General features: G+C 50.3%; 1 long non-coding RNA gene across 1 annotated transcript; it reads right to left on the bottom strand.

The window, feature by feature from the left end:
• Positions 1 to 33,105: 33,105 nt before the first annotated feature.
• On the bottom strand, positions 33,106 to 120,522 carry LOC140386032 (uncharacterized). Its single transcript, XR_011933544.1, has 4 exons — positions 119,242 to 120,522; positions 116,027 to 116,227; positions 114,971 to 115,065; positions 33,106 to 33,368 (listed from the first exon to the last, which is right to left on the bottom strand). It is a non-coding gene; the product is annotated as an uncharacterized lncRNA (long non-coding RNA).
• Between the last annotated feature and the right edge of the window lie 20,987 nt (positions 120,523 to 141,509).

The raw sequence follows: 141,509 nt of genomic DNA, 5'->3' as shown, positions 1-141,509 counted from the left end.
ATCTCAAATTCTCCATTTTACCCACCATTCCCATGAGGACTTCACCAACCACTCCTCTGAGTTCCCAATGTGTCCCTGGAGTGATTGATCACCATGGTCCTATACACCTACTGGCTGCTCTGAGCTATCGAGGATCCAGACAGATTCTGGTGCTGTAATCTGAAGATGGTTAGAGTGTGCTCCAATCATTTTAATGTATCTATTATTCCTTCTTTCAATTCAAACTATGCCGCCCATGAACTCCTTCAGTCTTTCCTCTCGCCGATAATCTGCAGATTGCCTTATTTTGTCCAATGAGCTGTAATTGTTATTATTATTATGCTGATGAGAATTATAATTTGGGCAACTTTTGACCCTTTCCACAATGTCAATTGGACAAAGCATCTAGAGTCATCAAAAACCCAATTTGACCTCTTACCTAATTACCAATGTGTGACTTGCCTCGCCACTGCCTCTTTCCTTAATTTGTGGTGTTCTTTGGTGTGGGCCTGCACATTTGGTTTCTCACTGAAAAAAAAAATCTCTGAACCTAATTGAACCTGTTAAGGATCTAATGCTAATCTTTTGATTCTGCTCCAGTTCCGCCCAACTCCTTCAATTTCAGATTTGTGTTCATCCCTGGCCCATAATTTAGTTCACATTCTTTTCTTCTCCCAGCCACTGGCTAACCGGTAACTGGTGCTGATAAGGGACTATAATGTTTTGACGAACAGGTTCTATATTTCCACAGTGACAACAGTGTCACTTGCATTCCATTTCAATAAGTAAGCTGGTGTGTATTTCCCAGTTTACATTTGGCTGCAGTCCCTCCCAGCCTTGCATTTGGTTGCCCAATTAACTCCGCTCTCTCCATCTGCCTGGCTCCCTTCTTCGGATAAAGGAAAATAACGCTTAGCAATTTGTTGCAATCTTTGCCAATTGTTTCAAGTGTTCAGAAGGGTAGCAGTTGATCCTGAGCTAACATTACCACGCTGGCCTGGAAGCAGATTAGTCTCAGCAATTGAACTGAATGGATCACCTGGAGTGGTTCGCTCCTGGAGACATTACTTAACACTTGTCTTTTCCAATATCATGTGCCCTTCATCCCTTCCCCCCTTCCTTAGTCCAATTATTTTCCTTCTTATCCTGATGAAATAAAGAAGGAAAGAAAGTAAGTTCCCTGCTTCTCAATCCAATGGCTTCTTTAATATTGTGACATGCCCATTTCACTGTACTAGTATTTCAACAGTCTGGGCAAATAATCCAGAGGATCACGAGTTCAAATATTACCATGAAAGTTTGATTATTTGAATTCAGTTAATAAAAATCTGGAAATAAAAAGCTGGTATTAGTAAAAAAGAATGACACAGAAACTGTCAGCTGGTTATAAAAAAAACTGATTCACACAGGAACTTTGCGAAAGAAAACCTGCTGTCTTTACCTGATTGGGCCTAGTTGCGATTCCAATCCCACACCAACATAGTTGTTTCTTAACTGCTCTTTGAAATAACCACACAGTTGTATCAAAACTGCTACTATACCTCAACTTCAGGACTCTGGAAGGAAGGATCTTCACCAATTGGATCGCAATGGTTTGAAGAAGGTCCGCTATAATGTTCTCAAGAAAACAAAGGTGAAAGCCAAAAATAGTATGGACTTACAAACTAGGAACGTAAAAGAGATAGTGAGTCCAAGACATCTTTCACTTTTAAATAGATTAGACCATCCAGGTTATATGAAAACAGGGTCCAGAAAACCATAAGACATAGGAGCAGAACTAGGCCACTCGGCCCATCGAGTCTGCTCCACATTTCAATCATGGCTGATATTTTCTCATCCCCATTCTCTTGCCTTCTCCCTATAACCCCTGATCCACTTATTAATCAAGAACCTATCTGTAGTGATGTGCATCAATGTAAATGCATGTAGGCTAGCTAGACACTAGAGGGAGCACCAGTGACATCACACACACACACACACACACACACACACACACACTCAACCAATAGATCAGGTAGATAGGACACGACCAATGGACATTCACAATACACACGGCGGTGTACACGACCACAGGGGGGCATTACACCAACCCATATATAAAGGACACCACACATGATCTGCCTCTTTCCAGTGGAGACAGTCAGTGAGTACACCCACCACGTGGATTGCAGCAACTGGTTAGTCAGTCTTGGTAGCTACTGTAGGATTAGCAGTAGTGTCAAACCCGAGTAACAGAAGTGTAAATAGTTTAATAAACTTGTTGAAGTTATCTCCACATCTGAACCTTCCTTTGTCAAGTGCACCATAAGGAAACCGCTTACGTTACACCTACAACATAACAAATCATGGTACCAGGACTGAACTGTTTCAATCCATATAGCCATACCTCAGTGACAACCAGCAATGATACCCAGGCAAGATGTTCGAGATCCGGGTTCCGCAGCAGCTCCAGTGCCATGGCGATCTCCGCGAAAACTGGCGGGTAGTCCGGCAAATGTTTGAATTCTTCCTGGTAGCAGCCGACCTAGAAGACCTGGCCGATGCTGAAAAGACAGAGTTTCTCCTCACCATCGCCAGTGCCAGAGCAGAAGAAATCTTTTTAAAATTCAAGTTCTCCAAAGGGCAAAACAGGAGCGACTTCCAGGCAGTCCTGGACAAATTCGGCAAATACTGTGAGGAAAACACACTCAAACCAGCAACAAAAGGTAAGAGAAGTGCCAGTACTCACCACGAGGCCGAAATCCCGGAGCAGAGAACAATTTTGATTGGCGGCCATCTTTCGAAAGGGACTGTACTTGCGCAGTTGCGAGACGCTGCGCATACGCAATCATGAAAACGGCCCCCGGTAAACGAACCACGATCTGCGCATGCGCAATCGCTTCCTACGCAGTCAGAGGTCCTCCCGGAGCATGCCTATTTAAAGGGGAAACGTCCCAAATCAAAGAAAAAATCTTTTAAACCCGTAAAACAACCTTATTTCACCTGGAATGACAGCACAATGCCTCAAATTGAACCAGGAAATGAAATTAACCTCCAAAGAACCCTGCAACAAGCAGTTACCTACGCCCAAACCGATGATTCCGACCTTGAGTACTTCGAAACCAACCTTTACATTTTCTCTGGACCTCGCGAGCCCAATGCCAGCTCCGACGCAAACAGTGATGATATGGTCCTAGAAGACAATGACTCAGACAAGCCTTTCACCTTGGGAGGCTACCCCAGTACCAAATCCGAACCGTAACTAGACGTGTTGCACATTGACGACCCAACGACGAGTTCTTCGGATTTGAAGATCTTCAGCCCAGCAGATATGACATCCCAACTCGTGAGTGCAGGATGATGCTACAGCCTGAAACCAAGAGACACAGAGTGGTACAAGTCCACAGAGAGCGGCCTGCTGCCACACAAAGCATGGTCCACGCACCGCTCAGGGTTCCCGACTCTACGAAAGAAGACACGCAAGACACCACACCGCAGTCCTTGCATGAACAAGATGTGACTCCAGTGTCACAAGCCTCCGCAGCGAGCTCGTGGACAGCCTATACGATAGAAGTAACGCAAGACTCCGACGCGCAGTCCTTGCAGGAACAAGACCATGAGGGTCTAGCAACCTCCACTGACCAACTAGTGGCAGACGATGCAAGTCTGCCATGCTCAAGTAAACAGCAAGAAGGCTATAACAGTCTACCATGCTCCAGTGCACAGCAGGACGACCATGACGGTCTATCATGCTACAGTGAAGAACAAAGCGTGATGACAATCCAAGCCCAAATGAAGGACAACAGCAAGACAATGACAGTCCACCCACATTGTTTGCGCCACAGATGAAGACTCTGACAATTTACCCAACCCAAGTGAACAACAAGCAGCTACTGAGGCTCTACCCACGGTATGTGAGACGAGTGACGACAGCATCCCACTTCCCATGCAAGATGTGCAAAGTGACAGACATCAGCTAGTGTGTACAGAAGCACTCGACGTTCACTGTGAGACCACTGGTGACTCCGGTGACACCATGATACTTCCACCCTCATTTCCTCGAACCTCTCCACAAGTCAATGCATTCCAGTATGTTCCGACTCCAGACGTGCAGCTTCAAGAAATCTCAGCTGACTCCAGTGAACCTGCTAAGACTCCAGACGGGGAGCATCAACAAACCAACACTGACTCAGTTAAAACAGACCAGACTCCAGATGGGAGCAACCAAACACCGACTCTGCTTCATGTAAGCCGGACTTTACTCCAGACAGGGAGTGCCACAACCTCAGTGATGGCACGCTCAGGGTGACAGCAGATGCCACAATGACAGGAGATGGATCACTTAACAATTATACTGGGTCAGTAATAGCAAACAGCGGCTACAGTCCAAGAGGAATACACCAATATTCACCACAGCTATATCCACACATTTTTCCACAGCAGCAGTGTAGCCAATGACAACTCATGCTGAACAAACCCAGTATTCAGGCATGCAGCAGCCAGCAGTCTATGCAGCATATTCTCAAACAGGCCAGCACTATGGATTGCCCACTAATGGAATCAAGACCGAAGGAGGACTACCGCAAGCGCAATCTGCACTACAGACTGGATGCCTTAGTTACAGCCCAGGATTTGCTGCACCCCAGCCTGGCCAGACAGCATATTCCTATCAGATGCAAGGTTCTAGTTTCACACCATCACCAGGTATTTATGCGAGCAGCAATTCTGTTTCCAATTCGACAAGCTTCAACGGTTCTCAGCAGGATCACCCTTCCAGCACAGCATGTGGCCAGAACCAGCATGTACAGTCTTATCCAACTTCAACATAGAGCACATCTATGACCTCGAATGATACTGTTGATGGTACCTCTTCAACGTCAACACCTTATCAGCTACAAGATGCCATCCGACAGATACGGGGCTCAAAACTGCTCACAATACACCAAATGGGTTCTGACCAGAGCCTTATACAGCCTCAGAAGTACATTCCTGGTCTTGTATTCTAGCCCTCTTGACATAAATGCTAACATTGCATTTGCCTTCTTAACTGCCAACTGAACCTGCACATTAACCTTAAGAGAATCGTGAACAAGGACTCCAATGTCCCTTTGTGCTTCTGCATTCCGAAGCATTTCCCCATTTAGAAAATAGTCAAACTGGTCATGCCAGAAGATTACCCCCCTCCATGAACTGTTCTACAGCACTATCGTCACCCTCTCTCTCGTTCCATGGAAATCCTGCATTCTGCAATTACTTTTCATATCAATACTGGCATGTGATATTTTTCCACCTTCTGAACCCAGAGTCAAAGCTCCTGAATCAGGACTAGCATAGGCTGGATGAAATGAAATGAAATGAAAATCGCTTATTGTCACAAGTAGGTTTCAAATGAAGTTACTGTGAAAAGCCCCTAGTCGCCACATTCCGGCGCCTGTTCGGGGAGGCTGGTACGGGAATTGAACCGTGCTGCTGGCCTGCCTTGGTCTGCTTTAAAAGCCAGCGATTTAGCCCAGCGTGCTTAACCAGCCCCTGATGCAGAATACAGCATACAGCATACATCTTCCTCTACCCTGTCATATCAAACACTCCCAGGCCAGTTAAAACATAGGTTAGGTACAGAATGAAGTTCCCTCTATGCTGCCACACTTACAATAAGCATCGCAAAATTGACAGTAAATGTTGGGAAACTGGGGACATGCTCCCAAATCAAAACACAAATCAGAAATAAGGCGAAAGGTTGTGAGGCACTGGAGCAGGACTGAAAGAGTTAACATGTCCCAGTTGCCAGTCTCCTTGGCTGAGTTTCAACTGGTTAGGCAAACCTCCTGTGTTCATTTTTTTTGGCTTCTTGTACCAGTTTCACCCGAGCACTTTTTTTCTCCTGTAAAATGATACTGAATCTTTCATTCCTCCTTTATCTGAACCCACTTCTCACTTACACTGGGATCACTCAATACCTAGCAGCCCTGACAGCTAATCGCAAACAATCTTGTTACTTGATATTTTCATTGTGATGGATGACATGTCAAGTTCCCAGTGGAGAGGTGGTATGGCTTGTTCAGGATCGGCTGTTAGAGGCACAGAGTGCCAATGTATTCCTTTATTAAGGAGAGATTGAACTGGTGTCAATTGCAGTTAGGAGTGCCAACTTGGCTGAGTTGGTAGCTCTCTTGTCTCTGAGTTAGGTCGTTGTGAATTGAGTCCCCCGCCGCCAAAGGGCTCATTTTGAGAATGAAAATTCTTAGTACAAAATCACAGAAATGATCCACATGATGGCTTTATCCCTTTAAATATTCCAAATGTGTACAATCTAACTTTGTTAAACCAGGGCTATTTGGTTGTTCTGGTGGTTTAACTGTATACTATTGGCAGAAGAGCTGTGTACCCTGGCCAACATTCTTCCCACAACTAACACCAACGAGGGAAAAACAGATGAACTCATCTCAATTACTGTTTTTGTGACATAACAAGACTGCCATGTTCATAATTTACAGACATTGAGACAGGTGTGGAACAGCACCATGAGGACCAATTTCGAGACCACATCACAAGAGCCAAGGAGATCAGAACAAGTGTAGACTATTTGGCTGTCAAGCCTCTCTATCATTCTTGAGCTTCAACTACACTTTTCAATCAAATTCCCATATCCCTTGACATTCTGATACACAAAATGTATTAAATTAGCCAATGATGGGACATCCCCGTCCATCCGGGGTAGAGAATTCCAAAGATTCACCTGCATCCCAAAGAACCCATAAAGATACCAAAGCTTGTTTTGGGTTCAACCATCATTTAAGCATCTAAAACAGGATTATGCTCTTTGTATATGCTAATAAGGAAGCTGACACCTCTTTGAGGACCCTTATGGAAAAGAGTGCTGGGCCTGCTCTTCTCAAACTTGGTTGGTGTCAAAGGGAGGGGAAGTGCAAGGAGGTAAGTCCAATGCCCATGCGCCCCTCTACATTGCTAAACTGCAAAAGGTGGGTTCCTCTAGGGTCCTGGGGGTTGGGTGTTTCGGACGAGAGGCAAGGGGTTGACTTCAGGACTCTCCCCAGGTTGGGGTCTCATGACTGTACTGCCTCTTCTGGAGCTGGGAACTCTAAAGATCATTCGTGGCATGGTGATTTCAGGCAGCTCGCTGATCAAAATCTTCATTCTTATCTGTGTATTGTAAAAACTTTAAAGTGATCTGGTCACTTTTGTCATGCGAGAGTACCTATACGAAATGGGTATTTATAAATGGGTGTGCATATAAATATCTGTAGTGAGAGTACCTTTAAGAAATGGGTGTTTACTACTGCAGCAATGTCAGAGAATGGGTGGAGCTGGGCTGTCTGTCAGCTTTTTACTTTCATTTTAGGCTGTTTGCTGCAGAGTGTGTTTTAGTTTCGTTTTCCGTGTTGGAGCTGAAGCCAGACCAAGCAGGTGTACTGCTGTTCTCTCTGCCATCAAAAGACTATCTCTTGATCATTTGGTGAATTCAGAATTATAAATGTTTTCAGTCGTGACATTAACCTGATGTGCTTCTGATAGAGGTTTTTTTTAAAAGTCGTATGGATGTTAAAAAGGAAAGCTAAAAGGTTTACTTAGTGCTGTAGTCTTTGGGGGTTGTATTTGAATTAATGGTTGCTAAGATGGTCACTGTATGTTTTAAAATGGTTAACTTGAGTTCATAGAATAAACATTGCTTTGCTTTAAAAAGTACTTTTCCATTTCTGCTGCACCACACCTGTAGAGTGGGCCGTGTGTTCCCCATACCACAATCTATTAAAAGTTGTGGGTCAGGTGAACTCCATCATACACTTTGGGGCTCTCTAAACTCTGGCCCATAACAAATTGGCGGCTCGTCTGGGACAAAAGTCTATCTATTGCACAATTGCTTCACAGCTCCAGGGTTCCAGGTTCGATTCCGGCTTGGGTCACTGTCTGTGCGGAGTCTGCACATCCTCCCCGTGTGTGCGTGGGTTTTCTCTGGGTGCTCCGGTTTCCTCCCATAGTCCAAAGATGTGCAAGTTAGGTTGATTGGCCATGACAAATTGCCCTTAGTGTCCAAAATTGCCCTTAATGTTGGGTGGGGTTACTGGGTTATGGGGATAGGGTGGAGGTGTGGACCTTGGGTAGGGTGCTCTTTCCTAGAGCCGGTGCAGACTCAATGGGCCGAATGGCCTCCTTCTGCACTGTAAATTCTATGATCTATGATCTATTGGATGACTTTGTGAACTTAAAGACAGTGAGGGGTGAGCCTTTTGTGGGTGCTTTTCAGGTGTGGTATTTTAATTTAAGGAGGGAGTGTGTTGTGGACAATGGGTCTTTCAGAGGCTCTGAGGTTTTTGGGGGTGGAGACGGTCACACGCAGTACCTTACTGACAGAGACTAAAAGCAGACTGTTAGATTTGGCAAAAACATTGCAGTTAACATTACCTGACAAAATGTGAAAAGATGAGGTCATTATAGCGGTGGCTAAGCATTTAAAGTTGCCTGAGATACAGTTTGACTCATTGGAAATAGCAAAAATTCAGTTACGAATTAAACAAATGGAACATGAGAAAGAATTAAAGCAGCTTGAATACAAAAGAGAGAGAGAGAGAGAAAAGGAAGAGAGAGAGAAAGAGAGAGAGAGGAAAAAGAAAGAGAAAGAAAAAGAACGAGAGAGAAAAAGAAAGAGAAAGAGAAAGAGAGGGAGAGGAAAAGGAGAGAGAAGAAAGGAAAACAGAAAGAATAGCCCTAGCAGAACAAAAAGAAAGAGAAAGGGAGATACAGATCAGGGAAAAAGATACAGAGAGAGAGTTTGAACTTCAGAAAATGGCCATGAAACATGACAGTCAGTTAAAATTGGCAGGCGTAAAGGGAAACGTACAGTTGGATGATAGTGATGAGGATTGTGATAAAGAGCGTCAAAGTCGAAGGCTTGGTGGGGATCTATTTAAATATGTCCAAGCAGTGCCAAGGTTTGATGAGAAGGAGGTGGAAGCCTTTTTCATTTCATTTGAGAAGGTAGCTAAACAAATGCAATGGCCACAGGACATATGGGTATTACTGATTCAAACTAAGCTGGTAGGTAGGGCTAGTAAGTGTTTGCATCACTACCGGAGGAGGTATCTGGAATGTATGAGGAGATGAAGAAATCCATCTTAGGTGCATATGAGCTAGTGCCTGAAGCTTACAGACAAAGGTTTAGAAATTTAAGGAAAGAATTTGGTCAAACAAACATGGAGTTTGAAAGGCTCAAACAGAGCAATTGTGATAGGTGGATAAGGGTTTTGAAAGTAGACCAAACGTATGAAGGTCTCAGAGAAATTATACTTTTGGAGGAGTTTAGAACTTCAATTCCTGATGTAGTGAGAATTCATGTGGAAGAGCAGAAGGTTAAAACTGCGAGATTAGCAGCAGAAATGGCAGATGATTATAAATTAGTTCATAAATCAAAGCGTGGTTTCCGACATCAGTTTCAGCCTGTGAGGGATAGAAACTGGAGACATGAGAAATATTCAAGTGGTAAAGGTAAAGGTGATCTGATAGGAGGTAATAAGGAGAGTGTACCTCAGATTAAAAAAGAAATCCAGGAGGGTGGAAGAGACATGGAAAGTTTCAAATGTTTTCACTGTAATAAACTAGGCCATGTAAAGTCAGTGTTGGTATTTGAAGAAAAGCACTGGGAAAGCTGATGTGGTAAAACAGGATAAGACAGTGGCGTTTGTTAAAGTGGTAAAGGAAAGCCCAAGTGAAGCGAAGGAGGTGCAAAAGATTGTACAGCCTGATTAAGAGGTGATTAATAAGAAGGTGCCAGATCTCTTTCAAGAATTTACTTGTGTGGGTAAAGTTTACTCATGTGTATCAGGAGGAGCAGGTAAAGAAGTCACAATTTTAAGAGATACGGGAGCTAGTCAATCTTTAATGGTAAGAGATGAGGAGTTATGTAGTTTGGGAAGAATGTTGCCAGAAAAGGGGGTAATATGTGGAATTCAGGGTGAAAGGAGTAGTGTTCCATTATATAAGGTAAGGTTGGAAAGTCCAGTGAAGAGTGGTGAAGTGGTAGTAGGAGTAATAGAGAAACTATCTTGTCCAGGAATACAGTTTATCTTGGGTAATAATATAGCTGGATCACAGGTGGGAGTGATGCTGTGATTGATAAGCCAGTGGAAAGTCAGACAACTGAGGTGTTGAAGGACGGATATCCTGGGAATTTTCCGGATTGTGTAGTAACAATGTCGCAAAGTCACAGGTTAAAATAAGAGGAGAAATCAAAGACTGAAGGTGACGTTGAAGTGCAATTATCAGAAACGATTTTTGATCAGATGGTTGAAAAAGAACAAGAACAGGTGGAGGATGAGGCGGATATGTTTAGTTCAGGAAAATTGGCGGAGTTACAACAGAAAGATATAGAAATAAAACGGATGTATCAGAAAGCATGTAAGGAAGAGGAATGTGAGTGTATACCAGAGTGTTATTACAGTAAAAGGAATGTCTTGATGCGAAAATGGAGACCTTTACATATGCAGGCGGATGAAAAGTGGGCAGAAGTTCATCAAGTAGTATTGCCGGTAGGGTATAGAAAGGAGGTGTTGCGAGTTGCACATGAGGTACCAGTGGGAGGTCATTTGGGAATCAGGAAAACTCAAGCAAAAATCCAGAATTTTTTTTATTGGCCTGGACTACTTAAAGCTGTAGTTAAATGATAAAACCAGCACCCTTAATACCCATTCCAGCATTTGAGGAACCTTTTACAAGGGTCCTAATTGATTGCGTAAGACCGCTTCCTAAAACAAAAAGTGGGAATGAATATCTTTTGACGATAATGGATGTGTCTACTATGTTTCCAGAGGCTATTCCAGTATGTAATATTACAGCTAAAAAGATTGTGGAGGAGTTACTTAAATTCTTTACGAGAGATGGACTACACACAGAAATGCACTCGGATCAAGGATCAAATTTTACCTTGAGGTTATGCAAAGAAGTTATGGATAGCTTAGGAATAAAACAATTTAAATCAACTGCGTACCATCCAGAATCGCAGGCAACGTTAGAAAGGTGCATAAGTCATTAAAGACAATGTTGAGGGCTTATTGTCAAGATTATCCAGAGGATTGGGATAAAGGAATTCCATTCGTACTGTTTGCAATCAGGGATGCACCTAATGAATCAACCAAATTTAGTCGTTTTGAACTAATCTTTGGTCATGAGGTAAGAGGACCACTTAAATTGATTAAGGAAAAATTGGTGAGTGAGAAATCGCAAATTACATTATTGGATTTTAGGGAACAATTAAATGGAGCAGGTGAATTGGCTGGTCAACATTTAAAAGTTGCACAAAATGTGATGAAACGGGTAGCGGACAAGAAATGCAAAGTTCGTAGTTTTGCCTGTGGAGATAAAGTTTTAGTGTTGTTACCAATGGTAGGTGAAACTTTAAAAGCAAGGTTTTGTGGACCTTATCAGATTGAAAGGAAATTAAGTGAGGTGTGGTAAAAACACCAGATAGAATGAAGACTCACCGAGTGTGTCACGTGAATATGCTTAAAAGGTACTTTGAAAGGGAAGGAGAGAAAAAGGAGGAGGTTTTAATGATTCAAACTCAAAGTGACGAACCAAATCCAAATGACTGTGAATTTGACATACCTCAAATTAAATTGGAAAATGGGGATGTTCTTAAAAATTGGGATAAATTGTTGAGTTATCTTCCAGAGGAAAAACAGACTGACCTGAAAGAGTGATTGATATCACATGGGCAAGTTTGTGGAGATAAATTGGGAAGTACTAAAATGGCTATACATGATGTAGATGTGGGAAAGGATGTTCCGATCAAACAACATCCATATAGACTTAACCCTTTAAAATTGGCACAGATTAACAAAGAGATTGAGAGTATGCTTAACAATGGTGTAATTGATGTGGGTTGCAGCCAATGTAGCTCACCCATAGTGATGGTACCTAAACCAGACGGTACCCAACGGTTGTGTGTGGACTGTAGAAAGGTTAATGCAGTTACAAGAACGGACTTTTATCCTATCTCACATTTGGAGGATTGCATTGAGAAAGTTGGACAATCAGCTTTTATTTCCAAACTGGATTTACTTAAAGGTTACTGGCAGGTACCTTTATCTGAAATGGCGAAGGAGATTTCAGCTTTTGTGACTCCAGATGGTATATGCCAATTCAAAGTTATGCTATTTAGCATGAAAAACGCCCCAGCCACATTTCAACGGTTAACTAACAAAGTTGTTTCAGGATTACCCAATTGTGTGGTATACATCGACGATCTGGTAATTTTCAGCCAGACATGGACAGAACATTTTAAACGTCTGATGGAGTTATTCGATCGACTTCAGGCGGCGGGTTTGGTGATAAACCTAGCCAAAAGTGAATTTGGAAAAGCCCAAGTCACTTTCCTTGGCCATACAATCGGACAAGGTCGAATGGTCACACTGGATGTGAAATCAACAGTTATTGAGGAGTTTTCAATACCCTCAAGACGAAGGGAAATAATGCAATTTTTTGGCATGAGTGGATCTGATCAAACATTTGTGCAAAGGTTTTGTAGCATGATTGCTCCACTGATGGACTTGCTGAAGAAACATCAAAACGTCAAAAATTTCAGTGGACAGCAGACTTTCATTTGACTGCCTGAAAGCTGTGATAACCAATGCTCCTGTGTTGGAGAATTACAAGGGACTCTATGATCAGATTGAAGTAAAGTATCTGACTTTAAAGACAAATGCCGAGGCATAGAGAAATGGACGGATTGTACAGAGAACTTCTTGTTCAAAGAGACTGTCAATTGAGAAGGATTTCAGTTGGAGGAAGAAAAACGGAAAAAAATGGACTATATTATTATACCTGTTTGCATGTGTTGGTTTTTTTTTTAAACAAAAAAGTATATTTGCTGTGTGCATTTCTTAAAGGATAGTGAAAAGGTGAAAAATGAAACCATCTTGAAGTGGATGTGTTTTTTTTTCCTTAGGGAGAGGTGTCATGTGAGAGTACCTTTAAGAAATGGGTGTTTATAAATGGGTGTGTATATAAATATCTGTAGTGAGAATACCTTTAAGAAATGGGTGTTTACTTCTGCAGTGATGTCAGAGAGTGGGTGGAGCTGGGCTGTCCATAAGACCATAAGACATAGGAGCAGAAGTAAGGCCATTCGGCCCATCGAGTCCACTCCACCATTCAATCATGGCTGATTTCAACTCCATTTACCCGCTCTCTCTCCATAGCCCTTAATTCCTCGAGAAATCAAGAATTTATCTTCTGTCTTAAAGACACTCAACGTCCCGGCCTCCACCGCCCTCTGTGGCCTAAGACCATAAGACATAGGAGCGGAAGTAAGGCCATTCGGCCCATCGTCTGTCAGCTTTTTACTTTCGTTTTAAGCTGTTTGCTGCAGGATGTGTTTTAGTTTCATTTTCAGTGTTGGAGCTGAAGCCAGACCAAGCAGGTGTACTGCTATTTTCTCTGCCATCAAAAGACTATTTCTTGATCATTTGGTGAATTCAGAATTATAAATGTTTTCAGCAGTGACTTTAACTTGATGTGCTTCTGATAAAGGTTTTGTTTTTAAGTCGTATGGATGTTAAAAGGAAAGCTTAAAGGATTACTTAGTGTTGTAGTCTTTGGGGATTGTATTTGAATTAATGGTTGCTAAGATGTTCACTGTATGTTTTAAAATGGTTAACTTGAGTTCATAGAATAAACATTGGTTTGCTTTAAAAAATACTTTTCCAGTATTTAAGGGGCATCTTGACAAATACATGAATAGGATGGGAATAGAAGGATATGGACCCAGGAAATGTAGAAGATTTTAGTTTAAACGGGCAGCATGGTCGGCACAGGCTTGGAGGGCCTGTTCCTGTGCTGTACTTTTCTTTGTTCTTTGTTCATTTCTGCTGTACCACACCTGTAGAGTGGGCCGTGTGCTCCCCATACCACAATCTATTAAAAGTTGTGGGTCAGGTGAACTCCATGATACGCTTTGGGGTTCTCTAAACCCTGGCCCATTACACTTTTAACTCCATGCCACTTGGAAGGCTTCCAAATCACAGCAGCACTCCATTCTGCAGAGGGATTCCCTTTTTTCCCTCTCAGAAGCTACAGGTGGGAGAACTGAAAGGGGAAGTCAGTCTCAATAGGGGGGAAATCCCCTTTTGTAGCCTGTATGAGCAGCAGGTGCAGCCTGGCCACTTTGTACTGCTCTGCTTGACAGCTGCAGAACAGATCAAACAGTCCTTGTTGATACAAGCTAGAAAGCCCCAAGTACTTTCCCTTCCTTCACAGCTGTTCACTCAGCCCACTGCTTTTAACAGTGCCTTTTTCATGTCTCTGATCCTTCCTAGAAAGCTCATAACCTTTGTTTTCATTGAATTTCACAGTCAAGTATCTTTGACTAGCTTCTAAGTGACAACTTAATGGTTTTCACAGAGCAGGCAGAAGCTTTGTTTATTTATCTTTCCGTTCACAGTTGAAAACGTCTGAAGGCACCTAACTGTAATGTTGATAAACACCCAAACACAACGGTTAGAAAAGACAAAGTGAAAGTACTTAGCTGTCTTGAAATTGCCTGCAGCTGTCAAGCAGAACATGTATGTTTATGAACATTACGGCCAAGAACAATGGGGGAAGATCAAAGAATACAGGGAAGGTCAGATATGAAATCCTGACAGTCGAGGGTAACAAAGAGAAAGTAAAGGGAGGGAGGGTCAAGGATAATAGATGGTAGGTTACGGAGGTAGGTCCACTGTGCTGGGGGAAACCTGAGGGTCAATTATAGTCAATTATAATGGGAGTGGATCAAAGGTGATTGAGGGAAGGTTTTGGATGATGGCTTTCAGTTTCAGGGTCACTGTGTGCACATTCCACAGAAATGATTGCATCAGCGAGAGTTAATTGCAGTGATGAGGATGGAGTCACCATGGTAGTGGGTGGAGACCAGGGTGTGGTCCATGCTAAGTGTAGAACTCCCTATTGGTTATATGTCCTCAGGACAGGAAGGATGGCCTTAAAGACTGTGCGGAACAGATTTTTATCTGCCTTGTTTTCGCAGTTCACCTCAGGCAGACAAGGTGAGTCAAGTGCATCCAGTTCTTCTGCTATCTCTGGTGCAGCTACAGAGAAACCTGCAGAGGGTAGTCAAGGGATAGGCACAGCAATGGCAAGATCACCAACATGGGACAGCTGCTCAGGGTCAGACAGCTAAGGATGCTGGCAACCAGGGGCCAGTGAGATGCTGAGCATTATCACATAATTAAACATACAACAGGCAGTGCAACTATCTGCAAATATCAGGTAGACATTATTGGAAGCAGCTTAGGATGTCATGTGAAGAGAAAACGATTGGTGAAGACAAACATACATCCCTTACAGCCAGAAAAAGGGAATTAATAATGAGGAACAAAGAATTGTCTGACCAATTAAATACATACTTTGCTTCTGTCTTCACAAAGGGGATTAGAAATAACGTATAAGAAATGTTGGGAACACATGGTTCAGTGAGAGGGAAGAACTGAAAGAAATCAGTAGAGAAATGATGTTGGAAAAATTGATGGGGTTAAAGGTCGATAAATCCCCAGGACCTGACAATCTTCATCCCAGAATATTTAAGGAAGTGGCCCTAGAAATAGTGGGATGCATTGGTGGTCATCTTCCAAGATTCTATAAACCCGGGAACAGTCCCTACAGATTGGCTGGTAGCGAATGTAACTCCACTATTTAAAAAGGGTGGTAGAGGGAAAACAGAGAATTATAGACCAGTCAGCCTGTCGTCGGTAGTGAGGAAAATTCTTGAGTCCATTATAAATGATTTACTCGCAGAGCGCTTGTAAAAAAAGTGGCAGAATCGGACAGAGTCTGTATGGATTTAAGAAAAGGAAATCATGTTTGACAAAATTACTGGAATTCTTCAATGATGTAACCAGTAGAGTTGACAAGAAGGAGCCAGTGGATGTGGCGTATTTGGGCCGGGATTCTCCCGCCTTCCAGCTGTGTGGTGTTTCACGGCAGTGCACCATTCACTGGCGACGGGATTCACTTCTCCCACTGCAGTCAATAGAAATTCCCATTGAAGCTACCACATGCACCAGGAAACCCGCTGGCAGTGGTACACTGCCAGAGGGATCAGAGAATGCAACCATCTGCAGCAAACTGCTGGAGAATTCCAACCTCAGACTTTCAGAAGGCTTTCGACCATGTCCCACATAAGAGATTAATGTTCAAAATTAAAGCAATTAGGGATTTGATTTGATTTATTATTGTAACATAAGACCATAAGACATAAGAGCGGAAGTAAGGCCATTCGAGTCCACTCCACCATTCAATCATGGCTGATTTCAACTCCATTTACCCGCTCTCTCTCCATAGCCCTTAATTCCTCGAGAAATCAAGAATTTATCAACTTCTTTCTTAAAGACACTCAATGTTCTGGCCTCCACCACCCTCTGTGGCAATGAATTCCACAGACCCACCACTCTCTGGCTGAAGAAATTTCTCCTCATCTCTGTTCTAAAGTGACTACCTTTTATTCTAAGGTTGTGCCCCCAGGTCCTAGTCTCCCCTGCTAATGGAAACAACTTCCCTACGTCCACCCTATCTAAGCCACTCATTATCTTGTAAGTTTCTATTAGATCTCCCCTCAACCTCCTAAACTCCAATGAATATAATCCCAGGATCCTCAGATGTTCATCGTATGTTAGGCCTACCATTCCTGGGATCATCCGTATGAATCTCCGCTGGACTCGCTCCAGTGCCAGTATGTCCTTCCTGAGGTGTGGGGCCTAAAATTGCTCACAGTATTCTAAATGGGGCCTAACTAGTGCTTTATAAAGCTTCAGAAGTACATCCCTGCTTTTATATTCCAAGCCTCTTGAGATAAATGACAACATTGCATTTGCTTTCTTAATTACAGACTCAACCTGCAAGTTTACCTTTAGAGAATCCTGGACTAGGACTCCCAAGTCCCTTTGCACTTCAGCATTATGAATTTTGTCACCGTTTAGAAAATAGTCCATGCCTCTATTCTTTTTTCCAAAGTGCAAGACCTCGCACTTGCCCACGTTGAATTTCATCAGCCATTTCTTGGACCACTCTCCTAAACTGTCTAAATCTTTCTGCAGCCTCCCCACCTCCTCAATACTACCGGCCCCTCCACCTATCTTTGTATCATCGGCAAACTTAGACAGAATGCCCCCAGTCCCGTCATCTAGATCATTAATATATAAAGATAACAGCTGTGGCCCCAACACTGAACCCTGCGGAACACCACTCGTCACTGGTTGCCATTCTGAAAAAGAACCTTTTATCCCAACTCTCTGCCTTCTGCCTGATAGCCAATCGTCAATCCATGTTAGTACCTTGCCTCTAATACCATGGGCCCTTATTTTACTCAGCAGTCTCCCGTGAGGCACCTTATCAAAGGCCTTTTGGAAGTCAAGATAGATAACATCCATTGGCTCTCCTTGGTCTAACCTATTTGTTATCTCTTCAAATAACTCTAACAGGTTTGTCAGGCACGATCTCTCCTTACTAAATCCATGCTGACTTGTCCTAATCTGACCCTGCTCTTCCAAGAACTTAGAAATCTCATCCTTAACGATGGATTCTAGAATCTTGCCAACAACCGAGGTTAGGCTAATTGGCCTGTAATTTTCCATCTTTTTTCTTGTTCCCCTCTTGAACAGGGGGGTTACAACAGCGATTTTCCAATCCTCTGGGACTTTCCCTGACTCCAGTGACTTTTGGAAGATCATAACTAATGCCTCCACTATTTCTTCAGCTATCGCCTTTAGAACTCTCGGATGTCACCCATCTGGGCCCGGAGATTTATCAATTTGTAGACCTCTTAGTTTCTCTAGCACTTTCTCCTTTGTGATGGCTACCATATTCAACTCTGCCCCCTGGCTCTCCTGGATTGTTGGGATATTACTCATGTCTTCTACTGTGAAGACTGATGCAAAGTACTTATTTAGTTCCTCAGCTATTTCCTTGTCTCCCATCACTAGATTACCAGCATCTACTTTTGCCTCCCGTTTGTTTTTAATGTATTTAAAGAAACTTTTACTATCATTCCTAATGTTACTGGCTAGCCTACCTTCATATTTGATCCTCTCCTTCCTTATTTCTCTCTTTGTTATCCTCTGTTTGTTTTTGTAGCCTTCCCAATCTTTTGACTTCCCACTACTCTTTGCATGTATTAGTATACAGTGAAAAGCATTGTTTCTTGCATGCTATACAGACAATGCATACCGTACATAGGGAAGGAAGGAGAAACTGCAGAATGTTATGTTACAGTCATAACTAGGGTGTAGAGAAATGATCAACTTAATACGAGGTAGGTCCATTCAAAAGTCCGATGGCGGCAGGGAAGAAGCTGTTCTTGAGTCAGTTGGTATGTGACCTCAAACTTTTGTATCCTTTTCCTGACGGAAGAAGGTGGAAGTGAGAATGTCCGGGGTGCGTGGGGTCCTTAATTATGCTGGCTGCCTTCCCGAGGCTACGGGAATTGTAGACAGAGTCAATGGATGGGAGGCTGGTTTCGTGATGGACTGGGCTAGGCTGGTTTAGCACACTGGGCTAAATCACTGGCTTTTAAAGCAGACCAAGCAGGCCAGCAGCATGGTTCAATTCCTGTACCAGCCTCCCTGAACAGGCGCCGGAATATCGCGACTAGGGGCTTTTCACAGTAACTTCATTGAAGCCTACTTGTGACAATAAGCGATTTTCATTCACGACCTTTTGTAGTTTCCTGCGGTCTTGGGCAGAGCAGGATCCATACCAAGCTGTGATACAACCAGAAAGAATGCTTTCTATGGTGCATCTGTAAAATTTGGAGAGAGTCGTAGCTGACATGCCAAATTTCCTTAGTCTTCTGAGAAAGTAGTCGTTGGTGGGCTTTCTTAACCATAGTGTTGGCATGGGGGGACTAGGACAGGTTGTTGGTGAGCTGGACACCTAAAAACCTGAAGCTCTCGACCCTTTCTCCTTTGATCCCATTGATATAGACAGGGGCATTTTCTCTACTACTCTTCCTGAAGTCGATGACAATTGTAGCGCACAAAGACTCCGAGAGACGAATAGAGTGAAGTCGATGAGGCTTTATTAAGCGTGACTGTTCCCCCGCAGTTCAGTAGTAGACTGCCTGCGGGGGAGGACTCCAGGTACTTATATTCCGCCTTCAGGGCGGAGCTAGAGGTCACCGTCCAACCAGGACCCGGGATCTGTCAGCCAATGACATCACGGCTTCACAGTCCCACATGACCCCTAATGCATACTACCACATTCACCCCTTGTTAAAAATGAACCCGGCGGGGTGATGCTTCGCATGGTGGTAAGGGTTTACAAGGCTGGTCCTGGCAGGAAAGCTTTCGCATGTTATTACAGTATGTACAAGGTTTTTTTTTGTTTCGAACTATTTACAGTAATCGTCAGGAAAAAAAAGACAAAATGTTCTCGTTAAAAGTCCACATATTGTAGTGTTAGATCGACTCCACGAGTCGGTCGGGCGGCCTGGTCGTCCGTGTCGATCGCCTCGGCCCCGGTGGTGGTGGTGGTGCTTGTTCCGGTGTTGTCGTCTCCGGGAGCCTTACGGTTTCAGCTTGGGCTTCACTCCTGGTCGGGCCTGGGAGGCGGACCGATCCTCCTGGGAAGGGGGCGGTCGCGGGGTGCGGCGGTGGCAGGAAGGGGGTGATTGGTGTCGGGGGGGTGTGTGTGTTGCCGGCGGGCGCCAGATCTCGCAGGGAGACCGTGTCCTGTCGGCCGTCGGGGTACTCCACGTAAGCGTACTGCGGGTTCGCGTGAAGGAGGTGAACCCTTTCGACCAACGGGTCCGACTTGTGCGCCCGCACATGTTTTCGGAGCAAGATGGGTCCTCGAGCCGCCAGCCAGGTCGGCAGCGACGTTCCAGAGGAGGACTTCCTGGGGAAGACAAGGAGGCGCTCATGAGGCGTTTGGTTAGTGCTAGTACACAGTAGTGACCGGATGGAGTGGAGGGCGTCCGGGAGGACCTCCTGCCACCGTGCACCTGGGAGGTCCCTGGACCGTAGGGCCAGTAGGACGGTCTTCCAGACCGTGCCGTTCTCCCTCTCTACTTGCCCGTTCCCCCGGGGGTTGTAGCTGGTCGTCCTGCTCGAGGCTATACCGTTGCTGAGCAGGAACTGGCGCAGCTCGTCACTCATGAAGGAGGACCCCCTGTCGCCGTGGACGTATGCGGGGCAACCGAACAGTGTGAATATGGTGTTCAGGGCTTTAATGACTGTGGCCGCGGTCATGTCAGGGCAGGGGATGGCGAATGGGAAGCGGGAGTACTCGTCCACCACATTAAGGAAGTGTATGTTGCGGTCGGTGGAGGGGAGGGGTCCTTTGAAATCCAGACTAAGGCGTTCAAAGGGGCGGGAAGCCTTAATCAGGTGAGCACCATCCGGCTGAAAAACTGCGGTTTGCACTCTGCGCAGATGTGGCAGTTCCTTGTGACTGTACGGACCTCCTCTAAAGAGTATGGGAGGTTGCGGGACTTAATAAAGTGGTAGAACCGAGTGACCCCCGGGTGGCAGAGGTCCTCGTGGAGGGTTTGGAGGCGGTTAATTTGTGCGTTGGCACATGTGCCGCGGGATAGGGCATCGGTCGTCTCGTTCAGCTTTCCGGGACGATACAAGATCTCGTAGTTGAAGGTGGAGAGCTCGATCCTCCACCTTAAGATCTTGTCGTTTTTGATTTTGCCCCGCTGTGCATTATCGAACATGAAGGCTACCGACCGTTGGTCCGTGAGGAGAGTGAATCTCCTGCCGGCCAGGTAATGCCTCCAATGTCGCACCGCTTCCACTATGGCTTGGGCTTCCTTTTCCACTGAGGAGTGGCGGATTTCTGAAGCGTGGAGGGTTCGGGAGAAAAAGGCCACGGGTCTGCCCGCTTGGTTAAGGGTGGCCACTAGAGCTACGTCGGAGGCGTCGCTCTCAACCTGGAAGGGGAGGGACTCGTCGATGGCGCGCATCGTGGCCTTTGCGATATCCGCTTTGATGCGGCTGAAGGCCTGGCAAGCCTCTGTCGACAGAGGGAAGGTCGTGGTCTGTATTAGGGGGCGGGCCTTGTCTGCGTGCTGGGGGACCCACTGGGCGTAGTATGAAAAGAAACCCAGGCAGCGTTTTAGGGCTTTTGAGCAGTGCGGGAGGGGAAATTCCATGAGGGCGCGCATACGTTCGGGGTCGGGGCCTATTATCCCATTGCGCACTACGTAGCCCAGGATGGCTAGCCGGTTTGTGCTAAAAACGCACTTGTCCTCGTTGTACGTGAGGTTCAAGGCTTTAGCGGTCTGGAGGAATTTTTGGAGGTTGGCGTTGTGGTCCTGCTGATCGTGGCCGCAGATGGTTACATTGTCGAGATACGGGAACGTGGCCCGTAACCCGTGTTGATCAACCATTCGGTCCATCTCTCGTTGGAAGACCGAGACCCCGTTTGTGACGCCAAATGGGACCCTTAGGAAATGGTATAATCGCCCGTCTGCCTCGAAGGCTGTGTACTTGCGGTCACTTGGGCGGATGGGGAGCTGATGGTAGGCGGACTTGAGGTCCACGGTGGAGAAGACCTTATATTGGGCAATCCGATTGACCATGTCGGATATGCGGGTGAGAGGGTACGCGTCTAGTTGTGTGTACCTGTTGATGGTCTGGCTATAGTCTATGACCATCCTTTGCTTCTCCCCTGTCTTCACTACTACCACCTGTGCTCTCCAGGGACTATTGCTGGCCTGGATTATGCCTTCCTTTAGTAGCCGCTGGACTTCGGACCGAATGAAGGTCCGGTCCTAGGCGCTGTACCGTCTGCTCCTAGTGGCGACGGGTTTGCAATCTGGGGTGAGGTTTGCAAACAAGGATGGGGGTTGCACCTTGAGGGTTGCGAGGCCGCAGATCGTGAGTGGGGGTATTGGGCCGCCAAATTTGAAGGTTAGGATCTGTAGATTGCACTGGAAGTCTAATCCCAGTAATGTGGGGGCGCAGAGTTGGGGAAGGACGTAGAGCCTGTAGTTTTTGAACTCCCTCCCTTGCACCGTTAGGGTAACTATGCAGAAGCCTTTGATCTGTACGGAGTGGGATCCTGCAGCTAGGGAAATCTTTTGTGCGCTGGGACGGATGGTCAAAGAACAGCGTCTTACCGTGTCGGGGTGGATAAAGCTCTCCGTGCTCCCGGAGTCGACTAGGCATGGTGTCTCGTGCCCGTTTATCAGCACCGTTGTCGTCGTCGTCTGGAGCGTCCGGGGCCGTGCTTGGTCCAGCGTCATTGAAGCCAGACGTGGTTGTAATGGTTGCGCGTCTTCTTCGAACCCCGTGGAGCCGTCAACACTGGGGTCCGTTGTTGCCGTCCAAGATGGCGTCGTGGGTGGACAAGGTGGCCGCCCCCATGCATCGCACATGGCTGGGGGGTCACAAGATGGCGGCGGGGGTGGGCAAAATGGCCACCCCCATGCGTCGCACAGGTCTGGGGTGGTCCAAGATGCCGGCGCCCTTCCTCCCCTCGTGGTGGCCGGGACCCAAAGTGGTTGCGCCTGCGGGTCGTACATGGGGCGCTGGGGGGGTTGGGGAGCGTAAACGGCGTACAGGGCTCCCTGTTCTCCCGGGACAGCGGCGACCTCGCGGGACCGGCACACAGACGCGAAATGGCCCTTTTTCCCTCAGCTCTTACAGATCGCTGCGCGGGCTGGGCAGCGCTGCCGGGGGTGTTTCGCCTGGCCGCAGAAATAGCAGCGGGCTCCCCCGGTGCGACTTGGCGTTTGAACCACGCAAGCCTGTGGGGTGTCCGGGGGGGGGGGGGGTGGGTTTGTCGCGACGGGTGCGTACGGAGCCCAATGGGCTGCCGTGCGGTCGGGGCCGGAGGCGCGGGTATTTCGCGCGGCCACCTCTAGGGAGGCTGCTAGGACCCGTGCCTCTGAGAGTCCTAGCGACTCTTTTTCTAGAAGTCTTTGGCGGATTTGGGAGGAGTTCATACCTGCCACAAAAGCATCGCGCATTAACATGTCCGTGTGTTCATTTGCGTTCACCGGCGGGCAGCTGCAGGCCCGTCCCAAAATTAGTAGAGCGGCGTAGAATTCATCTATCGATTCTCTGGGACTTTGCCGTCTCGTTGCGAGTTGATAGCGAGCGTAGATCTGGTTTACTGGGCGAACATAGAGACTTTTTAGTGCTGCGAACGCCGTCTGGAAATCCTCTGCATCTTCGATGAGAGAGAAAATCTCCGTGCTTAACCTCGAGTGCAGGACCTGTAGTTTTTGGTCTTCTGTGACCCGGCCGGGGGCGGTTCTGAGGTAGGCCTCGAAACAAGTCTGCCAGTGCTTGAAAGCTGCTGCTGCGTTCACTGCGTGGGGGCTGATCCTCAGGCATTCCAGGATGATCCTGGACTCCATAGTCCTTTAGTCACGCTTAATAAATTGTAGCGCACAAAGACTCCGAGAGACGAATAGAGTGAAGTCGATGAGGCTTTATTAAGCGTGACTGTTCCCCCGCAGTTCAGTAGTAGACTGCCTGCGGGGGAGGACTCCAGGTACTTATACTCCGCCTTCAGGGCGGAGCTAGAGGTCAACGTCCAACCAGGACCCGGGATCTGTCAGCCAATGACATCACGGCTTCACAGTCCCACATGACCCCTAATGCATACTACCACAACAATCTCCTTCGTTTTGTTGACATTGAGGGAGAGATTATTGTCGTCGTACCAGTTCACCAGATTCTCTATCTCATTCCTGTACTCTGTCTCGTCATTGTTTGAGATCCGACCCATTGCTGTGGTGTCATCAGCAAATTTGAAAATCAAGTTGGAGGGGCATTTAAAAATCATACAGGTGGAAGTGCCAGCAGCACTGGAAAACCCCTTACAGACCAATCCACATTACCATGACGCCTGGAAGTAAAACTTTGCAGGTCCTTGGTTCATATACATACTATCTTGGATGCCACAACCACTTGTGATTTGGAAGGAAGTGATACATCTCTCAGTGATATATGCTCTAAATCCTCGTAATGCCTTGCTAAGAACTCATCTGTGGAGGGCCGCTGTCAGACCTGCTGAGTTTATCCAGCATTCTCTCTTTTCATTTCCGATACTCAGTATCCTCAATGTTTTGCTTCAATGATGCACTCACCTGTAATGCATGGAGTGCCTCAACTATTTACACTATTTGGACAAAAGCATCTGATGGATGATAGCCTGAAAGGACCCAGTCAGATAAAAGTTCATCTCCATGGTTATCTACGCAGCCACTTTCAGTGTGATCCTTGTGGCTGCAGCAGGTGGCAGATTCCAGTGAGGTCGCCCTTTCTGATATACTGACATCTCTCACACTGATCATCTCTGAGGCTCAAGTAGGACAATTGTTCCGTGAACACTTTGGCTGAGAGCCTTCTCCTCCGCCCTCTTCCAGGAGATCATCCTTCTCTCCATGGTCTCTGTTCATTTTCCACATCATGCTGTATTCCAAGGGGAATGTTCAGCAGTACGGCCACGTCTGGGAACAACTGGGTGTTTGCAGAAGCCTTGATGTCAGCAGAATGTCTTACAGCAGCTACCACACCAGTTCTGCAACATTAAACCTTTATAAAAAGCACCAAACACATGTAGAGTTGCCAAAAGAAATCAGCCCACGGCTAAGCGGTACGTAGCTGATGGTTCCTTTAAATATTGCTGTGTGTGGGAAAGTGGTTGGGGTGGTGCCCTTCATACAGGGTTACGAGATGGCAAAATGCCACAGATAGTGTCAAATCAATATTGCACCCTGACAGACAAAATGATCTGCATATTTTCGGTGCACACACTCTGAGAGCACTCATAGCACCCGATATTGGGCAGCACGGTAGCATTGTGGATAGCACAATTGCTTCACAGCTCCAGGGTCCCAGGTTCGATTCCGGCTTGGGTCACTGTCTGTGCGGAGTCTGCACATCCTCCCCGTGTGAGCGTGGGTTTCCTCCGGATGCTCCGGTTTTTGCCCACAGTCCAAAGATGTGCATGTTAGGTGGATTGGCCATGATAAATTGCCCTTAGTGTCTAAAATTGTCCTTTTGTTGGGTGGGGTTACTGGGTTATGGGGATAGGGTGGAGGTGTTGACCCTGGGTAGGGTGCTCTTTCCAAGAGCCGGTGCAGACTCGATGGGCCGAATGGCCTCCTTCTGCACTGTAAATTCCATGAATTCTATGATAAACAAGTCCAATCTCAGGTTTTTTTATTCGTTAAGGGGATGTGGGCATCGTTGGCTGGGCTAGCATATATTGCCCATCCCCAATTGCCCTTGAAGTAAGTGGATAATAGGGCATTTTAGAGTAAACCACATTGTGGATCTGGAATCACATGTAGGCCTGACCAGGTAAGAACGGCTGATTTCCCTTCCCAAAAGTGCCATTAGATGTGTTTTTACGATAATCAATAATGGTTTCATGGTCATCATCATTCCAGATTTTTATTGATTCAAATTTTACCATCTGCCTTGGCGGGATTCAAAGCCGGGTCCCCAGAGTATTCTTTGATTATTAGTCCACTGATGCTACCACAACATTATTGTCTCTCCATAAACGAACCCATAGTCAAGAACGTGGGCTACTTGGTGATGGGTAACTCACTCGAGAGTATGAGAGACCTGGGTAATGCAATCAGTAAGTGAATATACTTTTGTAATTTATCTCCCTCACACTTGTTGATCAATTAAATATCAATGTCAGGAGAACTTTACCTCTAACCTGTTCTCATCCAATTCAGGAATGCTTAAGGCCACCACTCTGAAACTAATCCCTGTGGGTTTTTTCCATGTGTTCTCGGAACATAGCCAACGCAGGTTGCAGTTACTTGCCAACCCCAGTTGCCCTGTCCAAATCTGACACAGGGATACGTGACACTGCAGTGCAGAGCATGCCGTTCTCAAACTACTCTGATTAGTGGAACCATTTCCAAATGGATTAATAATCAAGCACCCTCATCCATATTAGATTACCACATAATACTCAAAATATGAAAATGCTGCATGTAAAGAATATTTTAATAATGCCTTTAAGAAAACAGGTATTTCTTTAGTTTATTAGATACGTTAAAACATTACCCTCGCTTGAACAGGGCTGGCTCTCTTAGCACCCATCTCCAACCTTAGTAATTGCAGCTCTACCGACGATGTCTGAGGGACTCTCAGCACCCCTTTGTGTGCCCTGCCCTCCAAGGGGAGACGGCCAGCCAACCTGCACTGCAAATATGGCAGCAGCACTCTCATCCCACCTCGCCACTTGCATCAATCCCCCTCTTAAACATTTTCAGATTATTTCAAGGTATGTCACTCAGATCCCCAAGGTATCCATAGATCCCAGTTTGAGAACCACAGACATTGAGGGAGCTTGCTTTGTATCTAAACTGTATTGAACCTTCCCTGGGAGTATTGAGTGAACTTTGCCGAGGGAGCTGCAGAACTTCACTCCCACACAAGACCAATGCAGTTTGACATTGATTTTTTTTAAAAATAATTTTTAATTAAAGGTTTTCATAAAATATCAATAACAAAATGAGAAAGAAAAAAGAACCCAACAGGGTTAAGTACAAAACACAATCTAAAAAAGCAATCCCCCAAACCTCTCCCCCCCCCTGTACATAGATAATAAATTAACATTAACACCCCGACTTAACACAACAGGTGTATACACCCCCTCTGACCCTCCAGTGTAAATAACATAAACAAAAATAAAGTAAACCCACCCCCCCCCCACCCCAAGCTGCTGCTGCCATTGACTAATGTCTATCGTTCTGCCAGAAAGTCTAAGAACGGTTGCCACCGCCTAAAGAACCCTTGTACCGACCCTCTCAAGGCAAATTTCACCCTCTCCAATTTAATGAACACTGCCATATCGCTGATCCAGGATTCCACGCTTGGGGGCCTCGCATCTTTCCACTGAAGGAGAATCCTTCGCCGGGCTACCAGGGACGCAAAGGCCTGAATTCCGGCCTCTTTCGCCTCCTGCACTCCCGGCTCCTCTGCCACCCCAAATATTGCGAGCCCCCAGCCCAGTCTGACCCTGGATCCTACCACCCTCGACACCGTCCTCGCTACGCCCTTCCAAAATTCCTCCAGCGCTGGGCATGCCCAGAACATATGGGTGCGATTTGCTGGGCTCCCTGAGCACCTAACACACCTGTCCTCACCCCCAAAGCACCGGCTCATCCTTATCCCGGTCATGTGTGCCCTGTGCAGCACCTTAAACTGTATGAGGCTGAGCCTCGCGAACGAAGAGGATGAGTTCACTCTCCCTAGGGCATCTGCCCATGTCTCCTCTTCGATCTCCTCTCCCAACTCCTCCTCCCACTTACCTTTCAACTCCACCACCGAGGCCTCCTCCTCCTGCATCACCTGGTACGTTTCCGAGATCTTCTCCACTCCCACCCACCCTCCCGAGAGCACCCTGTCCTGTACTGTGTGTGGCAGTAGCTGCGGGAATTCCCCACCTGCCGTCTGGCAAATGCCCTTACCTGTAAGTACCTGAAGGTGTTCCCCAGGGGGAGCCCGTACTTCTCCTCCAGCTCACCCAAGCTCGTGAACTTCCCGTCCACAAACAGGTCCCCCAACTTTCGTATCCCTGCCCTGTGCCACCCCGAAAACCCTCCACCTGTTCTTCCTGGGGCGAACCGGTGGTTCCCCCGTAATGGGGTCCATGCCGAGGCCCCAACGTCCCCCCTATGCCGCCTCCACTGCCCCCAAATTTTGAGGGCCGCCACCACTACCGGGCTCGTGGTATACCTCCCTGGAGGGAGCGGCAGCGGCGCCGTTGCCAGCGCCCCCAGACTCGTGCCCACACAGGATGCCGTCTCCAGCCTTTTCCATGCAGCCCCCTCCATCACCCACTTGCGCACCATCATCGCATTGGCGGCCCAGTAGTACCCACAGAAGTTGGGCAGCGCCAGCCCCCCCTATCTCTACTCCGCTCCAGGAACACCCTTCTCACCCTCGGAGTCCCTCGTGCCCACACAAACCCCATTATACTCCTGTTAACCCGCTTGAAAAAAGCCTTCGGGATAAACACGGGGAGGCACTGGAACAGGAACAAAAACCTTGGGAGCGCTGTCATTTTGATTGACTGCACCCTACCCGCCAAGGACAGCGGCAACGCGTCCCACCTCTTGAACTCCTCCTCCATTTGCTCCACCAGCCTTGTAAAGTTAAGCCTATGCAGGGCGCCCCAGCTCCTGGCCACCTGGACCCCCAAATATCTGAAGCTCCTCTCCGCCCTTTTTAGTGGGAGCTCGCCAATCCCCCTCTCTGGTCCCCTAGCTGAACTACGAACAGCTCGCTCTTCCCCATATTGAGCTTGTACCCCGAAAAGTCCCCGAATTCCCTAAGGATCCTCATTACCTCTGGCATTCCTCCCACCGGGTCCGCCACATACAGCAGCAGGTCGTCCGCATAAAGCGACACCCTATGCTCCTCCCCACCCCGCACCAACCCCCTCCAGTTCCTCAACTCTGTCAGTGCCCTAGCCAGGGGTTCAATCGCCAGTGCGAAGAGCAGGGGGGACAGGGGACACCCCTGTCTCGTCCCTCGGTGCAACCGAAAGTACTCGGACATCCTCCTATTTGTGGCCACACTCGCCATCGGGACCTAACCCACCTGACAAACCCCTCCCCAAACCCCTCCCCAAATCCCTCCCCAAACCCGAACCTCTTCAGTACCTCCCACAGGTACCCCCACTCTACCCTATCGAAGGCTTTCTCAGCGTCCATCGCCACCACTATCTCCGCCTCCCCTTCCCTCGCCGGCATCATGATAACGTTCAAAAGCCTCCGCACATTCACGTTCAACTGTCTCCCCTTCACAAACCCCGTCTGGTCTTCATGGATGATCTGCGGCACACAATCCTCAATCCTCGTGGCTAAGACCTTCGCCAGCACCTTGGCATCTACATTTAGCAAGGAAATCGATCTGTAAGACCCACATTGCAGGGGATCCTTGTCCCGCTTCAGGATCAAGGAGATCAGTGCTCAGGACATTGTCGGGGGTAAACCCCCCTCCCCCGCCTTGCCTCATTAAAGGTCCTAACTAGCAGCGGGCCCAACAGGTCCATATATTTTTATAGAACTCGACCGGGAAACCGTCCGGCCCCGGTGCCTTCCCCGCCTGCATTCTTCCTATTCCTTTGATCAGCCCCTCCAGCCCAATCGGGGCCCCCAGACCCACCACCAGTCCCTCTTCCACCTTTGGAAACCTCAATTGGTCCAGGAAACGGCCCATCCCTCCCTCCTCCCTTGGGGGCTCGGATCAGTACAATTCCTGGTAGAAGTCCCTGAAGACCCCATTGATGCAACCCCACTCCGCACCACGCTCCCTCCCCTGTCCTTAACTTCCCCGATCTCCCTAGATGCGTCCCGCTTCCGAAGCTGATGCGCCAGCATCCAGCTTGCCTTTTCTCCATACTCGTAGACCGCCCCCTGGGCCTTCCTCCACTGCACCTCCGCCTTCCTGGTGGTCACCAGGTCGAATTCGGCCTGGAGGCTGCGCTTCTTCCTCAATAATCCTTCCTCAGGCTCTTCCGCATACCTCCTGTCTACCCTCACCATCTCCCCCACTAGCCTCTCCCTCTCCCCCCGCTCCTTGTGGGCCCAAATGGAGATCAGCTCTCCCCTCACCACTGCCTTCAGTGCCTCCCATACCATCCCCACTCGGACCTCCCCATTGTCGTTGGTCTCCAAGTACCTCTCTATACTTCCTCGGACCCGCTCGCTCACCTCCTCGTCCGCCAACAGCCCCACCTCCAAGCGCCACAGCGGGCGCTGGTCCCTATCCTCCCACATCTCCAAGTCCACCCAATGCGGGGCGAGGTCTGAAATGGCTATTGCCAAATACTCGGTATCCTCTACTCTCGCTATCAGCACCCTACTCAAAATGAAAAAGTCGATTCGAGAATAACAGTTTGACATTGATATTGCACAAAGATGTCAGAAAAATTCCATCTGCCATCATCTAAATTCTTTGACTTGGGTCAACAAAATCTAACAACAGAGCAAATATTATATAAAGTACAGAAATTCAAATATGAATAGATAATTAACATATTTTAGAAGTTAAGAGCAAAACAAAAATAATTGTTGAGCGCATTTGAAAGGTAAATTCAAGTTAAAAGTTAATTAATACTCAAATTTACTTAATAATAATAATAATAATAATGATCTTTACTGTCACAAGTAGGCTTACATTAACACTGCAATGAAGTTACTGTGAAAAGCTCCTAGTCGCCACATTCCAGCGCCTCTTTGGGGACACAGAGGGAGAATTCACAACATTCAGTTCACCTAACAGCGCGTCTTTCGGGACTTGTGGGAGTAAACCGGAGCACCCGGAGGACACGCACACAGACACAGGAAGAACGTGCAGACTCCGCACAGACAGTGACCCAAGACGAGAATCGAACCTGCGACCCAGATGCTGTGAAGCAACAGTGCTAACCACTGTGCTACCGTGCTGCCCACTTTAAATCACTTTCAGCTCAAACTAGCTCGATTGGATCTTTACACCTATATTTCAACCTTTGTCGGACACCAGGCCCACAACTGAATATGAAAATCTCCAGTGTTAGAATCTTAGGGCTGCATTCTACATGCCCCTGCTGGGCATGTTTTCAATGGGTTGTGGGGGGGGGGGGGGGCATATAAATACCACATAAAATAGGGTGGGTGGTGAGTGCCCATCCATCACCACACCACCTTCCCACCCACCCCAAGTTCACCTCATCATATAGGGGCTGGGCGGGTGCTGAAATCAGCAGCCCACCCGCCATATTTAATTAGCTAATCAAGGGTAAATTCAACTTTTTACCCAGCCAACTGACTATGATAATATGCTGCCATACAACATTTGAGTGAGAAGTCGAGCAGGAGTGGGCAGCCTGAATTTAAAATAATCTTATCAAAGGGCAGGAAGGAAATGGGGGTTTCTATCTTCAGGGAGTGCCCTTTTCCGGTGGGGCTGAGGGGGCTGTTTCCCGAAGGTTGAAGCTTGCTTTTCTTCCCACCCATCCGCTGCCTTAAACCCACAACCCCCACCCCTTTGCCCCCCCCCCCCACCCTCCCTGACTTACCGAAAACCTCCCTGACCAATCCCCCTGCGTACCTGTCTTCAGGATTCCATGGATCTTCTTTCTCCTCCTCTTGTAGTCCCAGCGGACCCCTCTAACACATTCTTAATGCTGCCGGGACTAATGGAGCTGCCAGCCAATTGGATTGGCCGACAGCTCCTGAGGGTGGAACTTCCTCCCAGTGAGGGGCAGAAGTCGCACTTGGCTCTTGCTTGGCCTGCCTGGTGGGCATTATGGCTGCAGGGTGAGCCAGTGTGCAGCGGGTCGGCTCCACACTGACTTTGCTTCTGGGGAGATGAGCCACCTGCAGCCCCCACACCCTGCCCTGTAATATTCAGTCCTTAGAACCTTACTGCGCAGCTGGAGGCCATTTGCCCAGCATTCCACGCCTGGCACTTTGAAAATTCTATCTTATTAGTCCAAAGCCCCCACTTTTTCCCCATACCCTGTAAACTTTATAATCAGTTCCCATAACAGCCTCCCCGAACAGGCGCCGGAATGTGGCGACTAGGGGCTTTTCACAGTAACTTCATTTGAAGCCTACTTGTGACAATAAGCGATTTCCATTTCATTTCATTTCATTTGAAGGATGTTGATTGGATCTGCTTCCACCACCTTTTCAGGCAGTGCATTCTAGGTAATAAAAACTTACTGTGAAAAAAAAATTCTCCTCTCCCCTCTGGTTCCTTTTGACAATTATCTTAATCCAGGTTCTCTGGTTACTGACTCACCCGGCAGTGGAAACAGTTTGTGTTTTTTTTTAATTATTTGCTTTGAAAACCAAAACTAATGGGTGGTAATTTGTGAGTGACCAGGACTGAAAGCAGAATGTGCCACTTGTGTACAACTAAACAGAGCCTTATCAGATGGGATTTTTCTCTCGAGAGCAGTGACATTGCATTGCGACGATTTTCCCACAGCTGGTTACTGGGACACTCCCCTCTTAGCTGCGAGCAAGTCGTGATTTGGAGAAGAAACAGAAAAAATCCTGTGACTCTAATTACTCCTGGGACTCCATCAAGACTGTACCACCTTGTTTGTTTGTGCCAGCAGTGCCCTTGAGTTCAAGCTATCAAAGGCACGGGACATGTCAGAGAGTCCATAGAGAGTATTAAGCTCCAAAACGTTAGACAGATAAGTATCCTTTCATGAAACAGCTCTGAAGATGAGGCGGGCGCAGAGTCAATTGGAAAACATACTTGTGTCACACGATAACCCAGCCCAGACATGTTACTTCCTGTTGGTTTTACTCGCATCGTCTCCTGAAGGTGCTGACCTTGGTGGAGGGCAAGCCTGATATGAGGGATATTCCCAAGTTTGGCCAAAGAATCATAGAAATTCTACAGTGCAGAAGGAATCCATTCGGCCCATCGAGTATGCACTGACCATCTGAAAGAGCATCCTACCTAGGCCCACTCACCCGCTCTATCCCCTTAACCCCACCTAACTTGCCCATTCCTGAGCACTAAGGTGCAATTTAGCATCCCAATATACCTAGCCTACACATCGTTTTGAAGTAATTGGCTGGTGGATGGTAAAATGGGGGGGGGTGGCCCTCGATACAGTATGTTACTTGTATATTAATTGTATGCAAGTAGGAGGCCTTCACTGGGGAGTAACGTGTCCTCCTACAAATGGAAACAGGCTGAAACTGCAGAGATTGGGTTTGGAGGTGCATACTTGTAATGTGTAACTCTTGTAAATAAATGTTTTTAAAAGTGGGCTTAAGTCCGACTGTCACTACTTTCTGGCTTTCTCAATTATAACACTGCAGAACTTTAAGATTAAGATTAAAAATGGATGGGAAGAGGATAAAATTTATGGAGGTTAAGAGAAATAATGATGTAACGGTGTATTTGATGAGAGAAGATAAAACCTGCAGATTCCCATTTACTTGTTTCGGACTATTCAACAAAAAAATTGTGTCGTTTTCCTCAAGGCCTGGCCAACAATTCTCCATTCATCATTGTCACTGAAATCAGATTGGTCCTTCATCACTTAATTGCAAAAGTGGCTGCACAATTTGTGTAGTTCAAAATAATTTATTGACTATGAAGTTCTTTGTCCATGAAAAGTGCAATATTAATGAAAGTCCTTCATGATGGTCTTTCATTTGAACATTCGAAGTAAGGATTCTACCTTGAGATGGTTTTGTGTTTTTCTACCTCCAACCACACCCAATGCAAACTCCTCTTGAGAATGAGGAAAAGAATGATAAATGGAAAGAAAATTTTGTGGAAGCTTTTTGTTTTGCTCTTTCCTGGGGAAATGTTATCCAAAGAAAGGATTCTGGCAACTCCGTAACCACTTTCCCATCGGCCGTTTGTCTCCAACTCCATCACATATGTCTCGGGCTGATGAAGATAATAGATGTTAGTTTATCATTTGCAAGTTTTCAGCGGCAGTTAATGACATCCTCCTCATTTAGGTGGGGGCTCTGCACTCTGCAACATGCCTGAAAGACCCCTTTGTATTGCTGTCCAATTATTTTAAACTAGCCACTCTGTAAAATAGCTCCTCTCTCAGCTCAGCTGAATTATTAGTCTATGAGGTCCTTGACCCCTATCATCTTGTCTTCTGTGAGATAAGATATTGGATGTGCTTTATTAAATGCCAAGTCTATTTTTTACAAAAGTGCATAAAAGGTATTTAGAGGTGAGTTGGGTTCCCATTAAAGTTAAATTAAAAGCTTTCAAGAAATTGATGAGGAACTTGCAGTAAAATATTGGTTAGTACATTCAGCATATTGTATCTGATAAAGAAAGGGATCTCACCTTTATGAAAAGCACCTGCAGAAAGGAGGACACTTCTCGTTTCTGTCAGCCCCCTTGTCAACACCATGCAAAACCTTGAGATGAAGGTCACCTGTTTTTAAGGGCCCATCCTCTTATCAGGACCCGGAGGCTCAATAGTGTCAGCATTCGCAACCTGCCTTCTCTGTTGCTGCGAAATCTGTCTCGTAATGCAGGTCACCTTCTGTGCTCGCTCTTTAATTATAATCTCTGGTGTCATCGCTTCCACACCACATTCCAATCTGTCTCACCCGCCACCTCTGTTACAGAGAGAGTACCAATGAAATGGACGTTGCTTTTAACCCTATACATCCAGCGGAAACCAGGTAGGTGAGCAAATAACATCACTCACACCAGAGTCACTTGGGGCTGTCCTGCTGCACATGGGGCAGCTTCCCCAGCAGGCATAGTTGATTTAACATATCCATATTTAGTATTGATGGTGCTGTCAGAGGCTGGCTCCAATTTCTATTAGGCAGCCTCAGCGTGTGCCAACCGAGCTCATCACTCACCTGCTTCTGGCAGGTCCGGGCCATGTGCACTTCCATTGCTTTGGTCCCACTTAAAACGAGTGGGAAGTCCACTGGCAGCATTTAAATCAAACCTGGAAGTTAAAATACTGATGCACGATCAATTAGACTCGAAGACGAGGTTGTATCATAACTGAAGACTTTAATAGACTACACCTGTTCCCCAGCAGCTACGGTACAGAATGAGGGCTGCTGGGACGGCACCTGTTCTTATACCCCGCCTGTCAGGGTGGAGCCACATACCAAACAGCCAATGGTAAGCTGCTAGGCTTACCCAATGGTCTACAGCCTCTCGGGTACCGCAATACCTGATACTACCACATTCACCCCCTGTTAAAAAAGAGTCCGGCAGGGGTGGTGGCCAGTGGTTACAAATGCATTGAATATGGTATGATCAGATATGGAGGTACCGTGAGTATTTACAAGTGTGGAAGATATATATAGTCAGTGTTCATGTACAGTTACAGTTACAGTGTAGCAATCAGTCGGTTGTCCTCCTGGATCGTCTGAGCCTCTGTGGTGGTTCTGGTGGGGGTCCAGGCGTCTGCGGCTCCGGGAGCGTGGCTTCGTCGTCCATGGCAGCTTTGTCACCCCTAGGCGGCGCTGGTGGGGCAAATGGTTGACACGAGAGGGGGGGCGCCTGTAGGGGGCGTCGGTGGGTGGGATGGCCTAGGTAGGAGCGGCGGGAGGACAGACCCCCCCAGTGAGGTGCTGTGAGGGGGGAGGGGATGGGGGCAATGGTTCAGGTGCGCGTGGGGTTCCGGTGGGCGCCAGGTCCTGGAGGGAGACTGTATCTTGCCGGCCGACAGGGAACGCCACGTAGGCATACTGGGGGTTAGTGTGCAGCAGGTGGACCCTCTCGACCAACGGGTCCGACTTGTGCGCCCGCACGTGCTTCCAAAGCAGGATGGGTCCGGGTGTCGCTAGCCAGGTTGGGAGCGAGGTCCCGGAGGAGGATTTACTGGGAAAGACAAGGAGACGTACATAAGGTGTCTGATTGGTAGTTGTACAGAGCAGCGACCGAGTGGCGTGGAGGGAGGACTTCCTGCCAGCGAGAGACGGGGAGAGTCCTGGACCGCAGAGCCAGTAGGATGCTCTTCCAGACCGTTCCGTTCTCCCTCTCTACCTGCCCGTTTCCCCGGGGGTTGTAACTGGCCGTCCTGCTTGAGGCGATGCCCTTGCTGAGCAGGAATTAACGCAGTTCGTCGCTATAAAGGAGGACCCCCTATCACTGTGTATGTACGCGGGGAACCCGAACAGTGTAAAGATACCTTACCCCGGAGGGCCTTGATGACGGTGGTAGTGGTCATGTCGGGGCAGGGGATGGCGAACGGGAACTGGGAGTACTTGTCAATCATGTTCAGGAAGTACATGTTGCGGTCGGTGGAGGGGAGGGGGCCTTTGAAGTCCATGCTGAGGCGTTCAAAGGGACGGGAAACCTTTATCAGGTGCGCCCTCTCTGGCCGGTAGAAGTGCGGTTTGCACTACGCGCAGATTTTGCAGTCCCTGGTGACTGTCCTGACCTCCTCGATGGAGTGGGGCAGGTTGCGGGCCTTAATGAAGTGGAAAAAGCGAGTGACCCCTGGGTGGCAGAGTTCCTCGTGGAGGGCGCGGAGGTGGTCCACTTTTGCGGTGGCACACGTGCCGTGGGACAGGGCATCGGGAGGCTCGTTTAGCTTCCCAGGATGGTAGAAGATCTCGTAGTTGTAGGTGGAGAGTTCTATCCTCCACCGCAAGATCTTGTCGTTATTTATCTTGCCCCGCTGTGCATTATCGAACATGAACGCTACTGACCGTTGGTCAGTGAGGAGAGTGAATCTCCTGCCAGCCAGGTAATGCCTCCAGTGTCGCACAGCTTCTACTATGGCTTGTGCCTCCTTTTCGACCGAGGAATGGCGAATTTCTGAAGCATGGAGGGTACGGGTGAAAAAGGCCACGGGTCTGCCTGTTTGGTTGAAGGTGGCGGCCAGAGCTACATTGGACGCATCGCTCTCGACCTGGAAGGGGAGGGACTCGTCAATGGCGCGCATCGTGGCCTTTGCAATGTCTGCTTTGATGCGGCAGAAGGCCTGGCAGGCCTTCACCGACAGGGGGAAGGTTGTGGACTGGATTAGGGGTCGGGCTTTGTCTGCGTAGTTGGGGACCCACTGTGCGTAATAGCTGAAAAACCCGAGGCAACGCTTCAGGGCCTTGGGGCACTGAGGAAGGGGGAACTCCATAAAGGGGTGCATGCGTTCAGGGTCGGGGCCTAGAACTCCATTTCGCACTATGTAGCGGAGAATGGCTAAGCGGTCGGTGCTAAAGGCGCATTTATCCTTATTGTACGTTAAGTTAAGGATTTTCGCGGTCTGGAGAAATTTTCGGAGGTTGGTGTCGTGGTCCTGCTGGTCATGGCCACAGATGGTGACGTTATCAAGATACGGGAACATTGCGCGTAAGCCGTACCGGTCAACCATTCGGTTCATCTCATGTTGGAAGACCGAGACCCCATTAGTGACACCAAAGGGAACCCTTAAAAATTGGTAGAGCCGCCCATCTGCTTTGAAGGCAGTGTACTTGCGGTCACTAGTGCGGAGGGGTAGCTGATGGTAGGCGGACTTGAGATCCACCGTGGAGAAGATCTTGTATTGCACGATCCGGTTCACCAGGTCGGATATGCGGGGGAGAGGGTACGCATCCAGTTGCATAAACCTGTTGATGGTCTGACTGTAGTCAATGACCATCCTATGTTTCTCCCCAGTCTTTACCACCACTACTTAAGCTCTCCAGGGACTGTTGCTAGCTTCAATGACCCCTTCCCTCAGTAGCCTTTGGACCGTCTGCTCCTGGTGGCGACGGGTTTGCAATCCGGGGTGAGGTTCGCAAACAGGGAAGGCGGGTCGACCTTAAGGGTCGCGAGGCCGCAGACAGTAAGGGGGCTATAGGGCTGCCGAATTTAAAAGTGAGGCTTTGCAAGTTACATTGGAAGTCCAACCCCAGGTGTGTAGCCGCGCAGAGGTGCGGCAGGACATAAAGGCGGAAATTGTTGAATTTCCTGCCTTGGACAGTGAGGTTTGCTAGGCAGAATCTCTTTATCTCCACTGAGTGTGACCCGGAGGCCAGGGAGATTCTTTGGTTTACAGGGTGGGTAACAAGTGAACAGAGCCTTACCGTGTTGGGGTGTATAAAGCTCTCCGTGCTCCCAGAGTCAATCAGGCCAAACGTCTCATGGCCGTTGATGAAGATCGTCATCGTTGCTGTTGCGAGTGTCCGAGGTCGATTTTGGTCCAGCATCACCGAGGCCAGATGGAGCAGTTATGGGCCGCGATCGGGCAGCATGTAGTCGCTGTGCTGGGGGCCTGGGGCCCCATCCAAGATGGCGTCTCCCATGGATCGCACATGGTGGTCGGGGATGTACAAATTGGCGGCGGGGATGGACAAAATGGCGGCACCCATCCGTCCAGCTTGGCGTCCGAGTGGCAAGATGGCCGTGGCCGTTGGTCGGGCGTGGTCCTCGGATAGGGGGGTGGCGGTAAGTGCTGGCCGCCTGGGGCCCGAAGGGAAGGTTGCCGCGGCGGTCCGGAGTCGTTCGAGACCGCGGCCACAGCTCGTGCTTGGCAGACCCCCACAAAATGACCCTTCTTGCCGCACCCTTTGCAGGTGGAGGTGCGGGCTGGGCAGCGCTGGCTGGGGTGCTTCGCTACCCGCAGAAGAAGCAACGGGGCCCAACGGAGCTAGCGGGCCGTCTTACAGCGCAGGCCTGCGGGGACACGGCGAAGGTCAGTGGGGCTGCCACTGCGGGATGCCACGCAGCCCAAGGGGCTGCCGCGCAGTCGGGTGCATAGGACTGCGCGTTTCTGGAGGCAACATCCATGGACCCTGCCAGGGCCCGTGCTTCTCTCAGTCCCTGGGTGTCCTTTTCTAAAAGTCTTTGTGGGATTTCTGAAGAGCTCATACCTGCTACGAAGGCATTCCGGATTAGAAGTTCCGTGTGCTCGCTGCCCGAAACTTGCGGGCAGCCACAGTTTCTGCCCAGCACCAGTAGCGCACGGTAGAAGTCCTCCAGCGATTCCCCGGGGTTTTGCCGTCCAGTTGCAAGCAGGTGACGTGCGTAGACCTGGTTTACAGGGCGTATATAATGTCCCTTTAACAGTTTGATCGCATCATCATAGTCCTCCGCCTCCTCGATGAGGGAGAAGATTGCAGGGCTTACTCTTGAGTGCAGAAGATGCAGTTTTTGGTCTCCCGAGGGGGTGCCTGCGGCCGTACCGAGGTAGCCTTTAAAACACGCCAGCCAGTGCTTAAAAATCGCAGCCGAGTTCCCCGTGTGGGCGCTGAGTTGTAGACACTCCGGCTTGATTCAGAGATCCATTCTTTCAGCTCAAGAGTAGTCTATTAAATTGATGCACGATCAATTAGACTCGAAGACGAGGTTGTATCATAACTGAAGGCTTTAATAGACTCGATCTGTTCCCCAGCAGCTTCGGTACAGAATGAGGGCTGCTGGGACGGCACCTGTTCTTATACCCCGCCTGTCAGGGCGGAGCCACATGTCAAACAGCCAATGGTAAGCTGCTAGGCTTACCAAATGGTCTACAGCCTCTCGGGGACCGCAATACCTGATACTACCACAAATACCACTGGGCCTTTTTTTTCACGGTGAATGACGGCGGGATTTTCATGTCCCGACATTGGCGGGCATCATCGCGGGCAGGAGAGGAAAATCTGGAGAGCAGTTAAAAGTTAACAGCTCTCCAAATTTTTCCGACCTCCCACGACAATGCCCACTAGTGGAGGGTCCAGAAATTCCTGCCCTGAGTTTTGAACTTTGATCATAAATCAACTGATGAGTGGTCTGGAGTTAAAATTGGAGCTGGTGACTGAAATCTAACCCAGGGGTTTAGATAGTTTCTCGGTAGGATTTTGGCAGCATTCTCTTTTTTTCATGCGATGTAGGCTTCCCTGGCAGGGCCAGCACTTGTTGCCTTGTTGAACTGAGTGGCATTTAGGTCATTTAAGAGTCAACAACATTTCTGTGGATCTGGTGCCAGATGTAGGTCAGACCATGTAAGGCTGGCAGATTTCCTTCCCTAAAGGGCCTTAATGAATTAAATGTTTTTTTACGACAATCACCGATAGTTCCATGGTTATCATGACTGAATCTAGTTTTTTAAATTCCATATTTTATTAATTGACTTGAAACTTCAACAGCTGCCTTGGTGGGATTTGAACCCATTAGCCTGAGCTGTTGGATTACTAGTCCAGTGTCATTACCGCCACACCACCATCACCTCTGCAGCAAATTAGGGTGGGTTGTCCACTAATTATCCCAATAAATCACCTTCCGAGCATTGCAATCAACAAATTAATAAAGTGTTTCGGGGTATTTCTGTGTGCCTCCCAAACCAGAGAATGAATCCAAAGAATTCTTAGTTTTGTCAGTGAATATGCTGTCCCGGGTTCGGTTGTGACAACCATCAAGTTATTACAAGTGATTAATATGATATTATTAATTGTCATTTAGTGACATTGTTAAAAAATGACACATGTTGCCAAAGCTTTTTGTATTTGCTCATCAGACAATTCACAATATTAATATCCCGGACCAGACCCAACAGTGGCCAGGATACCACACAGAAATACCAATATTTTATTTTAATTTTGTAAGACTGTGAGGAAAGGATATTTGGCTCCAGGACTGATTCTACAAAAAACAGGGATATGGTATACAAAGAACAAAGAACAATACAGCACAGGAAGAGGCCCTTCGACCCTCCAAGCCTGTACCGGTCATTACACCAACCTTGGCCAAAATCCACAGCACTTCCTTGTGCCGTATCCCTCTGTACCCATCCTATCCATGTGTTTGTCAAGATGCCTTTTGAATGACGTTAATGTATCTGCTTCCTCAATCTCCCCTGCAACACGTTCCAGGCACTGACCACACTCTGCGTAAAAAACCTGCCTAAAAAACGTGCCTCGCACATCTCCTCTAAACTTTGCCCGACAGACCTTAAACCTATGCCCCTTGGTGACTGACCCCTACACCCTGGGAAAGAGTGCCTGTCCATCAACTCTATTCATGCCCCTCATAATCTTGCAGACCTCTATCAGGTCACCCCTCAACCTCCGTCTTTCTAATGAAAAAAGTCTGAGTCTATTCAACCTCTCCGCATAGCTAACACCCTCCAGACCAGGCAACATCCTGGTAAACCTCCTCTGAACCCTCTCCAAACCTCCACATCTTTCTGGTAGTGTGGCGACCAGAACTGTGCACAATATTCCAAGTTCTGCCTTACCAAGGTTCTATACAACTATAGCATGACTTGCCATTTTTTATACTCGATGCCCTGTCCAATGGAGGCAAGGATTCCTCATGCTTTCTTGACTACCTTGTGTTGCCACTTTCAAAGATCTGTGGACCTGCATGCCCAGATCTCTCTGACTTTCTATATTCTTAAGAGTTTTGCCACATACGGTATATTTCCCCTCTATGTTAGACCTACCAAAATGCATTACCTCACATTTGTCTGGATTAAACTTCATTTGCCATTTCTCTGCGCAAGTCTCAAACCTATCTATGTCCTGCTGTATCCTAGAACAAAGAACAAAGAAAAATTACAGCACAGGAACAGGCCCTTCGGCCCTCCAAGCCTGCGCCGATCCAGATCCTCTATCTAAAACTGTCACCTATTTTCTAAGGATCAGTATCCCTCTGCTCCCTGCCCATTCATTTATCTCATACTCATGTATCCTCTGACAATCCTCAACACTATCTGCCACTCCGCCAACCTTGGTGTCTTCCGCGAACTTACTAAGCAGACTGGCTACATTTTGCTCCAAATCATTTATGTATACTACAAACAACAGAGGCCCCAGCACAGATCCCTGTAGAACACCACTAGTTACAACCTTCTATTCAGAAAAACACCCTTCTACTGCTACCCTTTGCCATCTGTGACTGAGCCAGTTCTGTGTCCATCTTACCACCTCACCTCTGATCCTGTGTAACTTCACCAGTCTGCCATGAGGCACCTTGTCAAAAGCTTTACTGAAGTCCATGTAAACAACATCTACCACCCTCCCCTCATCAATCAGTTTGGTCACCTCCTCAAAAAACCCCATCAGGTTAGTGAAGCACAACCTCCCATTCACAAAACTATGCTGTCTATCGCTAATGAGTCAATTTGTTTCCAAATGGGTATATATCCTGTCCCTTAGAATTCTCTCCAAAATTTGCCTACTACCGATGTGAGGCTCACTGGCCTATAGTTTCCTGGATTATCCCTGCTACCTTTCTTGAACAGTGATACCACATTAGCTATTCTCCAGTCCTCTGAGATCTCACCTGTAGCCAATGTGGATACAAACATGTCAGCCCAGCAATATCCTCCCTTGCTTCCCTCAATATTCTGTGGTAAATCCCATCTGGCCCGGGAGACTTATCTACCTTAATATCTTTTAAAAGACCCAATACCTCCTCCTTTTCGATGTCAACATGACCAAGACTGTCCACACCCTACCCAAGAATCATCTTCCACAATATCCTTTTCCTTGGTGAACATTGATGCAAAGTACTCATTTAGTACCTCGCCCATTTCCACTGGCTCAACACGTAGATTCCCCCCACTGTCCTTAAGTGGTCCAATCCTTTCCCTGGCCACCGTCTTGCTTTTTACATATGAATAGAAAGCTTTGGGATTCACCTTAATCCTACTTGCCAACATTTTTTCATGACCCCTCCAAGCCCGCCTAATTTCCCGCTTAAGTACCTTCCTACATTCTTTATACTCCTCAAAGGCTTCGAGTGTCCCCATCCTTCTGGACCGTACAAAAGTCTCTTTATTCTTTTTGACGAGGTTTACAATATCCCTCATTATCCAATGCTCCCTAAACTTCACATACTTATCCTTCATTCTCTCAGGAACGTGACTTTCCTGAATCGTAACAGCCCACATATCCGATGTTGACATACCCACCAACAGCTGCACAAAAATCCAAATTCTTCAATTCCTGTCTAATGTTATCATAATTTGCCTTTTCCCAGTTTAGCACCTTAATGTGAGGGTTACCCGCACCCCTGTCCAAAAGTACCCTAAAACGTACGGAATTGTGCTCACTACTCCCAAAATGTTCCCCTACTAAAACTTGAACCACCCTGTCCAGGCTCATTCCCCAATACCAGACCTAGTACTTTCCGAGTTGGGCTATCTACATATTGCATCAAGAAGCCTTCCTGGATACACCTTACAAACTCTGTCCCATCAAAGCCCCTAGCACTAAGTGAGTCCCAGTCAAATTAAAATCCTCTACCACAACAACCATGTTACTTTTGCATCTATCCAAAATCTCTCTACCTATCTGCTCCTCTATCTCTCGCTGGCAGTTGGGAGGCCTGTAATAAACCCCCAACATTGTGATTGCCCCCTTCCTGCTCCTAAGCTCTACCCAGATTGCCTCATGATATGAGCCTTCCGAGGTGTCCTCCTGCAGTACAGTTATAATATTCTCCTTAACCATTAATGCTACTCCCCCACCTGTTTTACATCCCCCCCTATCTCTTCTGAAGCATCCAAATCCTCCAATATCAAGACAAACATTATTCCGAACACAGTATTAAAATATCTTTAACATCACACCAGAAGATAGCTTACAATTAACTCTTAAACAATGCCATTAATTTAGTGAATACAGTAAACTTTAACTGCTGTCTTTATTCCCACTCAGACAACAAAAAAATAATTTCAAGTCTCAATCCACTGTTAAATACCATTAGCCCTCAAGAATATCTGCTTTACAGAGATTTTCTTTGAGAAAGAGATTTTTTTTTTGATAAATTTAGAATACCCAATTATTTTTGTTTTTCCAATTAAGGGGCAATTTAGCAAGGCCAATCCATCTAACTTGCACATCTTTGGGTTGTGGGGGTTAAACCCATGCAGACATGGGGAGAATGTGCAAACTCCACACAGTGACCCAGGGCCGGGATTCGAACCCGGGTCCTCAGCGCCATTCCCAGTGCTATCCACTGCGCCACATGCTGCCCTGAGAAAGAGATAATTTGACATTGCCTTAATGAAATGACCTGAATCATGTCAGAACCATGCAGAAACTCTGGTTGTATTTCTTTAGAAGCTGCTTTAGCTTGTTTCAAGTCAGCCTTTAACCACACCCTTCTGAACTGCTTGGAAAGAAACTGCTAATCTAGTGACAGACATATCTTTTAACTGAACTAAGATACTTTACTTCTGCTCACATCTTTAGCTAACTCTCAAATAAACCTGTTTTTCTGCAAAATGCCTGATGCCTTGGCTCCTCCCAGTAATTCCATCACCTTACCAAGCTGAAATCTTATTACCTTCATATGGAATCCCCTTAATCCAAACAATATTCCATTAGCCCAAGCTTTTTACGATGCTTTAATTGTATCTCCGGCTCCAAAACGATGTTGTCTTTCAAGCTAGAATTTCTTTTAAAAACATGACTGCAGCAGTCACATACTAACTCAGGCTGGGGAACTAACCAGAGAATGCCTGTCAACTATTTTGTCTAGTTGAAACAGGTGCATTGCTTGTACATAATCTTTCTGCCTGAAAAGGACATAGCCCTGTACATTTATCTATGTAACTTCTAACATGCATAAGTGTGACACAGTGATAGCATGACTGATCATCTGAAAATGGTTGGCAGCTGTGGTAATACCAGGTATTGCGGTACCAGAGAGCGGAATAACCATTGGCTAGACCGCGGGGTCTACCATTGGGCAATGTACATAGCCCCGCCCTGAGAGGCGGGGTATAAGAACCTGTGCCGTCCCCAACAGCCTTCACTTCTGTAACTTCGCTGCTGGGAACAGTTCTATCTGATTAAAGCTGAATCGCTATGACTCCACGTGGACTCAAGCATATTGATTGTGCATCAATTTAATCAGATAAGTACTTTTGAAGGATGGATCTCCGCATCAAGCCGGCGTGCCTTCAGCTCAGCCCGCACGCAGAAAACTCCACCGAGATTTTTAAACATTGGCTGGCATGCTTCCAGAGCTACCTCGAGACGGCTGCCGACACCCCCACGGAAAGGCAGAAAATGCACCTCCTACACTCGCGGGTCGGCCCGGCGATCTACCCCCTGATCGAAGGGGCGGCGAACTATGATAAAGCCATGGAACTGCTGGAAGGACACTACATTCGTCCACTTAATCAGGTCTACGCCCGTCACCTGCTGGCAACGAGACGGCAGAGCCCAGATGAGACGCTAGGAGATTTCTACAGGGCGCTGATCGTGCTGGGCCAAAACTGTGGCTGCCCAGCGGTGACGGCAAACGAGCACTCCGAACTTTTAATTCGAGACGCCTTCGTGGCAGGTATGATATCCCCCGATATTCGCCGAAGGCTGCTCGAAATGGAGACGCTGGGCCTCGCCGAGGCCCGGGCCTTGGCAGGGTCTATGGACATGGCGTACAGAAACGCCCTGGCGTATGCCCCCACGCGCACCGCACCCCCCTGGGTTGCGTGGCGCCCCGCCGTGCCAGCCCCCCAGACCTACCCGCCTAACCCCCAGACTTACCCGCAAACCCCGCAGGCCTGCGCGGCAAGGCGCCCCGCTACCGCCGCCGGCCAACGCTGCTTCTTCTGCGGCCAGGCGAATCACCCGCGCGCGCGCTGCCCGGCCCGCACCGTCACCTGCAAAGGGTGCGGCAAGTAAGGCCACTAAGCCACGGTCTGTCTCGCCCGCGCGGTGAACGCGGTGTCCAGCGACTACCCTCAGCCATTCCTCCAGCCGCCCGCCGCGCAACCACAGCCGTTCCTCAACGCCCCGACCGTGCCAGGCCCACCGCCGCACTCCCTTTTCCCAGCTCCGCCGGCCCAACGCGCACCGCAGTTTTTGCCCCGCCAGGCAGCATCGCTGCCACAGCCTTTCTTCTCCACGGCAACCACGCTGGAGGAGTACGCGCAGCCATTTGGTCCCTCGCCGACCCAATCATCGGGGTCTCCGTCCCCGAACTCCATGGGCGACCCCTGGCCGGCGCCATCCTGGACGGAGCCTCAAGCCCCCAGCGCGGCTGGCAACGAACTGCCGGGCGAGATCCCCTCGCTGCAGCTGGCCTCCGTCACATTGGAGCAGCATGCGCCGCTAGTTTACTCCTCCCCGCCCAAAACACCGCAGCTCCAGGCCCCGACCGCCCACCTCTCCCTGCCCCGCGCCATGGCCGCAGTCTTCTGCGCACCCGGAACGGCGCTGCATGCCCCGCTCCGGGCCCCGACCAGCCAGCGCTCACCGCCCAAAACGCCACGGCATGCCCCGCTCCAGCGCTCACCTCCACCCCCCTGCCCTAGGGCCACGGCCGACCCACGGGCGCAGTCTTTCTGGCGGGTCCCGGCCATCCAAGGCCCACCTCCGCCAGTTTGCTCCTCCCCGCCGCCATCTTCCGAGTCCCCGGACTACACGTGCAATCCATGGCCGGCGCCATCTTGGATAGGGCCTCAAGCCCCCAGCGCGGCTGGCTACGCGCCGCCCGACCAAAACCCTGTGTTGCAGCTGGCCTCCGACACGCTGGTGCAGCGTGCGCCGCCAGTTTGCTCCTCCCCGCCGCCATCTTCCGAGTCCCCGGACTCCACGTGCGATCCATGGCCGGCGCCATCTTGAATGGGGCCTCAACCCCCCAGCGCAGATGGCTACCGCTGCCCGACCAAAACCCGTGGTTGCAGCTGGCCTCCGCCTCGTGGGAGCAGAGTGCGCCGCCATTTTGTCCCTCCCCGCCGCCATTTTGTTTCTCCCCGCTGCCATCCTCGGAGTCCCCGGACTCCATGTGCGAGCCATGGACACATCATCTTGGATGTGGCCTCAAGCCCCCAACACGGCTGACGATGCGCTGCCCGATCTTCACTCCTTGCTGCAGCTGGCCTCAGTCACCCTGGACCAGAGTCGGCCCCGAACGCTAGCAAAGGCCACCACGACGATCGGCATCAATGGCTACGTGATGTCATGCCTCATCGACTCCGGGAGCACGGAGAGTTTCGTCCACCCCGACACAGTAAGGCGCTGTTCTCTGGTCACCTACCCCACCCAATAAAGGATCTCCCTGGCCTCCGGGTCACACGCGGTGCAGATAAAAGGGTTCTGCCTCGCGAACCTCACCGTCCAAGGTAGGGAATTCCGCAATTTCCGCCTATACATGCTGCCGCACCTCTGCGCAGCCACCCTTCTGGGACTGGATTTCCAGTGCCACCTACAAAGCCTTACTTTTAAATTTGGCGGCCCTATACCCCCCCTTACTGTTTGCGGCCTCGCGACCCTTAAGGTCGACCCGCCTTCCCTGTTTGCGAACCTCACCCCGGATTGCAAACCCGTCGCCACCAGGAGCAGACGGTACAGCGCCCAGGACCAGACCTTCATCAGGTCCGAGGTCCGAGGTCCAAAGGCTGCTGAAGGAAGGGGTCATCGAAGCGAGCAACAGCCCCTGGAGGGCTCAAGTAGTGGTGGTAAAGACCGGGGAGAAGCATAGGATGGTCATAGGCTATAGCCAGACCATCAACAGGTTTACGCAACTGGACGCGTACCCCCTCCCCCGTATAGCCGACCTGGTGAACAGGATCGCGCAATACAAAGTCTTCTCCACGGTGGATCTCAAGTCTGCCTACCACCAGCTACCCCTCCGTACTAGTGACCGCCAGTACACTGCCTTCGAAGCAGATGGGCGGCTCTACCAATTTTTAAGGGTTCCCTTCGGTGTCACAAACGGGGTCTCGGTCTTCCAGCGTGAGATGGACCGAATGGTTGACCGGTACGGCTTACACGCAACATTCCCGTACCTTGACAACGTCACCATCTGCGGCCATGACCAGCAGGACCACGACACCAACCTCCGTAAATTTCTCCAGACCGCGCACCTCCTGAATCTGACCTACAATAAGGAGAAGTGCGTGTTTAGCACCGACTGCCTAGCCATCCTAGGCTACGTAGTGCGAAATGGAGTCATAGGCCCCGACCCCGAACGCATGCGCCCCCTTATGGAGTTCCCACTCCCTCACTGCCCCAAGGCCCTAAAGCGCTGCCTCGGTTTCTTTAGCTATGAACAATGGGTCCCCATTTACGCCGACAAGGCCCAACCCCTAATCCAATCCACGACCTTCCCCCTGTCGACGGAGGCCCGCCATGCCTTCTGCCGCATCAAAGCGGACATCGCAAATGCCACGATGCACGCCATCGACGAGTCCCTCCCCTTCCAGGTTGAGAGCGACACGTCTGACGTAGCTCTGGCCGCCACCCTCAACCAAGCAGGCAGGCCCATGGCTTTCTTCTCCCGCACTCTCCATGCTTCTGAAATTCACCACTCCTCGGTCGAAAAGGAGGCCCAGGCCATAGTGGAAGCTGTGCGGCACTGGAGGCATTACCTGGCCGGCAGGAGATTCATTCTCCTCACGGACCAACGGGCGGTGGCCTTCATGTTCGATAATGCACAGCGGGGCAAGATAAAGAACGACAAGATCTTGCGGTGGAGGATAGAACTCTCCACCTACAACTACGAGACCTCTGCCACCCGGGAGTCACCCGGTTCTTCCATTTCGTTAAGTCCCGGAACCTGCCTTACTCCATCGAGGAGGTCAGGACTGTCACCAGGGACTGCCAAATCTGCGCCGACTGCAAACCGCACTTCTACCGACCAGAGAGGGCGCATCTGATCAAGGCTTCCCATCCCTTTGAACGCCTCAGCATGGACTTCAAAGGCCCCCTCCCCTCCACCGACCGCAACACGTACTTCCTTAATGTGATTGATGAGTACTCCCGGTTCCCATTCGCCATCCTCTGTCCGGATATGACCACAACCACCGTCATCAAGGCACTCCAAACTATTTTTACACTGTTCGGTTTCCCCGCATACATCCACAGTGATAGGGGGTCCTCCTTTATGAGCGACGAGCTGCGCCAGTTCCTGCTTAGCAAAGGCATCGCCTCAAGCAGGACGACCAGCTACAACCCCCGGGGAAACGGGCAGGTAGAAAGGGAGAACGGAACGGTCTGGAAGACCGTCCTGCTGGCCCTTCAGTCCAGGAATCTCCCAGTCTCCCGCTGGCAAGAAGTCCTCCCAGTGGCCCTGCACTCCATTCGGTCGCTGCTCTGTACTACCACGAACCAGGCACCTCATGAACGTCTCCTTGTTTTCCCCAGAAAGTCCTCCTCGGGGACCTTGCTCCCAAACTGGCTAGCAACACCTGGAACTGTTCTGCTGCGGAAACATGCGAGGGCGCACAAGTCGGACCCACTGGTCGAAAGGGTCCACCTGCTGCATTCCAACCCCCAGTACGCCTACATAGCATTCCCCGCCGGACGCCAAGATACGGTCTCCCTCCGGGACCTGGCGCCCGCCGGAGCACCACGCGCGCCCGAGCCACTGCCCCCCCCCCGTACCTGACCGGAGGGTCAGTTCTGCCGCCAGAACCCCGACCCGTAGCCGAGCAGGCACCGACGCCCCCTTCAGGCACCCCTTCCTTCTGCCCATCCTTCGACCTTACAGCGCCGACTAGCGGTGACAAAACAGCCTGGGAGGAAGACACCATGTTCCCGGAGTCACTACTGCCGGGGCCCTCACCAGGATCGCCGCCGAAACTTAGACGCTCCAGTAGGAAGACCAGGCCGCCCGATCGTCTGATTGCAGCACCATGAAGAAGAATTAACTACGCAGGAACTTTCTCTGCAACCCTCGATAGCATGGTACCTGCAATACCTGGTCCTACCAGAAAAGGCGACAAATACTGGCCATCACCCCGCTGGCCCTTTTTTTAACAGGGGGTGAATGTGGTAATACCAGGTATTGCGGTACCAGAGAGAGGAATAACCATTGGCTAGACCGCGGGGTCTACCATTGGGCAATGTACATAGCCACGCCCTGAGAGGTGGGGTATAAGAACCTGTGCCGTCCCCAGAAGCCTTCACTTCTGTAACTTCGCTGCTGGGTACAGTTCTATCTGATTAAAGCTGAATCGATATGACTCCACGTGGACTCAAGCGTATTGATTGTGCATCAGCAGCGTAATTCTTAGCACACTCAGGGTTGCTTAGCAATTGTTGGCTGATTGATACCGTGGCTGGGATTTTCTGATCCAACCTGCTGTGGGACCGAAAATTCCCACCTGAAGTCAATGGGTCTTTTGTTGCTCCATCAAAATTTCATCCCGTTCGTGATGATTCCCATAGTGAGTGGGACCTGAAAATCCCGGCCGGTGTTTTGAGTTTGCAAGTACTGACTCGTCGGGCACATTCAGTACTTTGCCTGTTGTGAATAGCCAGAGGGCCATGCTGTTTGATATAATCCGCCAGACTTTTAAAAAAAAATTTTGAGTATCCAATTCATTTTTTCCAATTAAGGGGCAATTTAGCATGGCCAATCCACCTAGCCTGCACATCTTTAGGTTGTGGGGGTAAAAGCCACACAGACACGGGGAGAATGTGCAAACTCCACATGGACAGTGACCCAGGGCCGGGATTCAAACCTGGGCCCTTGGTGCCATGAGGCACAATCTGCCAGTCTTTGGGGCATACGATCTACATATCTAGCATCAGACCAGCACTGAGCTTGTTCTCTACTACTATCTACCACCAGCCTACATTCGCTGGTCAATAAACACATCAGGGTTCAGTTCCAATGAAGACTCCTACAGCCGTATCATTCACTGCTGTATTGTGGACAAAAAAGTTATTGAATATCTAAGATTCAAACAAACCTGGATGACGAGAAGAAGAAAGACAAAAGTCCGGTAGACATTTCAGGAAACAAAGAAGAGATGATGTCTCAAAGACTTTTCAGAAGGACATTCACTTTCTGTTGGCAATGGTCAGATTGCTACACTTTCCTCAGTGTGAGGCCCCTCCACCGTGAGCAGTGAGAATTATTGAGGATAGGAAGATAAGACGATGCCATTTTCAACAACGGGATGAATTTCTAAAATGTTATGAAGACAAAAATTCCTGTGTAGGATTCTGAAGTTCTGGCTTTAGCTTCTATGCTAAAGGACAGCTTTAGTGGGAAGATGATTTTCAGATGAGACTAAAGTGTGGGCGTCAATTTACTTTCACCCAAGCTAATAGGCTATACCAACACTCTGGCAGTGTGATCCTCTGTGGATTCAAGCATTCTGTTCTTCCTCGGCAAGTCTTCATGATCAATCAACAATATACAATTAATATATTGGTGGGTTCAGCGGGACAAAGATCTGAAGGCTGCTCTGCCAAAGTAACATTCTCCCTGTGTCTGCGTGGGTTTCCTCCAGGTGCCCCGGTTTCCTCCCACAGTCCAAAGGTGTGCGGGTTAGGTGGATTGGCCATGCTAAATTGCCCTTAGTGTCCAAAAAATCTTAAGTGGGGGTTACGGGGATAGGCTAAATACGTGGGCTTCAGTAGGGTGCTCTTTGTAAGGCCGGTGCAGACTCGATGGGCCGAATGGCCTCCTTCTGCACTGTAAATTCTATGATTTTATGAAACACAGCCAACCCCTCAAAAAAGGAACAGAGACTTCATATGATTTGGCAGTAGATCCAAGTATCATACCAACCTCTAAGACCTCATCATCCAATAGATTACTCGGTACTACCACACTTTCCTTCTCATTCCTTTCCTCCGTAAAGAGTCAAACCAGGACCAAAAGGTTTTCTTGTGGATGGCCACTGTCAGCCACAATGCCTTCTGATCCCTATCCTCTGGCCGAGCTTCAAAAATCCACAATCTCAAATTCTGCCCAGGGTCTAGTGGATGGTGCCTCTGTGCTGGAGAGTGAATCAGTGCTCAATGAATAAACCTCACCAGCTGCTGTAGGATGAAAGTCCATTGGCTCTACACATGGCAGTTCCATAAAAGGCATCTAGCTGTCCAATTGCAGTTCATCATCTGCTTTTTCCAGAATGTCCAGCATTTCCACTCATTAAGGATAAGCATTGATTGTAAATAACATAGAGGAAGTTCATGTAGAGAAGTAATTAGCTGACCTTTTATTGGAAGATTTGTGCAACCTGGATCTTGCAATTTAACATCTGATGGATAGAGGGATATTGACTGGAGCCAGGCCAGATGATCAACATGTATGTTAACACCAGTTCCAGTGTCAATTTTAAAGTCAGTATCAAAGCCTTTAACCTTCACTGTAACTGACCAATAGCCTGATTCAGACCATTTACTTCCCCTGGAAACTTTCATTTTGTCTCTTTGTCTCAGTCATTGTTTCAAAATTCTTGGGTAGTGTGCATTTCATAATCCTCTATTAAAGTTGCTGGACTTACAGAAATGCTTGAAGTGTCCAGTGTTCCTGCACTGGAAACACTCTACGCCCCCTGCTGGGAAATCTTGGATTGTACTGTTTCTTTGCACCACAACGAAAGCATCCCAAGAGGACTGCTGTGGCACTTCATGCCCTTTTGATCTTTTTGATGGGCTTTTGAGTGGGCCACCCTTGAGTCTATCCTGCTAATGGAGTCATCCAGTGCCTCACTGTGCACCACAACTTAGGAAGGATATATTGGCCTTGGAGGGAATGCAACATATGTTTACAAAAATTATACCTGGGCTACAGGATTTAAGTTATGATGAGAGATTACACAAATTAGGACAGTTTTCACTGTAATTTATAAGGTTAAGGGATTATCAAATTGAAGTCTTCAGGATATTAACAGGAAAAGACAGGGAAGATAAAGATAAACTATTTCCACTGATAGGAAATTCTAAAACTAGGGGACATTGTCTAAAACTTAGGGCCAGACCGTTCAGGAGAGATGTTAGGAAGCGCTTCTTCACTCAAAGGATGGTAGCAGTTTGGAGCTCTCTCCCACAAACAACAGTTGAAGCTGGATCAGTTGTTAATTTTAAATCTGAAATAAATAGATTTTTGTTAAGCAAAGATATTAAGGGATTATGGGCCAAAGGCAGGTATATGGAATTAGGTCACAGATCAGCCATGTTCTCATTGAATGGTGGGACAGGCTTGAGGGGCTGAATGGCCTACTCCTGTTCCTATGTTCAATGTTGCAATGATTTACTCTTGATTTATTCTGTGAGTGTGGACTACATCATTGAATCACTTGATCGAGAGGGAAGTGATCCTTAGTCTATTAAAAGTCCAAGCGCTTTTCCTCATGGACTCCAATGACAATATGGTTATGAATGAGTTACTCATTCAATGCACTGCATCCGCAAGAACTAGCTGGGTGATATAGGTCGGTAGAAACAATTTGGAATAAATGGTTCTTTTTCCAATTTGCAGGTAGTTCTAGTGGGGTATCTCAGGGGTCTGTGCTAGGACCCCAACTGCTCACATTATATTTCCAAATTTTCAGATGAAACAAAGTTGGGTAGGAGGGTGAGCTGTGAGGAGGATGCAGAGATGCTTCAGTGGGATTTTGACAGGCTGAGTGAGTGGGCATATGCATGGCAGATGCAGTATAATGTGAATTAATATGAGGTTATCCGCTTCGGTAGCAAAAATAAGATGACAGATTATTATTTGAATGGGTGTAAATTGAGAGAGATGGATACTCAGCGAGACCTTGATGTCCTCTTGCATCAGTCACTTAAAGTAAGCGCACAGGTACAGCAGGGAGTAAAGAAGGCAAATGGCATGTTGGCCTTCATAACAAGAGAACTTAGAGTATAGGAATAAAGATATTTACTGCAATTGTATAGGGCATTGGTGAGGCCACACCTGGAGTATTGTGTGTAGTTTTGGTCTCCTTATCTGAGGAAGGATGTTCTTGCTATGGAGGGAGTGCAGCAAAGGTTTACCAAGCTGATTTTTGGGATAACAGGACTGTCATAAGAGGAGAGACTAAATCGGTTAGGATTATATTCATTGGAGTTCAGAAAATTGAGAGGAGATCACATAGAAACTTATAAAATTCTAACAGGATTAGACAGGGTAGATTCAGAAAAATCCAGATGGTGGGGGTGTCCAAATCTAGGAGTCATAGTTTGAGGATAAAGGGGAAACCTTTTAGTACTGATGTGAAGGGAAATTTCTTCACCCAGAGAATAGTGAATCTGTGAGTTCACTCTCACTAAAAGTAGTTGAGGCTGAAATGTCATGTAATTTCAAGAAAGAATTAGATATAGCTCTTGGGGCTAAAAGGATCAAGGGATATGGGGGGAAGGCTGGATCAGGGTATTGAACTTGATGATCAGCAATGATGATAATGTGTGGCAGAGCAGGCTCGAAAGGGCCGAATGGCCTACTCTTGCTTCTATTTTTCATGTATGTCTCTATGTAAATCCAGACAACCCTGGTCTTTGGGACCTTTGAGTAATGTGCATCTGCTCAAGCACAATGTCTTGTTTCAGGTCAAAATATGTGTAAAAAGCTTTTAGGACAGTCTCAAAGTCGGCAGAGGTCTCTTACACACCCTGGGTGCGATTTAATTAAACGGGAACCAAGTCCCATAGTGAGCGCGTTTAGCCACGTGTTTCCCGGTGTTCGCAGCGCCAAGAAACACAATGCCATCAAACGGCACTTGGGTTAGATAGGGAGCCCTCAGCAGGGAACGCATGGCTAAGGCTACACATAGCCCTATTTTCTGCACTGAACTCCTCAGTGTAGCGAGAGAATGGAACGCCATTTTTAAATGCCGCCCCAATCTCTGGAGCCCCCGACCCCATCCAAGCCCCCACTCACTATGAGGGGACCCACATACTCCCCCAACACCTGTGCCGGCCAAATCACCACCTTGCAAAAAAACAGCTTGGCATCTTGGCAGTGCCAACGTGGTACCCTTGCCAGCTGGCAGTCCACCTGGGCACCTTGGCAGTGGCAAGCTGGTACCTAGCCTGGCACCACCATGGTGCCAGGCTGGAAGTGTCAGGATGCCCAGGTAGCACCAGCGGTGCCAGAGTACCACCCTACCCAAAGGGCATGCACCTGGGGGCCTCTGATCCCCTGGGAAACCCCCCATGGGTGCCATTCCGTCTGGTCCCCATTTGTGGAGACCAGTACTGAACGACGCTTGCCTGAGGTCTGCATGGCAAAGGGGATAGATCCCAATGCCTTGGGTGCCTTGGGAAACTGCATAGCACTCTTCCAACTTCTTCCATCGGGCAGGACATACAAAAGTCTGAGAACACGCACGAACAGACTCAAAAACAGCTTCTTCCCCACTGTTAGCAGACGCCTAAATGACCCTCGTATGGACTGACCTGATTAATACTACACTCCTTGATGCTTCACCCGATGCCGGTGTCTATGTATTTACATTGTGTACTTGTGTTGCCCTGTTATGCATTTTTCTTTTTCTTTTCTTTTCATGTACTAAATGATCTGTTGAGCTGCTCGCAGAAAAATACTTTTCACGGTAACTCGGTATACGTGACAATAAACAAATCCAATCAAATCCAATCCAATCCAATTAGAGTGAGGCTAACTGTCTCTCTTTAATATGTAGATTTTCCAAAAGGTGATCCTGCCCATTTACATCGCAACGTCTCGCAAGATCGCATTAGGCCTTGCTGAGTAGATCATGGGAGTGGGGTCACTCGGATTCTATTGGCCATGTTAAGTGGCGGTGTGCTGCTTTTCGGGCGCAGCGTGGCCGTTCAATTGTGCCCACTGTCTCAAAAGGACATTGTCAGCAACTGATCCTATGATATAAAAATATTAGCTAACTTAGTGATTCTGCTGTTTAGCGTGGAAGCCCAATGCTGCTCGATACCAGAGGATGTGCTTCTTCCATGCCGCCCTCACTTGGCCTCTCTGCAAACCCCTGAGACTTTTGAACAGCTGGAGCAGGGGCAGTGACTGCCTGCCAGGCACTGACATGGTTACCGATTTCCAGTCTGTTTTCTTCTACGTCACGTTTGTAGGTTCTTCCTTCTACCAGGCTTTCTTGCACTGTCCAATCGATGTCACAAAACCTTTGTTAGATTGGTGTCATCACCTCTGCCACCATGTTGCACATATTGGTTGCATGACCTACTTTATTCAGAGATGAGGAGGAATTTCTTCAGCCAAAGGGTGGTGAATCTGTGAAATTCTTTGCTGCAGAAGGCTGTGGAGGCTAAATCACTGAGTGCCTTTAAGACAGAGATTGCTAGGTTCTTGATTAATAAGGAGATCAGGAGTTATAAGGATTTTGGCCAAGGTTGGTATCATGGTTGGTACAGGCTTGGAGGGCCGAAGGGCCTGTTCCTGTGCTTTATTGTTCCTTGTTCTTTGTTCCATTCGGTCTAACCTGCCTGCTATTCATCCATTGGCATTCTGTTTCTGCTAATCAACTGATATTGGTAGATTCCCATTGGAAAACCCATTTGCACTAATAGTGGTACTATGGGCTTAAAATAAAACAGGCAATTAGAATTGTGAGCACTTAGAAAAACATTTAACAAAAATAATCAAAAAGTAACTTTGGTATTTCATATTCAATGTACATGTAAGTACTTCCAACGTCATACCATGCTTTTGTGGGTGTCAAAAAAGCATTTGACACTGAGAAGGATGGCGCTCTGCCAGAAATGGAAGAAAAGTAGCTCTTCTTTCAAGCTTCACAGCCCCATGCACTTCACCCATGATAGCAGCGGCTCCATTTCTGACTGTTTTCAGACCAGGAATGGGATGAAACAGGGCTGTGTCATGGCTCCTGTATTTTGTAACTTTTCCTTTGACATATGTTTTCCCTGCTGACATGGATGGAGTATATCTCCATACATGATCAGATGGGAAAATTCTCAACCTATCAAGACTGAAAGCCAAGGCACATGTGTCGCGTGTCTTGATCTGAGAACTTCTGGATGCTGCTGATGATGTATTACTTGCCTAGAGAGAAGCCCAGCCCCAGGCTCATGGATTGTCTGTCCCATGCTTGTGTCATTTTCTCCCTCACCATCATTGTTAACGACACTATAGTTATGGACAGGGTGCTGTGTCTCTGCCTGTGATCAGACACAACAACACCTCACTGGAAGCAGTCAGCTAATTCCAGATCCTTGGATCCACTGTAACATACAAATCTATTTATTGGTGAGGAGCTCAGCACATACATTTGAAAGGCAGCCAACAACTTTGACTGACTAACAAAACGGGCAAGGAAAACCAACAAACTGATCCACAGGACCATTATACATATCTATAAAGTCTATATCCTCAACATATTGCTGTATGGCAGTGAGGCCTGGATATCTTAAACCTACCAAGAAAAAAGGTTCAATAATTTCCTTTCCAGGGACAGATCCTAAGCATGCTGGCGCTAATCAAACACTGGCTTGGGCATGTGCACAGGATGGAAGATGGCTGCATCTCCAAGGATAGGCTATATGTGGAGGTAGCCCATACCCGGAGACCAGAAGAACACCCAAAGCTTCAATTCAAGGATGCTATCTAAAGAAATATGAAAGCCCACAACATCAATCACACTAAATGGGAAACACGAGCTGACGATTGATGCAAAAGGCGACAGCAGCTGTTGACAGAACCTTGCCACCACAATAACCTCAGTTTAACGTGTTATCTGATCCCTGTATCTCTGACATGACAGCACCTCGTCAGAACTGCATTGAAATTGTCAGTTTGCATGATTAGGCGGCACAGTAATGCAGTGGTTAGCATTGCTGCCTCACAGCGCCAAGGACCTGGGTTCAATTCCAGCCTTGGGTGACTGTGTGGAGTTTCCACTTTTTCCCCGTGTCTGCGTGGGTTTCCTCCGAGTGCTCCAGTTTCCACCCACAGTCCAAAGATGTGCAGGTTAGGTGGATTGGCCATGCTAATTTGTCTTTTAGTGACCAAAGGTTAGGTGGGGTTAAGGTGGGGGAGTGGGCCTAGTTAGGGTGCTGTTTCAGAGGATCTGTGAAGACGTGATGGGCAGAATGGCCTCCTTCTGCACTGTAGGTATTCTACGATTCTATGTATTCCAGTCTCTAGAATAGGGCTTCAAACCTTGACCTTCTGTCTCAGAGGCAAGAATGCCGTCAACTGAGACAAGGATGCAACCTGAAGTGTAAGGTACAGTATTTATTCTCCCCTCTCTCTCTCTCCACAATTCTCTTTCCCTCACTTCCTCTATTTTTCTGACTCCATGAAGTCATCCCATGTTATATCCTCCTTGCACTCGACTGGACAGTCTGAGAGGTTCTGTTTTAGGTACTGGTAAAGGACAAGGAAAATTAAATGAAGATCTAAACCAGGAAACTTAAAATGCAAAAAGGTTAACTAAAATCTACCCAACGCCTTAGGCTTCTGATGTTCGCAGTGCATTGTCCTAATTTCTCAGCCTTTATCCACCTTTAGGCACTTTCCATTTAACGATCCTACAACTAGGGTGGTACACTCAGTTTCACTTAAAGCTTCCATATATCAAAATTATGCCGCAATCCACTTCAATACATGTAGAACGAAGTAGCAGACTTGCCAAGTGTCATTCACTAATGAAAGAGCAACCACTCACTTTATTGAGAAATGGGATGCATCACTGATAAAAGTAAACACAGGATACACATATGCAACAAGATTTGTGATCTTTGCCGTTCCTGCTTATCAGCAAGATCCCACATAGAACAATGAGATAATGACCAGAAATATGTCAGTTAAGTGTTAAATATTGGCCGGAATACAGGAAGATCTCCCCTGCGCTTTTTCGAAATACTGCCATGTGGTTTATAAGAGGACAAATAGCCTCAGTTAAATTTTACAATCGAAATACAATACTACAGGGCGGCACAGTGACGTAGCGGTTAGCACTGCTGCCTCACAGCGCCGAGGACCGGGGTTCGATCCCGTGTCACCCTCCATGTGGAGTTTGCATCTTCTCCCTGTGTCTGCGTGGGTCTCAGCCCCACAGCCCAAAGATGTGCAGGCTAGGTGGATTGGCCACTCTAAATTGCCCCTTAATTGGAAAAGAAAATAATTGGGTACTTTAAATGAAACAAAAGAAATGCAAATTTCAACACCTCTGTCATGCTTCCCCTCGCTACTGTATTTAGTTGGTTCCTGGATTTTGTGCTTGAGTTTCTGGGGTGGTTTCTGAACCTTCTGACTCAGAGTTCTATCAGTGAGTCATGGTTAGAAATAATAAACTCTCACGCTACGGGGACAGTGCAGAGGAGTGGGCCATATGGATAGCCCATTCAAAGAAGTAGTACAGGCAAGGTGGGCTGAACAGTCTAGCTCAAAATTTTATGATTCTACGAAATGGGACTGTTGTAAATATTACATGGAGAACAATGAGAATTTGCAGTGGTTGAACAGATTAGTATTAAAAGAGAGATTTGATGCATATATGTGGGAGAATGAAATAGAGGGAAATAGGAGGGGATGGGAGGACGGGTGCAGGTTCGTGAGAGGGAAAATGATCTTGAAGAATATAAACTCAGCTGAATGGACGTTCCTGTGCTTTAAGTTCTATTTGGCTCCATGGCAGAGCTAACATTGGCTCAATGAGAATGACCTTCTTTTGTGTCACAAGTTCTATGATTCAATTAATACAGACAAATCCAGACAAATCGTTCCCTTTCCCTGGAAAGTTCAAGGTGCAGTGGCACAGTGGTTAGCACTGCTGCCTCAAAGCTCCAGGGACCCGGGTTCAATTACGGCCTCGGGTGACTGTGTGTTGTTTGCACTTCCTCCCCGTGTGTGCGTGGGTTTCCTCCGCGTGATATAATTGACCCTTAGTGTCCAAAAGGCTAGGTGGGGTTACTGGGTTATGGGGATAGGGTGAAGGCATTGGCTCAAGTGGGATCATCAGAGAAACAGACTTTCCCCAGTGGTTGATTCTCCCCTTCAAGTATTTCTCCACTTTCCTTTTAGAAGTTCAAAGCTGCTTCCACTCTTTAAGAATGGGCATTGCAACTGGTTAAAGCACTAAAACAGATTATCTAATATATTAAAAACACAAAATTGACAGACAGGAAAAGACAAGCTGGCTCATCAAGCCTGCCCACACTCATGTTGGTTGGAACACCCTGATTAGGCACTTGCATCCTGATTATGCATTCCTCTGGACCTTTTCCAAAGTCACTCTATCACCCATCATGTGGCCACAACTGGGCAAGACTGTAAATTTGTTCAGACCAGCAACCTGTATAGTGAGAGAATGATGTCCGATGATTTATACTGAATGATTCTATTAATACATCCAAATATTCTGTTAGTGTTAGCTTTAGCTGTAGCTTCTCTACATTGATTATTAGCTTCAGTAATCTGTGCACCTAGATTGTTTCCTCTCTCAACCTATTTCAATGTTGTTCTCTGCAAATGATTTCTATGTTAGCCTTACTTACAGGACTGCCTACCAAACTGAAAGTCTATGGCGCAATAGCCCTATCCACTCTGTTCTATGTATTCAAGGCTTGGGCTGTGGACCGGCATCAAGCCAAGAAGATCAACCACTTTCACTTAAGCTGCCTTTCGGAACTTTCGAAGATCAAACGGCAAAACAAAATACCAGACACTGAGGTGTTCGCCCGAGCTGGCATGTCAAGCATCCGCATCATATTGAGGCAGACACAACTGAGTTGGACTGTTCATGTAGCCAGAATGCCTGGCATTCACTTATCAACGCGGATCTTCTGTGTGCTCTCATGGTAATCAAAAGGATTGCGACACGGACACCCTAAAGTCTTTGTTTAGGAGTTTTGGAATTGACTATGTGGGGGCGATTCTCCGATATGGAGGCCAGGTGTTCGCGCCGTCGGGAACGCCGTCGCGTTTCACGACGGCGCGAACAGAGCCCGGGTACGACCTATTCTGGCCCCCACAAGGGGCCAGCATGGTGCTGGAGCAGTTCACGCTGCTCCAGCCTCCCATGCGTGGGGAACTTCTTACGCGCGCCGGCCCCGACCCAACATGGGGTCGGTGTTCAGGGGCCGGCCGTGCCGGAAAGTAGGCCCGGAGGGGGGAGAGGCCGGCCCGCCGATCGGTGGGCCCCGATCGCGGGCCAGACCCAATCGGAGGCACCCCCTGGTGAATGAGCCCCCCTCCCCCCTACAAAGGCCGCCCCCCGAGCGTTCCAGCAGAGTTCCCGCCGGCAGTGACCAGGGGTGAACGGCGCCGGCGGGACTCTGTCGTACCTGGGCGGACACTCGGGTCATCTGGGCGGAGAATCGGCGACCCCGCCGATTCCAGCGGCCCGTGGCCAGCGCCGCGCCAAACACATTGGCGCAAATGGTGCCGATTCTCCGCAACTCGGAGAATTGCGCGCCGGCGTCGGGGCGTCGTGGCACGGTTGTGCCGATTCTCCGGCCCGGCGCGGGACTCGGAGAATCGCCCCCTGAGTCTTGAAAGGAGCTCACTGCACATGGAGCAACAAATTAAAAACCGCACCTCCTTTGAAAGCAGGCACTTTTCAGAGGCAGAGAGAGTCCGTCACCATCCTCTGTGTAAAAGGTTTTTCATCAAATCCTCTCTGAACCTCTCAACCATCGCCTTAAACTTGTGCCCCCTCCTAACCGACCTTCACCAAAGGAGAACAGCTGTTCCATATCCACCCTGTCCATGCCCCTCATGATCTTGTACATCTCGATCAGGTCTCCCCTCAGTCTTCTCTGCTCCAGAGAAAACAATCCAAGGCTATCGAACCTCTCTTCATTACAAAAATGTTCCATCCCAGGCAACATCCTAGCGAATCGCCTCTGCACCCGCTCCAGTGCAATCACATCCTTCCTATAATGTGGTGACCAGAACTGCACACAGTACTCCAGCTGTGGCCTCATCAATGTTCTATATAACTCCAACATGATTTCCTTGCTTTTGTAATGTATGCCATGATTGATAAAGGCAAGTGTCCCATATGCCTTTTTCACCACCCTATTAATCTGCCCTTCTGCCTTCAGAGATCTATTTACAAACACGCCATGGTCTCTTTGTTCCTCAGGACTTCCCAGTGTGGTGTCATTCATTGAATATTTCCTTGTCAAATTGCTCCTTCCAAAGTGCAACACCTCACACTTCTCAGGATTAAATTCCATCTGCCACTTTTCTGCCCATTTGACCATCCCGTCTATATCTTCCTGTAACCCAAGACTCTCAGCCTCACCATTAACCACCCAGTCTACCTTTGTGTCATCCACAAACATGCTGATCCTACCCCCCACTTAGCCATCTAAGCCATTTATATAAATGACGAATAATAGGGGACCCAGCACAGATCCCTGTGTTACGCCACTGGGCACTGGCTTCCAGTCACTAAAGCAGCCGTCTGCCATCACCCTCTGTCTCCTACAGCTCAGCCAGCTTTGAATCCACCTTATCAAGTTCGCCATATGCATTTGCCTTCTTTATAAGTCTCCCATGTGGGACCTTGCCAAATGCTTTGCTGAAATCCTTGTAAACTACATCAACTGCACTACCCTCAACTACACACTTAGTCGCCTGCTCAAAAAATGCAATCAAATTTGTTAAACATGACCTCCCTCTGACAAAGCCATGCTAACTATTCCTAATCAAACCTTGCCTCTCCAAGTGGAGATAGATTCTCTGCTCCAGAGTTTTCTCCACTAGTTTCCCCACCAGGGTAGGGCATTTCAGGCGAAACTTTGTGCATGTTTAAGGTTTCAAAACCTTTGCCCACTAAGTTTCCAGAAGCGGTCGAGAACCCTGTCACCTCCACAAGATTTTGCCTTTGGGAATCTCCGAAGAATTGTTATTTGAATAATGAAATGGAATGGATTCCTGGTGTGGATCAATCAGTAGCATTCCATAGCTGGGTTAGGGAGGGATAAAAGATCAAACCAGCTTTTTTATATTAATCCTTAGAGTATTTACATTGACAAGGTCAGCATTTATTGCCAATCCCTGGAGAAGGTGGTGGTGAGTTGCCTTCCTGAACTGTTGAAGTCCACTTGGGAAGATAGTGTAATTCAGACATTCCCAAATTTTGCATCAGCTTCCTATGCCTGGCTGCCATCCTAAGTGCTTTGTCTTTGGAGGAGACGGTCTTTGAATTAGGAAATTAGGAATGAGCGGATATAGCTATTAATTTGCCACTGATCAATGTGACAAGCCAACAGCAAACTATTTCCAGATCAAAAAATGGCACATCAGACAGAAACTAGGCCATTGACAGCATTGAGCATCAAAAAAACAAGCTGGAGTTTACCTGTAAGGTACAGTCCTCAGTCATAAAGTATCAAACTTTAACAACTTCTGTGCTCTTCATCTATCAAAGCGATTTGTGAATGTTTGATTCTGAAGTAAATGAAACTCCTTGATGTAGAGCTTTGATTTTTCTTTTAAAAGGTGAAGTGATAATTTGTCAACTCTTGTCTCATTTCACCAGGATTAATAATAACAAGAATAATCTCATCGAAAAGCGCTGTCTTTATCATCCTGTAGAATATTTCATGAACACTTTAAAACTTTATTTTTTTCTTTTCACCTTTCTAGGACTGTCCATGCTATTTACACCACCTTTCCTCAAATTTCACTACTCCTCGCCAAATGGTGCAGCACTCCTGCAGGGGGCGCCAGCCGGCGTCGAGTAACTCAGACAACTGGTCATTCAGTGTGGGCTGTCCCCCTGTGCTCTAGATTTCCCAGTCAGGGGAAACAACCTCTCAGTGTTTGCCCTGTCAGGTCCCAACCATCTTCAGCTGTTTCATCCATGACCTTCCTTCTATCGTAAAGTCAGAAGTGGGGATGTTCGCTGATGACTGCACAATGTTCAGCACCATTCGTGACTCCTCAGACACTGAAGCAGTTCATGTCCAGATGCAGCAAGACCTGGACAAGATCCCGAGTTGGACTCACATGTAGCAAGTAACATCTGCGTCACACAAGTGCCAGGCAATAACCATCTCCAACAAGAGAGAATTTAACCATCACCCCTTGACATGCAATGGCATTAACATTGCTGGACCCCCACTATCCAGACGATCCAGCACTTCAAGAACATTTGTCATTAAAGAAGATCTACCTGATGGAAAAGATGAACCACCTGGAGAAGATTTAACACCAGGGAAGGTCAACCACCTAAAGAAAATTTAAGACATGGAGACGATCTAGCGGAACATTCTAAGTTAGGATTTAAGGGTCCAGGAAGATCACTATCTTTTATTATAAACCTTTTAAAATTTAGGTTGTTATAATTCAACATACTGCGATCCCTAGAACTACTGACCTTCATTAGGCCGCAGTTACAGCACTGTGTCCAGTTTACACATCTTACTTTAGGAACTATGTCGAAGCCATGGAAGTGGTGAAAGAAGAAAGTTATTAGAGTAGCTGGGTTAAGGGATTTAGTTAAGAGATGAGACTTGGGAATCTGGAACTCATCACTGGGCTAGAAATAGTCAAGAAGAGATCTGGTAGCATTGTTCTGAATTAGTAAGGGTTTTGAATAAGGGATAATTCAGAACAAATGATTTGTACTGTTTGGTGAAATGGTAACTAAGGGTTATAACTTATAGATCATTAACACAAGAACAAAGAAAAGGGGTTATATATGAACACATGAATTAGGAGCAGGAGTTGGCCATTCGGCCCCTCGAGCCTGCTCTGCCATTTTATAAGATCAAGGCTGATCTGATTGTGACCTCTAATTTCTTGGCCACTATAACCTTTGACTCTCTTGTCAAGCAAGAATCTAACTCAGCCTTAATAAGAATCCTTACAGTGCAGAAGGCCCATCGAGTCTGCACCGACCATCTGAAAGAATACCTTACCTAGGCCCGCCCGCGCCACCCCCCCCCCCCCCCCCCCACCCTATCCCCATAACCCCACATAATTGATGTAGCTGGAAAACCAACAACGAGGAGGCAGAAAGCAGCAGAATGATTGACATTATTGGAGAAATAAGAGGTCAGCTTCATGAAACAAAAAATGTTTAACAGGCACGATTTGACAGTACCTTGTTCGGGGAGGGGTGGTGGTTGGCGGTTGTGGAGGGGTGGGGGCTGTAATTTTGCTCAGTCAGAATGCAACTGACAGGATGGGATCAGCCACCCATTCGATACCCCAACCGAGTTTGCAGGTGGGGCTAAAATGCTCTCATGCCTCATTTTTACTGATGTATTCAGGTCAGGATGACATGATGATGTAATGAAACATGATTTATATCTTCACATTGGCTGCATCTTCACAAATAATAAAAATCTTGGAAGATAGTTTATTCATGACAAGGAGGCATTGTCAAAGTTAAACTATCTTAATTCGATGTTGCATGCTTTTCTTGGCCAATTTCTCATCCACGGTGGAGAATGAGACATATTCACACCGGGGGTATCGCTGTTGACATAAAGCACATGCAACTCAGGTAAGGTGCAGAACAAAACTCCCTCTACTCAGCGCCAACCTCGGAAGAGTGCCCTTTGTCACCGTGGTACCATTTTTATCCACTTCCTGTCTTGGTAAATGGAGTCTGTGTTCTGCATTGATGCAGAATTAGGTTCCAAAAGTGATTGAGGTATGCTTGAAAAGGAAATACTTGCCTGACAATTGGGCATGAGCATGGGAGTGAGGCTAATTGGATAACTCTTTCAAAGAACCAGCAAAAGCGCAAATGAATGGCCTCCTTGTATGTTGCATGCCCTACAATTGTTTTTGTGCTAAGCATCCCATCAGTAAATTGAAGTTACCCAAACCCCTTTCACTTGGGACCCTAATAAGCAGTATATCGAGGAGATTCACAGCTCATCAGTCAGGGCTGGTTTGAAATCCTAGTGCCAGGTGAAAGGTCAATGTTTGGCCTAGTTCACCATTTAGTATCTCCTAGGTTCTTCACAGATTGAGTTATTGTCACCCAAGTCACTCTAACCCACTGCAGGCTAATGGCAAAAAGACTATGCCCAGGGAAGGTGTGATTTTCTCTGCTTTTAACCAAACCTATAACCTCTAATTGCATTCCCAATACCTATCCAACTGTTTTGAAAGGCTGTGATATCACAGCATACTGCGAATGAGTTGAATGCTCTGGAATATCAACAGAATATTATTGATGTGTTGGGTGCTCTGGATCCGTGGAACACATACAGGCCACCAACACTTAAAATAGTACAACACTATTTTATTAAGCTAGAAACTGTCGAACATACTTTCACTGTGGGTTAACATGATGTTAGATTAAACTAAAGACCTATGCCTGTCCTAACCAGTCGATGCGCTCAGCACATGGTGAAGATCTGTGCTGTCAGCTGTAAGCTCTGTCCTTCTGAGAGGCTGCATCCCGAATGAGCAGGAAAACTGATGCCCTCTGTCTTTATAGTGAGTGTGCTCTAACTGGTGATTGGCTGCAGTGTTGTGTGTGTTGATTGGTCTTGCTGTGTGTCCATCAGTGTGTGTGGCTGCACCATGATATACTGGTGTATATTATGACAATTATCACCTGGAATTTTCTCAAAACATCTCCCATTTTATTACCATAAATTTAGCAAAGTTCAGCAGAAACCGTATTTTTGTCCATTTGCGTGCACCAGAGACAGAGCAAGAGAGATACAGTAAGGCAGAGAGATATACATACTCAACGAGAGGAGTAAAGGACACACAGAGATGAACATTGTGAAAAGGAGAAGCATATGCAGACACTGAGGGGATGGAGCAACAGACCAAGAGAGGGAAATATATTAGACTGCCCCACACACACATTGCCATAGTCCCAGATGACCGTAGGCTACTTTCCCCTTTGTGATTTAACCTGAGCATCCCCACACCTCAGCGAGGGGCAAGGTTGAGAAGGGGGGGCCTTCATTAATTACCTCAGCCATAGGAATTGAACCTGTGCTGCTGGCCTTGCTCTGCATCATGAACCTGCTGTCCAACCAACTGAGCTAAACCAGCCCCCAACCCATCTAAACCGGCCCTCACACTCACATAGGGGAGAAAGAAATGCACAAAGCTGCAAGGCAGAGAGTGACCGAGAAAAGAAAAGAAGAAAGGCATATTTTAAAAGTGAGAGATAGACACATACTTAGGCAAACAGACAATGAGGGAGATGGAGACAGCAAAAATTAAAAGAGAGTGCAAGAGAGGGGTGGGGGGAGGGGGGTAGATAAATAGCTCCAGCGAGCAGCGTTGAGATGGAACTTGAGCTGAACACTAATGCCCTGAATGGAGTTATTCTAAAATTTTATACATCTGCGGGAAACAAGCAATTTTGTAATGTGAGAACACTTGAGCAGACATGAACAAATAACCTGGTGTATGATATAAAGGCGTATGTATTCTGTGGGTTACAATATAATACAATGATAAGAGCTGCTATTTGTAACCTTTATGCTTTCCTTCACCTTCTCAACAGCCCCCTGCCTCCTGCAGCCTGCTCCCTGTCGGAGGAGCTGCCACCCACCTGAACCATCCCCGGAATTCTCTCATGATACATTGCTTTGCATTCTTTCTACATGCCTGTCAGGCAAAGGACACTAAATTGGTGCATTGCACCCGACATGCCGCATGTAACATTATACCAAGTTTAACTTTGGAAATCAAAGCCTAAAATTAAACCTGATTGATAAACATGAATGGGACAAGCAAAGGAAGCTTTCAAAGGCCCAGGCTGCAGCTGTAGTTCACCTTCTTTGAGATTAACTGAAAACATTATAAGATTTTTCTCCCCCTTAAGCATTTAACTGCTTCACTGCCATCCATGTCTTTATGGACACAATAAATGTCCATTATACCAGGACAAGGGCAGCAGGTGTTTAGGAACACCATGGCTGTGATTTAATTCACAGATCGTGGCCTCAACAACCATCTGGAAATTTGGAGGCATCTATCTCCACAGCCCTGGGAGGCCACAACCAGATTTTTGCGGTTCTCAGGCAATTAATTGCCTGAGGTTATTGTTTCCACTCCAAGGCCAATCACAGGGCCAGCAGTCCTGCCACTGCTGGGATTGCAGGAGGCTCTGGACCAGGTGCAGTTACTGGCCCAGAGTAATGGTAAGTGGGCGATCTCAGTGGGGCCTGACAGGCAAGCCCTTGTGAGGAGGGGGCAATGAGACTAGTGGGGGGGGGGGGGGGGGGGGGGGGGGAGGAGGGGGGGGGGGGTTCTAAGCAGGTGTGTCCCTTGCTGGGTGCCCTACTCCAGAACCCTTAATCAGGCCACGAGGAGACCAGGCTGCTCGTAAACATACAAAATAGGAGCAGGAGGAGGCCATTCGGCCCTTCGAGCCTACTCCACCATTCATCATGGCTGATCCTCCATCTTAACACCATGCCCCTGCTTTCTCACCATACGCCCTGACCTCGTTAGTGTCAAAAAACCTATCTATTTCCTTCTTAAATGTATTCAGTGGCTTTGCCTCCACAGCCTTATATAGTAGAGAATTCCATAGATTCACCGCACTCTGAGTGAAGAAATTTCTCCTTATCTCAGTCCTAAATGGTCTGCCCCATACCCTGAGACTGTGACTCCTTGTTTTAGACCCCCGCCACAGCCACAGGAAACAATATCCCTGCATCCAGCCTGCCCAGCCCTGTCAGAATGTTATATGTTTTAATGATATCCCACCTCATTGCCCTGAACCCCATTGAACCCCATTGAATACAGGCCCAGTCGACTCAATCTCTCCTCATATGACAATTCTGCCATCCTTGGAATCAGTCTGGTGAACCCTGGGGTAGTGAGAATTAGAAGGCCCTGAATTGGCCAATTGGACACGTATGGGCCTCAAATGACCCAAGGCCAGGCAGACTACTAGAAGAGGGGGTAGGTAATGGACATGACAAATTCTCTCAGCCACCTGTTTTTACATTACTCCCACCTCCCTCTCCCCCCCCACCCCATTCCGCCATTCCCCACCTTCCCCACCACACACCTGGCCTTGGTTGGGGGGCAAGGGTGCAGTGGTGTAACATTCTGGCCCATCAGCTCCAAGTCACAAGCTGATCTGCACAAATATTGCCATTGCTTCATCATCACTGGGTTAAATTATTGAATTTTCTGCATATTTTCTGCTGTTATTTCCTGGCATTAACTGCAAAAAAATATCAGACGTGATTTACCGCCTGCACCCTGCCGGAATCAGGAACGGGACGGGGTCGGTAGATCCCGTGAGAAGCCTCTTCTGCAATTCCGACAGTCGTTACACCTCCCGACATCTTGCGAGACGTCGCGGTCTGCATGGGCAGGATCCAGACTTGCATAGTTAATTGAGCTTAACAGTTCACTTAACTATGTCTATACCGGATCTAACCAGCGCCCGGGATCTACTGGCCTCACCGAGGAGATCCCAGTGGGGCGCCGTTTAGTCCTGGTCCCCACAAACAGGAACAGCATTTTGGAGGAATCTCCCAAGCGACCATAAAACCATCGATTGTCATTTCACTAATATCCTTTTGGGAAACAATTGCTGTCCTCACCAGCAGTGACTCCAGACTGTAGTAACCTGAGACCAAAAAGTAGGTAGCCCAATGCATTGTTCAAAAGAAGGAACTTGTTCATATAAATAAACTACAAAGTTTATGGTTAGCACAGTTGCTTCACAGCGCCAGGGTCCCAGGTTCGATTCGCGGCTTGGGTCACTGTCTGCGCGGAGTCTGCATGTTCTCCCCTTGTCTGCGTGGGTTTCCTCCGGGTGCTCCGGTTTCCTCCCAAAAGTCCCAAAAGACATGCTGTGAGGTGAACTGGACATTCTGATTTCTCCCTCAGTGTACCCGAACCGGAATGTGGCGACTAGGGGATTTTCACAGTAACTTCATTGCAGTTTGAATGTAAACCTACTTATGACACTAATAAGGATTATTATTATTATTATAATTGCTATAAAACAGGATCAGGAGCACATGTCTTTCTCACAGGTCCCCTCTTGCAGACTGAAAAAGCCCTCCCAAAGCTCGCACATGCTCAGAGCCCTCAATTGACGTCAGTAAAATAATTACATCGGAGAAAGGCTTATAAGAACACTCTGTGCTCAAAATGACACCCTGTAACACAGACCCATAGCAATATTGTTTACTCTTAATTGCCCTCCGAAATGGCTCACTCAGTTCTAGTAAAATTAGGGATGGGCAGCAAATGCTGGTCTTGCCAATGACGCCCACATCCCATGAAATAATTTTTTAAAGATTTGTCACCCTGGGCACATTGATTGTCATCAGTCTGGGAGATTACCAGTGAAGTCCCACAGAAGTTTGTCTTGGGGCCTCTTTAATATCTTTATAAATGATCCAGAGCTCGATTAAGATTAGTTAAATTTTAACGTGATACCAGGCTAATTAAGGATCAAACTACAAAGCTGAATTGGATATGCAACAGGAGGTTTGAACATGCTTTGAGAATTTGGAAGACACGTAACAGATTAAATTCAATGCAAAAAAAAAGTAAATTGTTTCTGTTATAGAATGTTATTATTATGCATCGTCTTATTTAAGCTTGTTTAGCACACTGGGCTAAATCGCTGGCTTTTAAAGTAGACCAAGGCAGGCCAGCAGCACGGTTCAATTCCCGTACCAGCCTCCCCGAACAGGCGCTGGAATGTGGCGACTAGGGGCTTTTCACAGTAACTTCGTTTGAAGCCTACTTGTGACAATAAGCGATTTTCATTTCATTTTTCAAATCCATTGCCGATGTCATCAATAAGTGCTGCGGCATCATTAGTTATTGTTGTTGTTACCTGTGTATACTTGTATTTAGATGTCATTAGTTCTCATTCTATTCTGTTACAGTTATTTTGATCTTTAGCTGGTTATTCCCGTTTTGGAGTCCATGCTGTATTTTAAACCCTGTTATTTTTATATATTAAAGAAGATTAACTTTATTTAGTAACTTCATTAGCAACGAGTTTCGACTACTTTTTTGTGGTCAAGTTACAACAGTTTCAAATGAGCACACGAGGCTTAGAATTGTCTTCGCTGACAGTCATGAAATGAAATGTTAATGAGCACTGAGGGCCAATTTCGAGTCAGCCTCGGATCTCCCGCTTAGGGCATGCACTGATTCGCAAGCACCAAGTATCGGCCCGAAAACATAACTTGGCAGATGTTGCCCCTGCTGTGTATTAGCTGATTTCACTCAGGTTGCTGTAGGATAGCTACAATTGGTATCACCCCTGGATTAGGTCTGTCTCTTCTTGTTTTCTATTCAATGTGTCCCTCCCTCAGGAACAGGAATGGACAAGAACAACATTCACAGTCATTACATAAAGCTAGAGATTAGAAGAAGAGATTTTTTTTCCCACAGGTTTCTTGGAGCGGTGTTATAGATGCTTGGAGTAATGGAGTTATGGTTAATTGCTCTCTTAACTAGGAGAACGGTTAATGATTGTTGCAATATACGATTGAGGATTAGAGAGATGTTAACAACTGCTAGATAACCTTTTTAGGAGAGGCAAGGGAAAGGAAATCTTTGTTCCCTAAAGTAAAGATGAATATACCGAATTGTTTGGAGGAAATTCAATGAGAGGATAATACCTGGACTCCAGGTTGAATTGGATTGAGAATTGATGCGACCATCAATTCACACGAGACAATTAGTAGAAGTGAACAGTGGTTTTAATAAAGCAGATCTGTGCCTGCCTGCGACTGCTCTGTACTGAGTGCCGCCTACAGGCTGCAGATCTATATACCACCCCCGAGGGGGCGGAGCCACAGGCGGAGCCCACAAGGGCATCAACATAATACAATACAATACAGTGGTGAATTGTAGCTGCAATACGTTCACCACAAGAACAAATAGTTTTTTCTTGCTCAAAATCTTCTTACAGGAGCCATTCCACTGCCAGTCAGCCAGCCATCATCACTACCCAGGCTCACGCCAATGTAATACACAATTTTGCGAAGGCCACCAAAGGACAACATGTGTCTCTGGCCTCATGCCCCAGGGAGAGTCATTCTCTCGAGGAGAGATCATAGGGGAAAAGCAATGATAAAAAAGACCTGAGATTTCAAATTCCAGCAAGAAGTCTGTCTGGAAATTTGCCAGTTGTTTCCTGGTTGAACAGCCACCTAGTACAGTATGTGGGTCTTTGGTAAATGCCGAGAGCCACAGGGGAATCCATCCAGCATCTGTTTGGCAGAGGAAAAAAGTGTTTACTTTGCCACTCCTGCTGGCAGCACATGTCTAAAACAAACAGAATTTTGCATATTTGGGTTGAGCTGTCATAAGCCATAAATCACTGCAGAGAGTGTCAATTATGTCAACTGGGTCTATTTTCTTTCGATACATTCCTGGAAAGGTCTGTAAGTCAGCTGTTGAGAGTTACTGACAAAACATTACACAATACAGCAACAATATTACAGTAGATTCCCCTGGGTCCACAAAGCATATTTTCGGCAAATGTTATGTTGTGTAACGCGCCCACTTGGAAGTTTACAGCAAAGATAATGGGCTGGATTCTCCACAGCCCTGCACCAAAATTGCGTTTGGCGCGGGGGCGGAGAATCGATGTTTACGACCGAATCGGGCCCGACGCTGCTCCCGTGAATTACGTGGCGCGGCTGGGGGACCATTGCCAGAGGCCCTCCAGTCCAGACCGGCCGAATTCCCGACGGCATGGTTCTAACCATGTCTGGCCGGTCGGGACACTCGCGCGGCAGCTGCGGACCTAGTCCGCGGCCGCCCTAGTGGGGGGCAGGGGGATCAAGCACGGGGGGAGTGGCCGGGGCATATGGAGTGCCGCGGGGCAGATCAGTGGGACCTTGTTTGTTGGTCCAGGTCCGCCGGCTGAGACCGCCATTGCGATCGGCGCGGCCACTGGAGGCCACCACCGTGCGCATGCGCAGACTAGGAACCGGAAGTGCGGGGGCCTGAATCCGCAGCCAAAGCTGCATGAAACTCCCCAGATCCCTGCCAGCCCCCTGAAGGTGGGTGAATTGGTCTTTTTTGGGAAAGTCTAGAGTGAAACGGGGTCATCGCCCAATTTTTGGAGAATCAAGCCCAATGATTCTCTGCGTTTCCATGCTCTGATTTGTTTATTTTTTTGACAGCAACATTCAGTAAATGTTTCCAAAAAATTGACTTTATTCATGCATTGCATAATAGTTCAAAGTTGACATTACGGGCGCGATTCAAGCGGGAAAAAAATCTATGGCCGGTTTTGGGCGAGTTTAGTGGGTTTTTTCTCAGCAGCTGCAGCTCCGAGAAATACCTCACTATTCAACGGTATTTGGGGATTTTTGTTGGCCTCGAGAGTTTCTCTCTGCCAAGGCCGCGCTTGAGTCATTTTGTGCCGCCGAACCCAGCAGGAAAGGCTCCTGGCAGATTGGGGTACCATTTTATCTGGCTGCCCCAATCTTCCCCTCCCCCAACTTTTTCGACCCTCCTCCCCAACCTCAGGAGCAACATTTCCTCATCTCCCAGCACCTGGTAAGGCCCATCTGGGCCCGATCCTTGGCAGTTGCAACCTGGCATCTGGGCACCTTAGCACCTTGGTACTGCCACCGTGGGACCCCGGCGGTGCCAAGGTTCCCAGTGCCAGAGTGAGTATCAGGGTACCATCCTGCCTTCCCTGGGGTCTCTAATGGTCTGGGAAACCCCCCCCCCCCCAGGTGTCATTACGTCTGATCCAGATTTGGGGCACCCTAGCGAGGTCTCCCAGGAACAGTCATTAGGTCCTGGGCGCCGAGAGAATCCTGCAAACGCATAGCTAAATTGGCCTAATGGTTTATTTAAATATGCAGATCCAATCACGCCCAGTGAGGGCGAGATCCAGATCGCGACATCTTGAGATTTTGTTAAATTTCATAAGGCATTTTGAGCATAGCAAATCTCACGAGAGCCTCTTGCGGGATTCAACAACCTCGTCTTGACACCAAGTTTGGCGTGGCATGGCCGTTGAATCGCGCTCTATATAAAATACAAACCAGATCAGTTTCTTTCAATAAAGTATGAAGGACTGAAGTGCCTCAGGACACTTAGAATTGCTGTTTATATGCACAATATTCGTTTCAACCTGAAGAGGTTTACAGTTTCAATCCCTCATACTATCACATGAAGACCTTTATGTTGTGTTCTATGGGTCTCCTGATCATGAAGAAACACAAAGAACATGAAAATGTGATTGTTATAAGTATTTATTCTTGACACGCAAGATGGTAACCATGTAATTCTATGTACAAATAATTCTGTCCACATTATTGTGAAGATAAGGAGAGAGGTGACTGTCCTGTTGTCAGTCCTACTACCAAGTGCCGCATCTGGTCTAACCTCCGGTATATATATGTTTGTATGGGTGTCTGGTTCCACCTGCTAGCGGGAGGTCATAACTGTCACTACATGTATTAGTCAGTGACTATGTACACTGGTGCTGTTATATGCAAATATATACATTAGTGCAACTATGTACAGTTATACATGGACATGCCTATGCGCATATCACCACACTTTAGACAGTGGCCTTTCCCTACTGAGTCTTTGCAGCGGCTGCCCCAAGCTTTAATGCATTTCTCAGCACATAGTCCAAGACACTGGAATATGCCGATCTACATAATTTACTCATCAAAAGCCTTTCGCACTGAACGATCAGCAGGTTTTGGGCAGACCAAAGAGCATCTTTCATTGAGTTGCGGCACATCGAGTAGCTGTTGTGGGCCATAACTTCCTCAGAGTGACAATCAGTGCCCAAATGCCACTTCGTGGCCACTACCCTACGCCAAATGTCTTCTGTGCCTGTTTCAGTGGGTGGTGTGTGAGGCGGCAAAGGGAATAAGGGGGGTTCAAAGATCATGGGGGAGAAGGTTGGGGGGCTTCCAGACATCATGGGGTGTGAACTAAGACATCAGAGATTGTGTGGGACATCAGAGAGGTGGGGGGAGTCAGACATCAGGAGAGATGGGACATCGCGAATAGTGGGGGTGGGGGGGGGATCAGACATTGGGGGAGAGGTGTGGTGGGGGTTGGATATCAGAAGATGGTGGGTCAAGTTGGGTGAGGTCATGGGGGTTAGGTTAGTTTTGGGGGGACAGTGGAAGACCATGTAGGGGGCTCGGTGTTGAAGATAAGGAGAAGGGTTTGGTTTGGGTTGGTAGTGAATAGGGGCTGGGCCAGGAGCATGGGGATTGGGTTGGGGGTCGAGTTATGGGCTCGGGGTCGAGTCTGGTCATAGATGAGTAAGCCCGCGGATGGGGTGGAAGTGTCCCATGCAGGTGGGGGGGAAATCTCATGGGGGATCGGAGGTGGGGAATACCATGGGGAGGTTAATAGTTGGGAGAGTGGGATAGTTCCCTGGGGGATCAGGGATGTTCAAGAAATCCCATTGGGGATGGGGAGAAAGGTGGGGCGGGGGGGGGGGGGGGGGGGGGGATGGTCTGGGCCCTTACAATAATTACCCAGGATTTTGAAAAAGTTTTAATTCTTCTAATGTTTTCAGAGCAACTGATGGTGTAAACCTGACTGACCCATCCAAAGTTTGCAATTTAAATTTCATTTTCAGTTGGTTCCTGGTGCTGTGCAATTGTCCAGAGGAATTTGTAGTTCTGAGAGGGATTCTCCAGCAATCCGAGGGGTACTCCCCCAATTTGAGCTTGGATGTTACAGCACAGTGTATCTGTCACTTTCTTCCCATAAATCAGTATGTTTTAGGTATAGGAAGAGGTGTGTCATTTCATAAATTTGGAGTATGTATTCCAATTAAATAATTCAGCAGAAAGCCTTTTTGAGTTTAAATAAAGATTATTATTTATTCTGACCCACCACAAATTTATTCAACATCACATATGTTGGGCGTCATTCTCCGCCGGCGGGAGTCTCCGTTCTGCCGGCGCCCGGGGGTTTCCCGACGGCGTGGGGCTGCCCCACAATGGGAAACCCCATTGACCGGCCGGCGTTACGGAGACTCCCGCCGGCCGGTCAGCGCAGAACTGTGGCGGGGCGGGTAGGAGAATTTCGCCCATGATTTCTGTTCCCCCACGGCAATGACTGGTTGTTTCTTGAACAGATTTGATGATTTAAAGTTGAAGTACAGGAGAGTATTATACTCTAAACTTTCAGTCAATACTTTGAGAAATTGGACACAGACAAGCTGTTAAGGTGGCTGCCACAAATTGTGTAAATTTTGGCATTTGGACTGCAGACAGTATTAAATTTCTGCTGAATACTAATTGCAAAGTGAAGAGTTTAATGAAGTTTCTGCTCGTTGAATGTCTAGGAGGTTGGCTTTCAGGTGAACTTTCAAACTGGAGCAGGTAAAATACATAAGTTGCTTGATGATTTACAGTTAGTTTCAGAGTCTGGTTCTCAGGCTGGCTGTGACAGAGGGTTCTGATGGATCTGCTGGGTCCTGCAGTAATAACGGTACAATCCCTGAAAGCAGTTTTAATTACATGACTGCTGGGCTAACACCTCTTAGACTTACCCATTCTGGTTTGGATGAGGATGGCCACCATGATACAATAGAAAATTGATGGGAGCTTTTAGTGAGGGCCACGAAGAATCCAGCACGAGTTGAAGGATAGAAAGAAATAACATTTTTTTACAATAACATACATATACACACACAACAGCAGCAGCAACTCCTTGCTGCTCACTCTCCTCTAGCCGGTTCCAAACTGGCCAGCTTTATTTATGCAGGGAATCTGCTAATGATTTCTCCGCCTCCCCCCCCCACCCCCCCGCCCCCCCCCCCCTCATTGAGGAAGCTCATACTCCCAAAGGATTGTGGGATTGCCATTATTCCCCAGCCACTGGGTCACCGGGCGAAACTGCCGAATCGGCCGATGCCGAGAAAAACCATGGCCCTGCCGTTCTTGTGTGCGGCGTACTTTTGCGCCAATGTCCGGGAAAACCATGCTAAGGCGGGTGCGAAGTCTCCGGCCCATTAGGAGTTCCACGGAAGCTACCGCAGTCAACGCATGTGGGATGGTCCCATATGAAATCAAAAAACGAGCCAGTCTCGTGCCCATCGACCCAGAAGACTGCTTCTTAGGCCCCGTTTGAAGCCGGGTGGTATGGGGCTGTGCGGAAATGGCGTATGCCGTTCATCTTCATGAACCTTCCAAACTCCTCACTTGTGAACGGAGTGCCGTTGTCCGTGACCAGCACCTCGGGGAGGCCATGTGTACTGAAAGACAAACGCATCTTCCCGATTGTTGCGCAGGACGTTGTGCCTACCATCTTATGCACCTCTAACCATTTAGACTGGGCATCGATTAATAGAAGGAACATGGATTCTTGAAAAGGACCGGCGAAATCCGCATGCAAGCGCGCACAAGGCCGTCCTGGCCATTCCCAGTGATGTAGGGGCGCGGCCGGCGGAAGCTTCTGATGCTCCTGGCAAATGGAGCAGTTTTGGCCACCTTCCCAATGTCGGTGTCGAGGCCTGGCCACCAGACATAACTCCGGGCCAACATTTAAATTTTGGTTATACCCGGATGCCCATTGTGCAAGTCTCTTAGTATCAGCTCCTGCCCTTGTTCCGCGACAATCACACGCGTCCCTCACAAGAGGATACCGTCTTCCATGCTAAATCCTGACAGCTTGGAGGAAAATGCCCGCAACTCACCTGGGAGCTGTCTATGCTGCCCACCATACAGGACTATGTGCCGAACCTTTAACAGGACTGGCTCCGTCTGGGTCCACTCACGGATCTGTGATGCCGTGACAGGCAAAGTGTCCATAAAATTTAGGGTTGCAACCACCTCACCAGTCGTGGGGGTCGACATGGCGCCAGTCGATAAAGGCAATCGGCTCAGTGTGTCGGCATTTGCTATCTGGGTTCCTGGTTTGTGCTCCAGAGAATACTCGTAGGCAGCGAGCAACGAAGCCCAGCGCTGGATCCGTGTGGAAGCATTGGGCGGTATTGGCTTATCCTCTCGGAAAAGTCCCAGCAGTGGCTTATCGTCAGTCACGATAGTGAAGTGGCGACCATACAGGTACTGGTGGAAGTGTTTCACCGCAAAGACCACCGCCAGGCTCTCCTTCTCGATCTGCGCGTATTTCTTTTCCGCTGCAGTCAATGTGCGGGAGGCGAAAGCTATCGGCCGCTAGGCCCCGTTCTCCATCTTGTGGGACAGAACGGCCCCAATACCATGCATGGATGCATCACATGTGATGAGCAAAGGTTTTCCAGGATCATAGTGGGTTAGTAACCCAGACGACGACAATTGTTGTTTTACCCACCGAAAAGCGGTTTCTAGCGGCTGACCCCAAACTCAGGTGTGAATCTACTTTAGCAGAAGGTGCAGTGTAGTTGCCAGATTGGGGAGGAACTTCCCGTAATAGTTTACGAGGCCGAGAAAAGAACGAAGATGCGAAGAGTCAGTCGGGGCTGGGGGCCTGTTGAATTGCGCACACCTTCTCTGCGGTGGGTGCAAACCTTCGCAGTCCACCCGATAACCCAGGTAGATTACTCCCTTCGCCTGAAAGACGCACTTTGTGCGTGTGGTAGTATGTATTGGGGGTCATGTGGGACTGGAAGCCCTAATGTCATTGGCTGACAGATCCCGGGTCCTGGTTGGCCGTTGACCTCAAGCTCCGCCCTGAAGGCGGAGTATAAGAAGCCGGAATCTTCCCCCGCAGGCCAGTTTACTATCGAGCTGCGGGGTAACAGACACACTTAATAAAGCCTCATCGACTTCACTCCATTCGTCTCACGGAGTCTTTGTGTGCTACAATTTATTAAGCCTGCCTCAAAAAAAAAAGGACTATGGAGCTCAGGATCATTCCGAAATGCCTGAGGATCAGCCCCCACGCAGTGAACGTGGCAGCAGCCTTCAAGCACTGGCAGACTTGCTTCGAGGCCTACCTCAGAACGACCACAGGCCGAGTCTCAGAAGACCAAAAACTGCAGGTCCTGCACTCGAGGGTGAGCAGGGAGATTTTCTCCCTCATCGAAGACTCGGACTATTTCCAGACGGCGTTCGCAGCACTGAAAAGTCTCTATGTCCGCCCTGTTAACCAAATCTACGCTCGCTACCAGCTCGCGACGAGACGGCAAGCTCCCGGAGAATCGATGGGCGAGTTCTACGCCGCGCTGCTGATTTTGGGACGAGCCTGCAGCTGCCCGTCGGTGAACGCAAACGAACACACGGACATGTTAATGCGCGATGCTTTTGTGGCAGGTATGCAATCCTCCCAAATCCGCCAAAGACTTCTAGAAAAAGAGTCGCTAGGACTCTCAGAGGCACGGGCCCTAGCAGCCTCCCTAGACGTGGCCGCGCGTAATACCCGCGCCTACGGCCCCGACCGCGCGGCAGCCCATTGGGCCCCGTATGTACCCGTCGCGGCAAACTCCCTACCCCCCCCCCCCCCCCCGGACACCCCACAGGCTTGCGCGGTCCAAACGCCGAGTCGCACCGGGGGCGCCCGCTGTTATTTCTGCGGCCAGGCGAAACACCCCCGACAGCGCTGCCCGGCCCGCGCAGCTATCTGCAAAAGCTGCGGGAAAAAGGGCCATTATGCGGTTGTGTGCCGGTCCCGCGAGGTCGCCGCCATCCCGGGAGCACAGAGAGCCCTGCAAGCAGTTTACGCGCCCCAACCCCCCCAGCACGCCATGTACGACCCGCAGGCGCAGCCGCTCTGGGTCCCGACCACCGCGGTCCCGGGAGAACTGGGAGCCCTGCACGCCGCCTACGCTCCCCAACCCCCCTCCCCGCAGCCCATGTATGACCCGCCGCCGGCGCTACCGCTTTGGGTCCCGGCCAACACTCTCCACGGAGAGGAGGGAGTTTTCCGCGTCCCTAACGCCACCCTAACCCCCACCCCGCGCCCCACGCCTGACCCGCCGGCGCCACCTACTTGGGCCCCGACCACCGCTGTCCCCGGTGAGGGAGCTCCACGCGGTCCTAGCGCTCACTTTCCTAGCGCTCGCGGTCCCAGCGCTCCCCAGCTCCCCCAGCACACCATGTGCGACCCGCAGACGACGCCATTTTGGGACCCGGCCACCACGAGGGGAGGAGGGGCGCCGATGTGCGACCCGCAGGCGCCGCCATTTTGGGTCCCGGCCACCACGAGGGGAGGAGGGGTGCCGCCATCTTGGACCGCCCCAGACCTGTACGACGCATGGGGGCGGCCATTTTGTCCACCCCCGCTGCCATCTTGTGACCCCCCAGCCACGTGCGATGTATGGGGGCGGCCATTTTGTTCATCCCCGACGCCATCTTGGACGGCAACAACGGACCCCACTCCACTACTATAACCACGGCTCGCTTCGATTACGCTCGATCAAGCTCGGCCCCGGACACTCCAGACGACGACGACAACGGTACTAATAAACGGCCACGAGACGCCATGCCTAGTCGACTCCGGGAGCACGGAAAGCTTTATACACCCCGACACGGTAAGACGCTGTTCCTTGACCACCTATCCCAGCGCACAAAAGATTTGCCTAGCTGCAGGATCCCACTCCGTACAGATCCAGGGATTCTGCATAGTTACCCTAACGGTGCAGGGGAGGGAGTTCAAAAACTACAAACTAAACGTCCTTCCCCAACTCTGTGCCCCCACCTTGCTGGGATTAGATTTCCAATGCAATCTACAGAGCCTTACGTTCAAATTCGGCGGCCCCATACCCCCACTCACTATCTGCGGCCTCGCAACCCTCAAGGTGCAACCCCCGTCCTTGTTTGCGAACCTCACCCCGGATTGCAAACCCGTCGCCACTAGGAGCAGACGGTACAGCGCCTAGGACCGGACCTTCATTCGGTCCGAAGTCCAGCGGCTACTAAAGGAGGGCATAATCCAGGCCAGCAATAGTCCCTGGATAGCGCAGGTGGTAGTGGTGAAGACAGGGGAGAAACAAAGGATGGTCATTGACTATAGCCAGACCATCAACAGGTACACACAACTAGACGCGTACCCTCTCCCCCGCATATCCGACATGGTCAATCGGATTGCCCAATATAAAGTCTTCTCCACCATGGACCTCAAGTCCGCCTACCATCAGCTCCCCATCCGCCCAAGTGACCGCAAGTACACAGCCTTCGAGGCAGACGGGCGATTATACCATTTCCTACGGGTCCCTTTTGGCGTCACAAACGGGGTCTCGGTCTTCCAACGGGAGATGGACCGAATGGTTGATCAACATGGGTTGCGGGTCACGTTCCCGTATCTCGACAATGTAACCATCTGCGGCCACGATCAGCAGGACCACGACGCCAACCTCCAAAAATTCCTCCAGACCGCCAAAGCCTTGAACTTCACGTACAACGAGGACAAGTGCGTTTTTAGCACCGACCGGCTAGCCATTCTGGGCTACGTAGTGCGCAATGGGTTAATAGGCCCCGACCCCGAACGTATGCGCGCACTCATGGAATTTCCCCTCCCGCACTGCCCAAAAGCCCTGAAACGCTGCTTGGGGTTCTTTTCGTACTACGCCCAGTGGGTCCCCCAGTACGCAGACAAGGCCCGCCCCCTAATACAGACCACGACCTTCCCTCTGTCGACAGAGGCTTGCCAGGCCTTCAGCCGCATCAAAGCGGATATCGCAAAGGCCATGATGCGCGCCATCGACGAGTCCCTCCCCTTCCAGGTCGAGAGCGACGCCTCCGACGTAGCTCTAGCGGCCACCCTTAACCAAGCGGGCAGACCCGTGGCCTTTTTCTCCCGGACCCTCCACGCCTCAGAAATCCGCCACTCTTCAGTAGCAAAGGAAGCCCAAGCCATAGTGGAAGCTGTGCGACATTGGAGGCATTACCTGGCCGGCAGGAGATTCACTCTCCTCACGGACCAACGGTCGGTAGCCTTCATGTTCGATAGTGCACAGCGGGGCAAAATCAAAAACGACAAAATCTTAAGGTGGAGGATCGAGCTCTCCACCTTCAACTATGAGATTTTGTATCGTCCCGGAAAGCTGAACGAGCCGTCCGATGCCCTATCCCGCGGCACATGTGCCAACGCACAAATTAACCGCCTCCAAACCCTCCACGAGGACCTCTGCCACCCGGGGGTCACTCGGTTTTACCACTTCATCAAGTCCCGCAATCTCCCATACTCTTTAGAGGAGGTCCGTACAGTCACAAGGGACTGCCACATCTGCGCGGAATGCAAGCCGCATTTTTTCAGGCCAGATGGAGCGCACCTGATTAAGGCTTCCCGCCCCTTTGAACGCCTGAGTCTCGATTTCAAAGGGCCCCTCCCCTCCACCGACCGCAACGCATATTTTCTTAATGTAGTGGACGAATACTCCCGCTTCCCTTTTGCCATTCCCTGTTCTGACATGACCGCGGCCACAGTTATTAAAGCCCTGAACAGCATCTTCACACTGTTCGGTTACCCCGCATACGTCCACAGCGACAGGGGGTCCTCTTTCATGAGTGACGAGCTGCGCCAGTTCCTGCTCAGCAAGGGCATAGCCTCAAGCAGGACGACCAGCTACAACCCCCGGGGGAACGGGCAAGTAGAAAGGGAGAACGGCACGGTCTGGAAGGCCGTCCTACTGGCCCTACGGTCCAGGGACCTCCCAGTTTCACGGTGGCAGGAGGTCCTCCCGGATGCTATCCATTCCATCCGGTCGTTATTATGTACGAGCACTAATCAAACGCCTCATGAGCGTCTCCTTGTCTTCCCTAGGAGGTCCTCCTCTGGAACGTCGCTGCCAACCTGGCTGGCGGCCCCAAGACCCATCCTGCTCCGAAAGCATGTGCGGGCACATAAGGCGAACCCGTTGGTCGAAAGGGTTCACCTCCTCCACGCGAACCCCCAGTACGCCTACGTGGAGTACCCCGACGGCCGACAGGACACGGTCTCCCTGCGGGATCTGGCGCCCGCCAGCAACACGCACACCCCCCTGACACCATCAACCCAACCCCCCCCCCTTCCTGCCAACGCCGCATCCCGCGACCGCCCCCTTCCCAGGCGGATCGGTTCCCCTCCCCTCAGCACCGACCAAGAATCAAGCCCGAGCTGAAACCATACAGCTCCTGGAGGTGACAACACTGGTACAAGCACCACCACCACCGCCGGGGCCGAGGCGATCGACACGGACGACCAGACCGCCCGACTGACTCGTGGCTTCGATGTAAAACAAATATGGACTGTTCACAAGAACATTTTGCTTTTCTTCCTATACCCTCTGTAAATAGTTGCAACAGGACAAAATTGTCCAATACTGTATTGCCATGTCAATGTTTTGTCCTCCCAGGACCAGCCCTCTAAACCCTTACCACCATACGAAGCATCACCCCGCCGGGTTCATTTTGACAAGGGGTGAATGTGGTAGTATGTATTGGGGGTCATGTGGGACTGGAAGCCCTAATGTCATTGGCTGACAGATCCCGGGTCCTGGTTGGCCGTTGACCTCAAGCTCCGCCCTGAAGGCGGAGTATAAGAAGCCGGAGTCTTCCCCCGCAGGCCAGTTTACTATCGAGCTGCGGGGGAACAGACACGCTTAATAAAGCCTCATCGACTTCACTCCATTCGTCTCACGGAGTCTTTGTGCGCTACAGTGCGACGTAAATGGACTCCAGCCTCTGAAAAGCATCTAAGGACAGCCTCCAGATTTTCCAAATATTCCTGATCCGACATCCTTGTAATCGAAATGTCGTCTAAGTAGACAGTGACACACGGTAAACTTCTCAAAATGCCCTCCATGACGTGTTGAAAAATAGCACAGGCAGAGGATATCCCAAAGGGCAACCGTGTATATTCATACAGGCCCCGGTGTGGATTATCGTAACATATGGCCGGAAGGCAGGGTCCAGCTCCAACTGTAGGTCGGTGTGACTCATATCTAATTTCGTGAACGAGAGTCCACCTGCAAACTTCGCTTAGAGATCGTCTATACGAGACATTGGAGGTGAGTAGTGTATTTAAAAACCTTACCTTTACAGGAGCAGCCCTTTGGATTTCGGCGGCAGCGGTGCGCAGGGGCCTTCTTGGAGGTGAGTAGTGTATTTAAAAACCTTACCTTTACAGGAGCAGCCCTTTGGATTTCGGCGGCAGCGGTGCGCAGGGGCCTTCTTGGAGGTGAGTAGTGTATTTAAAAACCTTACCTTTACAGGAGCAGCCCTTTGGATTTCGGCGGCATCGGTGCGCAGGGGCCTTCTTGGAGGTGAGTAGTGAATTTAAAAAGCCTTGCCTGGTCCCGTGTCTGTTCTTCTTTTCTGTTTTATTTGTTTTTATATAAGGCGGGAACCGGAAGTTCGACCTCTGGCAAGTCCCCCCCCCCCCCCCCCCCCAACCAATAAATTCTGGTGGAGAGGAAACCCGAGACACTACACGTGTAGTGTCTCCCACCCGCCCTCCTCCTCTAACCTAATAATAAGACCCATTGGTGTAAGGTAAGTGCCATATTATATTATTATATTATTAGCATTGTGCAGGTCAAGGATCGGAGGTGGAGGAGCAGTCTCTGTCAGCGAGAGAACCTGAGAACATCTCAGACACTCAGAAGGTAAGAAGGTAAGTAAGTGATCTTTACTTTTATACCTTTTTTCAAATTGTGTGTGTCGGGGGGAAACTGAAGTGACATCACAGAAAAGCTGTGACCTGAGTGGCTGGTTGGGATTCTAACCTAAATTTAAAAAAAAATAAAAAATTTGAGTATTTGGGAACTAATTAAACATAATAACTTAATTATAATTTAGAGGATATCTAAGCCAGAGATCGGAGAATATTATAGTTAGCTATCGCATTTCTATTAGAAATCTAGTGCTAGGAAACAGACAGTTGACAGTAACTTTGCAATTTTAAAGAAAAGTATTTTTTAAAAAAAAGACAAATTTTAATTTTAATTAATTGACGCAATGTCAGTTAGAGGGGTGCTGTGCTCTGACTGTGAGATGTGGCAGGTCCGGGAGGCTTCCAGCGTCCCGGATGGCTTCATCTGCAGAAAGTGCACCCAACTGCAGCTCCTCACAGACCGCATGGTTCGGTTGGAGCAGCAATTGGATGCACTTAGGAGCATGCAGGTGGCGGAAAGCGTCATAGATCGCAGTTATGTAAATGTGGTCACACCCAAGGTGCAGGCAGAGAAATGGGTGACCACCAGAAAGGGCAGGCAGTCAGTGCAGGAATCCCCTGTGGTTGTCCCCCTCTCGAACAGATATACCCCTTTGGATACTGTCGGGGGGGATAGCCTATCAGGGGAAAACAGCAGCAGCCAGAGCAGTGGCACCACGGCTGGCTCTGATGTTCAGAAGGGAGGGTCAAAGCGCAGAAGAGCAATAGTAATAGGGGACTCTATAGTCAGGGGCACAGATAGGTGCTTCTGTGGACGTGAAAGAGACTCCAGGATGGTATGTTGCCTCCCTGGTGCCAGGGTCCAGGATGTCTCCGAACGGGTAGAGGGAATCCTGAAGGGGAGGGCAAACAGGCAGAGGTCGTTGTACATATTGGTACTAACGACATAGGCAGGAAGGGGCATGAGGTCCTGCAGCAGGAGTTCAGGGAGCTAGGCAGAAAGTTAAAAGACAGGACCTCGAGGGTTGTAATCTCGGGATTACTCCCTGTGCCACGTGCCAGTGAGGCGAGAAATAGGAAAATAGAGCAGACAAACACGTGGCTAAACAGCTGGTGTAGGAGGGAGGGTTTCCGTTATCTGGACCACTGGGAGCTCTTCCGGGGCAGGTGTGACCTGTATAAGATGGACGGGTTGCATCTAAACCGGAGAGGCATAAATATCCTGGCCGCGAGGTTTGCTAGTGTCACACGGGAGGGTTTAAACTAGTATGGCAGGGGGGTGGGCACGGGAGCAATAGGTCAGAAGATGAGAGCATTGAGGGAGAACTAGGGAATAGGGACAGTGTGGCTCTGAGGCAGAGCAGACGGGGAGAAGTTGCTGAACACAGTGGGTCTGGTGGCCTGAAGTGCATATGTTTTAATGCAAGGAGCAATACGGGTAAGGCAGATGAACTTAGAGCTTGGATTACTACTTGGAACTATGATGTTGTTGCCATTACAGAGACCTGGTTGAGGGAAGGGCAGGATTGGCAGCTAAACGTTCCAGGATTTAGATGTTTCAGGCGGGATAGAGGGGGATGTAAAAGGGGAGGCGGAGTTGCGCTACTTGTTCGGGAGAATATCACAGCTATACTGCGAGAGGACACCTCAGAGGGCAGTGAGGCTATATGGGTAGAGATCAGGAATAAGAAGGGTGCAGTCACAATGTTGGGGGTATACTACAGGCCTCCCAACAGCCAGAGGGAGATAGAGGAGAAGATAGGTAGACAGATTTTGGAAAAGAGTAAAAACAACAGGGTTGTGGTGATGGGAGACTTCAACTTCCCCAATATTGACTGGGACTCACTTAGTGCCAGGGGCTTAGACGGGGCGGAGTTTGTAAGGAGCATCCAGGAGGGCTTCTTAAAACAATATGTAAACAGTCCAACTAGGGAAGGGGCGGTACTGGACCTGGTATTGGGGAATGAGCCCGGCCAGGTGGTAGATGTTTCAGTAGGGGAGCATTTCAGTAACAGTGACCACAATTCAGTAAGTTTTAAAGTACTGGTGGACAAGGATAAGAGTGGTCCGAGGATGAATGTGCTAAATTGGGGGAAGGCTAATTATAACAATATTAGGCGGGAACTGAAGAACATAGATTGGGGGCGGATGTTTGAGGGCAAATCAACATCTGACATGTGGGAGGCTTTCAAGTGTCAGTTGAAAGGAATACAGGACAGGCATGTTCCTGTGAGGAAGAAAGATAAATACGGCAATTTTCGGGAACCTTGGATGACGAGTGATATTGTAGGCCTCGTCAAAAAGAAAAAGGAGGCATTTGTCAGGGCTAAAAGGCTGGGAACAGACGAAGCCTGTGTGGCATATAAGGAAAGTAGGAAGGAACTTAAGCAAGGAGTCAGGAGGGCTAGAAGGGGTCATGAAAAGTCATTGGCAAATAGGGTTAAGGAAAATCCCAAGGCTTTTTACACGTACATAAAAAGCAAGAGGGTAGCCAGGGAAAGGGTTGGCCCACTGAAGGATAGGCAAGGGAATCTATGTGTGGAGCCAGAGGAAATGGGCGAGGTACTAAATGAATACTTTGCATCAGTATTCACCAAAGAGAAGGAATTGGTAGATGTTGAGTCTGGAGAAGGGGGTGTAGATAGCCTGGGTCACATTGTGATCCAAAAAGACGAGGTGTTGGGTGTCTTAAAAAATATTAAGGTAGATAAGTCCCCAGGGCCGGATGGGATCTACCCCAGAATACTGAAGGAGGCTGGAGAGGAAATTGCTGAGGCCTTGACAGAAATCTTTGGATCCTCGCTGTCTTCAGGGGATGTCCCGGAGGACTGGAGAATAGCCAATGTTGTTCCTCTGTTTAAGAAGGGTAGCAAGGATAATCCCGGGAACTACAGGCCGGTGAGCCTTACTTCAGTGGTAGGGAAATTACTGGAGAGAATTCTTCGAGACAGGATCTACTCCCATTTGGAAGCAAATGGACGTATTAGTGAGAGGCAGCACGGTTTTGTGAAGGGGAGGTCGTGTCTCACTAACTTGATAGAGTTTTTCGAGGAGGTCACTAAGATGATTGATGCAGGTAGGGCAGTAGATGTTGTCTATATGGACTTCAGTAAGGCCTTTGACATGATCCCTCATGGTAGACTAGTACAAAAGGTGAAGTCACACGGGATCAGGGGTGAACTGGCAAGGTGGATACTGAACTGGCTAGGCCATAGAAGGCAGAGGGTAGCAATGGAGGGATGCTTTTCTAATTGGAGGGCTGTGACCAGTGGTGTTCCACAGGGATCAGTGCTGGGACCTTTGCTCTTTGTAGTATATATAAATGATTTGGAGGAAAATGTAAATGGTCTGATTAGTAAGTTTGCAGACGACACAAAGGTTGGTGGAATTGCGGATAGCGATGAGGACTGTCTGAGGATACAGCAGGATTTAGATTGTCTGGAGACTTGGGCGGAGAGATGGCAGATGGAGTTTAATCCGGACAAATGTGAGGTAATGCATTTTGGAAGGGCTAATGCAGGTAGGGAATATACAGTGAATGGTAGAACCCTCAAGAGTATTGAAAGTCAAAGAGATCTAGGAGTATAGGTCCACAGGTCATTGAAAGGGGCAACACAGGTGGAGAAGGTAGTCAAGAAGGCATACGGCATGCTTGCCTTCATTGGCCGGGGCATTGAGTATAAGAATTGGCAAGTCATGTTGCAGCTGTATAGAACCTTAGTTAGGCCACACTTGGAGTATAGTGTTCAATTCTGGTCGCCACACTACCAGAAGGATGTGGAGGCTTTAGAGAGGGTGCAGAAGAGATTTACCAGAATGTTGCCTGGTATGGAGGGCATAAGCTATGAGGAGCGATTGAATAAACTCGGTTTGTTCTCACTGGAACGAAGGAGGTTGAAGGGCGACCTGATAGAGGTATACAAAATTATGAGGGGCATAGACAGAGTGGATAGTCAGAGGCTTTTCCCCAGGGTAGAGGGGTCAATTACTAGGGGGCATAGGTTTAAGGTGAGAGGGGCAAAGTTTAGAGTAGATGTACGAGGCAAGTTTTTTACGCAGAGGGTAGTGGGTGCCTGGAACTCACTACCGGAGGAGGTAGTGGAAGCAGGGACGATAGGGACATTTAAGGGGCATCTTGACAAATATATGAATAGGATGGGAATAGAAGGATACGGACCCAGGAAGTGTAGAAGATTGTAGTTTAGTCGGGCAGTATGGTCGGCACGGGCTTGGAGGGCCGAAGGGCCTGTTCCTGTGCTGTACATTTCTTTGTTCTTTGTTGGATATCGGTCGAGCCGGGAAGCCATATTCACTGTAAATTTATAGTCGCTGCACAAGCAAACTGTGGCATCTGGCTTCATTACAGGTACAATTGGTGCTGCCCAGTCAGAGAAACGGACTGTCCTGATAATACCCAAACTCTCCAAACGAATGAGCTCCCCTTCTACCTTCTCGAGCAAGGCGTAAGGCACCGGGCGTGCCCGGAAATAGCACGGCGTGGCTTGTGGTTCGATTTGGATTTGGGCTATGGCCCCTTTTATCTTCCCCAAACCGGGCTGGAATACATCTGGGTACTGTTCTAGCACCTCAGTCAACCCTCCAGAAACTGTTTGGAGGATGAGCTGCCACTGCAGCCGCAAATGGCGCAACCATCCCTGACCCAACAGGCTGGGCCTGTAAGGTTTCAAAGTTGTAGGACTGTAACTGCAGGCCGGAAGGTGGTTTAAAGTGTGTCTTCTTCAATGCCAGGAGCATCCGGAATAAGGTGGGTGAACTTGTGGCATGGGTTGGTACCTGGGACTTGTTGTGGCCATTTCGGAGACATGGATAGAGGCAGGGACAGGAATGGTTGTTGCAGGTGCCGGGGTTTAGATATTTCAGTAAGCTCAGGGAAGTTGGTAAAAGAGGGGGAGGGGTGGCATTGTTAGTCAAGAACAGTATTACGGTGGCAGAAAGAATGTTTGATGAGGACTCGTCCACTGAGGTAGTATGGGCTGATGTTAGAAACAGGAAAGGAGAGGTCACCCTGTTAGGGGTTTTCTATAGGCCTCCGAAAAGTTCCAGAGATGTAGAGGAAAGGATTGCAAAGATGATTCTGGATAGGAGCGGAAGCAACAGGGTAGTTCTTATGGGGGACTTTAACTTTCCAAATATTGACTGGAAACGCTATAGTTCGAGTACTTTAGATGGGTCCGGTTTTGTCCAATGTGTGCAGGAGGGTTTCCTGACACAGTATGCAGATAGGCCAACGAGAGGCGAGGCCATATTGGATTTGGTACTGGGTAATGAACCAGGACAGGTGTTAGATTTGGAGGTAGGTGAGCACTTTGGTGATAGTGACCACAATTCGATTACGTTTACTTTAGTGATGGAAAGGGATAGGTATATACTGCAGGGCAAGAGTTATATCTGGGGGAAAGGCAATTATGATGCGATGAGGCAAGACTTAGGATGCATCGGATGGAGAGGAAAACTGCAGGGGATGGGCACAATGGAAATGTGGAGCTTGTTCAAGGAACAGCTACTGCGTGTCCTTGATAAGTACGTACCTGTCAGGCAGGGAGGAAGTGGTCGAGCAAGGGAACTGCGGTTTACTAAAGCAGTCGAAACGCTTGTCAAGAGGAAGAAGGAGGCTTATGTAAAGATGAGGCATGAAGGTTCAGTTAGGGCGCTCAAGAGTTACAATTTAGCTAGGAAGGACCTAAAGAGAGAGCTAAGGAGAGCCAGGAGGGGACATGAGAATTCTTTGGAAGGTAGAATCGAAGACAACCCTAAAGCTTTCTATAGATATGTCAGGAATAAATGAATGACTAGGGTAAGAGTAGGGCCGGTCAAGGACAGTAGTGGGAAGTTGTGCTTGGAGTCCGAGGAGATAGGAGAGGTGCTAAATGAATATTTTTCATCAGTATTCACCCACGAAAAAGACAATGTTGTCGAGGAAAATACTGAGATTCAGGCATCTAGACTAGAAGAGCTTGAGGTTCATAAGGAGGAGGTGTTAGCAATTCTGGAAAGTGTGAAAGTAGATAAGTCCCCTGGGCCGGATGGGATTTATCCTAGGATTCTCTGGGAAGCTAGGGAGGAGATTGCTGAGCCTTTGGCTTTGATCTTTAAGTCATCTTTGTCTACAGGAATAGTGTCAGAAGACTGGAGGATAGCAAATGTTGTCCCCTTATTCAAGAAGGGGAGTAGAGACAACCCCGGTAACGATAGACCAGTGAGCCTTACTTCTGTTGTGGGCAAAATCTTGGAAAGATTTATAAGAGATAGGATGTATAATCATCTGGAAAGGAATAATTTGATTAGAGATAGTCAACATGATTTTGTGAAGGGTAGGTCATGCCTCACAAACCTTATTGAGTTCTTTGAGAAGGTGACCAAACAGGTGGATGAGGGTAAAGCAGTTGATGTGGTGTATATGGATTTCAGTAAAGCGTTTGATAAGGTTCCCCACGGTAGGCTACTACAGAAAATACGGAGGCATGGGATTCAGGGTGATTAAGCAGTTTGGATCAGAAATTGGCTAGCTGGAAGAAGACAAAGGGTGGTGGTTGATGGGAAATGTTCAGACTGGAGTCCAGTTACTAGTGGTGACCAACAAGGATCTGTTTTGGGGCCACTGCTGTTTGTCATTTTTATAAATGGCCTGGAGAAGGGCGTAGAAGGATCGGTGGGTAAATTTGCAGATGACACTAAAGTCGGTGGAGTTGTGGACAGTGTGGAAGGATGTTACAAGTTACAGAGGGACATAGATAAGCTGCAGCGCTGGGCTGAGAGGTGGCAAATGGAGTTTAATGCAGAAAAGTGTGAGGTGATTCATTTTGGAAGGAATAACAGGAAGACAGAGTACTGGGCTCATGGTAAGTTTCTTGATGTGGAGATGCCGGCGTTGGGGTTACCCCATCTCTGGATCTGTAAAGATTTAATCACCTGCTAATGCTCGCATTCCTAGCATTGTTTGGCATCTTTGAATTTGTCTATATATGTGTTTCTGGAACAGACCTCTTCATTCACCTGAGGAAGGAGCAGCGCTCCGAAAGCTAGTGACATCGAAACAAACCTGTTGGACTTTAACCTGGTGTTGTAAGACTTCGTACGGTAAGTTTCTTGGCAGTGTGGAAGAGCAGAGAGATATCGGTGTCCATGTACACAGATCCCTGAATGTTGCCACCCAGGTTGAGAGGGTTGTTAAGAAGGCGTACGGTGTGTTAGCTTTTATTGGTAGAGGGATTGAGTTTCAGAGCCATGAGGTCATGTTGCAGCTGTACAAAACTCTGGTGCGGCCGCATTTGGAGTATTGCGTGCAATTCTGGTCACCGCATTTTTGGAAGGATGTGGAAGCATTGGAAAGGGTGCAGAGGCGATTTACCAGAATGTTGACTGGTATGGAGGGAAGATCTTATGAGGGAAGGCTGAGAGACTTGAAGTTGTTTTCGTTCGAGAGAAGAAGGTTAAGAGGTGACTTAATTGAGGCATACAAGATGATCAGAGGATTGGATAGGGTGGACAGTGAGAGCCCGTTTCCTCAGATGGTGATGTCTAGCACGAGGGGACATAGCTTTAAATTGAGGGGAGATAGATATAGGACAGATGTCAGAGGAAGGTTCTTTACTCAGAGAGTAGTAAAGGCGTGGAATGCCCTGCCTGCAACAGTAGTGGACTCGCCAACACTAAGGGCATTCAAATGGTCATTGGATAGACTTATGGACGGTAAGGGAATAGTGTAGATAGGCTTTAGAGTGGTTTCACAGGTCGGCGCAACATCGAGGGCCAAAGGGCCTGTACTGCGCTGTAATGTTCTATGGCCGCGCACCATGATAAGTGGGAAATGCCCCACCAGGCGTCCATAAACAACAGGGGTCATCGTAGTTCCTGCAATGTCCAATGGTTCCCCCACATAGGTGGCCAACCTGGCCTGTGTGTCAGTTATTGTCAAGATCTGTATACCCTGTTTGATGCTGTTGAATGTCCTCTGGGCGATCAGAGACCGCTGCGCCAGTGTCCAACTCCATCTCAAGCGGGTGAACATTGACCCGTACTATCACCTTAATGGGGCCATACGGGGAGTTGCCACATAATGCAGCTGCAGGCAGTTGTCCTCCGTCTCCACGTCCTCGGGAGTAGTCGCCGCAGGTTCATCCGAATGGAAGGTATGGCCCCTGGGCTGGCCCCAGTTTCTGTCGGAATGACAGCGCCTCTGGCGCAGCCAGGACCGGCAGCCGCGACGGGGTCGGCGTGTCAAGTCTGACACGGACGTTGCTCCTCATCCATAGTCTCATACACAGACACACACAAGCTACTTTTTCAAACTGCAGCTCTCTGGAAACACACAGACACACACAAGCTCTTTATCAAACTGCAACTTCAAAATGGCTGACCTGAGCTTAGCTCCACCCACTCGCTGACATCACTGTTTTCTTAAAGGTACATTGCTTAAACATCCATGTCTTAAACGTACTCTCACATGACTGTTCACAATGCGGCCACCCAGAAAAGGTTGTTAGCTGAACCAACATTGACTTTTCAGCAGGCCATTCAAATAGTATTGTCCCAAGAGAGCGCACAACGAGGAGTGCAGGAGCTACAGGGAATGGAAGTGCATGCCTTGGGGCGCAACCCCTTCCGTCCGAAAACGTCCCCCCGCACTCCTGCGGTAACTTGGGCGAGGCGACGTCCGGACCGACGCCAGTGGCCGCCGGACATTCCTCCCCGAAGGGAGCCTTCTCCAGAACCAATGGATGAGGAGCCATGTCCATGTCAGACTTGTAGGCGCCGACCCGTCGCGGACGCCGGTCCTGGGGGCGCCATCGTGGATGAACCTGCGGCGACTACCCCTGAGGACGTGGAGATGGAGGACGACTGCCTGCAGCTGCATTGTGTGGCAGCTCCCCGTGTGGCCCCCATTAAGGTGACAGTACGGGTCAATGGTCACCCGCTTGAGATGGAGTTGGACACTGGTCTCCGTGATCACCCAGAGGACATTCGACCACATCAAGCTGAGTATACAGACCCTTACATTAACCGACTCACAGGCCAGGTTGGCCACCTACACGGGGGAACCACTGGACATTGCAGGAACTACAATGACCCCTGTTGTTTATGGATGCCAGGAGGGGCGTTTCCCACTTATCGTGGTGCACGGCGAGGGGCCCAGCCTGATGGGTCGGGACTGGTTGCGCCATTTGCAGTTGCAATGGCAGCACATCCTCCAAACAGTTTCTGGAGGGTTGACTGAGGTGCTAGGACGATACCCAGATATATTCCAGCCTGGTTTGGGGAAAATAAAAGGGGCCGTAGCCCATATCCAAGTCGAACCAGGAGCCACGCCGCGCTATTTCCGGGTGCGCCCGGTGCCTTACGCCTTGCTCGAGAAGGTAGAAGGGGAGCTCACTCGTTTGGAGAGTTTGGGTATTATCAGGCCCATCCGTTTCGCTGACTGGGCAGCACCAATTGTACCTGTAATGAAGCCAGATGCCACAGTTCGCTTGTGTGGCGACTATAAACTTACAGTGAATATGGGTTCCCGACTCGACCGATATCCAATGCCTCGCATAGAGGATCTCTACGCGAAGCTTGCAGGCGGACTCTCGTTCACAAAATTAGATATGAGTCACGCCTACCTACAGTTGGAGCTGGACCTTGCCTCCCGACCATACGTAACGATTAATACACACTGGGGCCTGTATGAATATACACGGTTGCCCTTTGGAGTATCCTCTGCCTGCGCTATTTTCCAACGTGTTATGGAGCGCATTTTGAGAGGTTTACCACGTGTCGTTGTCTACTTAGATGACGTTTTGATTACAGGGACGTCGGAGCAGGAACATTTCGAAAATCTGGAGGCTGTCCTTAGATGCTTTTCGGAGGCTGTAGTCCGTTTATGTCGCACAAACTGCGTATTTCAGGCAAAGGAAGTAGTCTACCTCGGTTATCGGGTGGACCGCGAAGGTTTGCACCCCGTCGCAGAGAATGTGCGTGCGATTCAACAGGCCCCCGCCCCGACTGACACTTTGCATCTTCGTTCTTTTCTCGGTCTCGTAAACTATTGCGGGAAGTTTCTCCCCAATCTGGAAACTACGCTGGCCCCATTACACCTTCTGCTAAAGAAAAATCACACCTGGGTTTGGGGTCAGCCGCAAGAAACCGCTTTCCGGCAGGTAAAGCAACAATTGTCGTCGTCTGGGTTACTAACCCACTATGATCCTGGAAAGCCTTTGCTCGTCACATGTGATGTATCCCCGTATGGTATTGGGGCCGTCCTGTCCCACAAGATGGAGAACGGGGCCGAGCGACCGATAGCTTTCGCCTCCCGCACATTGACTGCAGCGGAGAAAAAGTACACGCAGATCGAGAAGGAGGGCCTGGCAGTGGTTTTTGCGGTGAAACGCTTCCACCAGTATGTGTATGGCCGCCATTTCACTATCGTGACTGATCATAAGCCTCTGTTGGGACTTTTCCGAGAGGATAAGCCAATACCGCCCATTGCTTCCGCACGGATCCAGCGCTGGGCTTTGTTGCTCGCTGCATACGAGTATTCTCTGGAGCACAAACCAGGAACGCAGATAGCAAATGCCGATGCACTGAGCCGATTGCCTTTATCGACCGGCCCCATGTCGACCCCCACGACCAGTGAGGTGGTTGCAACCCTAAATTTTATGGACACCTTGCCTGTCACGGCATCACAGATCCGTGAGTGGACCCAGACGGAGCCAGTCCTGTCAAAGGTTCGGCACATAGTCCTGTATGGTGGGCAGCATAGACAGCTCCCAGGCGAGATGCGGGCATTTTCCTCCAAGCTGTCAGAATTCAGCGTGGAAGACGGCATCCTCTTGTGGGGGACGCGTGTGATTGTCCCGGAAAAAGGCCAGGAGCTGATACTAAGAGACTTGCACAATGGGCATCCAGGTGTGACCAAAATGAAAATGTTGGCCCGGAGTTATGTCTGGTGGCCAGGCCTTGACACAGACATTGAGAAGGTGGCCCAAAACTGCTCTATTTGCCAGGAGCATCAGAAGCTTCCGCTGGCCGCGCCCCTACATCACTGGGAATGGCCAGGGCGGCCTTGGGCGCGCTTGCATGCAGATTTCGCAGGCCCTTTTCAGGGATCCATGTTCCTTCTATTAATTGACGCCCAGTCTAAATGGCTAGAGGTGCATAAGATGCAGGGGACAACGCCCTGCGCAACAATTGAAAAGATGCGTTTGTCTTTTAGTATGCATGGCCTCCCCAAGGTGCTGGTCACGGATAACGGCACTCCATTCACGAGTGAGGAGTTTGCGAGGTTCATAAAGATGAACGGCATACGCCATATCCGCACTGCCCCTTACCACCCGGCTTCAAATGGGTTGGCAGAGCGTGCAGTGCAGACGTTCAAAAGAGTCCAAAAGAAGCAGTCTTCCGGATCAATGGACACGAGACTGGCTCGCTTTTTGTTTACGTATAGGACCACCCCCCATGTGGTGACTGTGGTAGCTCCCGCAGAACTCTTAATGGGCCGTAGACTTCGCACCCGCCTTAGTATGGTTTTCCCGGACATTGGCGCAAAAGTACGCTGCACACAAGAACGGCAGGGACAGGGATTTTCTCGGCATCAGCCGATTCGGCAGTTTGCGCCCAGTGACCCAGTGTTCGTTCGGAATTTTGCTGGTGGTTCCCAGTGGGTTCCTGGCGTAATCTTTCGCCAAACGGGCCCTATATCTTACCAGGTGCAAGCCCAGGGTCGTCTCCAGCGCAAACATGTGGACCACGTTCGGTCCAGAGGACTATCCACTCCAAAGAGTCCCCGCCCCCAGAGCTCATTTCTACAGCCGCAGAGACCAGAGACAATGGAAGGTAGTCCTCACAATCTTCCTCTGGTGCCTCACTCAAAGCCTGCGCAGGTTGTTACAGAACCGAATGGAGATAGAGACGCTGACATGACGGAGGCAGCAGACTCTGACTCCGAGATGGAGACACAGGACGCATCAGAGGGGGAATCCTCGGGTCCACGGGTCGTGGATGTACAACCGTTACGCCGTTCATCATGGAAGCGCCGGTCTCCGTCTCGTTACAAGCCGCCTGATCCAGCACCGCGTGCAAATGGTGTCCGGCCTGCGGCAAAACGAGTCCGACGCCTTCCTTCGCCAGGGTCTTCGGTGGATTCCTTGGACTTTGGGGGGGAGGGATGTTATAACCTGCCTGCTTACCATTGGCTGGGGACTAATGACAATCCCACAATCCTGTGGGAGTATGAGCTTCCCCAATGAGGGGGGCGGAGAAACCATTAGTAAACTCCATGTATAAATAAAGCTGGCCAGTTTGGAACCAGCAGGAAGGAGTGTGCAGCAAGGGACGTTGCTGCTGCTGTTATATATATATGTTATTGTAAATAAATGTTATTACTTTGTATCCTTAAACTCGTGCTGGATTCTTCGTGGCCCTTACAAAACGGTGTGGTATTTTAGTTTAAATGGGGAGTGTGTTGTGGACAATTGCTCTTTCAGAGGCTCAGAAGTTTTTGGGATTGGAGACTGTCACACGCAGTACTTTACAGACAGAGACGAAAAGCAGACTGTTGGGTCTGGCAAAAACATTGCAGTTAACATTACCTGACAAAATGCGAAAAGATGGGGTAATTATGGCGGTGGTTAAGCATTTAAAGTTGCCTGAGATAGAGTTTGACTCATGGGAAATGGCAAAAAATAAGTTGCAAATTAAACAAATGGAACATGAGAAAGAATTAAAGTGGCTTGAAGACAAAAGAGACAGAGCGGAAAAAGAAAGGGAAAGAGATAGAGAGGAAAAAGAAAAGGAGAGAGAAGAAAGAAACAAAGAAAGAGATAGAGAGGAAATGGAAAAAGAGAGAGAGTTTGAACTTCGGAAAATGGCTCTGAAACATGAAAATCAGTTAAAATTGGCAGACGCAAAGGGACACGTACAGTTGGAGGAGATGGATGAGGATAATGAGACTGAGCGTCATAGTCGAAGACGTGGTGAGGATCTATTTAAATATGTCCAAGCATTGCCAAGGTTTGACAAGAAAGAGGTAGAAGCCTTTTTCATTTAATTTGAGAATGTAGCTGAACAAATGCAATGGCCAAGGGACATGTAGGTATTACTGATTCAAACAAAGCTGGTAGGTAGAGCTAGTGAAGTGTTTGCATCACTACCGGAGGAGGTATCTGGAACGTATGAGGAGGTGAAGAAATCCATCTTAGGTTCATATAAGCTAGTGCCTGAAGCTTACAGATAAAGGTTTAGAAATTTAAGGAAAGAATTTGGTCAAATATACATGGAGTTTGAAAGGCTCAAACAGAGTAATTTTGATAGGTGGATAAGGGTTTTGAAAATAGACCAAACGTATGAAGCTCTCAGAGAAATTATACTTTTGGAGGAGTTTAAAAATTCAATTCCTGATGTAGTGAGAATTCATGTGGATGAACAGAGGGTTAAAACTGCGAGATTAGCAGCGGAAATGGCAGATGATTATGAATTAGTTCACAAATCAAAGATTGTTTTCCGACATCAGTTTCAGCCTGTGAGGGATAGAAACTGGGGACATGAGAAATACTCAAGTGGTAAAGGTGTTCTGATGGGAGACAATAAAGAGAGTGTGCCTCAGATTAAAAAAGAAATCGAGGAGGGTGGAAAAGAAATGAAAAGTTTCAGATGTTTTCACTGTAATAAACTCGGCCATGTAAAGTCACAGGGTTGGTGGTTGAAGAAAAGCACTGGGAAGGCTGATGTGGTAAATCAGGATAAGACAGTGGTGTTTGTTAGAGTGGTAAAGGAAAGCCCAAGGGAAGCGAAGGAGGTGCAAATGATTGTACAGCCTGTTCAAGAAGTAATTGTTAAGAAGGTGCCAGATGTATTTAAAGAATTTACTTGTGTGGGTAAAGTTTACTCATGTGTATCAGGAGGAGCAGGTAAAGAAGTCCCAATTTTAAGAGATCCAGGGGTTGTCAATCTTCAATGATAAGAGATGAGGAATTATGTAGTTTGGGAATAATATTGCCAGAAAAGGTGGTGATATGTGGAATTCAAGGTGAGAGTAGTAGCGTTCCATTATATAAGGTAAGGTTGGAAAGTCCAGTGAAGAGTGGTGAAGTAGTAGTAGGAGTAATAGATAAACTATTTTGTCCAGGAATACAGTTTATCTTGGGTAATGATATAGCTGGATCGCAGGTGGGAGTGATGCCTACTGTGGTTGATAAGCCAGTGGAAAATCAGACAACTGTAGGGTTGAAGGACGAATATCCTGGGATTTTTCCGGACTGTGTAGTAACAAGGTCGCAAAGTTACAGGTTAAGACAAGAGGAGAAATCAAAGAGTGAAGATGAAGTTGAAGTGCAATTATCAGAAATGATTTTTGATCAGATGGCTGAAAAAGAAAGGAAAACTCAAGCTAAAATCCAGAAACATTTTTATTGGCCTGGACTACATAAAGATGTAGTTAAATGTTGTCAATCATATCACACATGTCAAGTGATAGGGAAACCTCAAGCAGTGATAAAACCAGCGCCCTTAATACCCATTCCAGCATTTGAGGAACCTTTTACGAGGGCCATAATTGATTGTGTAGGACCACTTCCTAAAACAAAATGTGGGAATCAATATCTTTTGACTCTCATGGATGTGTCTACTAGGTTTCCAGAGGCCATTCCAGTACATAATATTACAGCTAAAAGGATTGTGGAGGAGTTACTTAAATTCTTTACTAGATATGGACTACCCACAGAAATTCAATCGGATCAAGGATCAAATTTTACTTAAAAATTATTCAAAGAAGATATGGATAGCTTAGGAATAAAACAATTTAAATCAACTGCGTACCATCCAGAATCGCAGGGAGCGTTAAAAAGGTGGCATCAGACATTAAAGACAATGTTGAGGGCGTATTGTCAAGATTATCCAGAGGATTGGGATAAAGGAATTCCATTCGTATTGTTTGCAGTTAGGGTGCACCTAATGAGTCTACCAAATTTAGTCCTTTTGAACTAATTTTTGGTCATGAGGTAAGAGCACCACTTAAATTGATTAAGGAAAATTGGTGGGTGAGAAATCGGAAATTACACTACTGGATTACGTGTCAAATTTTAGGTAATGATTAAATAGAGCAGATGAATTGGCTTGACAACATTTGAAAATTGCACAAAATGCGATGAAACGGGTCGCGGACAAGAAATCCAAAGTTCATAGTTTTGCCAGTGGGGATAAAGTTTTAGTATTGTTACCAGTGGTAGGGGAGCCTTCAAAAGCTAGGTTTTGTGGACCTTATCAGATTGAAAGGAAATTAAGTGTGGTGAATTATGTGGTAAAAACACCAGATAGAAGGAAGACTCACCTAGTGTTTCATATGAATATGCTTAAAAGGTACTTTGAAAGGGAAGGAGAGAAAAAGGAGGTTTTAATGATTCTAACTCAAAGTGACGAACCAAATCCAGATGACTGTGAATTTGACATACCTCAAATTAAATTGGAAAATGAGGATGTTCTTAAAAATTGGGATGAATTGTTAAGTTACCTTCCAGAGGAAAAAACGAACTGACCTGAAAGAGTTATTGATATCACATGGGCAAGTTTGTGGAGATAAATTGGGAAGTACTAAAATGGCTATACATGATGTAGATGTGGGAAATGCTGTTCCTATTAAACAACATCCATATAGACTTAATCCTTTAAAATTGGCACAGGCTAACAGAGAGATTGAGAGTATGCTGAAGAATGGCATAATTGAAGTGGGTTGCAGCCAATGGAGCTCACCCATAGTGATGGTACCTAAACCAGACGGTACCCAATGGTTGTGTGTGGACTATCGAAAGGTGAATGCAATTACAAGAACGGACTCTTACCCTATCCCACGTTTGAGGGATTGCATTGAGAAATTGGGACAATCTGCTTTTATTTCCAACTTCCAGACCTGGGGCGGGATTCTCCGACCCCCCCGCCGGGTCGGAGAATCGCCGGGGGCTGTTGTGAATCCCGCCCGCGCGGGCCCCCCCGGCGATTCTCCGGCCCGGATGGGCCGAAGTCCCGCTGCTAGAATGCCTGTCCCGCCGGCGTGGATTAAACCACCTCTCTTACCGACGGGACAAGGCAGCGCGGGCGGGCTCCGGGGTCCTGGGGGGGGCACGGGGCGATCTGGCCCCGGGGGGTGCCCCCACGGTGGCCTGGCCTGCGATCAGGGCCCACCGATCTGCGGGCGGGCCTGTGGCGTGGGGGCACTCTTTTCTTTCTGCCTTCGCCACGGTCTCCACCATGGCAGAGGCAGAAGAGACTCCCTCCACAGCGCATGCGCGGGGATGCCGTGAGCGGCCGCTGACGCTCTCGCGCATGCACCGCCCGGCGAAGTCATTTCCGCGCCAGCTGGCGGGGCACCAAAGGCCTTTCTCGCCAGCTGGCGGGGCGGAAATCAGTCCGGCGCGGGCCTAGCCCCTCAAGGTTAGGGCTCGGCTGCTCAAGATGCAGAGGATTCCGCACCTTTGGGGTGGCGCGATGCCGGACTGATTCGTGCCGTTTTTGGCGCCAGTCGGCGGACATCGCGCCGATTGCGGAGAATTCCGCCCATGGAAAGAACATTTGAAACATCGTATGGAGTTCTTCGATCGACTTCAGGAGGCGGGTTTGGTGATGAACCCAGCCGAAAGTGAATTTGGAGAAGCCCGAATCATTTTCTTTGCGGGGTTTCCGATACCCTCAAGACGAAGGGAAATAATGCGATCTCCTAGCCTGAATGGATTTGATCGAACATTTGTGCATAGATTTGGTGGCGTGATTACTCCACTGATGGACTTGCTAAAGAAACGCCAAAAATTTCAAGGGACAGCGGACTTTCAACAGGCATTTGACTGCCTGAAAGCTGTGATCACCAATGCTCCTGTGTTGGAGAATTGCAAGGGGTTCTGTGGTCAGATTGAACTAAATGATCTGATTCTGAAGAGAAATGCCGAGGAGTAGAGGAATGGATGGATAGTGCAGAGACTTTGTTCAAAGAGACTGTCAATCAAGAAGGATTTCGGTTGGAGGAAGAAGAGCAAAGAAAAATGGACTATATTATTATGCCTGTTTGCGTGTGTTGTTTTTACTGTGTGCATTTACAGTCCGTAACAGTCTTCCCGAACAGGCGCTGGAATGTGGCGACTAGGGGCTTTTCACAGTAACTTCATTTGAAGTCTACTTGTGACAATAAGCGATTTTCATTTAATTTCATTTAATTTCTTAGTGGATGGTGGAAAAGTGAAAAATGAAACCATCTTGAAGTTGATGGGGTTTTTTATTTTCTTGGGGGGAGGTGTCATGTGAGAGTACCTTTAAGACATGGATGTTTAAGCAATGTACCTTTAAGAAAACAGTGATGTCAGAGAGTAAGCTCAGGTCAGCCATTTTGAAGTTGCAGGTTGAAAAAGAGCTTATGTGTGTTTCCAGAGAGCTGCAGTTTGAAAAAGCAGCTTGTGTGTGGCTGTGTGTTTCCAGAGAGCTGCAGTTTGGAGGAAAAGAGCTTGGGGAGTGTCTGTGTTTTGTAGTGAGCTGGATTTGCTGTGATCTCTGCCATGAAAGACTATCTCATGATCATTTGGGTGATCTCATAGATCATAGAATTTACAGTGCAGAAGGAGGCTATTCGGCCCATCGAGTCTGCACCAGCTCTTGGAAAGAGCACCCTCCACTCTATCCCCATAACCCAGTAACCCCACCCAACACTAAGGGCTATTCTGGACATTAAGGGCAATTTATCATGGCCAATCCACCTAACCTGCACATCTTTGGGCTGTGGGAGGAAACCGGAGCACCCGGAGGAAACCCACGCACACACGTGGAGGATGTGCAGACTCCGCACAGACAGTGACCCAAGCCGGAATCGAACCTGGGACCCTGGAGCTCTGAAGCAATTGTGCTATCCACAATGCTACCGTGCTGCCCTTTAAATTCATAATAGTAAAGCCTTTAACCTGATGTGATTCTGTTTAAAGGTGTTAAGTCTCTTGTAAGTTTGAAGGAACATTTTGAAGAATTATTTACTGTTGCAATATTTTCGGAGTTATCTTTGAAGTAAGGGCTGTTAAGAGATCCAATGTTTATTTAAAATGTTAAGTTGAGTTCATGGAATAACATTGTTTTGTGTTTAAAAACCCACGTGCCCATAATTGTAATCCCACACCTAGGGAACAAGCCGTGTGCTAGGAAAAGCAACAAATACATTAAAGGGGGAGGTTTGTTGAACTCTATGATACATTTTGGGATTCTGAAAACGCCTCGCCCATAACAATACCGCAAACCAAACGGTTGCGTAACATTTCTGACAAGGTCTCACCATAATCACAGTACTCCGCAATCCTGCGTAGCCTGGATAGAAAATTGGCAAGGGATTCTTCTGGGGTCAACTCAGCGGTATTAAACCGGTAACGCTGGACTATCGTGGATGGGGTTGGGTTAAAATGTTGCCCCACTAAGTTCACAAGTTCATCAAACGTTTTGGTGTCCGGCGCAGCTGGGTACGTATGGCTCCTAATCACCCCAAACGTATGTGGGTCGCAGGCAGTGAGCATTATGACCACCTGGCGCTCGTTTTCGGTCTATATACAGCAGCAGCAAGTCCTTGCTGCTCACTCTCCTCTAGCCGGTTCCAAACTGACCAGCTTTATTTATGCAGGGAATCTGCTAATGATTTCTCCGCCCCCTCATTGGGGAAGCTCATACTCCCAAAGGATTGTTTATAGAATTTACAGTGCAGAAAGAGGCCATTCGGCCCATCGAGTCTGCACTGACTCTTGGAAAGAGCACCCTACCCAAGCCCACGCCACCCTATCCCCATAACCCAGTAATCCCACTCAACCAACACTAAGGGCAATTTTGGACACTAAGGGCAATTTAGCATGGCCAATCCACCTAACCTGCACATCTTTCGACATTGTGGGATTAGCATTAGTCCCCAGCCAGTGGTAAACAGGCAGGTTATAACAGGGCCATTGAGTATTGATTTTCCATTTTACCTAGTGTAAAATATGGAGACAGGCAGTCTAGAAACTCTATGCTCTTTAGGTGTTGGTCCATTCTTAAACAATGATATGTGTGAATTCCACAGTCAGCTGTGAGGTACTTTCACCTTTTTCCATTTTAAATTGGGTACTGATACTGTCTGTGGTCCAAATGCCAAAAGTCACCTAATTTGTGGCAGCCACCTTAACAGCTTGTTTGTGTTCAATATCTAAAAGTATTGAGTGAAAGTTCATGTGACATGCCTGTATGACATTCTAGAATTGTATATGTAAAATTATTATTTGCTTTTTTAATGTACAATCACTTTTTAACTGTGTAATAATTTCCTTATTTATTTTATGTTAATCAATGTAGACCAATTGTGATGTAACCCTGCGTGTGGAATATGTCTCATGGTGGTTACAAGGAACGTCAAGATAAAAGATATGAAGACTAAAGATATGCAAACTGTACTGAAATGCACTGCAGGCCGAAGGCTGAAGCAATAAGCTTAAAGCCTATGGGCTGGGCAAGAAAGGCCTTAGAAATCAAAATTGCTGTGAAACCAGTTATTTTCAAACTCAGGGTTGCGACTCGCGGGCGGGTTATCAGGAGGATTACGGAGCAATCGGTTCCTCCATTCCTGCTGTAGTCCCAATCACAGGAGAAGCGCCAAACAGATGCTATGGGTTTTTACATGGAGAATTGCGGCCGCTGCCTCCTGTTAAATGAAGATACAGATTTGGCTGCTCATAGAGTCTTCCAGCCAGAAGTGGCAGCAGAACGTAGGTCACATGACTTGACGAGAAGCGCCATCCAGGGACGTGCTTTTGCCGCCAAAGAAGGGAGTAGAGTTGCTTCGATGTTGCAGCTGCTGGCAAGCAAGGCAAGTGAACTGTGATAAAATGAAAATGGCTTATTGTCACAAGTAGGCTTCAAATGAAGTTACTGTGAAAAGCCCCTAGTCGCCACATTCCGGCACCTGTTCGGGGAGGCTGGTATGGGAATTGAACCATGCTGCTGGCCTGCCTTGGTCTGCTTTCAAAGCCAGCGATTTAGCCCTGTGCTAAACCAGCCCCATCATGATGATCAATGTTTCTTTTTTAAGTAAGTGACGGCCAGAGAATCAAATAGGCAGTTTACCTATTAGAGTGGATCTTACAATGGAATCTGCTGGAGAGAGCTGGACAGGAGAGTCCAGGGCAGGACAGAGCAGTGGCAATGGTAAGATCTGCAGCATCTCTGGTTAAACAGCCCTGCAAAAAAATTTAACTCGGATCAAAGAAGTATGAAGATGATTTCTTGAGATCTGGTTTTATTAATTGTGACAACGCAAATAAGGAGGCAAAGCCCATGTGTGTTATATGCAGGGAAGTACTGGCAAATGAGAGAAGATTCTGAATCTGAAAGAGAAGTTTTGTGTGAAAAATGTATTCTGAGGTTGAGTCAGTTATTAACTTACAGCTGACCATGAGGCTGTCAGAATCTGGTGGAGCATCGCCCAGGAGTATCCAGTGCTCAGTAACACAGCATTTCATTGCTATTGCCCTTCATGATGATCCACATGTGTGAGGTTGGATTTTCCATTTTCATAAAGGTGAAGCCGGCACAAAGGAACTGGCTGAACTCTGCATCTGATATACACATTGCCCTCTGCTCCTTTGAAACGGATTCAAGCGAGATCGTGAGGAGAAAGCAGGCTCCCCTTTCGCATTAAACGTTAAGTGAACATGGCATGTGTCACAAAGATCGGCCGGCGTAGGTCCCGAAGGTTGGCCAGTTGCCAAAAGTGGGTCCCGGGAAAAAAAAGTTTGAAAAAGACTGCTGTAAACCAACGTATTATTTATCTTTTTAATGTTTATCACTTTTTTTACTATATAACCATTTCCTTCTTTCTCTTATATTAATCACAATGTAGACCAGATGTGGTGTAACCCTGCGTGTGGAGACTGTCTCATGGCTGTAACGTGGAACATCGAGATAAAAGATATGAAGACTGAACTGTACTAAACTGTACTGTGGGCTCAAAGTGCAAAGCATGTTGGTCAATTTAGTCAAGCCAAAGTTTTGCTTGCATCAGCAAAGTTCTTTAAAATGACTTAAATAGTAGGAGGGCTTGTACCAGGAAAAATCAGCAAGGGGAAGTTTCTTTGTTGCCTTCTCCCAACTCTGAGATTAATAATGGTGTTGGAGATGACAAGTAGAATCAAGCTGGCTACGACACTTCAAGTTTGACCTTTATGTGGGCCTACCAAGGAACATCTGTGAAGACCTGGAGGGTCTTAATTATTGGATCTGGGGTTCTGCAGTTTGGTGGGGGAGGGTTGTTTCTGTGCAGGGATGGTGGTGGAAGGATGATCCTAGAGGGCAGGGTTAGCTCTCTCTTTAGTGGGGTCCATGGTAGAGTCCATGGCGGCACAGTCCAGGGGGCACGGTAGCACAGTGGTTGGCACCAGTGCCAGCGACCTGGGTTCGATTCCTGGCTTGGGCCACTGTCTGTGCGGAGTCTGCACATTCTCCCCGTATCTGCGTGGGTTTCCTCCGGGTGCTCCAGTTTCTCCCACGAGTCCCAAAAGGCGTGCTTGTCAGGTGAATTGGACATTCTGAATACTCCCTCAGTGTCCCCGAACAGGCAGCGGAATGTGGTGACGAGGGGCTTTTCACATTAACTTCATTGCAGTGTTAATATAAGCCTACTTGTGACACGAATAAAGATTATTATTAGATGAACTGAGAGTACTGGGGCAGCAGGGAGAAGAGTCATAGTGAGAGTTGAGAGTGTGGTATGAGAGGGTGACAGGTCCAGGGTGATAGTTGGGTAGGGCAAGGGTTCCTGGGGCGGTCACGGAAATGGATGGAACAAATGGCTCAGATACCAGGAAGGGGCAAGGTTGGGGTTGGAAAGGGGATGGTAACATATTTAGGCTCATAGGGGACGGAAGGCTTGTGGAGGATGATGGTTACATGTGCAGGGCTAATGTGGGCAGATTCAAGGGTAACAGAAGGGAGAGGAATGGTTATATTGAGTCAGCCAAAAGCGATGGATGGAAGTTGGTGGGTGACAGGGGGAGGGTAGAATGTGTTGGAGCAAGACTGGAATTATTTTTAAAATTAATTTGTGCGATGTAGGCATCACTGGTTAGGCCAGTATTTATTGCCTCTCCCTAATTACCCTTGGGAAGATGGTGGTGAGCTCCCTTCTGGAACCGCTGCAGTGCCTGAGGTGTAGGTACACCCACAATGCTGTTAGGGAGGGAATTCCAGGATTTTTACCCAGCAACAGCAAAGGAACAGCGATCTATTTCCAAGTCAGGATGGTTTGTGGTTGGAGAGGAACTGATTATGTTCCCATACATATTCTGCCCATTGTCCTTCTAGATGGTAGAGATCAAGGGTTTGTCTAAGGAGGCTTTGTGAATTCTTGCAGTGCATCAGTGTGACACGCACCATTCATAGAATCATAGAATTTACAGGTGCAGAACGAGGTTATTAGGCCCATCAAGTCTGTACCAGCCTGTGGAAAGAGCACTCTAATTAAGCCCATGCCTCCACCCTATCCCCGTAACTAAGTAATCCCACCTAACCTTTAGGACACTAAGGGGCAATTTAGCATGGCCAATCCACCTAACCTGCACATCTTTGGACTGTGTGAGGAAACCGGAGCACCCGGAGGAAACCCACGCAGACATGAGGAGAAAATGCAATCTCCACACAGACAGTCACCCGAGGCTGGAAATGAAACCAGGACCCTGGAGCTGCGAGGCAGTGGTGCTAACCACTGTGGCACCGTGACGCCTCATTGTTGTAGTCTCTGCTATACAATGCTGCTGCTCAGAAACTGCAATCCCTCAAAGTGGCAGGAGGGTCTTTCCAGGTGGGTGGAGTTCAAATTGAGCAACATTGGTTGACAAAAAGGAACCCAAATAATCATGAGGCAATTGAAGGAGAACAATGTTCAGTTATGTTCTCCTCACAATGGTGAAGCCCATGGCTGCAGGTTTCCTCCATGATTCATGGATCTCAGAACATCGAGAACCCAGCAAGGTCTGGAGCCTTTCCTCTGTGCTATTTTCCATCTGCTGCTGTCAGAGGCAGGGATGAAGGGAGGGAGGGAGAGAGGGAAGTGGATGCCTCCGGGTGGTATGGTTAATGGAAGGTGGCAAACTCCCAATTTTGGTGAATGTTCATAGCTGACGAGGTCTTATGCAGTTAGTCTTTTTATGCTGCCAAGGCAAAACCCTCTCTTTACAGTCACAAGGGTAATGGAGGCAAACTAAGTAGCTTCAGATGGAGGGTTCTCACAAATGTCTGTCATCATTCCAATCAAAGAGCAGTGTCTCCATGCACAGTCGTGTATGGACAGGTGAAAACTAATTTCTGTCCCCCAGGATGTCCTTCACATGGAAGGGGTGTGGTGGGGAAACAATGTCTACAGACAGGAGGGGGGTAATTGATTTCTTCTGTCCATAAACAGGAAGGTGTTTTGATTTGCTTCCCTCTTATAAGCAGTGGCGAATTTCCCAACCCCTCAGTATTGGTCTGATCCAATCTTCTAGTAACAACCCCACAGCAAACTTGAGACAGTGAACACAAAAGGTTTGTTTATTTTCACTCACTCAAAACTGTTGGTGGAGGGTCGTAATGTTGCCTCCTTTGCATTCATACAGTAAAAGAGGGATAGAGAAAAAAAAGATTTACTGTGCAGAGATCACATTGTCTTTGACCAGGGATGTATAGCTCTCATCTGGGTCCCAATCCAAATGTCTCAACCATTAAGAATTGAAAGGAATATTGCAGATCCTCTTGTCCTAGCAGATGAGCAGCCTCTATGACTGGCATGAGAGAATGGAGCTCCTGAGCCGCACCTGGAGATGTGCAACACAAAGTTCACCAACACCATCTTCTCACGGTAGAAACAACAATAAAATAGTGGGAAGAAATCTGAACTTCCTCTCCCCACTTGTCCGTAAACAGAGGGGTTTTTGAATTATTTTTTAAGTGGGCTGTGATGTATTTCCCCAAACCCTCAATTTGTGTAATCCAATTGAATAACTCACAACAAACTCAGGTTATGATTAACTCAGCACGTTAGTTTATCCACATTCCAACCCCGGCAATGATGCGGCGGGGAGGGGGTGGGGGAGAACAGTGGTGGTGTTCACAACCACACACACATAAGGGGGGATAGAAAATAGGAAGATTTATAACTTTGGGCAACAACAGAAAAAAGAACCACATAAATTAATATTAATTCACGTGATTGCCGAATCCAAGTAGCTGGTTTAGCACAGTGGGCTAAACAGCTGGCTTGTAATGCAGAACAAGGCCAGCAGCGCGGGTTCAATTCCCGTACCAGCCTCCCCAAACAGGTGCCGGAATGTGGCGACTAGGGGCTTTTCACAGTAACTCCATTGAAGCTACTTGTGACAATAAGCGATTCTTATTATTATTAGCCAAAGGTCATAGAGTGCTTCCTACATGGCAGAGTTTAACCCTGATGAGTCTCTGGTTGGAGACATTAACAAAAGAATTGTTGAAATGAATGAAGCTGCAACATGATGGAGATTCTCTACTTGGACCTCCATCATGTTTTCAAAGAGGTCTATTGGTTGAGATAGTATGAAGATAAGAAAGAGGAGCAGAACTCAGCCACATGGCCCCTCAAGTCTGTTCTCTGTTTAATAGGATAATGCTGATCTTAAATCTCACCTGTACTTCCCACCCTTGCTTCCAATCTCTTAGTGTCCAACAATCTACCTAATTCAACCTTGAATCAACTCAACAACTAACCATCCATAACACTCTGGTGCAGAGAATTCCAAAGATGTCAACTTCCTGAGTGAAGAAATGGTTTCTCATTCTTAGCCCCAAATCGCTGAGCCTTTATCCTGAGTCTATGTTGGAATCAATCTGCTGAACATTCATTGCACCTCATTTAAGGTTTCATTATGTCGAGAGATCAAAACTGCATGAAGTACTCCAGATTTGGACCAACTGCAGTCTTACACAACTGCAACAAGATTTCTTTATTTATGTACTCCCCACATTATACTCCAGCTAGCCCCAATGACTTACCCAGTCAATATCACTTTTGCAGACTCCTTCTGAAATCCTCACATTGTCAAACAGCTCAACAACAGGTACGATTGAGTCTGATGTTTGAAGAATGAGGAATGCGTTCCTGGCTGTTTGTTGAAAGGTTCCATGAGATCTTCAATGGCCATCCAAGTATGTAGTTAATTAGGGCACCTAATGCATCACCATCTCAGTATTGAATCGGAAATGAACTAAAACCCACAACCTCCTGACTCCGTAGCAAGAGAGAGTTACCATCCTACTATTTTTTGGATATTCTGGCTGGCCCCATGGAATTATTTTTCTAAGATCCTTGCCCCCCCATCCCTCAAGCTGGTTTCATGTTTCCATCCACCTGGTTGGAGCTTTGTCCCTTCTGTCAACTCCTGACAACCTCTCCACCTTATCTCCCCACTCTCCCGCTTAAAACTCCTTGCCTTCCCTTTCTCTAATTCCTGTCCTTCCATGCTCCTCTCTAACTTTCTCCATCTTTCCTCTTCACCCCCAAATTTCATGCAGTTTCTCCAACTCACTGTCCCAAGGCATGGTGTCCCCCAATGTGCAGCAGTGACGATTGTGAATCTGTCAGCATTTGCTGTGATTACACCACTGAAACTGACAGCAACTTCTGGAAGTTGTACATGCGCAGATAATGGTGGAAATATAGAAGTTGCTGTCAGTAATTCTAAACTTCCCACAGGGTCCTCAGTTGAAGCCCTACCATTTCAAGGAGAAATCACTGAACAAAGAAAACTTGCCCTTTTGCTCTACTCACAGTAAAAGCACTAGAAAAAGGTAACACTTAGTTGAATGATGTTCTAACGATGTACTAAGTTCATAATTGTTGACAAACAGCCTAGTTGGTCCTGAAAATCTAATTTTATATTTTTGCAATCCAAATTTCTCCCACTATCATAGAATTCACAATTTAAAAGTAAAATAATTTCCAAATTTATGTGCGATATTTTGGTTCCTAACTTAATCCCATGTGGATGGCCCATTAATCATTTATTTCATTCTCAGTAAAATGCTAATTCAAAGTGAAAAACTGAGTGTATTTTACTTCCTGGTTTGCTGTATGTGTCCACAGATCCCCAAGCTAGAAGGGCAGGTATAGAAGGTAGTTAGGAATGCGCACAAGATAGGCATGCAGAACATTTTTCTTTATTAACCGAGCCAAAGAAGGAATTGTGAGGTGGGATGGGCAAAAGCCTGGTGAAAAAAATCATATTTTTAGGACCATCTAAAACGAATAGTTGGGCTCCTATACAAAGAGTGGCCTTGTGGTCATGGTACGAAAGGGCCTGTTGATCTATTGAGAATTGTATCACAACATGAGTCAGTGCCTTCAGGAGACAAACAGACAAAGGGAATTACTCACAATTAAAGTTTTCATCAGAGGCAGGTTATATTGTCGCGATTGAAATCATTCCAGCTGACTGTCAGTCAGTGCTTAAGGAATTGAACAATTTACACCCACCCCCTTGGCTTAAATAAGTTGCTACAGTGCAGCCAAGTCACTCCAGCACATGCATATGCAACTGGCCTTAAAGGCACTCTACCATGCAACATTTTTCATAAAGAAATTCCATTCATTTGGATTAATTTGATCAATTATTTGGCATAAAACAGAACATTCTTTGAAAATGTGCTTGAAGACCCCTGCAGGAAATGAGCAGTGTGTTGGACATATCTCATTAGAAATTAGAGCAGAATTGACAATAAACTGGGGTCATGGACTGCACCATCTCTCACAGAAAGGTGCTTGGTATGGTGATAGCGAAGAGGAAGAGAGGACAGCAACAAATATGTATTTTTCTTTCATAAGACACAGATACACAATTGTTTGTGTTTATACGTTGCTCAATGTGGAAAAATATCTGAATGCTTTCCAATGGAGATTTGGAGATGATTGATGAAGGAAGAGGCAAAGGAGAGATTTGGAAGAGGAAAAGAAAGTGAGGACAAGCAGGTTTCAAATACAGCTTCAAAGAACAGGGATGCAAACAAGAATATTTGACATTATGTTGCACCTTACCATATCCTCAGTGTATTGTAAACAGCTTAAGATATGATGATTTTCTTTCTGAATGTAGTCACTGTTGTAATATAGGAAAACATGGTAGCAAGCTCGTAGATAATCTGTTTCATTAATTTTGGTTGAGGGAGGAATATTGGACAGGACATTAGGGAGAACTCACCTGCTCTTCTCTGAATCACATTTCATCTGGTGCACTGTTGCACTGCCTCAGTATGGCATTGAATATTGACTGGCAGAACAATATTTATTTAATATTTAATCCATACTTCATCTGACCTCAGAGCATTTTAATAATAATAATTTTTATTGTCACAAGTAGGTTTACATTAACACTGCAATGAAGTTACTGTGAAAAGCCCCTAGTCGCCACATTCCGGTGCCTGTTTGGGTACACGGAGGGAGAATTCAGAATGCCAAATTACCTAACAGCATTTGTGGGAGGACACCGGAGCATCCGGAGAAAACCCACGCAGACACGGGGAGAACGTGCAGACTCTGCACAGACAGTGACCCAAGCCGGGAATTGAACCTGGGACCCTGGCGCTGTGAAGCTACAGTGCTAATCACTGTACTACCATGCTACAGTGTTATAAAGGCAGCTTTACTTTGTATCAAACCCATGCTGTACCGTCTGTGGCAACGTTTGATGGGACACTTTGACGGGAGCTTTACTCTATATCACTGATTCTCAAGTGATCCATGTGGATCCTCAAGATGCCCCGCTGGCTGGTCCACTAATGCACTATGCCATGGCTGAGAAGTGAGAACAGGCCAGAACCCTCAACCCGACCAGTTGTGTGACGTCACACACTAGACCAGCACCGGCTTGTCCAGCACGAGTCGTAATAAGTGTTAAAAACAATGGTGTTGTTTTATAAGCAAGATTTATGTAACTGTTATGACATACAACTGTGAGATCGGATTTTCAACACTTGTGGGGCTTGAAACAAAGAGAAATGATTTGAAAAGGGAGCCCAAAATAAGACTGAAGCTTACCAGCTGAAAAACCAGACATCAACTCATTGGTGTCTCATAAAAAGCAATGCTATTCTACTCATTAATGGTCATGATGTTTTGTGCAGTGGTGGGTAGGACGAGAAGGAAATCTTTCGGTTCAAAGATGAAAATGTTTGAGAACCATTGATATCTAACCCATGCTGTGTTTGGATAGTGCAATGGAAGTTTTACTCTATATCTAACCCATCCTGCACCTGGTTAAGGAGTGTTTGATGGGCAGCGGAGAGACATCTCCACTGTGCCTTCCCTTGGAGTATTTGGTGTAGCAATAAAGAAGGAGATTTATGAAGGATTTCACCAGATTTTGTCACTGGATCCCAAACTTGGAACAATACTGGCCTGAATTTACAGGGTAACGAAAGCTCAATGCCCGACATACTGAGAGTCAGCGGGGAATGTGTCGCTGCTGACTCTGGCAGGCCTGCTGCCATTTTACGCTCAATGAGCATTGATTGGCAGCAGATGGAAGTTCTATCTGCATTCGAAACATAGAATAGAATCATAGAATCATAGAATTTACAGTGCAGAAGGAGGCCATTCGGCCCAACAAGTCTGCACCGGCCCTTGGAAAGAGCACCCTACTTAAGCCCAAACCTCTACATTATCCCCGTAATCCAGCAACCCCACCTAACCTTATTGGACACTAAGGGCAATTCAGCACGGTCACTCCACCTAACCTGCACATCTTTGGACTGTGGGAGGAAACCGGAGCACCCGGAGGAAAACCACGCACACACGGGGAGAACGTGCAGACTCCGCACAGCCAGTGGCCCAAGTCTGGAATCGAACCTTGGACCCTGGAGCTGTGAAACAACAATGCTAGCCACAGTGCTACCGTGCCGCCCCTATTTGGATGGAAATCTCATCTTGGAGAGGTGGCCAGAAGAGGTACTGCAGCACCCTGCCTGAACCTAAGTCCTGGACCACATTTCAAGTAAGTACCCCGAGCAGGATTCTCTGTCGGCCAACGCTGAAACCGGGAAAGGCAACTGGGCGGAGAATCAGTCATGAGGCCAAAATTCTGCCGGCGCTGGGTGCATACCAGAATGCCATGCTCTGGTGCCTCGACAGCAGTTTTAATGTGTTCCACTCCGCACATACAATAAACGCCATCCGCATATCATTAGCGGGCCTGACCGGGTATTTTCCGGGACTCTGCGATGCTCCGCCTTTGCCGATAGGAATTACCGTCGGCGGGTTTCACTTATGGTTTCAAAAATCAGCTGTGGCTGCTGAGGGAGAGAGAGGTGGTATGAGAAATGGCCAACATGTAGTGTGCCGACAGTTGTGCCGCTGGCTGGGTGGCTTCTGCCAGGGCCAGGGGGAGTAGGGGGGGGAGCGGGTGGTGGCCAGGAGGTGGGCTGTGGAGTTGACGTGGATGGACATGGAACACCATTGCTGCAGCCTCCAAGGCAGCCATGTGGCTGTGCACGGAGCTGACTGCCCACTGTGAACTTGGTACACGGGTCATGCCGGTTGATGAATTGCTCCAGGAGGTATTGAGGACCAGAGCTCCCAGGTCCCTGAGAGGCCTTCTGATTGAGGCAACCCTCCTCCTTCACATTTGAGATGTAGGGTGAAAGATATTGCTGTTTCCCACCCTTAGTCATCGGACCTCTGCCAGCCTAAAAATTAAGGCTGGGCTGGAAAAAGGCTGGAAGTAACCATTATCTGGCTATTTAAGGACCTTAATGGGGAATGGGTGGTCTTTCCGTCCGAGGCCATCCCACCATAAAATTGTGTCCGGGTCAGGGCAGGCAGAATCCTGAACGGAATCCCATCTATGGAATTTTACACACCTTTTCCGCCTCAAAACCCACCCGGGTTGGATGGGGTAATGCAAAATTCTGGCTAATGTTCCATAACACAGGGCCATTTAAGTTAACAAGCAAAAGGTTTATTCCAGAATATTCCAGACTAAGTTACTACATAAATACATAAAGCATTTAGCATTACGGCCTTTATAAATTAAGATATGGGGCGCGATATAACGGCCATGCCGTGCCAGAATTGGGACGAGATCTGGATCCCACCAACAATATTAAAGTGTGCAGTAAGGCTCAGTTTAATATGCACTCACCGGAGTTACCCAAGGAACGGCATCTAACCTGCATGCCTCAAAGATCCCAAGCTTGTGCTGGTTAGCACTGGTCTCCACAAATGTAGACCAAGTGAACCAGCACTTTGCGGGGGGGGGGGGGGGGGGTCTCTCAGGCAATTGGTGGCCTCTGGGTGGTTGGGCTCTGGGCAGGATGTTACCCTGGCACCCTGATGCCACCTGTGCATTGCCAGGCTGCAGTGCCCAAGAAGCATGTGTGACCGAGGTTGTCCTGCCCTTATGAGGTGGTGTGCAGGGTGCTCGATGACTCCCATGTAGGCGAGTTGGGGCAGAGGCTGTGGTGGAGGATCTCCAGTGCAGGAAATGGGCTAATGAGCTCCAATGCAGGAATGGGATTGAGTGCGGCCTCGGTGGGGCATTCGTCGCCGAGGTTCCGAAATGAAGCAGAGTCCCGTTCGACAGTGGGGCCATTCTCAACACTGCCAGCACTGGGAAACACCGGGCTAAACATGTTCGACACAGGACCTTTGGTTATTTCAGTTAAATTGCATCCTTGAAGTACAAAAGTCAGGAAGTTATGTGAATCTACGTAAAACAAGAGTTCAGCCCCACTGGGCACCACACTGTAGAAAGGTTTCAGAGAATTCAAAGAAGGTGCAGAAAAGATTTCCGGGAAGGGGCTAAGTAACATGGTTACACTGGGAAAGCTGGGGCTATTCTCCTTCGAACAGAGAAGGCTGAGTTGTGATTCCAGGGTATTTAAAATCAAAAAAGGTTTAGATCAAATAAAGAGAAATAATTTCCAATGTCTGAAGGGTCGATAGACAGAGAGCACAGATATAAGAGCCATGCTGAATGCCCCTTAGTACCTAGAGGTTCAGGTGGGGTTACTGGGTTATGGGAATGGAGGGGGGCATGGGCCCAGGTAGGGTGCTCTTTCGGAGGGTCGGTGAAAGTTCAACGGGCTGAATGGCCTCCTTCTGCACTGTAGTGATTCTATGATTCTATGATTCTAAGATGAATAGTAAAAGGACCCGGGACAACATGAAAAAAGTCCTTTTTTATTCAAAAAAGTGGTTAGGATTTACAATGCACTGCATAAAAAGGGTGATGGAACAGTTCCATCGTAGCTTTCAAAAGGAAATTGAATAAATACTCAACGGAGAAAGAAATTGCCGGGATGGGAAAGAACCCGGATGAGGAACTGGCTGGACTTCTCTTCAAAAGACTTGGTGCAGACTCAATGGGCTGAGTGGTCTCACGTGCTACACTACTCCACCATTATGTAAAAAGAAAAAACATCGCAGGCCTAAAAAGCAAGAGTTACATCTTGGCATAACTACCACGACTCACCCACATTAGACTGCGGCTACTGGCCCTGCCAAAGACCCAGTGTGGCGGGTTGTTAGCAATCCATACTTTCCAAAATAGATCCTTTGATAAGGGGGCTACAAGAAAACATATTTTACAAAATAAATAGTTTGATTTTTCTTCGGGGTCCACATTCACTCTGAATCAACTGGTAAACTGGCCTTTGTATACTTTAAAATGGAACACAAAAAAAACGGAGCAATAACTGTTTTCTCCTTCTGGGATCATTAACCAGGGCCTACGTCCCACAGAAGGCCCAAGGCACGGAAGTTCTCAATGCATGGAGTCTGCATGTCCTTTATAATGGAGGTATTTTCTTGAGTGGTTTGGAGACTCCACCCTGCAAGCCATTCTAGATTCTTTGGTGCTAGGATAGATTTGACAAGGTCTTGTTTCCAACCATCGTAGCTGAAGCTCAGGCAGAGAGTATCCCAGAACAGCCACAGAGCTCTCAACCCTGCAATTTTAACTCTGAGGTTCCATTCTGTCTGAAAATCATTTGTCGAACCTCCCCCCCGAACCCCCCCCCCCGCCCCCGCAACCTCCACCTCACCCTCCAACTTGCACTTTAGGACCAGTCAGCAAAATATTTAATTAATTGAGACGTATTTTTGAAAGGAAAGTCACGGAGACAGTGTGGGCATTGTGTGTAGGCAGTGACTGACACTGTGCCGTAATCCCAGGGAATGGCATTTTTATATTACTGTGCTCCAAATGAATGTAGACCTCAGCCCTCCGCCCACAAGTTAACAACCCCTCTCTTCAAACTAAATTGGATTAATTAAACAAAACCGTCTGGGAGAATAACTCAACTGCCTTCAATTAACTAACATGTCAACCAAATTTCTCTTTATCAGAAGCTCTGAATTGGTAAGTCACGCTGGTCGCTTTCCAGTGGGCCGAGTATAGTTCTTTACTCATGTGGCAGTATTTGTCCCCATGTTTTTTCCTGCCTAATAAATTAACAAAGGAGAATGTCAAGATAGTGAAATGTTTCCAGCGTTTTGTGATTGACCAAATTTACAATTGTCTTTTTACCTGCTGGTGGCTGGGACTGTGCGCTTCTTGCTTTATTTGTTTGGCACGATGTGGCAAGATCCACATTTATCATACATTCCTCGTTTCGTTGTGTTGTGCCAACTACGGTTAAACATATTCCTGGTGGTTTCATCACATAGTTGCCCCCCATGCTCCAGTTATTCATCGGCCAGCATAACCATCCTTGGATGCACTGTCTTCCTACACCAATTGGAAAGCAAAAAGACTCATTACCCATGATGCACGATCAATTGCACAAAGACTTGAGTTGGGTACAACTGAGGCTTTATTGCTCTAAGATGTGTGGCCTCCCACAGCAGCTGGCAAAATGGCTGCAGCATGGAGGACACACACATTTATACTCCGCCTACTGGGCGGAGCCAGCAGGCAGGGACTACCAACGTACCTGTAGTACAGGTCCTACCATACATCACCTAATAGAGGTGCAACAGTGGTTTACCACATTCACCCCATGTTAAAATTGAGTCCGGCAGGGGTGGTGGAGAACTATATACAACAAATGGTTTCCTTTTTACATTTATATTTACATTGAGATTTGATAGAGAGAAAAAAATTCTTTTGAAGTCCAGTGGACCAGTTAGAGGTTTAACCGGTCCGGGGCCTTGATTTGCCGCTGGGAGCGGCGTAGTGGTGGCAGCGATGCCGATGCTGGTCTGATGTCCGGAGCCTCGGGCGTGGGCAGGGGGAGGACGGTTGGTCCCGGGGGGATTGCTGCTGGGAGCGGCGGGCCAGGGGTGTGTGTGTGTGTGTGTGTGTGTGTGTGTGTGACCTGCTGGTGCCAGGTCCCTGAGGGAGACAGTATCCTGGCGGCCGTCGGGATACGCCACATAGGCATACTGTGGGTTTGCATGGAGCAATTGCACCCTTTCCACCAATGGGTCCGCCTTGTGGAGTCGGACGTGCCGACGGAGAAGGACGGGTCCTGGAGCTGCGAGCCAGGTCGGGAGCGACACCCCGGATGTGGACTTCCTGGGGAAGGCAAAAAGACGTTCATGGGGTGTGTTGTTGGTGGAGGTGCACAGAAGTGACCGGATGGAGTGCAGTGCATCAGGGAGGACCTCCTGCCAGCGGGAGACTGGGAAGTTCCTGGAGCGTAGAGCCAATTGGACGACCCTCCATTCCATCACATTCTCCCTCTCTACCTGTCTGTTTCCCCGGGGGTTGTAGTTTGTCGTTCTGCTGGAGGCGATATCCCTGCTGAGCAGGAAGTGACGCAGCTCATCACTCATGAAGGAAGATCCCCTGTCACTGTGGATGTAGGCGGGGAAACCGAACAGAGTGAAGATTGTGTTGAGGGCTTTGATGGCGGTGGCAGATGTCATATCGGGGCTTGGGATAGCGAAGGGGAATCTGGAGTACTCATCGACCACACAGAAAATACGTGTTACGGTCGGTGGAGGGGAGGGGCCGTTTGAAATCCACGCTGAGGCATTCAAAGTGGCGGGAGGCCTTCACCAGGTGCGCACGATCTGGCTGGTAGAAGTGCGGCTTGCAATCCGCAGAGGCCTGGCACTCCCTGGTGATTGTACTTCCTCGATGGAGTAGGGCAGATTGCGGGCCTTTATGAAATGGTACAACCGTGTGACGCCCGGATGACAAAGATTGTCGTGCAGGGTCTGGAGTCGGTCTACCTGTGCACTGGCACATGTACCTCGGGATAGGGTGTCTGGGGGCTCGTTGAGTTTACCGGGGTGATACAAAATCTCGCAATTGTAGGTGGAGAGCTCGATCCTCCACCTCAAGATCTTATCATTCTTGATCTTGCCCCGCAGTGTGTTATTGAACATGAAGGCTACCGACCGTTGGTCAATGAGGAGAGTGAATCTCCTGCCGGCCAGATAATGGCTCCAATGCCGCACAGCTTCAACGATAGCTTGGGCCTTTTTTTCGCCGGATAAGTGCCGAATTTCTGAGGCATGAAGGGTGCGGGAAAAGAATGCAACGGGTCTGCCTGCCTGATTGAGGGTGGCGGCTAGGGCGACGTCTGATGCGTCGCTCTCTACTTGAAAGGGCAGTGTCTTGTCCACTGCATGCATCCCGGCGTTGGCGATATCAGCTCTGATACGGGCGAAGGCCTGTTGTGCCTCGGCTGTCAGGGGAAAATGGGTTGACTGTATGAGTGGGCGGGCCTTGTCCGCATAGTTTGGGACCCACTGAGCGTAGTACGAAAATAACCCCAGGCAGCGTTTGAGGGGCTTGGGGCAGTGGGGGAGGGGGAGCTCCATGAGGGGGTGCATGCGGTTGGGATCGGGCCCCAGAACTCCGTTCTGGACCACATAGCCGAGGATGGCTAAGCGGGTCGTGCTAAACACGCACTTCTCCTTGTTGTAGGTGAGGTTTAGGAGAGTGGCGGTGTGGAGAAATTTGGCAAGCTTGGCGTCGTGGCCCTGCTGATCATGGCCGCAGATGGTGACATTGTCTCGGTACAAAAAGGTGGCCCGCAAACCGTACCAGTCGACCATTTGGTCCATCTCCCTTTGGAAGACTGAGACCCCGTTGGTGACGCCGAAGGGAACCCTGAGGAAGTGATAGAGGCCACCGTCTGCCTCAAAGGCAGTGTATGGACGGTCCGATTTACGAATGGGGAGCTGGTGATAAGCGGATTTGAGGTCTACCGTTGAGAAGTCCCGGTACTGTGCAATCTGATTGACCATATTAAAAAAGCGTGGGAGGGGGTACGCATCGAGCTGCATGTACCGATTGATGGTCTGGCTGTAGTCCACGACCATTCTGTGTTTCTCCCCAGTTTTAACTACTACCACTTGGGCTCTCCAGGGGCTGTTGCTGGCCTCGATGATGCCTTCCCGAAGCAGCCGCTGGACCTCGGACCTGATGAAGGTCCTGTCCTGGGTGCTGTACCATCTGCTCCTGGTGGCGACGGGTTTGCAATCTGAGGTTAGATTTGTGAAGAGGGAAGGTGGATCGACCTTAAGGGTTGCGAGGCCGCACACAGTGAGGGGTGGTAGAGGCCCGCTAAATTTCAGGGTTAGGCTCTGGAGGTTGTACTGGAAGTCCAGGCTGAGTAGTAGGGCAGTGCAGAGGATAGGGAGGACGTAGAGGTGGAAGCCGCTGAATTCTACGCCCTGGACCGTGGGTGTGACCATACAGTACCCTTGGATCGCCACGGAATGGGATCCGGAGGCCAGGGAGATTTTTTGGTTGGCAGGGTGTACCGCGAGGGAGCAGCACCTTACCGTATCCGGGTGGATGAAGCTTTCGGTGCTCCCAGAGTCCAGCAGGCAAGATCTCACGTGTCCATTGATTTTAACGCTGGTCAATGCGGTGGCCACGTTGTGCGGACGAGACTGGTCGATGGTCACTGAGGCGTGTCGTGGTCGGTCGTCGCTGGTGTCGGATGATGGAGAGCCCGGGGGCACAGGTCCTGGAATGCTGGCGGTGCCCATGTGCCGTGGGAGAGACAAGATGGCGGCACCTGAAGATCTTGAAGAGGACAAAATGGCGGCACCCATGGGCCGCACGTAGCAGGGGTTGAACAAGATGGCGGCGCCATGGGCCGCACGTGTTGCTCGGAGGGAAAGATGGTGGCGCCCACTGGCCATGCTTGGTCTGAGGGGGAGAAGATGACGGCGCCCACTGGCCGCGCGTGGTCTGAGGGGGAGAAGATGGCGGCGCCCACTGGCCGCGCGTGGTCCGGGGAGGTGAAGATGGCGGCGCCCATTGTCCATAAATGAGGGGGGAGGGGGCGATAGCGACGACTGCGCGGGCCTGGCACACCGTGGCGAAGTGCCCCTTCTTGCCGCAAGCCTTACAAAGGGCAGCGTTGGCGGGGGTGTTTCTGCTGGCCGCAAAAGTAACACCGGGGACCCCCCGGGGTTCGCAGGCTGGCGCGTGGTGCAGGCTTATTGGCTGGATAAGGCCCCCGCTGGGGTGGCCGTCTGTGGGGTCCACAATGCGTAGGAGGGGTGGGCTGCGCGGCTGGGGTGTAGGCCTGAACGTTGCACGAGGCGACCGTCATAGAGAGCGCTAGTTTCTTTGTCTCTGCTAGGTCGAGCGTGGCCCCTTCTAACAGTCGCTGGCGTATGAGGACCGACCCAATCCCCGTAACAAACGCATCCCGCATGAGGAGGTATGAATGTTCAGTGGCCGTAACGGCCTGACAGTCACAGTCCCGGATGAGTGGGATTAGGGCCCGCCAGAAGTCTTCTATGGACTCACCAGGGAGTTGAGAGCGAGTGGTGAGTACGTGCCTGCCGAATAGCGTGTTCGTCGTCTGAGCGTAATTCTCTTTGAGAAGCGTCATGGCTTTGGCGTAGTTTGGCGTGTCCTGGATTAGCGGAAAGGCGCTGGAGCTCAACCTTGAATACAGGATCTGTATCTTCTGAGCTTCCGAGACAGGGCTGGGCGCCGAGTTGATGTACACCTCAAAACAAGCTAGCCAGTGTTGAAAGTCCTTTTTGGCGTCGCATGAATGCGGATCCAGCTGCAGGCGATCCTGTTTGATACAGAGGTCCATCTTTTGTAAATCTAGGAGCAATAAATTGATGCACGATCAATTGAACAAAGATCTGAGTTGGGTACAACTGAAGCTTTATTGCTCGAAGATGTGTGGCCGCCCACAGCAGCTGGCGAAATGGCTACAGCATGGAGACACACATATTTATACTCTGCCTACTGGGCGGAGACAGCAGGCAGGGACTACCAACATACCTGTAGTACAGGTCCTACCATACATCACCTAATAGAGGTGCAACTGTGGTTTACCACAACCCAATTGGATGATTCTTGAATGTCAGCCAAACAACCTTTCCCCCTCACCAATTTTCTATATTTCTAAACCTGGTTTGGAGAAATGTTCAAAGAAAATGACAAAAAAAACACAATCTTTTTTGATGTCCTGATGATTTTACTCCAGGGTTGCACACAGCAGTCTCCTGGATTTAGGACAAAAAGCAAGTGGATACATGTAAACCATAATCTAATTAGATAGCATGCAGGCTTACAGGGCTGAATGGCCTGTTCCATCCTATGTAACAGAATACACAGTTCATTTAGACTGAGGAGCAGTTTATCTATTCACTGTTAGCTAGTTAACCTCACCCTTGTAACATTCCACCTCCGCTCAGCCCCTAGCAGTGAGCAGGTATTTTACACCTTGCCGGGGAGAATGATCTCCACACCTTTCCCTCTTCACTTGGATTTTCTTCCTTACCTCCTCCACCCCCTTTTTTTTGGCTAATGTTTTGGTTGCCCTTTATAACCTCTCCTTTTATGGTTTAGCATCCATTCTTTGACTAAACCTCTTTGAAGTGCCCTGGAACATATTTCGCTATTAAAAATCAATTTTCAAGGTGTTGTTGTTCTAACAATATTAATAATAAAGCAAAATGCCTTTATGTTTCACCATACCATAGGTGATGCCATCGACAAGCTCTTGCTCTCTCTTATCATCTTTGACCAACCTCCTCCCGTGTATGTTTTGAAACAGAACTCCTCTTCTGATGTAACACAGAGGAAATGTTGCCCATCAAAGTGATCAGTCCTTCAGATGAGACATAAAACTAAGATTTCACCTGCCTTTCAGGTGGACATTAAATACACTATGACATTTATAGTAGATTTAGAAATTGCATTTATAATAGAACTTTTCATAACCACAATTTTGTACTTTTGAAGTGTAGTCATTGTTTTAATGTAGAAAACGTGTCAGCCAATCAGGCACTCAGCTGGGCAGCAGTGGGCCTTTTCTGGAATCAAGGAGATGGAAGTTCTGCCCACAAAGGTTGCTGGCCGTTCAGTGGCTGAGAGCCGTGCATTTCCCAACAGTGTCACCAGGGAGGAGGTGGCGGCTGCCAGCACTACACCTACCCAAGGCTGAGGATTTCCATGGAGCCAGCCACACATGAGCGATGACATGAGGGGGTCACGGGGTTGGGGGGCATCGATGAGGGAATTTAGGAGCATCAGCAGCAAGGGCAGAGGGGTGGCTCTCAGCGGGAATCCTCCCCTCTCCCCCTCCCCCACCACCTTCCTGGCGCAAAGGCCACTGAGTGCCTGACAAAAAAGACACCCATACCCTCAAGAACCTGCAAACAAAGATGTCAGGGTTTGATTTTTGTGCTCTTTGCAAGGTGAGTCCTTCACATGCTGCTGAGTTAATACCAGCGGTGATGCGACGAGGCCCTTAACTGCGCGGAAATTGCCCACTGAAGGGCCTCAATTGGTGGCAGGCTGGAAAAGCCGTCCATTGGCCTTAATCAGGACAGTGGCGGGAAGGCAATGCCCTCCTTCACCTAATTAAATGCCCCCTCCCCCATACCCCGACCACCAAACTTATTACGGGGAGGGCATTAAATTATGCCCTTTGAGTCTGATTATTCTTTTTAGTTCAGATATAATAAACAAGAGGAGTTAAAGAAAACCAGTGTTGTCCGCTACAATTAAACTCAATGCAACTAAATTCTTGGAAATGGCAATGGAAATGGGAGAACCAAAGTGGAGAGGACAAATCCAGATTCACCGCAGTTACAATGTTTGGAGAATCTTTTTTGATTCCACAGAAATAAATCTCTGAAAAGATTTTGTTCCCACTTCTGTCCCTTTAAGACTGATAAGGCACCTCCATGCAAATTTCAATCAGGATCTAGCAGCCAATGCTAGAACCCTAATTTGCATACCTGAGACACCCCTGGTAGTCTTCTGGTAGGTGTAAAAATCTTTAACTTTTGTTTTGAGGCTGACACACTTCTGGAAGAGATCAAACACAGGAGAAGGACTCAAAAGTCATCACTTTATCCTTTATTGTAGCAAAGCACAGATGAAGCAAAGTTAAATTTCTCCCTCTTTGCACCTTACATAGGTTCCATAAATATGTCAGTTCCTTGTCAGATGTCATGTGACTTGAGGTCTGCAGGTGTTCTAAGGTAGGTGCTGTACAACTATGCATGTGGCAACTTGTCTTGTATGCAAAACCTCAAGCTTCCAGCACAGTCACTGAACAACAAAATAGAAACTCTGAGCTCTGACTGAGTACAGCTGTTCCTTTGACAGGAAGATGGAACGCCAAAATGTGAAACTAATTTAAAAGGGAGCCGCCTTGCTTTGTCTTCTTATCACTGACTCAATCCAGCTTTTCAATGGTTCCAGAGCTGCTGCCATCAATTCATTGTTTCAGACGATCTGCGGCAGCGTATGAGCATTAAAGTCCTCAACATGCTCTGACTTATATCACGCTACAAATGAAAAACTCACTTGGGGATTGGCAAGCATAAGTGTCAGCTTGACTCATTTAGTAGCGCTTCCATATCCATAAGATTTGAGCATCAAATCTAGGTTGACAAATCATGTCGGAGGCAGGAAGGTTGGGAATGAAAAATCTAGAATCCTGGGCGGGATTCTCCGAAAACCGGCGCGATGGCCGGGACCCGGCGCCAAAAACAGTGTCGGGCCCCCCCCCAATGGCACAACGTCTCCGGGCCCGAATGGGCTAGCAGCGGCGTGACGTCATTCGCGATGGCGTCACCCGCCGTCACAGACGCTGTGCGGCATCACAGCATAAAAGACGCGCCCCCCCCCCCCCCCGCAGAAGACCCACTAAGATGGCCGCCCGCCGCGCAGCCCCGAGGTTCCAGGAGCGCGATATCGAGCGCTCCTGGACACAGTAGAGGAGGGAAGGGAGGCCCTGTACCCCGGACATGGCCGCAGGGTCGTCCCACGCCTCAGCCGGCGCCTGTGGAGGGAGGTGGCAGAGGCTGTCACCGCTGTGGCTGTGACACCACAGACAGGCACCCAGTGCCACAAGGTGAACGACCTCGTCAGGGCAGCCAGGGTGAGTACCACCCCCCCCCCCCCTCCCGATGTGCGGCACACCCCCAGGTGTAACCAGCCCTAACGCTAACCCAACCCTAACCCTAATGTGCTGCGCACCTCTGCCAATATACGCGCAACCACTGGCGTGCATTCATATATCTGTCTAACACTGTTGCCCTGTACCCCTGCACCCCACCCGCCCGCCCCCCACAGGAGAGGCACGCACACAACAACAGGGTGCGTGAGAGGACTGGAGGGGGCCCAGCTGATGAGAGACCACTCACCGTTCATGAGGAAAGGGCCCTGGAACTGGCAGGCGGATCTGAGGACCGGGAGGTTGCCGATGCAGAGGCCGGGGGCCCACCAGCAAGTGAGCCACCCACGGCCCATCCCCATTCCCCCATATCCCCCCTCCCCATATCCCACTCCCCCATATCCTCCCTCCCCATATCCTCCCTCCCCCATATTCCCCCTCCCCCATATCCCCCTCCCCATATCCCCCCTCCCCATATCGCCCTCTCCATATCCCCATCCCAATACCCCCCTCCCCCATATCCCCCTTCCCCACATCCCCCCTCCCCATATCCCCCCTCCCCCATATCCCACTCCCCATATCCCCCATCCACACATCCCCCTCCCCCATATCCCCCTCTCCATATCCCCCCTCCCCCATATCCCCCTCCCCATATCCCCCCTATCGCCCCTCCCCATATCCCCCTCCCCATATCCCCCCTCCCCTATATCCCCCCTCCTCCATATCCCCCTCCCCCATATCCCACCTCCCCTATATCGCCGCTCCCCATATCCCCCTTCCCCATATACCCCTCCCCCATATCCCCCGATCACCACCCGCCTGTCTAGCCATACATGCTGTATTGTGTATTGCAGGACCAAACGTTGAGGCACCCGTCCCCGCGGATGCCGACCGCCCCAGGGCGGCCATGAGAGAGGGAGGGACCCAGCCCCTCTGGCATGCGACGCCGCAGGGCGGCCACGAGAGATGGAGATGTCATAATATACACCAGTATATCATGGTGCAGACACACACTGATGGACACACAGTGGGACCAATCAACATACACAACACCGCAGCCAATCACTAGTGAGAGCACACGCACTATAACGACAGGGGGCATCAGAGTTCCCACTCATTCGAGTAGCAGCTCGCTAGGAGCACAAAGCTCACAGCCTGCAACACAGACATTCACCATGTGCTGAGTGCATCGACTGGTTAGGACAAGGCAAAGGTCTTTAGTTAAAGCTAGTATCGTATTTACCCACAGTTCAAGTATGTTTAAATAGTTAACCTTTTAATAAAATAGTGTTGGTGACCTGTATGTGATCCAGAACACCCAACACATCAGGAGAGACCCGGCCCCTCTGGCATGCGATGCCCGCAGGACGCCCATGGGTGGCAACGAGAGAGGGAGAGACCCGGAGCAACTGGGAGATGACGCCCCCGTCTCGTGCGGGTGCGGAGCGCAGGCGTGTGACACCCAGCGACGAGGGGGGCAGCCACAGGCCCACAGCAGCCGAGCCAGGACACCACTACCCAGGACAGCCCTACCCAGGACAGCCCTACCCAGGGCACCCCTACCCAGGACACCCCTACCCAGGACACCCCTACCCAGGACACCAACACACATGACACCGAAATACAGGACACTAACACACAGTGGATGGGTGGAGACGAACCACCACCCCAGAGTACCATGGACTCTGAGTCGGACGAAGAGCATGACACAACGCCACTGCTGTCTCCAACACCCTCCACCATCGCAGAGACACTCACCTCGGTTGGGCACTTCAGTGATGAGGCGTCTGGTACACTCACTGGTGCGCACAACACAACCGTACCGGTACAGCAGGTGGAGGTAGGAGCAGCAGAGGGGCCGGGAGGGCGTAGGGCATCCTGGCGCAAGTGAACATCTGCCGCCCAGATGGATCCCGGGTTCCTGGAGTTACCACACCCACACATAGCCCCCATGCAACCACCGAACCTGGGACGAGCGAAGAGGGTGACGGCCGGCTTGCGGCGGCTGCAGACACAGGTGGAGGAGTGCACCCCTGTCCAGGAGCTGGGAGTGGTGCCGGTCATGAGTGCCACCCAGGCCGAAACCACACAGGTGGCGTCCGCTGTGGAGGCAATGGGTGCGACGGTGTCAGACATGGGGAACGGTTTGCGAGGCTTGGGGCTTTCCGTGAAGGCGGCATGTGTGGCCCAGGACATGGCTGCCCTCTCACAGGAAACCATGAGCAAGAGCCAGCGGCAGATGGCAGAGGCGCTCAACACCGTGGCCCAGTCTCAGTAGGCCATGGTGCAGTCTCAGCAGGCCATCACTGAGGGCATCGGCACCATTGCCCATGTGCTAGCTGGCGTTGCACGATCACAGACAGGGATGGGCAACTCCCTGAGCTCCATGGCTGCAAACCCACAGATCCTTGTCGATACCAGCACGGGCCTCCAGCACTGGCAGCGCCAGGTGTCGGGGGGGGGGCGTCGGATGGCCGTTCCATTCGCACCCCCGACCCACGGGGGCCATCAGGCACCCCGAGGGAGAAGGAGGTGCTGGGGTCCGTGCCGGGTCCCCCTGTAGGATGTCTGCGAGATGCCGGACAGGTCCCCACTCGGCTCCTGGAATGACCCCGTGGCATAAAAGTTTAGGGCCACCGGAACCTTGATGGACACGGGAAGAGGGTGTCCTCCACAGTGCCACGTGGTGCCAGGTGTGCCAGCAGGTGGCAGATGTGTGCCACGGTTTCCCGGCTCATCCGGAGACTCCTGCATTCCCGGTCCGTGAGGTCCTGGCACGACGAACGGGGCCGGTACACACGGGGCGTCCTCCGGCGTCTCCGTCGCCGTGGCGCCACAATGTCCTCCTCCCTCTCCTCGTGCTCCTCCTACTCTTGGTGCTCCCCCTGCTCCTACTCCTACTCCTCCTCCTCCTGTCGGGCGGGTGACCGTCCAGCCTTGGCGGCTGCCGCCTGCTCCTCTGCGGCAGCCTGCATGGCCTCTCTGGCACGCTACTTCTCCTCCTCCTCCTCCAGGGCAACATGTAGAATAGCGGCTGCCGCCACGGCGGCCAACATCGCTGGCTGTTCAGAAAACATGACGGCCTGCGAGGGCGGGGGGGGGAACAATGTCATGGCAACCAGGTGCCATGGGCTGCATGGGCACGACTGTTGGGGGATGGCACCTGGCCAGACGTACAACGTCCCTTGCCCTCGCCCCCCTCCCCAGCACTCACCCCCCCTCCCCGGCACTCGCCCTCACCCTCCTCCCCGGCACTCTCACCCTCCCCGGCATTCGCACTCACCCCCCCCCTCCCCGGCACGCTCCCACCCTCCCGGCACTCGCACACACACACCCTCCCCGGCACTCGCCCTCACCCCCCCTCCCCGGCACTCTCACCCTCCCCAGCACTCGCCCCCCCCCCGGAACTCGCTTTCACCCTCCCCTCCCCGGCTCTCACCCGCCCCCCCCTCCCCGGCACGCTCCCACCCTCCCGGCACTCGCACACACACCCCCTCCCCGGCACTCGCCCTCACCCCCCCTCCCCGGCACTCTCACCCTCCCCAGCACTCGCCCCCCTCCCCGGAACTCGCTTTCACCCTCCCCTCCCCGGCTCTCACCACCCCCCCTCCCCGGCACTCGCACTCACCCCCCCCTCCCCGGCACCCGGCACTCGCACTCACCCCCCCCTCCCTGGCATTCGCCCTCACCCCCCCCCCCGGTTCTCACTCCCCGCTCTCAACACCCCTCCCCGGCACTCGCCCTCACCCCCCCTCCCCGGCACTCTCCCCCCTCCCCGGCACTCGCCCTCGCCCCCAATCCCCGGCACTCTCCCCCCGCTCCCCGGCACTATCCCCCCTCCCCGGAACTCGCTCTCACCCTCCCCTCCCCGGCTCTCACACCCCGGTTCTCACCCCCCCTCCCCGGCACTCGCTGTCACCCCCCTCCCCGGCACTCTCCCCCCCTCCCCGGCACTCGCTCTCACCCCCCCTCCTCGGCACTCTCCCCCCCTCCCTCCCCCTCCCCGGCACTCGCTCTCACCCCTCCTCCCTGGCACTCTCTCTCAACCCCCTCCCCGGCACTCACCACCCCTCCCCGGCACTCAGCCCCCCGTCCCCGGCACTCACCCCCCCCTCCCCGGCACTCACCCCCCCTCCCCGGCACTCACCCCCCCCTCCCCGGCACTCATCCCCCCCCCTCCCCGGCACTCCCACCCTCCCCGGCACTTGCCCTCACCCCCCTCCCCGGCACGCTCACCCTCCCCGGCACTCGCCCTCACCCCCCTCCCCGGCACTCGCCCTCACCCCCCCCTCCCCGGCACTCGCCCTCACCCCCCTCCCTGGCACTCGCCCTCACCCCCCCCCTGCACTCTCCCCCCCTCCCCGGCACTCGCTCTCACCGCCCCCCCCCCCTCTCCGGCACTCGTCCTCACCCCCCCTCCCCGGCACTCTCCCCCCCTCCCCGGCACTCTCCCCCCTCCCCGGCACTCGCCCTCACCCCCCCTCCCTGGCACTCGCCCTCACCCCCCCCCTGCACTCTCCCCCCCTCCCCGGCACTCGCTCTCACCGCCCCCCCCCCCTCCCCGGCACTGGTCCTCACCCCCCCTCCCCGGCACTCTCCCCCCCCTCCCCGGCACTCACCCCCCCTCCCCGGCACTCTCCCCCCCTCCCCGGCACTCTCCCCCCTCCCCGGCACTCGCACTCACCCCCCCCCTCCCTGGCACTCGCCCTCACCCCCCCCCTCCCGGCACTCTCCCCCCCTCCCCGGCACTCGCACTGCCCCCCCCCTCCCTGGCACTCGCCCTCACCCCCCCCCCCGGCACTCTCGCCCACCCCCCCCCCCCGGCACTCTCCCCCCCTCCCCGGCACTCGCCCTCACCCTCCCCCTGCACTCTCCCCCCCTCCCCGGCACTCGCTCTCACTGCCCCCCCCCTCCCCGGCACTCGTCCTCACTCCCCCTCCCCGGCACTCTCCACCCCTCCCCGGCACTCGCTCTCACCGCCCCACCCCCTCCCTGGCACTCGTCCTCACTCCCCCTCCCCGGCACTCTCCCCCCCCTCCCCGGCACTCTCCCCCCTCCCCAGCACTCGCACTCACCCCCCCCTCCCCGGCACTCGCACTGCCCCCCCCCTCCCTGGCACTCGCCCTCACCCCCCCCCCCGGCACTCTCGCCCACCCCCCCCCCCCCCCGGCACTCTCCCCCCCTCCCCGGCACTCGCCCTCACCCTCCCCCTGCACTCTCCCCCCCTCCCCGGCACTCGCTCTCACTGCCCCCCCCCTCCCCGGCACTCGTCCTCACTCCCCCTCCCCGGCACTCTCCACCCCTCCCCGGCACTCGCTCTCACCGCCCCACCCCCTCCCTGGCACTCGTCCTCACTCCCCCTCCCCGGCACTCTCCCCCCCCTCCCCGGCACTCTCCCCCCTCCCCAGCACTCGCACTCACCCCCCCCTCCCTGGCACTCGCCCTCCCCGGCAGCACTACCCCTCCCCTCCCTGGCACTCGCCCTCACCTCCCCCCCGGCACTCTCCCCCCCTCCCCGGCACTCGCCCTCACCCCCCCTCCCCGGCACTCTCCCCCCTCCCCGGCACTCACTCTCAACCTCCCGGCACTCTCCCCCCATTCCCGGCACTCACACTCACCCCCGTCCCCGGCACTCTCCCCCCCTCCCGACACTCGCTCTCACCCCCCCCTCCCCGGCACTCGCTCTCACCCCTCCTCCTGCCTCTCACCCCCCCTCCCCGGCACTCGCTCTCACCCCCACCCCCTCCCCGGCACTCACCCCCCCTCCCTGGCACTCACCCCCCCTCCCTGGCACTCACCCCCCCCTCCCCAGCACTCTCCCCCCGTCCCCGGCACTTATCCCCCCTCCCCGGCACTCTCCCCCCGTCCCGGCACTCGCACTCACCCCCACCTCCCCGGCACTCGGTCTCACCCCCCCCTCCCCGGCACTCTCCCCCCCTCCCCGAATCTCACCCCCCTCCCCGGCACACACCCCCCTCCCCGGCACTCACCCCCCTCACCCCGGCTCTCACCCCCCTCTCCCCATCTCTCACCCCCCCTCCCCGGCACTATCACTCACCCCCACCTCCCCGGCACTCACCCCCACTCCCCGGCACTCACACCCTCTCCCCGGCACTCACCCCCTCTCCCCGGCACTCTCCCCCCTCCCCGGCACTCTCCCCCGCTCCCCGGCACTCTCCCCCCCTCCCCGGCACTCTCCCACCTCCCCGGCACTCACCCCCCCCCTCCCCGGTGTTCACCCCCTCTCTCCGGCACTCTCCCCCCAGCCCGGCACTCACCCCCCATCCCCGCCTCTCACCCCCCCTCCCCGGCACTCGCTCTCAAGCCCCCTCCCCATCACTCTCCCCCCCCCTCCCCGGCACTCTCTCCCTCTCCCCGCACTCATCCCCCCTTCCTGGCACTCTCCCCCCTCCCCGGCACTCTCCCCCCCTCCGCGGCACTCACACTCACCCCCCTCCCCGGCACTTATCCCCCTCCCCGGCACTCCCTCCCCCACTCCGGCACTCACACTCACCCCCCTCCCGGGCACTCACCCCCCCCCCCCCCCCCCCCCCCGCCGCGGCACTCTACCCCCTCCCCGGCACCCACCCCCCCTCCCCGGCACCCACCCACCCCCCCCTCCCCGGCACTCTCCCCCCCCTCCCCGGCACTCTCCCCCATTCCCCGCATACATCCCCCCTCCCCGGCACTCGCTCTCACCCCCCTCCCCGGCACTCTCCCCCCCTTCACGGCTCTCAACCCCCCTCACCGGCACTCGCTCTCAGCCCCCCTCCCCGGCACTCGCTCTCAGCCCCCCTCCCCGGCACTCACCCCCCTCACCCCGGCTCTCTCCCCCCTCTCCCCAGCTCTCACCCCCCCTCCCGGGCACTATCACTCACCCCCACCTCTCCGGCACTCAACTCCCCAACCCCGGCTCTCACTCTCCCTCCCCGGCACTCGCACTCACCCCCCCACCCCGGCACTCACGCCCCCTCCCCAGCACTCTCCCCCGCTCGCCGGCACTCACCCCCCCTCCCCGGCACTCTCCCCCCCCCCCCTCTCCGGCACTCACTCTCACCCCTTCTCCCCGGCACTCACCCCCCCTCCCCGGCACTCACACCCTCTCCCCGGCACTCACCCCCTCTCCCCGGCAGACTCCCCCCTCCCCGGCACTCTCCCCCCCTCCCCGGCACTCTCCCCCCTCCCCGGCACTCGCTCTCACCGCCCCACCCCCTCCCTGGCACTCGTCCTCACTCCCCCTCCCCGGCACTCTCCCCCCCCTCCCCGGCACTCTCCCCCCTCCCCAGCACTCGCACTCACCCCCCCCTCCCTGGCACTCGCCCTCACCCCCCCCGGTACTCTCCCCCCCTCCCCGGCACTCGCACTGCCCCCCCCCTCCCTGGCACTCGTCCTCACTCCCCCTCCCCGGCACTCTCCCCCCCCTCCCCGGCACTCTCCCCCCTCCCCAGCACTCGCACTCACCCCCCCCTCCCTGGCACTCGCCCTCACCCCCCCCCCGGTACTCTCCCCCCCTCCCCGGCACTCGCACTGCCCCCCCCCCTCCCTGGCACTCGCCCTCACCTCCCCCCCGGCACTCACCCCCACTCCCCGGCACTCACACCCTCTCCCCGGCACTCACCCCCTCTCCCCGGCACTCTCCCCCCTCCCCGGCACTCTCCCCCGCTCCCCGGCACTCTCCCCCCCTCCCCGGCACTCTCCCCCCCTCCCCGGCACTCTCCCACCTCCCCGGCACTCACCCCCCCCCCTCCCCGGTGTTCACCCCCTCTCTCCGGCACTCTCCCCCCAGCCCGGCACTCACCCCCCATCCCCGCCTCTCACCCCCCCTCCCCGGCACTCGCTCTCAACCCCCCCTCCCCATCACTCTCCCCCCCCCTCCCCGGCACTCTCTCCCTCTCCCCGCACTCATCCCCCCTTCCTGGCACTCTCCCCCCTCCCCGGCACTCTCCCCCCCTCCGCGGCACTCACACTCACCCCCCTCCCCGGCACTTATCCCCCCTCCCCGGCACTCCCTCCCCCACTCCGGCACTCACACTCACCCCCCTCCCGGGCACTCACCCCCCCCCCCCCCCCCCCCCGCCGCGGCACTCTACCCCCTCCCCGGCACCCACCCCCCCTCCCCGGCACCCACCCACCCCCCCCTCCCCGGCACTCTCCCCCCCCTCCCCGGCACTCTCCCCCATTCCCCGCATACATCCCCCCTCCCCGGCACTCGCTCTCACCCCCCTCCCCGGCACTCTCCCCCCCTTCACGGCTCTCAACCCCCCTCACCGGCACTCGCTCTCAGCCCCCCTCCCCGGCACTCGCTCTCAGCCCCCCTCCCCGGCACTCACCCCCCCTCACCCCGGCTCTCTCCCCCCTCTCCCCAGCTCTCACCCCCCCTCCCGGGCACTATCACTCACCCCCACCTCTCCGGCACTCAACTCCCCAACCCCGGCTCTCACTCTCCCTCCCCGGCACTCGCACTCACCCCCCCACCCCGGCACTCACGCCCCCTCCCCAGCACTCTCCCCCGCTCGCCGGCACTCACCCCCCCTCCCCGGCACTCTCCCCCCCCCCTCTCCGGCACTCACTCTCACCCCTTCTCCCCGGCACTCACCCCCCCTCCCCGGCACTCACACCCTCTCCCCGGCACTCACCCCCTCTCCCCGGCAGACTCCCCCCTCCCCGGCACTCTCCCCCCCTCCCCGGCACTCTCCCCCCTCCCCGGCACTCGCTCTCACCGCCCCACCCCCTCCCTGGCACTCGTCCTCACTCCCCCTCCCCGGCACTCTCCCCCCCCTCCCCGGCACTCTCCCCCCTCCCCAGCACTCGCACTCACCCCCCCCTCCCTGGCACTCGCCCTCACCCCCCCCGGTACTCTCCCCCCCTCCCCGGCACTCGCACTGCCCCCCCCCTCCCTGGCACTCGTCCTCACTCCCCCTCCCCGGCACTCTCCCCCCCCTCCCCGGCACTCTCCCCCCTCCCCAGCACTCGCACTCACCCCCCCCTCCCTGGCACTCGCCCTCACCCCCCCCCGGTACTCTCCCCCCCTCCCCGGCACTCGCACTGCCCCCCCCTCCCTGGCACTCGCCCTCACCTCCCCCCGGCACTCACCCCCACTCCCCGGCACTCACACCCTCTCCCCGGCACTCACCCCCTCTCCCCGGCACTCTCCCCCCTCCCCGGCACTCTCCCCCGCTCCCCGGCACTCTCCCCCCCTCCCCGGCACTCTCCCCCCCTCCCCGGCACTCTCCCACCTCCCCGGCACTCACCCCCCCCCTCCCCGGTGTTCACCCCCTCTCTCCGGCACTCTCCCCCCAGCCCGGCACTCACCCCCCATCCCCGCCTCTCACCCCCCCTCCCCGGCACTCGCTCTCAACCCCCCTCCCCATCACTCTCCCCCCCCTCCCCGGCACTCTCTCCCTCTCCCCGCACTCATCCCCCCTTCCTGGCACTCTCCCCCCTCCCCGGCACTCTCCCCCCCTCCGCGGCACTCACACTCACCCCCCTCCCCGGCACTTATCCCCCCTCCCCGGCACTCCCTCCCCCACTCCGGCACTCACACTCACCCCCCTCCCGGGCACTCACCCCCCCCCCCCCCCCGCCGCGGCACTCTACCCCCTCCCCGGCACCCACCCCCCCTCCCCGGCACCCACCCACCCCCCCCTCCCCGGCACTCTCCCCCCCCTCCCCGGCACTCTCCCCCATTCCCCGCATACATCCCCCCTCCCCGGCACTCGCTCTCACCCCCCTCCCCGGCACTCTCCCCCCCTTCACGGCTCTCAACCCCTCCCCGGCACTCGCTCTCACCCCTCCTCCCCGGCACTCGCTCTCAGCCCCCCTCCCCGGCACTCGCTCTCAGCCCCCCTCCCCGGCACTCACCCCCCCTCACCCCGGCTCTCTCCCCCCTCTCCCCAGCTCTCACCCCCCCTCCCGGGCACTATCACTCACCCCCACCTCTCCGGCACTCAACTCCCCAACCCCGGCTCTCACTCTCCCTCCCCGGCACTCGCACTCACCCCCCCACCCCGGCACTCACGCCCCCTCCCCAGCACTCTCCCCCGCTCGCCGGCACTCACCCCCCCTCCCCGGCACTCTCCCCCCCCCCCCTCTCCGGCACTCACTCTCACCCCTTCTCCCCGGCACTCACCCCCCCTCCCCGGCACTCACACCCTCTCCCCGGCACTCACCCCCTCTCCCCGGCAGACTCCCCCCTCCCCGGCACTCTCCCCCCCTCCCCGGCACTCTCCCCCCTCCCCGGCACTCGCTCTCACCGCCCCACCCCCTCCCTGGCACTCGTCCTCACTCCCCCTCCCCGGCACTCTCCCCCCCCTCCCCGGCACTCTCCCCCCTCCCCAGCACTCGCACTCACCCCCCCCTCCCTGGCACTCGCCCTCACCCCCCCCGGTACTCTCCCCCCCTCCCCGGCACTCGCACTGCCCCCCCCCTCCCTGGCACTCGTCCTCACTCCCCCTCCCCGGCACTCTCCCCCCCCTCCCCGGCACTCTCCCCCCTCCCCAGCACTCGCACTCACCCCCCCCTCCCTGGCACTCGCCCTCACCCCCCCCGGTACTCTCCCCCCCTCCCCGGCACTCGCACTGCCCCCCCCCTCCCTGGCACTCGCCCTCACCTCCCCCCCGGCACTCTCCCCCCCTCCCCGGCACTCGCCCTCACCCCCCCTGCACTCTCCCCCCCTCCCCGGCACTCGCTCTCCCCGCCCCCCCCCCCTCCCCGGCACTCGCCCTCACCCCCCCTCCCCGGCACTCACCCCCCTCCCCAGCACTCACTCTCAACCTCCCGGCACTCTCCCCCCATTCCCGGCACTCACACTCACCCCCGACCCGGCACTCTCCCCCCTCCCGACTCTCGCTCTCACCCCCCCTCCCCGGCACTCGCTCTCACCCCTCCTCCTGCCTCTCACCCCCCCTCCCCGGCACTCGCTCTCACCCCCACCCCCTCCCCGGCACTCACCCCCCCTCCCTGGCACTCACCCCCCCTCCCTGGCACTCACCCCCCCTCCCCAGCACTCTCCCCCCGTCCCCGGCACTTATCCCCCCTCCCCGGCACTCTCCCCCAGTCCCGGCACTCGCACTCACCCCCACCTCCCCGGCACTCGGTCTCACCCCCCCCTCCCCGGCACTCTCCCCCCCTCCCCGAATCTCACCCCCCTCCCCGGCACACACCCCCCTCCCCGGCACTCACCCCCCTCACCCCGGCTCTCACCCCCCTCTCCCCATCTCTCACACCCCCTCCCCGGCACTATCACTCACCCCCACCTCCCCGGCACTCACCCCCCCTCCCCGGCACTCACACCCTCTCCCCGGCACTCTTCCCCCTCCCCGGCACTCTCCCCCGCTCCCCGGCACTCTCCCCCCCTCCCCGGCACTCTCCCCCCCTCCCCGGCACTCTCCCACCTCCCCGGCACTCACCCCCCCCCCCTCCCCGGTGTTCACCCCCTCTCTCCGGCACTCTCCCCCCAGCCCGGCACTCACCCCCCATCCCCGCCTCTCACCCCCCCCTCCCCGGCACTCGCTCTCAACCCCCCTCCCCATCACTCTCCCCCCCCCCCTCCCCGGCACTCTCCCCCTCTCCCCGCACTCATCCCCCCTTCCTGGCACTCTCCCCCCTCCCCGGCACCCTTCCACCTCCCCGGCACTCTCCCCTCCTCACCGGCACTCTCCCCCCCCCCCGGCACTCACACTCACCCCCCTCCCCGGCACTTATCCCCCCTCCCCGGCACTCCCTCCCCCACTCCGGCACTCACACTCACCCCCCTCCCGGGCACTCACCCCCCCCCCCCCGCCACGGCACTCTACCAGCTCCCCGGCACCCAACCCCCCTCCCCGGCACTCTCCCCCTCCCCGGCACCCACCCCCCCCCTCCCCGGCACTCTCCCCCCCCTCCCCGGCACTCTCCCCCCCTCCCCGCATTCATCCCCCCTCCCCGGCACTCGCTCTCACCCCCCTCCGCGGCACTCTCCCCCCCTTCACGGCTCTCAACCCCCCTCACCGGCACTCGCTCTCAGCCCCCCTCCCCGGCACTCACCCCCCCTTCCCGCCTCTCACCCCCCCTCCCCGGCACTCGCTCTCACCCCTCCTCCCCGGCACTCGCTCTCACCCCTCCTCCCCGGCACTCGCTCTCAGCCCCCCTCCCCGGCACTCACCACCCCTTCCCGCCTCTCAGCCCCCCTCCCTGGCACTCGCTCTCACCCCTCCTCCCCGGCACTCGCTCTCAGCCCCCCTCCCCGGCACTCACCCCCCCTTCCCGCCTCTCAGCCCCCCTCCCCGGCACTCGCTCTCACCCCTCCTCCCCGGCACTCACTCTCACCCCTCCTCCCTGGCACTCACCCCCCCTTCCCGCCTCTCAGCCCCCCTCCCCGGCACTCGCTTTCACCCCTCCTCCCCGGCACTCGCTCTCACCCCCCCTCCCCAGCACTCTCCCTCCCTCCACGGCACTCACACGCCCTCCCGGCACTCACCCCCCTTCTGTTTAGCACAGGGTTAAATCGCTGGCTTTGAAAGCAGACCAAGGCAGGCCAGCAGGACGGTTCAATGCCCGTAACAGCCTCCCCGAACAGGCGCCGGAATGTGGTGACTAGGGGCTTTTCACAGTAACTTCATTTGAAGCCTACTTGTGACAATAAGCGATTTTCATTTCATTTCATTCCCCGGCACTCGCACTCTGCCCCCCTCCCTGGCACTCACCCGTTATGGGTGAGGCGTTTTCAGAACCCCAAAATGTATCATGGAGTTCAACCAACCTCTCCCTTTAATGGATTTGTTGCTTTTCCTAGCACACGGCTTTTCCCTAGGTGTGGGATTACAATTATGGACACGTGGGTTTTTAAACACAAAACATTGTTTATTCCATGAACTCAATTTAACATTTTAAATAAACATTGGGTCTCTTAACACCTCTTACTTCAAAGATAACTCAGAAAATATTGCAACAGTAAATAACTCCTTAAAATGTTCCTTCAAACTTCCAAGAGACTTAACACCTTTAAAACAGTAGCACATCAGGTTAAAGGATATATATATTTTCTGTAGAATGGCAGAGATATATTAGCTTGTTTGACATCAGCTCCAGCATCTTGATTTCTTCCTGCAAACTGCAAAACAAAACTGCAAAATGGCTGACCTGACCTCAGCCCCACCCACTCTCTGACATCACTGTTTTCTTAAAAATACATTGCTTAAATATCAATGTCTTAAAGGTACTCTCACATGTCACACCCCCCTCCCCGGTACTCTCCCCCCCTCCCCGGCACTCGCTTTCACCCCCCCCTCCCCGGCACTCTCCCCCCTCCCCGGCACTCGCACTCACCCCCCTCCCCGGCACTCTCCCCCCCTCCCCGGCAATCGCTATCACCCCCCCTCCCCGGCACTCACTCTCACCCCCCCTCCCTTTGTCCCATCCGGCCGGGAGAATACGGGGAGCCCCGGGGTCCATAGCGTTGCGCCGACCCCCGCCATTCTACGAGGCGGGCGGTGCGATTGTGCCTCGCCGGCTTTTCAGCGTTCGGAGACTTCGGGAGACGGCAGGGGCGGGATTCACGCCGGACCCCAGCGATTCTCCGACCCGGCGGGGGGTCGGAGAATCCCGCCCCGTTTCCAAATCTCTCCAAGGTTTAATTGTAGGTGATTGTAAAAACTCAAACCATGACAGCTTTACAAACATTATCTCCCTTTCAAGAGTATTTATATTTACTTTCTGACTTCCACACTATAGGTTAAAGTGCTTCCAACAGCCAAAATGGGGTCTGTTAGAATTCAAAATAGTACATTTCGTGCCAACCAATGCTGCTGTTCCTGCACTGCATGGATCTTAATAGCCCCATGCCAACTTAGTGGCAATTTATGCCAACCGATGCCCTCAACCTCACCTTTGCCCCTACAGCTTCCGTGTCAATTTACCCAGTTGCCACCATGGGCAGGCATCAGGAACTATGATGACATTAAAGTTCTTAAGTGTCTATTGATGAGGTCACTGTTCTAAAAAGAAACATCTAATTGATAAAATACATTTATCACATTTGACCGCCTTCAAATACTTAATCCCTGATAATAACAAGCATTTGTGCTCATAGTATCAAACAGTGAACTGACAGGCACCCATTGTGATAACAATGGTTGTGACATCAGTTGTGCAATAGTACAATGCAAGCCCTCAGGCTTATGTCAACAGCACTGATTGTTTTTAATTGCAGACAGTTTTATTTACAAATATTTAAAATGCAGGAGATTTAAATGCTTGAAAACTTGTCAGTTCCCTTTGACAGTTCCACTTGCTAGTCCCATTTGACAATTCCTTTTGACAGTTTCAAGGAGCTTATCCACTTTTTACATTCGTGGGCGTGATCTACTGGCTGCGCTATGCCCGAAAGGCATACCCTGGCAGTGCCCATCCGGCCAGTAGATGCCAGGAGATCACTCTTCCGGGATCTGTTTGGCATGCCACACCTCGCGAGATCTAACGTGATCTTGTGAGATGTCATGATGTGAATCCCACCCATTGTGGTGGATCACTTTTTAGCAAATCTGCATATTAGAGTGAGACAGCTAGTCTCACTCTAATATACACTCTCTGGTTTAACCAAGGCATTGGGATCTAAACCTTTCACCTTGGAGATCTCCGGTGAGTGCCGTTCAGTGCTGGTCGAAACGGGGGCCAAATAGAACGCCAAACGTGGGGGTCCCCCAGGAGATCAAAGGCCTCCAGCTGCTTTCCCTCTGGGCAGGGTGGCATCTGGCACTGCCAGCCTGGTACTGTCATTGTGCCAACGTGGCACTGTCATTTCGCAGGGGCAGTGCCAAGGTGCCATTTTAGCCACAACGGGAATCGAGCCCAGGGATGCCCTGCGCGAGTGGAGGGACCCTTATAGGCGAGATGGGGCATTGTGGAGGTTCGGTGGTCTCGTCGGTGTGGCCAATAGATCGGGACGCTACCTAAAAATGGTGTCCTGATGTCCCTCTGCACTGAGGAGTTCTGGCACGTGGAGCTCCTCAGTGCAGAAAACAGGAATAAGTGCAGCCTCATTGGGGAATTCCCCGCTGAGGCTCCAAGTCTACCCGAATGGGAACAGAGCCCCATTCGATAGTGTGGAGTTTCCCGGCACTCCAAGCATCGGGAAACATACAGCTAAATGCATTCATTATGGGACGTTGTTCCCATTTGCGTAGATCATGCCTAATGTTTACTTTTAACAATCCCCAAGAGAGCCTTACCTCTCCCAAAGTGTACCTTCGTTCTCCCAAAGATGACCTGGGACCATATCCAAAGGGGTACCTTACCTATCCAAATAAATCAGCCAAATTTTCATTTGCCTACGTTAACAATGTATCCACTATTTAGAACCAGTTCTTATCCTCCCTGTGAAATGGGCCAGGTTTAGGGATCGGACTTCCAAATCCAGGCCTCCACCTGTGCAAATGTTAAGGCCTTTGTCTCAAGGGTTTGTAAATCAACAAAGGAAAGCTGATTAGACCATTTATCTACAAATTAAGTGTGAAAGATCACTATCCTTCCTAAGGTGCGTGAGCCGAAAAAAAATACGGTACTCCATATGGGGTATGCCCAATGCTCTGTACTGTGGTGATATGCCTGTGAATAATATTGTACATAGTTAGCAATGCGACCTCCAACCAGCTGGTGGGGTCAGACATCGGTCATGTGACATCCGACTCTAGCCAGTTGGTAATAAGGCGTACAACAGGACAGTTGCACACAGGGTAGTTCCAGGAAATTTCACAAAACTCAAATAGTGATCTAGTCTGTAGACCATTCCGTTTGTTATCTTTCCACGTGTTAATCAATAAATCATCATTCTAGTCAAGTCACCAGCAGTTCTGTGTGCATCATTGCTATGGCAAGGTCACAGAACACAACATAATACCAGAAGTGTTGAACGTTTAAAGATAACAGCAGAAAAGATGAAGCAAAATAACACAACATATACAACTGACATGTAACTTCCTTGCCTTTGTATTCCAGTTCCCTTGAGATAAAGGTCTATTTATCCCCTCTGAAGCAATCTCTAGGTCCTCCTTTGCTGATTTGTGAGCTGCTCCCAATCCGCAGGTTTGTTATTTTTTCCAGCAGCTTTATATGACTCCTCTTTGGATCTAATACCATCCTTAATTTCTTTTGTTAGTCATGGTTGGGCTGCTTTTATTGTTGTAATGTTGTACTAGAAAGCAATGTATAACTGTTGCAACTCATTCCTTAAATATTCGCCACCAGCATGATTTTTAATGAAGTTCCCCAACCTATCTTAGCCAACTCATGCCTCAAACCTTCATAGTTTCATTTGTTTAATTTAGCACCCTAGTTTCAGATCAGACTTCCTCACTTTCCACCCTAATAAAAAATTCTATCATGTTATGGTCACTGTTTCCGAAAGGACCCTGCACTATAAGAGTATTAATTAACCTCTTCTTGTTGCATAATAGCAAATCTAGGATAGTATGTTCCCAGTTTGACTCCTCAATGCTCATTGACAGTAACGTGGAGGTCAATTTTTCGTGGGGTAGCATTGTGGATAGCACAATTGCTTCACAGCACCAGAGTCCCAGGTTCGATCCGGCTTGGGTCACTGTCTGTGCGGAGTCTGCACATCCTCCCCGTGTGTGTGTGGGTTTCCTCCGGGTGCTCCGGTTTCCTCCCACAGTCCAAAGATGTGCAGGTTAGGTGGATTGGCCGTGATAAATTGCCCTTAGTGTCCAAAATTGCCCTTAATGTTGGGTGGGGTTGCTGGGTTGTGGGGATAGGATGGAGGTGTTGACCTTGGGTAGGGTGCTCTTTCCAAGAGCCGGTGCAGACTCGATGGGCCGAATGACCTCCTTCTGCACTGTAAATTCTATGATAATAATTGAAAGATATTTAGCCTATCAGTTTGCATCCTTATCAGCATTCTCCTGTGTGGTACTTATCAATGCCCCTATCTGAAATCCCAGTGGGCCATGGTGGGGGAGTGGGGGGAGTTTGAGGGGCATAGATTGACATGGAGGATATCAGAGCCATGGGAGGTGGATAGGGTGCATAGGTTGTCATGTGTTTGTATGGATGGGGAATAGGGAATGTGTGGGAGTTGAGGGATTGTGAGGGGTGGTGACTGGAGGACTTTTTTGTTTTATTGATTCTTTCATATCTTCAACAAAGTGCCAAAGCACCGAGGATAGCTATTCGCCCAATCTCCCTCTGTATTGGACAGCCTCTGAGCACTCTCTGGGACCGCCCGTTGCAACCATCATTTTCACTCACCTTCCCTGGACTGAAAATCCAAGCTTCCGGGATACTTTTCCCCAGATTTGGTTCGAGAGCCAGGAATTGTCCCAACTCTGCGCTCCCGACCCAGGAACAAATATTCAGGCCACAGGGTCCAAGAGCCCATTGACTCTATGATTTGGGAAAGCTTCGAGCAATATCAGGCGGAATTCCACACAGGGGTACTAGAAGGATATGTCCATTACAGAGCGAGGGCCTTAATCAAGGGGATTTAATTGGAACTTTCCGGAAACTTGATGGACTGTGTTCATAGAATCATAGAATTTACAATCCAGAAGTAGGCCATTCGACCCATCGAGTCTGCACCGGCCCCTGGAAAGAGCACCTCACTCAAACCCACACCTCCACCCCATCCCCATAACCCAGTAACCCCACACAACCTTTGGACATTCAGGG

The sequence above is a fragment of the Scyliorhinus torazame genome, chromosome 11 (genome assembly GCF_047496885.1).
Source record: "Scyliorhinus torazame isolate Kashiwa2021f chromosome 11, sScyTor2.1, whole genome shotgun sequence".
Lineage (NCBI taxonomy): Eukaryota > Metazoa > Chordata > Chondrichthyes > Carcharhiniformes > Scyliorhinidae > Scyliorhinus > Scyliorhinus torazame.
This window is presented reverse-complemented; position numbering and strand designations above follow the sequence as displayed.